Source organism: Macrotis lagotis, chromosome 6 (genome assembly GCF_037893015.1).
Source record: "Macrotis lagotis isolate mMagLag1 chromosome 6, bilby.v1.9.chrom.fasta, whole genome shotgun sequence".
In the NCBI taxonomy this organism is placed as follows: domain Eukaryota; kingdom Metazoa; phylum Chordata; class Mammalia; order Peramelemorphia; family Peramelidae; genus Macrotis; species Macrotis lagotis.
Genome location: NC_133663.1, coordinates 160,199,815 through 160,343,993, shown reverse-complemented (window position 1 = coordinate 160,343,993; position 144,179 = coordinate 160,199,815). Strand labels below are relative to the sequence as shown.

The following is a 144,179-nucleotide window of genomic DNA, read 5'->3' as shown; positions in this document are numbered from 1 at the left end:
GACAATCTCCTGATTTTTCATTTTCATAAGACGCATTCAGTGAAATCTTCACACTCTTATAGTAAGGAAGCAAAAGTTTTTATTTTTAAAATAAACCTAAATCCAGGGACAGCTAGGTGGCACAGTGGATAGAGCATTGGCCCTGGAGTCAGGAGTACCTGAGTTCAAATCTGGCCTCAGATACTTAATAATACCTAGCTGTGTGGCCTTGGGCAAGCCACTTAACCCCATTGCCTTGCAAAAAAAAACCTAATTAAAATAAACCTAAATCCCATATTTCTGGCAAGGAAACTATCAATAAGGAAACTAATCTTTATAGCTAACAATTGATATTTTAATCATTGTTCCCTAATCTTATCCTTCATTATTTTAGACTTCCCAGTTAATTTCCATTTTTAAAGGACTGACTCTGAATTTGTTGGTAGAACTTGGCTAGAGAATTGGAGAAGTACAGAAGTACCAACTTTCCAAAAAAGGTGAAAAGAATGGATCTGTAAACCATAGGTCGGTGAGTTTGACTTCACTGCCTGGCAGAATTCTAGAATGGATCATGTAACAGATAGTTGGCAAATATCTAGAAATGGAAGTAGTGATGATAAAGATCCACCATGACTTCATTATTTCCTTTATTAACAGAATTATCTGTTAGATCCAGGAAATGCTGTGGATTATAATATTATAGTAAAATATGGATTTACAATATTTGAGCAAAACTTTAGACAAAGCATTTTATACTATTCTTGTGGAAATATGGAAAGTAGTAGATTAGACAGTAACACAATTAGATGGATTTGAAAACAATTGAAAAAACATACTTAAAAAGTAGCCATTAATATTGCCATATGAACCTAACAAGAGGTCTCCAAAAGAATGTCATACTCCCCCCCACCATGATTTACAAATTTTCTCTTCATTTAAAAAAAAAGCATCCTATCTTTGCCACATTATATTTCTGTTTTTCTGCTTCCAAGAGAGCAATTATTGACTGAATGGAATAATGAAAGGAGGATCTTAGGGTTCATCCTTTTCTTTATTAAGTTAGTGAGATCTGGTATCTACAAGAACAAGAGTGCTACCAAAAAAAACCCCAGAAAAACAAACCCTAGTTCTTTTGCTCTTAGCAGAACTTATCACAATTTTGGAAATATAGATCTTCAAAAAAGTTTAGGAAGTTAAATTATTGTAGAAATAGCCAGAGGGCGGAGCCAAGATGGCGACAAGAAGGGATCCAGTCTTAGGAGCTCTCTGATAAAATTCATCAGCTAAGGACTCTAACTAAACTTTCGAGAGACAGAACCCACAAAGGGTCCCAGTGAGGCAGTTCTCCTACTCAAGGTAACCTGGAAAAGAGCAGAAAGGCTCTGCTCCCCGGGATTGGAGAGGCGGCCTGCCAGAGGGGTGGCCCGCCAGTGCCAAAGAACCTCAGCCTCCCGGAGGCAGCCCCAGGGCGCTGGGAGTCTCAGCTCACAGTAGCAGGGGAGTCTCCTGAGCTGCACCCCGAGGAGCACCTGGCACAAAGTCCCCAGCCCTGATCGAGGAAACAGAAGCAGGTGAAGCTGGTAAGCAGGAGCCCCCAGGGCACGAGCCCATTGAGCTGAGGGAGGGGAGTGAAGACAGACTGCAGAGCTCTGTCCTCTGCCTCTGGAACAGGAGTCTGGGGCTCTGACCACATTCAGATCCTGATCGCAGTCTAGGCCCCCCCATAGAACAGCAGGTCCCCCCCCACCTCAGCCCCGAGGCAGAGGGAGGTGCTTATGGTCATTCACAGACCAGGAGGGAGGACAGAGCCTCACACACTGAGACCCTTGTGGGAGTGTCCCAAAAGCTCAAGAAACACCCCAAACCAGGCCCAGGCTGGGAAAATGAGCAAACAGAGAAACAAAAAGAAGACTATTGAGAAATATTTTGTAAATGAGCCCAAGAAGGACCAAAATACTCAGTCTGAAGATGAGGAAGCACAAGCTCCTGCATCTAAAGACACCAAGAAAAACAGAAATTGGGCTCAGGCTATGACAGAGCTCAAAAAAAGACTTTGAAAATCAAATGAGGGAGTTGGAAGAAAAACTGGGAAAAGAAAGGAGAGAGATGCAGGAAAAACATGGAAAATGAAGTCAGCAGCTTAGTCAAGAAAATCCAAAAAAAATGCTGAAGAAAATAGCATGCTAAAAACCAGCTTAGGTCAAATGGATAAAACAGTTCAAAAAGATATTGAGGAGAAGAATGCTTTAAAAAGCAAAATTGGCCAGATGGAAAAAGAGATAAGAAAACTCTCTGAGGAGAACAAATCCTTCAGACAAAGAATAGAATTCAGGGAGATTGATGAATTTAACAGAAATCAGAAATCAATACTTCAAAACCAAAAAAATGAAAAATTAGAAGAAAATGTGAAATATCTCATCGAAAAAAAGAACTGATATGGAAAACAGACTTAGGAAAGATAATTTAAAAATTATTGGAATACCTGAAAGTCATGATCAGGAAAAGAGCCTTGACATCATTTTCAAAGAATTACTACAGGAAACTTGCCCTGATATTCTAGAAGCAGAGGGCAAAATAGAAATGTAGAGAATCCACCGATCCCCCAGAGAAAGAGATCCCAAAAAACCAACCCCTAGGAATATTATAGCCAAGTTCCAGAACTCCCAAGTCAAAGAGAAAATATTACAAGCAGCCAGAAGGACACAGTTCAAATATCGTGGAACTGCAGTTGGGATCACACAGGACTTAGCAACAGCTACATTGGAAGCTCGTAGGGCTTGGAATACAATATACCGGAAGGCAAGAGAGCTTAGAATGCAGCCAAGAATGAACTACCCAGCAAGGCTGAATGTCCTCTTCCAGGGAAAAAGATGGACTTTCAATGAACCAGGGGAATTTCAAAGGTTCCTTTTGGAATGGCCAGAGCTGAACAGAAGGTTTGATCTTCAGATACAGGACTCAGGTGAAGCATGGAGATTGGAGAAGAGGGGGGAAATATGAGGGACTTAATGAGAATGAACTGCATGTATTCCTGCATAGAAAAATGACACTGATAATACTCATATGAACCTTCTCAGTTAATAGAGCAGGTAGAGAGAGCTTTTATAGTTGAAGCACAGGAGAAAGCTGAATTCAAAGATAAAATATGGTGTAAAAATGGAGTCAATAGAAAAAAAGGGAAATGGAATGGGAGAAAGAAAAAGGAGAGGGGGAATACGCCAAGATATTTCATATAATAAGATTTTTTTTTATTACAATGAGCTATTGCAATGATATGGAAGGGGGGAGGCAAGGGGGAATGAGGGAACCTTTGCTCTCATCAGAGATGGCTAGGAGAGGAAACAGCAAATATACTCAATGGGGTATAGACATCTGGAGTAAGAAGGAGGGAGGAGCAGGGGGAAGGGGTGGGGATGTGAATGAAGGAGAGGATGGACCATGGGGGAAGAGTGGCCAGATATAACACATTTTCTTTCTTCTTGCAAGGGGATGGGAATGGAAGGCCTGCCAAGGACCACAGGGCCGAGTGGATTCTGGGCCTAAGGGGTGGTAGGGGGGCTCAGGGCTTCTTGGCCCCAGGACCAGGGATCTGTCTGCTGCGCCACTCAGCGACCCTACAGCAGAGTCATAGTGAAAGGAGAGAGAAAATAGAGTACATGGTAGTGGAGAAATAAGAAAGGAGGGAGTTGCAAACAGCAATAGCAACGGTGGAAAAATATGGAAATAACTTTTGTGATGGACTTATCATAAAGAATGAGATCCACCCATGACAGAGTTGTTGGTGTTGGAACAAAGACTCAAGCACATTTTTTGTTATTATTATTTGGGGGAGGGTGCAGGGCAAGTGGGGCTGGATGGCCTACCTGGGGCCACATAGCGGGGTGATCTTTGGGTGTCTGGGGCCGGATTTGGACCCAGGTGCTCCTGGCTCAAGGGCCAATGCTCTGTCTGCCACCCAGCCACCCCTACTATTATTACTATTTTATTTTATTTTGGGTCTTTTTTTTCTTTCTTTTTTTTGGTTTTTGCAGGGCAGTGGGGATTGGGTGGCTTGCATGTCACATGGCTGGGTGATTGTTGGGTTTATGAGGCTGGATATGGACTCGGGTGCTCGTGGCTCCAGGGCTGGTGTTTCGTCCATTGCGCCACCTGGCCATACCTACAATTATCACTATTATTATTTTTTTTATTTTAATTTTTTTCTTTCCCCTTTACTTTTTTCGCCCAAACAAGTCTATCTGTATTCATGGGGAGGAGGGGTATTTTGTTTACTTGTAAACAAGAATATTTTATTAATGTAAAAAAAATTTGTACAAAATGAGAATAAAATAAATTTAAAGATACATAAAAAAAAGAAATAGCCAGATGGCATAGTGGATAGAATGCCAAGCCGGAGTCCAGATGACCTGAATTTAAATACTACTTCTGATACTTAATAACTATGTGACTTGACCAAGTTCCTCAACCCTCTTTGCCAACAAAATCCCAGATGGGATCACAAAAAGACATGTCTGAAACAACTCTACAACAACAAGGTAAAGTAGATACATGGAAACCAATAGAATCTTCCAAATCTTTTCATCTTTCCTCAAATCTCCCATGACTCCACCCCCACCATTATCTCAGTTGAGATCCATATTTTACCAAATTTAAAAAAAATTGAAACAATTCTCCATGAGCTCTTTCTTCTCTCCACTTCTTTCTCTTCTGTCACTCAGCTGCCTTCTGCCACTTTCCTTCAACTGTTTTACATGATGAAGTAGCTTTACTCCTTACCAAACCTATCGTCTCCTTTACTTAAGTGATTTCATTCCATTCCATCTCCTCTAGCAGATGACTTCCTCTCTTCTCCCCGCCCCCTGCTTCACATATATTGAGTCTCCATTGGCACTGGTTCATGTCCTACTGCCTAAAAAGATACCCATGTTTCCCTTATTCTTTTTTTTAGGTTTTTTTTTTTTGCAAGGCAAATGGGGTTAAAGTGGCTTGCCCAAGGCCACACAGCTAGGTAATTATTAAGTGTCTGAGAGCGGATTTGAACCCAAGTACTCCTGACTCCAAGGCCGGTGCTTTATCCACTAAGCCACCTAGCCATCCTGTTTCCCTTATTCTTAAAAAATACCCTCACTTGCTCCTTCTATTCCTGCTATTCTCCTATCTCCTCTATGCTTTGTACCTAAATTCCTCAAAAAGGCAATCTACAATAAATAGACTTTCTCTCCACACTCTCTTTTTTCAACTTTTCAATTTCTTATTTTCAGTGTTCATTTTTTTTTAAAAATTTGAATTCCAAATTCTCCCCTTTTTTCATTCTTTATCAACTCGAGAGAGCAAGCAATATGATATCAATTATGCACATGAAATCATGAAAAACATTTCCATATTAGTCATATTGCAAAAATCTTTTTAAAAAGAAATATATAGAAAGTGGGGAAAAAGTATGACTCAGTCTGCACTCAGAGTTCATTAGTCTCTTTCTGGAGGTGGATAGCAGTTTTAATCATAGTTCCTTTGGAATTGTCTTGATCAGATACATCTTTCACAGTTGAACATCCTTATAAAACTCTTGTCATGACGTACAAATTTAACCTGGTTCTGCTCACTTTACTTTGCATCAATAGCGATCTTCCAAGGTTTCTCTGAAACCATCCTGCTCATCATTTCTTATATCACAGAAGTATTCCACCACAATCATATGCCACAGTTTGTTCAGTCATTCCCCAATTGATGGGTATTTCTTCAAGTTCCAATACTTTACCACCACAAAAAGAATTCCTATAAATATTTTTATACATATAGGTCCTTGCTATTTTTCTTTGATACTAATATAGCAGTTCTATTCCTGGGTCAAAGAGTATGCACATATTAGCGCTTTAAGCATTCCCATCTACCAATGGTATATTAGTGTACCTCCTTTTCCACATGTCCTCCAGTAGTTATCATTTCTTTTTTCTGTTGTTTAGCTAATCTGATAGGTATAAGATAGTACCTCAGAATTTTTTCATTTGAATTTCTCTAATCTAGAGCTTAATTTAGAGCATTTTTTTCTGTTACTATTGAAAACTTTGATTTCTTCTTCTGAAAAATGTATAATTTATATCATTTTTCTTGTTTTCTCATTGGGAGAGGAGGGGACTAGAGACAGAAAGAGAATTAGAAATTCAAATTTGGGGGGCATCCCCTCTGATTCAGCAATACCACTACTGAGTCTATATATACTGGAGAGATGTTAAAATCTTCAGTTGTAAAAGGGTGTGAAAAATCCCATATATACAAAAATATTCATTGCAGCTCTGTTTGTAGTGGCAAAGAACTGGAAATTGAGGGGATGCCCATCATTTGGGGAATGGCTGAACAAACTGGTATATACATATACACTGATAGAACACTGTTGTTCTAAAAAATCATGAGGACTGGGATTTCAGAAAAACTTGGAAAGACTTGCATGTACTGATGCTGCATGAGATGAGCAGAACCAGAACATTATACACCATAAGAACAACATGGGGTGATGATCAACCCTGGACTTGCTCACTCCATCATTGCAATAATCGGGGACAATTTTAGGGGATCTATGTTGGAGAATACCATCTGTATCCAGAAAAGGAACTATGGAGTTTAAACAAAGACCAAAAATAATTATCTTCAATTTTTAAAAATTGTCCTATGTATTATGTAATTTAGGTATCTAATGTTTTCTTTCTTCCTTTTGGATCTGTTTCTTCTCTCAAGACATTCATTTTGGATCTATGTGTATCATGGAAGCAAATGTAAAGACTATATCAGAGTACCTTCTGTTGGGGGGAGTCAGAAAGGAAGGGAGGGAGGTAAAATTCAAAACCTTGCAAAAACAATGATCCGTAGAAACTACCCTAAACAATTGGAAAACATAAAATATTTATATAATTGGGGATTTTTTAGGTTTTTGCAAGGCAAATGGGGTTAAGTGGCTTGCCCAAGGCCACACAGCTAGGTAATTATTAAGGGTCTGAGACCAGATTTGAACCCAGGTACTCCTGACTCCAGGGCCGGTGCTTTATCCACTGTGCCACCTAGCCGCCCCATAATTTTTTTTAAAAATTTAAAAAAATAGAGACTCAAGGAAATGGGAGCAAGTTCTTCACTTTTTTTTCCCAAGTCTTGAACTATGTTGCTAGTCTAGTGAAGTCTTATAAACCCCTTCTCAGAATAATATTTTTAAATAGTTTTATTCATAATATATGTGTGTGTATGTGTGTGCCTATTTGTGTCCAATAGTAGCCATCTCGGGGGGGGGGGGGAGGTTTGGGAGGAAAAAATACCTAATAATTTTGTTGTATATTTGAAAGGAATAGCAAGTCATTTATAATAGATTTGCAGTTTCATTATTTTATTTATTTATATATATTTACATTATATTATTTCCTTTTATTGCACTGCTATCAAAATACTTGTTTTTTCAATAAATTAAAAATAAATGCATAAAATAAAATACATTGAATTATAAAAATAAATAAAAACCAAAAAAGAAATTCAATTTTTTTTAAAAATGAAGACTGTTAAAAAAATCTTTTTTTAGGAAATCAAAAAAAGAGCTCCATTTATTCCTCTGCTTTCTAGTATTTTATTAGGAATAGGTGTGGTATTTTATGAAAAGTTTTTTTGAAACTACTAAAATAGTCCCATAATATTTTATTGGTTTGCCATTGATGTGGACAATAATGCTTGTCCTTTTCCTAATATTGAATAAGCTCTGTATTCCTGGAATAAATCCCACCTGGTCATAGTGTCTGATCTTTGTGATATATTTTTATAATCTCCTTACTAGCACTTTCTTTAAAATGTTTGCATCAATATTCTTTAGGGAAATTAGCATATAATTTTACTTTTACTTTTTGTCCTCCCTAATTTAGATATCAAAGCCATATTTGTATAATAAAAGAAATTTGGTAGGATTCCTTCTTTGCCTGTTTTAAAATATAGTTTGTATTGGAATTAATTGGTGCTTAAACATTTGGTAGAATTCACTTGTAAATCCATATGGTTCTGGGGATTTTTTTCCATGGGAGCTCACTGATGGCTTTTTTTTTATTTATTTTTCTAAAATAGGGTTATTTAAATATTCTATTCTTTTTCTGTTAATCTGAGCAATTTCAATTTTTGTAAATATTCATCAATTTCACTTAGGTTTTGAGCTATATTGGTATATATAATTGGGCAAAATAGCCCTTAATAATTATTTTAATTTGAAATGCATTCACCATTTTCATTTTTTTGGCTCAGTAATGTGCTTTCTTCTTATTTATTTGTTTGTTTAATTGATTTTTTTAATTGATTTTTTAAAATTTATTCATTTTCTAACCTCATGCAAGGATAGTTTTCAACATTCATCCTTTTGCAAGCTTTTGAGTTCCACATTTTTCCACCACCCTTTTTTTCCACCCCGCTCCCCACTGTAGCAAACAATCTGATACAGGTTGTACATGTAAATATCTACAAGTTAAGCTGTGAAAGAAGAACTAGAACTAAGAGGGGGGAAAAGCATGAGAAAGAAAAAATATAAGAAAAGCTTTAAAAAATGAACATAGTATGTTTTGCTTTGTATTCAGAATTCTGAATATGGAAAGCATTTTCTACAACAGATCTCTCCAGATTGTGCTTAATCACTGAACTACTAAGAGGAATTTTGTTTATCATAGTTGATCATCTCATAATATTGCTGTTAGTGGATATATGTATAATGTTCTCCTGTTTCTACTCACTTCATTCAACATCTGTTCATGCAGATCTTTCCATGCTTTTCTGAAGTTAGGCTGCTCAAGATTTCTTACAGAATAATAATACTCCATCACATTCATATAACATAACTTGTTCTGCCATTCCCCAATTGATGGGCATTATAAGGAGTATTTCACAAAATTTCACAAATACAGCTATTAGCTAACCTTCATCTTAAAATGTCTTTCTCCTTCTTTATCCATTTCAATTGAAGCATAATTTATTTTGCTCCAGCCTTTTGCCTTCCTTATAAAAAACATATGGTAGGATTCTGGTTATTAATCCACTCTGCTATCCACTTCTATTTTATGGGAGAATTTATTCCATTCACATTTACAGTTAAGATATTTAATTCTGTATTTCCTTTCAAGCTGTCTTCTCTCTGATTGTAGTTTTCTCTTTCTCCTTATTTCTCCTCTTTTACTTTTGACTGCTGTCTGAATTTTTCCTCCCTTTTCTTTCCCCTTTCCCTCCTTCCCTGTAGAATAGGATAAATTTCTAAATCCAGTTGAGAATGTATGTTATTCCCTCTTTAAACCAAATCTGTTGAGAATAAGATTTATTCAGTGCATACCCTCCCTTCTTTCTCTCTACTATATTAGGTCTTTTGTGCCTCTTGATGCAGTGTTATGTATTCTCTAATGCCTCTGCCTTCTTTTCCCAGAATAATTCTTTTTCTTTTCTCATATCCTAATTGTCTTGTATTCATGGTCCCTCTATCAAAGTATACTCCTTTCAGCTATCCTGATAGAAGTACAATTCTTAAGAGCCATAAGCATCCTTACATCATAATCAATTCATACTCACACAATCTTCTCAAGAATAATCTTTCCAACTGTTCTAATATAAATTTAATCTACAAGAATTAAGAGTTTAATCACAGTCAATTTATATCCATACCCCCTTTTCAAGTATTCTTGCTTCCACTGTCCCTATAAACAACCATCAAGAGTTAATAATTTGATCACATCATAGTCAGTTTATACCCACACCTTCTGTCTGAGTATACTTTCAATTGACCTAAGAGAAATACTGTTCTCAAGAGTAACAAATATTGTCTTCCCATATAGGAATGTAGACAACTATCTTATTAACTAATATTTCCCCCCACTTCTGTTTTCCTATGCATCTCTTGAGTCTTGTATTTGAAGATCAAATTTTCTGTTCAGTTCTGATCTTTTATCAGATAGGTTTGAAAGCCCTTTATTTCATCGAAAATGAAAATCTTTTTCCTGAAAGAATTTTTTCAGGCTAGTTGAATTTTGGTTGTAATCCAAGCTCCTTTGCCCCCTGGAGTACCCTCTGATCCTTTAATGTCTAAACCGATAAGTCCTGGGTAATTCTGACTGTGGCTCCCTTGCATTTAAATTGCTTCTTTTTTTGGCTTCTGAAATTTGTCTAAAATATTCCTTGGTGTTTTTATTTTAGGATCTTATTCTGGATTGATGGATTCTTTCAAGGACTGTTTTCTTTTCTTTTACATCTCTTTTAATTTCCTGCATTATATTGTCCAGGTTCTTTTTCCTGATTGTGGCCTTCAAGTAGACCAGTAATTCATTAATTATCTCACCTATATCTAGTTCCAGTTCTAGGTTGGGTTTTTTTTGATGGAATCTTGGTGTCTCAAAGAGACATTCATTTACATTTGTCCAATTCTAGTTTTTAAGATTCTGTTTTCTTCACTTAGTTTTTTTGTTTCCTTTTCCAGTTGAAATTTTATTTTCCAATTGGTCAATTTTACTTTTTAAGTTATTGTTTTCTCCAGTTAATTTTTCAAAATTCTCCTATATGACTCTCATTTCTTTTCTCCATTTTTCTTCCTCTCCTTTGGTTTTTAAAATCCATTTTGAGTGCTTCCAAGAGATCTTTTTTGGATTTGAGATCAATTCATCATCTCCTCTGAAGCTTCGCATATAGGCATTTTTGTCACTGTATTCCTCTTTGGAGAGGCTGTTTTTATTGTCCCTATCAGACTATCAATGGTTAGTGCTTATTTTGACATTTTTACTCATTTTGACAGTTGAGCTCTGTTCCTGTGATACAGTGTGTATAATTCCAAGTTTATTTCTTTTGAGGTTTTTTGCTAGGGGCCAGGGGTCTGGTCCCTGGCTTTCCTCTCTACTATTTCCAGTGTTCAATTTGTTCCCCATTCTAGGATAGCCCAACACCACACCAGAGTTTCAGGCCTTGAACCCTGCCTCTCAAAGGCAGGGTTTGGGACCCTTACAGCTGGTGGAGCTACACTGAGATCTTAGCTATTCTTCCTGACTTCTCAGCTCTCCTACCTCCTGAGGTACACTTCCCTTTTATCCATGAGATAGACCTTTCCCAAAAGTTTCTCCAAAATATCTGTTTAGAGACTTCATTCATGCCCCATTTTCATTTTTAATACTAGCAATTTGGTTTTCTTTTTTAATCAAATTAACCAATATTTTTATCTACTTTTTAAAATCATCAACCAATTTTATTTATTAGTTCAATTCTTTCCATTTGATTCATCTATTTTTTGATATTAAGGATTTCCATTTTGGTATTTAATAGAGGTTTTAAATTTGTTTTTGATCTGTTCTTTCTTTATTGATTACTTATTTAGAGATAAAAATTTTCCTCTTAAGTATCATTTTGATGGTATCCCACAAATTTTATAATGCTTTCTCTTTGTTGTCATTGTCTTTAATGAAATTATTATTTCTATGATTTGTCTTTAGTTTCTAATTAACTTTTAATCTGTGTGAATGATAGTCTGAAAAGGATGAATTTAATATTTCTTCTTTTCTACATTTGTTTATGATGTTTTTATACCCAAATACAAGGTGCCAAAATGGTAAACTCCTTTTTGTAAGGAGTTTAGTTTTTCAAATTCAGTTTTCTCCAGAGATTTATCATATCTAACTTTTCTAAAATTCTATTCATCTTCTCTAAAATTCTAGTCATCTTCTTGACTTTTTAATTTATTTTATGATTAGATTTATGCATCTGTGGAGGGGAAATATGGCGTCTCCTCCATGTATCATTCAACTTTCTATTTTCTGTATTTCATTTAATTTTTCTTGTTAATAATTTGAATGTTATGCCCTCTCTATATAGGTAAAAGTTCTTAGGAATTACATGTATCAGTTTCCTATATAGAAATATAAATAATTTAATCTTATTGAATTCCTTATGAATTCTCTTTTATATTTATGCTTTTTATGCTTTTTCCAGAGTTTTATATTTGAAAGTCAAATTTTCTATTCAACTCTGGTCTTTTCATCAGAATGACTGAAAGTTCTAGATTTCATGGTGTCCAATTTTTCCCCTCAAAGGGCCATACTGTGTTTTGGGGTTTTTTTGGGGGGGGTAGATTGTTCTTGGTTATAATTATAGCTCTTTTACTTTCAAGAATGCTATATTGCAGAACCTCTTATTATATCTTGGTGTTTTCTAGACTTGGATTTTTTTCTGAAGGTTATCTTTATTATTTCTTTTTTTGTTGTTTTTTGTTTTTGTTTTTTTAGGTTTTTGCAAGGCAAATGGGGTTTAAGTGGCTTGCCCAAAGGCACACAGCTAGATAATTATTAAGTGTGTGAGACCGGATTTGAACCCAGGTACTCCTGACTCCAAGGCCGGTGCTTTATCCACTACGCCACCTAGCCGCCCCCATATCTGTATTCTTTCGATTGAGATTTCATTTTCTATGTTCAGAAGTTCTGGGAAGCTCTCTGCTATTATTTTTTCATTATGGTCTTGAAGTTTTTTGTCCTGTTCTTCTCAGAGACTTATGATATATTTAAGTTTTTTTCTATATATATCCTGTGTTCAAGATCTTTATGTTTAAGAATATATTCTCTTAATGTTTTTTGTTTTTGCTTTTCTTTTTCTAGGTTGTCCTTAATTGTTATGTATTTGTATTCCCACTCTATAAAGTTCTCTTTTGTTTCTTTGATGATGCTTACCATTGCAGATTCAAATTTTTTTGTTCTACTCTTTATTTTGCTGTGCACAAAATAAATTCTGCTCTCATAATTTTCATTTCTCCCTTAAGCCCCTCTTGGTAGCATGTTTTGGTTCTATATTCTCAAATTCCTCCAGGTTCTCTGTATCAAGTGTTGAATAATTTTCCTTTGAATGTTGATTCATAGATTCCTGAATTCATTTACTGGATCTGGAGGTCATGTTTTTATCTGTTACTGATTGTTCTATTGATTTGTTTATGTTCAGGGTCTTTTTTTTTAAATTTTTGATAACTTTCATTTGCTTCTTTTCATTTTTCCTTGGTGAACCAGTTCAACTTTATATTATCCTATGCCTTTTGTATCCTTTGTCTTAGTGCCAGTCATGCCCTTTCAACCTAAAATTACTCCTACCAAAACCCTTTGCTCCTATTTTCAAACAGCTGAACAGAGCTAAAGAAAATATCAAAAAATCATGCTTATGGATCCATCATAAATTTTTTATATAACTTCAACTGGACCCTCACTGCAAAAGAGCCAATATTTTTATACCTTCCTAATCATTTCATCCATTCTAAAGGCTACACCTTCTCACCTCCCCCCATTCTCTCAGCTAAGGACTTCAACTCATACCTCACTGAAAAAACTGAGGTCATTTGAAGAAGAGCCCCTCTTCTTTGTCACTTAGATGAATGTCTTCACATACAGCCCTTTTCAACCTGTCTCTCATAAATAGGTGACCCTTCTCCTTAATTCCATCTCATGCTTTGCCAGCAGAATGTCTTTCATCTTTCCATAATCTTCATTTATTCCCTCTGCTGTCTGAAAATATGCCCCATCCTTTTAAAAATCTTTACTTGATTCTCCCTTTCGTGGCTACTCCCCTTGAGAAAGTCTCCTAGACTTGATATCTTGACTTCCTCTCTCTGATATCTGCTCCCCATGTAACCTTGAGCAAGTTATTTCTTTCTAAAATGCTGAAGGGCTGAAGTCATTTCTTCCATGACAGAAATCCAGTGAATCAAACTGTATTAAAAGCAATACAAATCTCCCTTTGTTTTCAGCCTTTTTGTCTTCCTCAGTTCTCATATCAGTCAGGAATTATTTGAACTGATAAGACAATCTGGGTCATAAATGCTGAAATAAATTCTCCTTTCTCTTTTGCAGTTTTCACTCGAGATGAACTCTAGCAGCACTGTGCATCTGTGAAGGGAGTCACTATATGGAAATTTGAATCTGCCATAATATGGAATAAAGAATGGCACTGCTGCTGAGAATGTACTTTGAATCTTTTATTGGAGCTCAGTTAAACATTCTTCAATTTTTAAAGAAAATGATTATTTAAAACTCACATGTTTAACATATTAAGTAAATATTTTTAAAAGAGGTAAATATTTTTTTGTCCTATTAAATTTTTAAAGCTAGTGGCTTATCTTTTTTTCTTGGTTTCATGCCAAATTTCAGTACTTAAAGGGAGATGTTTTGGTGAATTGTTTAATGTAATGTGTCTCACTGGAAACAGAAATTGGTACTCCAAATTGGCTGTTGATAGCATTCATACAAAAGGCTGTGTATATTTGAAACATATAATCTATATTTGTTTATGAACAAAATGTAATAAATTGGATAAATAAGTATTTTTATATCTTTCTCTTTTCACCCAAAATTAAGACAAATAGAACTTATAAGTAAGTGGTTTTTATTCAAAAACTGCCATTTTGAAAAAATGAATCCCATTTTATTTCTGAACTATTATTTTACAATCCAAGTATAGCTTTGTAATCAGCTGTGTTGGTATGTTCAGTCATGTGATCTGTAATCAGTTATTTTGACTGTGTGGAATTATATGATGTTATATTTAAGTAATATTTTCTTTCTGATGTATATTTATAAAATGGTATTCATGGGTGTGAAAAAGGAACTGATTTTTTTCATGGATAAAAGATCAAATCAGTATGGTAGTAGAACCTATTACTGCAAAAGCAGATAATTTAAAATAAAAATTATTTAAATTAAGAATTTGAAAAATAAATGGTTTCTATTTCATTATTTTTCATTTTAAAATGAATAGAAAAAATATTCAAAAAATAGAATAGATTAATAGTATTATTAAATGTTCACCATTCAAGTCAGAATTATTAAGTACTAACTGCATGCCAGTATTTTATAATTTAAACTATCTTAATATATTGTAAATTACATATTAAGATATGTCCTTCAGGATTAGTTTGACAACAAATATATTTCTGAAGGAGCAGTAACTAATTTGGATGATATCCTTAGTTATTTAAATGAATTAATTTTTCTCATAAGTTAAGCTTATTCATTGAACTTATATTTATGAAATACCTTTTTATAAGGTCTTATACTAAATATCAACACAGACTAAACTTTATTTATAAACAATTTTCATAGGATATAAATTCAAAATATTTTCCCTTCATTTGTAGACATTTGACTATATTACAGATAATTCAACCTTTTATTTATGTCAGCCATCATTATGAAGACTACTTAATATGCTGTAATCCAGTGATGCTTTAAAAACTATTGAAGAAGTCATAGGGAATTGACTGCCTCTACATCAATTAATTCCATACTACTGGAACTTTCTGGTCAATTATTCTCTCTTTCTACTATTTCACAGTAGGTTTGCTGTTAGCAACAGGAAGATAGGCAACCTGGGTTAGAATCTCCGGTTCTGCCATTTCACTCTTTTGTTTTCAAGAATATGATTTGTCTTAAAAAAAAGTCTTCAAATCAAACTTCCTTTAAATAACAAATTCTGTATAAGCAAGTTTATGGAGTAACATATAAGACACTTCAATCCATAACATTCCTGTGAAGTTAGCTATTATCTTTAACATGGTATCTCAGCAGTGTTTCTAAAATACTAATTCATGTAATACCCCATTTTGCAAAATAGACAACTTGTTGAATTAGTACAAGTCCAACTGATTTGCAGTTCTAAAAGACAGATGCCTAAAAGTCAGAATATTTTCATATTAGTGGTTGAACACTATAATGTGCTCAAAGCCAAAATCTACCCTTTCACATGTGAATAGCTGACTGAGAAGAATAAAATCAAATGTACAAATCAAACAAGCAATAGTTCCAAGGACTTGAGATCCAGGTAAGATCATATTTCTCCCTGTTCAATTCAGAAGATGAGTATATTTTGAAAGACTTGCATAGAAGAGGGTAATATTCAGAAATGAACATGAGATAAAAACAGAAGACAAAATACAAAATACAAAAGCTGCAATGTCTGAGTTCCTGGATTAATCTAGGTGAAAATAATCTTTTGTATCATAGTTCTAATGTGTATCCAAAGTCTATAACCTAATTTTAGATCAAGTCGTGGTCCTATGTACACCTCCTTGCACTTTAGCCCCCTAATCCTATTTTTGTATTTTTCTTGTAAGTGAAAACCCTTTAAATAAAATATCTCTCCTGCTCCTTAGAATTGCAGAGAACAGATACTATCCACCTTCATACAAATAGGTGATGGATTCAATATGCAGAATGGGAAATATTTGTATCCATAGCCAATATGAGAATTTGTTTTGTTTGACTATGCATATTTGTTGGTTGGGGTTTGTTCGGGTTTTTTTTTTTCCTGAGTGGAGAGGGGAGAATGATATGGGAAGAAAAAATAAATGGTTGTTAAATGGAAAAAAAATTTAATTCTTGTGCAGAACTTGTTTCTACTGACATTTTTTTAGAGCAGTCTCTTGGTATGCACATATTCAAGCCTTAAAGTAGTAGAAGATGAGATTTTTTCCATTCAAATTCCTATTAAAATAGAATAAACTTGTATTTTAAATCATGTTGATTCATCTTAGCTATAAAGCTTGAAATCTTAATTAATGAAGCTAGTTGCCTCTTGTCCATACCTGCTGAGTTTTTCCCCTCCCTTAAAGGCTTAAGTAACTATTCAGGGATAAAATTCATTTTGCTCTTTTAATTCACCAACCTCCTCAGGTCTCATCTGTAAATTAGAAAACTGGACCACTTCAGCAAGCTACCTGGTTTAATTAAACTTAGGTTCAATACAGCAGAGAAAATAAGAGTTCTTGAGGCTTCAAATCCTGGCCAGTAGTTCTCCTGCCCAGGGGCTGTTTAAAATTAGGGGCTTGGGAGGATCACTCACTTCAGGGTTCTAATTATGTGATACTAAGGATTTCATGTAATACCAATCTAGTTAGCACACTGAAGGCACAAAGAGAATTCACCTCTTTTCCTGATAACCTCTAAACCCTAATAAGCTCAAGAAAACAAATGATGAAAATTTCATTTCAACCATGAGCTGTCTCAGCATTATATACACTTATAAATATTTGTGATAATTTCACTGCCCTAGAGGAAAATGTAGTGATTTGAGGGCAGACCAAACATCTCAAAGTTTCCTCTATCTAATAAGACATGATAGATTAAACAAAGGGGCACCTACCATGACTAGGACAAAACAAAATAGTCCAGCAGCATATAAATGTGATTTGAGGATGAAGATTATGCTCTCATCTGAGGGAGATCAGAAACAGCTCTGTGCAGGTAGCACTGCTGCCAAGACTTGAAGCTACAGATTATAAATAGAGAAAGGAAGAATATTCCCAGTTTGTCTGAAACAGATTGCCTAAAAGGGAACTTAAGTGCTGTAAATCTGAAGTTGGAGTGAATATAATTCAAATCCTGCCCATTCATCTTGAGTCCTCAGATAGATATCTATTCTTAGAGTTCTGATAGTCACCAAGACCACGAAGAAAAATGCACATTATAGTCACAAAGCCTCCAAGGATGGAGCCAAAATGGCAGAATGATTGGGAATAAAATGATCCATAAACCCCTCTAAACAGATCTAGAAAATGCACCAGACCAAAAAATCTGATGTGGAAATGCAGAAAAAGTCATTTATCCAGTCCACACATGACAAGAGACAACTGAGGTCTAATGATCTGGGAATGCAGTCAGGGCAGGAACATAGCATGAGCCTGCCAGGGACTCCATAGCCCAGGAAGAGGATCTGCTAGGACAAGCAATCTAAACTTAGAACGAGCAACTTTAACCAATTCCCTGCTACATGTCACAGATTCAGGTGGAATGAGAAGGGGAGCTGTACAACAGGGTGCCATTTGGGGGAAGGAGGTCCTGGGCAATGTTCTGAGTCAAGTCAAAAGCCTGAAACAGCAGCTTGGCTCAAACTCCTAATGTGCAGCAGGGCCTTACTTAGCTGACAGAAGGATAACCTGGGCAGGAATCCTAGACCAACTTCAACTGCCATTTTGAACCAATAGAGTTTTCCAACTGGCTGATAAGGATGGAGTCTCCAACAGCATTCTATCTACTCTTGTACAGACTCAGAACCAGATCAGGAACTGGTACAGCTCAACAGGGGAGAGGGGGTGGTGAGAGTGCAGAAAACAGACTGTCCTAGAACAGACTACTTAAGAATCATTGAAAGCCTTCAAGTCCTAAGCAATTGAAATAATTTCTGAATACTTCAAAAAAAGTAGCAATAGGGCAAATCCAGACCTTCCCTCCAGAAGTGTGACAGAGCTCAATGGGCTATTACAGTGACAGAAATGCTTAAGACACAAATGCAGAATAGAATGAGTTCAAAACATCTGCAAGTAAGCAAGGCTTCAGAAAAAGAAAAATACAACTTGGGTACAGCTACAATTCCATAAGAAATTGTTTTAAAATGTTTTTATATCCTCAAAAGTTTGCAAAAGGATGAATACAGAAAAGTATCTTTGCATGTAAATAGAAAAAAAATAAATTTTTAAAAATATTGTTTTTATAAATGAGTACTTTAGGAAAAATTTAGAAAAGAAATGAGTTATGAAGAAAGAATTGGAAAGTTATGAAGAAAGTATTGCACAAAAGGTTCAAAACCTTGTCCAAGCAGCAAACTCTAAAAATTAGAATGAATCAAACAGAAGCTAAAGATGCTATGAAGCAACAAGAAATATTAAGTGAAAAGGTAGAAAAACAATGAGAAAATATAAGAAATCTCAGCAAAAATAACTGATCTGGAAAACAAGTTGAGAAAAAAATTAAGACTCATTAAACTATCTGAACATTATGATCAAAAAAGGAGCTAATATATTTTTATTTCAATAAATAACATCCAGCAAAACTGAGTATAATGCTACAAAAGAAAAAAAATTAATTCTTATAAAATAAGAGTTCTTTCAAGCATTCCTAATTAAAATACCAGAGCAACAGAGAAGCTCTGAAGTTTATAAGTAAGAAAAACAGAAATGAACAATGTAACAAGTAACAGAATGTAACAGGAAATGAACAAGGACTAAAGGATAAATTGTCTATATTCAAATTTGGGGAGATGATGAGTCCCCTCTAATTGGAAAAATAAAATGTCAATAAAAAAGTATCCCCTCAATCCTATCAGAGTCTTAGAGAAAAGTTCAATTAGACAAAGTCTGAGGATGTCCCTGGTACCTTCATATCTTAAGAAAAGATCTATTTAAGAAAAGGATAGAGAGGAAGAGGAAGAGGATGAGAGGGAAAAGAATTATCTAAGTAGAATGTACAATAGATACAAACAAGGAGAAAGGTAAAGGGAGAGTGGCTGACACTTGAAATTTACTCTCATTTGGTTTGGTCAATACAAATAAGAATACACATACACACATAGTTGGGTACAGAAATACATTTCACTCAACAGAAAATGTAGAAAGGGGAAAAAGAAAATTAGAAAGTAGATTAAGAGATCAGTCCTAAGCAAAACAAACTCTAAAGCTATATAAAAATATCTATAGCTTTTTTTTGAAGTGGCAAAGAATAGGAATCTGAAGGTTTTACAATCATAATAAAATTTGTAATCATAATATATCATCCTAAATTAGGAAATGGATAAATAATGCAACTAGGATTCCAGAGGACTGATCAGGAAATGTAGCACCCACCTCCTGATAGAAGTAGTAAATGACTCAAAATGCACAATCTGACAAATACTGGGTTATTCTTTTTAAACATAGACAACATGGAAATTTATTTTGATTGACTATATTTGTAATCAGTTTTGCTTTGTCTTTTTTAAATAAAGGGCGTAGTTGGGGTGGAGCAGTAAGTTAGCAGCCTTGGATGGCTAATTTTTTTTTTAAGATAAATACATTACCATTTAAAAATGAGATGACTAGACAGTTTGGGGCTAGAGGATTCAGAGATCATACATATCATTTGATTTGTGATTAGATTAAAACTATTTCCTATCTGGGGTGGCTAGGTGGCATAGTGGATAAAGCACTGGCCTTGGAGCCAGGAGTACCTGGGTTCAAATCCAGTCTCAGACACTTAATAATTACCTAGCTGTGTGGCCTTGGGCAAGCCACTTAACCCCATTTGTCTTGCAAAAACCTAAAAAAAAAATATTTCCTATCAATCGTAAGTGGTTAACTTTTTATTTGTCACATCTAAATAAACTCAACAATATTTCATTTTAAAGGAAAAGAAAGTGAGATCCAGAGAAGCCTAATGGTTTTCCATGGATCACACAGTTACTGAGTAAAGGAGCCTGGACCCAAGATCAGTTATTTTAACACCAAAGTTCAGTAATCCTTCCAAATTACTCCATGCCACCTCTCATGATACTACTTTGTGGTTAAATCCCTTCTAAAGCTTAACAGAAAAAAATGAATATGAAATCATATTTATTTATCTGATAGTAAAAAGATATGACTTTTTACTGAGAGACCTCACAAGACTAGAAGTTTTATTGAAAATCTTACCAAGAGAAAGGAAAAAGGAAAGGATAGGGCCTTTGAAGCTAAATGACCTCCAGGTTACACTATAGATCAAAAGGAGACATTTTAAGACAGGCAACCCTATATCCAGACTAAAGGGAATGGTAGGGGTTTGTAGGGATACTGATCCTTGTCTCCTTGTCAGCTGCTGGAGTTAGTAATTGCCAACCTTTTTTTAATTTATTTTTTATTTTTTTGTAAGGCAATGGGGTTAAGTGGCTTGCCCAAGGCCACACAGGTAGGTAATTATTAAGTGTCTGAGGCCAGATTTGAACTCAGGTGCTCCTGACTCCAGGGTCGGTGCTCCATCCACTGCGCCACCTAGCCGCCCAGAAATTGTCAAGCTTTAAGACAGTTCTCCTGTAATTTCTGCTATAATGCAGCTCAGCTATGCATGCAAATGCTTTCTTTAGCCAATCTATTAAAAGTGTTGGGGTTTTTTTGGAGGGGGAGTAGCACTCTTTACCAAATGTTCATCAGAGAAATTGCATCAATATTTTTCCCAAAGTTGCTATTTTTAGCTGTATTTTCCTCTTTTTTATTCCTCTCCACTCCCATTTATTCTATTCTCTTACCCTGTCCCTCCTCAAAAGTGTGTTACATCTGACTTCCCTCTCTACTGTAACATGTACCCTTCCTTCCCAGGTCCCCTTTCTCCCATCCCTTTCCTCTAGGATAAGATATATTTCTCTACCCATGGATCACACATAATTCCTCTCTGAGCCACTTCTGATGAGAATAAAGGTTCACTCACTCCCCCTTACTTCCCCCCCTTTCCACTTACCCCTTTCCCTTTCTCCCAGTATATTCCTTTCCCATTAATTCCATCTTTATATTTATCTTCATATTCAGCTCCCTCTTGTGCCTTGCCTATATATGCTCCTTCTAATTGCCCTAATAAATGAAAAGGTTCATAAGTTATCACTCTCATCTTCCCAAGCAACATTATTAAATCCCTCATAATTTGCACCTCCCATCCACCCTCTCTTTGCTTCACCTGAGTCATGTACTTGAAAATCAAACTTTCAGTTCAGCTCTGAACTCAGTTCAGGTCATTTCAATAGGAAAGTCTGAAAGTTCACGGTTTCATTGAATGGCTATCTTTTCCCCTGAAAGAGGATGTTCACTTTTGCTGGGTAGTTGATTTTTAGTTGTAATCAAAGTTATTTTGCCTTCATATTCCAAGCCCTACAGCCCTGAAGCTGCTAAATCTTGTGGTATCTTGACTCTAGCTCCATGATATTTGAATTGTTTCTTTCTGGTTGCTTGTTAATATTTTCTCCTTGACTTGGGAGTTCTGGAATTTGGCTATAATGTTCCTGGAAGATTTTATTTTAGAATCTCATTCAAGAGGTGATAGGTGGAGTTTTTCAATTTCTGTTTTACCCTCTGCTTCTAGGATCTCAGGAAAGTTTTCTTGGATTATTTCTTGAAAAATGAAGTCTAGGTTTGGTTTTTTGGTCATGAATTTCAGGTATTCTGATAGTTATTAAATTACCTCTCCTGCATCTGTTTTCCAGGTCATGTGTTTTTCCAATGAGAAATTTCACATTATCTTCTAGGTTTTTCATTCTTTTGACATTCTTTTATTGTTCTTGACTTCTCACAAAGTTATCAGTTTTCCTTAACTCCATTCTACATTTGATGGAATTATTTTTTTCAGAGAGCTTCTGTATCTCCTTTTCCATCTGGTTAACTGCATTTTTTTATTTTTTTAGTTTTTTGCAAGGCAAATGGGTTTAACTGGCTTGCCCAAGGCCACACAGCTAGATCATTATTAAGTGTCCGAAACGGGATTTGAACCCAGGTACTCCTGACTCTAGGGCCGGTGCTTTATCCACTGCGCCACCTAGATGCCCCTGGTTAACTGCATTTTAAGGCATTCTCTTCAATGGACTGCTTTTTTTCCAAAAATCAAACTGGTTTTTATGATTTTTCTTCACTATATTTTGGACCTTCTTCACCAAGCTGCTGACTCAGTTTTCAAGATTTTACTACATTGCTCTCATTTCTCTTCCCAATTTTTCTTCTACCTTCCCTACTTTTCAAAATCTTTTTTTGAACTCTTCCATAGCCTGAGACCAATTTATATTTTTCTTGGAGGCTTTGACTTTTTTTATCTTCTGAATGTGTACTTTGATCCTCCATAGGACCAAGATAATTGTCTGTGGTCGCATTTTTTTTCTTCTATTGTTTGCTCATTTTAACTCTTTGTTAGGATGGGGCTCTGCTTCCAGGGAGGAGGATCATAGTCCCAAGCTTTTGAGGGGTTTTACAGCTGTTTTCAGGGACACACCCTCCCGAGGAACCTGCAGGTTCTCAATTCCTCCAACATCTTAGGACTACTCTCCTGGCCTGTTCTCTGCTCTGTGGATAAATATTCCTTTCTGCCCTGAACTATGAGGAAAGTTCCTGCTCTACTATGGCAGTAAAGCTCCTTTTCCTGAGACTGGGGCCCCCAGACTGTGACCTGGATCCAAGTATGGGCAAAGCAACAGAAACTTGCCTCAGGCAGAGCAGAGACCTCTGCAATTTCCCCCAACTCACCGTATTGTTGCCAGGTTGTGCCCTGTGAACAATACAGGGAGTTGGGCTCCCTGCTGGCTGGCTCCCCCATACCTGCTCTTGGGCACCTGGGTTCAAGTTTGCACTGAGGCCTGGACTGGCCTGGGCTCTACTCCCACTCTGGTGCGGCAGTCTTCCCACTGATCTTCCAGGTTGTCCTTGGCAATCCTTGGGTTGAGAGGTCTGGAAAACACCCCCACTGTCACAGATCCAGGTGCCCCAGAGGCTGTTCCTGGATGGCTGGAGTTGGCTTGCTCTGGGCAAGGCCCAGGATGCTCTGCCCACCCTTTCTAACCTCAGTGCAACAGACCCTTCCCGCAAATCTTCCAACTTGTCTTAGCCTGGAAAATTTTTCACTCAGTCTTTTGGTGTGTTCTACCATTCTAGAATTTGGTTAGGGACATTATTTAAAAGTATTTGGAATGTTCTATACACATTTTGCTTTTGCAAGGCAGTAAGTGATTTGCCCAAGGTCACATAGCTAGGTAATCATTAAATGTGCGAAACTGGATTTGAACTCAGATGCTCCTGATTACAGGATCAGTGCTCTGTCCACTGCCCCACCTAGCTGCCCCCTAAAATATTTTTTTTAATCTGTGTTTTCCAATCATATACAATAGTAGCTTCTACCTATCATTTTTTGGTAAGGTTCTGAATTTTACAATTCCCCCCCATCCTTCCCTCCCCCCCCCCAAAGGTAATAAGATATCTTTACATTGTTTCCATGCTATGTAATGATCAGAATTGTATGAGAGAAAAAACATATCCTTGAGGAATGAAATATTAAGGGATAGCAAAATTATGTAGTACATAAGACTTTTTAAATTGAATAATGTTTGGTCTTTGTTTAAGCTCCACAGTTCTTTCTCTGGATAGATGGTATTTTCCATCTAGATATCCTAAAATTGTCCCCAATTGTTGCATTGATGGGATGAACAAGTCCATTAAGGTTGATCATTACCCGCCACGTTGCTGTTAAGAATGTACAATGTTCTGGTTCTGCTCATCTTGCTCAGCATCAGTTCATGCAAGTCCTCCCAGGCTTCTCTGAAATCCCATCCCTCCTGATTTCTTATAGAACAATAGTGTTTCATCATAAACACACACCACAATTTGTTCAGTCATTTCCCAATGGGATGCACATCCCTTCAATTTACAACCATTACAGATCTGCTATGAATGTTTTTATAGAAGTGATGTTTTTACCCCTTTTCATGATCTCTTTGATACAGACCCAGGAGTGGTATTGCTGGATCAAAGGGTATGCATATTCTTATTGCCCTTTGGACATAATTCGAGTTGCTCTCCAGAAAGCTTGGATCAGTTCACAACTCCACCAACAATGCATCAGTAACCCAGATTCCCCACATCCTTTAATACTGTTCACTGTCCTTTCTGGTCATATTGACTAATCTGAGAGGTGGTACCTCGGAGACGCTTTAATTTTCATTAATCAGTAATTATTTAGGACAATTTTTCATTTGACTATAGACAGCTTTGTCAATTGTGGAATGGCTTGGTTTTTTATAATTGATCCAGTTCTCTATATATTTTAGAATTGAGTCCTTTGTCTGAAACACTAGTTGTAAAAACTGTTTCCCAATTTACTACATTTCTATTGATCTTGGTTACAGTGGTTTTGTTTGTGCAAAAGCTTTTTAATTTAATGTAATCAAAATTATCCAGTTTGCTTTTTATGTTTATTTCTTCCTTGGTCATAATCTGCTTCCCTTTCCATAGCTCTGCCAAGTAAACTATTCCTTATTCTATTAGTTTCTTATATTATTTTTTATGTCTAAACCCTGCACCATTTTGATCTTATCTTGGTATATGGTGTTAAAAATTTTCTTAATCTTATTTTGCTATTATCTTTAATCTTGCCACTGCCTGAGATATCCTAAAATCCACTTGTCAGATAGTAAAGTAAGAGAAAATCAAGGCACAATATGCATGAAATACTTGGTTCTAAAAAGCAAATGATTTGGAAATTAAAGAACTAGTTCCCACCAAATTAATAGTGATTACAACATCAGAGAACTGTATGTGATCAAAAGACACACTCAGCATATTTTTAACTATAAATGTTTTATACCAAAAGATTCAAATTTTCCCCCATGGGATCTAACTTGATTAAGATATAATTTGTAGGGGCAGCTAGGTGGTGCAGTGGAGAGAGCACCACCCTGGGTCAGGAGAACCCGAGTTCAAAAATCCGACCTCAGACTTCATGTTTACCTAGCTGTATGAAATTGGGCAAGTCACTTAACCCCATTGCCTTGCCAAAAAAAAAAAAATGTGAAAGTCAAGATGTAATTTGTAAATATTTAACAAATATAATAAAATATATAAAAATATATATAATTTATATATAAAATATATAAAAATATATAAAATTTATATATAAAAATATATAAAATATATAAAAATATAATAGAACACAATGTTAATATGTAATTTTCTAAGTCAATATGAAGCCCACAGGGATTAAGTGGAGTTTCTATTTAACACCATTCTAATATATTAAGTAAACTATCAATAACTGATGCTGAACAGAAGAAAAAGTTGAATGTCTTAAATTAAGCAACTGACTTAGTATTGTAGAAAGGAAGTTTAAAAAAATTGTGGTAGCAACTCATTTAAATAAAAGGGAAAAGTGAAGCAGGAAGTTTCTCTTAAGTGCCAAGTAAGCACTGAAGAAATATTTAAGTTTTTCTACAAGTTGTTTTTTTTAAATGAAACAACCATTAAAATATCTAGGTTCCAGATAAAAATTATTTCTTCCTCTTCACATTAAATTAGCAATTTGGGAAAATCCATATAAACTGATATTTAATAAGTTATGTTTCCATGAACTCCTGATATCTGTTAGGAAAGATTCTGCTTAAACAAGGTCAATGTTTTCTTCCCAGACTTTTTTTGTAATTGTAGAAAAGTGGATCTGTTGGGTTAATTATATTTTTATATTTTTACATCATTTTGTAAAGGTTTTATATGCTACATGATTTAAAATATTTGCATTATAAATAATAACCCTCTTTACATGACCTGACATTCCTCAGCTTTCTATTTGGTAAAGTTTGAAATAGCATTTCCCTAGTTATAGGATCTACCTAGAAACTTTACTAGAATGGGACAGTTCAGAGAGAATAGAACAAAAAGAATATCTTTTTAATACTTAAAAAACACAAAAACCAAACCACATCAAAAGACAAAACCCCCACTATTTTTACGCATAAAACAACCATTATGGGATTATAAAAACTGGAAATTATTTTTATTGCTTAAATGGCTTAACAAAAGCACATTTCAAAGAATACAAATACAATTCAACTATGTACATATAAAGTAAGTATACTAATGACATCCTATTTAAGAGGCATATTGTGCAATGTCCAAATTGGAAATGAAATGCTTGATGACTCCAAAGGAGCTTTCATACCAGAAAGAGAAATCTCACCCAGTAAGGAAAACATTCAAAGTTCATTTAAAAGAACCATTTCCAAGGTTCTCTAATGATTAGAGAAATCCTCAAATATTAAAGCATGCACAAAGGTGAGTTATTCCTGCCACTTTTTCAATTCACAGCTCTGCCTCTAATCCAATTCACTTGCATAACCACTGTGGTTTCATTGGTCCTTTCAGAGAATGAAGAACGCACAACCATCAATTCGTGCATGTGTAATATAGTGAAGGGTCCTGAAACTGGAGTTCAAGCTCCCGGTCTGATTCAAATCACAGCTCAGCAGTTTACTACGTTTACCACTTGACCTCGGACAAGTTGCAAATGACTCTTTGGGCCTTGGTTTTCAAATATATAAAATGAAAAAATGGACTAGATCATTTCTCAATTCCCCTTCAGTTCTATATCCTGTAAGCAGGGAGAAGAGGACTATCACTCAAGCCAAACAAGACAGCTTCTTCTTCATAGGATCTATAACTGGGGTAATTTTCCCAGCAGTGACAGAAGTCCCTCCCATTTCCTCTCCTTGTTCATTAAATTAATACATATTAGGAATTGATGAGATTAATCCCCAAAAGAGTAGGAATCCCTACATAAAAAATTCAAAAACTCTCAAGTACCTGTGTATAAAGCAGGGTGGGGAGCACATACAGAACGCTAGTAAAGAAAAAGCAAACAAACTCATTTGATTTTATTATATTTCTGTTTAACCTATAACTTTCAAGTATAGTTTTGGCTAATTATGATTTAAGGCAAATCAAAGGGTTTTGTGTTTTTTTTTAATTAAAAGTAACTGGTGCAAGACTTATGAAATGAAGGCAATGCTGATCAACTTTGAACTAGCTGAGTATGTATAGCCCAGTACTGGACTATTTCTCATTCCTCTCATTTCAACTCTAGCTAGATGATTCTTACTGAATGAAACATTTAGATCATTTTCTCATGACGACAGCAAATGTTCTTATAGGAATCACAAAAGGAAAAAAATGCACACGTCACCATAAATATCTTTATTAAATGTGAAAATACACTGGCATAAAAATAGTGCCCACATTTGTAGACAAGTCTGAGACCCAGTTCATTCCATTTCAGGTTCCTTTCCTTTTTGTATATAAAACATTCAAAAAGTTTAAGATGCATTACGTTAGTCATCTCACTCAAATAGCTGAACTATAGCTTTAGGGTAGGAGTAGTATCTAACTTACAGTAAGAAAGATCATCAGTTTTTAACCTCTGTCAGTCTTTCTCACTGCAGGCTGAGGTTGACAAATGTAGATAAACAAAGGCAACAAAATTTTGTTACTCCACAGAGCCACGCAGTGGCTAATTTATCTTTAAATCAGACAGCAAGCAAGAGATCTCTGCAACAAGACTGAGTTACCCTACCTACTATCATCCTGTTTAAAATGTAAATTTCTTGCCACTAACAAGTAGTGATTAACAGGAATGATCTGATTTAGAGTAAAACTGTATTAGTCATTGAAGAATTATAATTGCCTTCCTCCTTCCTCTCTGAATGATGAAAAGGAAACTATAGTCAATAAGGCTGTACAGATTTATTTTACAACTATTCTTTTGACATACTGGTCAAATCTTTTTGCAAGGCAAAGTAAAAGGTGTCCTATCACAATAAGGCAAAAACTTGGTCAATTAAGTCTCTCAAGTGAAAACTGACACTTCTCACTATGAATAAAATAATGCTGTATATGTATTGTGATTCTAAAAAGTATCTTTTAAATATCCTCTTTTTTAGGGGTGAAGCTATATTTTTCTTTCAAATGATTAGGCAGTTTTAGATCTCATTTTCAAAGATCAAAATTTTTCCAAATATTTTTATACTGACACTCAAAAAACTAGATTAATACTGATTTGAAATAGGAAATTGCCATTTTCAAAAGTCAAACTGATAGATTTTTTATTATAAAACTCACCTCAGTAGAGGCTGCTCAAATTGTTTACGTTTTTTTATCAGTGGTAAAAAGCACAAGCTTCTGTACATACTTTCAGACTTCTCAATGAATTTTAAACCACCTTTCTTAAGATTGCTTTTGCATCTTGTACAGATTAATGTATTTAACACTTTTTGGGTAATTCCCATTAAACCACCTTTACTATAAGACCAGTTACATTTTATTTAGGGAGCTCACTAACAAAACAATGAGTAATTTCAGAAGAAAACACACTAGAGTAAAGGATAATGTATCCTTTCATGTGACTTGCTGCATAATTTTACTGAAAGAGGTACAAAAGTTTTGTGAATTGTGACCAAAAGCAGTACAACAGCAGAAAGTGCATAAGAGCAGCAGTCACTAAAAAAAAAAAAAAAAAGTAAAATAAAATAAACTTTCACCATTCTAATTCTTCCCATTGTTCAGTGTGGCTTTCTTCAGTCAGACAAACAAACTGTTGTACTATCCCAAATCTTTCTATACCACTGATACAAACATTATGGTCTTTCCAAATAAGAAGAATCTCCTTGCATTCACTAGGCAAGGGTTAAGAGCTTCATATTTTTCCTACTTTCTTCCTTGAGTAGTAGTCTACAATACCAGTCCAGACATCTCACTTCCTCTTTAATGGAATTGGCACTGTGTAATATATACTTCTCTTTCTTCTTGGATCAACTAAAACAGTCAAGTGTTTCTACTCTATAATTATGGTGCTTCTGGAGACCTTCTGAGCATAAACTGTCCACCTTCCTTTGGTGAGTGATAGACTTCAGGTTTTGGAATCATGGTTATTCTGAGAGATGAAAACTTGGGCATGCAGACTGAAGTTGGATGCTAGATGAAGAACAAATACTCTAAAGAACATGAAATTCCAATGCAATTCAATCCTGACTATCACAAATGCCGTTTTGATTCTCAGATATCCTGGCAAATTTGATATTCATTAAATGATAGGCTGTGGGACTTAATAATGTTTTTTCTGGAGTTTTGAAGATCCTCACTATTGCAGGGCTATCAGCTATGTCTTCTTGGTGTGATGCCAAGGAAAATTTGTGAAAAAAGACCAGATTCAAAAATAATTTCTATAGATAACAGAATTAGTTCCAGTTGTACAAATGCTTAATTGAGATTTTTAAAAGAGTTAAACAATATAGCTTATATTGTACATTTGCATATTATGGATTGAACTTTATAACATTATAAAACAAATGAAAACTACAAATCAATAAAAATTTTCTTTCCAATGCTTTACATTTATGGAGAGGCAATTAGATATCATGGTATCAGTTAAATTTTTCTACAAAGTGTTTTGCCAACTCATCTACATGGTTATACTCCCAGCATCTAAAACAAAATCTTATTTCTATAAGCAAACTGATATTTATGGATAAAATTTTGTGCTTGGCTAACGCTGTCATCAGTATAGTCAAATTACTTTCTCATTTGATAAGATCTCTTGATTCTCTAATAATTTTAAATATCTTAGGTTTCTAAAAGTATTCCCCAAAACTCAAGAGCGCCACAAAAACTTCATTGGGAGCAGTTAATAATTATTAACTGAATCTATTATCTTGGATTTTGAGTGCAGCACTAGTATTTCCTTAAAAGGTACAATGTCCTTGATTTTAAAGAGATTTATTCAAAAGAGATCAATTCCTATTCTTAACAGGGGAAAAAATTCTCTATTAGTAAGCCTGAATAGCCATTACTATTCAGTATCATTACCTCACAGAAGGAACATGTGACCCATCAGAAGCTATCATTGTTACAAAGAAATTAGGTATATTTCAGCAAGTTGAGGCACCTTTTTCTAGGGAAGGAAAAAAAAAAAGATTGTGGAAGATTCTCTAAAACCCCAGGAACTTGAAATCAGACTGGTACCTTTAGTAAATGCAAACTTTTGATTTTGAAATGTTTAAGTAAACTAACTGTCCTCTAAACTCAGAATTAAGCAAAACAGAATCCTATGAACCACTGTAAATTGATGTGTTCAGGTCTGGCTCCAAGGGATGGGAAAATTAACAGAATCACCATAATAAAGGATTCCTGAAATACTGCATTCAAAGGCCTATATGTCCAACTTTTAAGTTTCAAAATCAAATTCTGGTTTTGAAAATTTTGTAAGACAGGAAAGAACTTATTACTAACAAATTTTCTCTCTATTTATACAGAAACAATATTGTTTAAAATTTTTTCAACATTTGTAAATAACTTTCTACACAAGCTATCTCTTTTTAGTTTTAAATGAAAATGTTTCCAGGTCTTCAGGACATCCAATTCCAATTATGCAATCCTGGGGGAAATCTTGCATTCAACTACCAAAAAAAGAAAAGTAAAATAAAATAAAAAATAAAATGAGCTTTCTAACTCCAATCAGGAGTCTAAACCCAGCTGTGATTTGGTATCAAGTTTTCTACATGAGGGATTCTCACTTCTTTACTTGTGATAGTACAGAAAAAATAATATTAAACTAAATAGAGGATTATGGAAATTCAGATATTAACAAATAAACATTTGAAAACATTAGAAACTAACTGTTCTGTTTCTTCAAAATCCCAGTCTAGTATTCTATGCTTCAGAAAACAAAGTTACACTAAAACCATACACTTCAGTAATTGGTCTCATCATTAATCTTTCTCTTTAAAAATACTGAAACATGACCCAGTCTTCCGAAAACAACAGCTTCATTTTTGGCTTATGTATGCTTACAGATGCACCATATGTAGGGATTGACTGACACACCACACAAAGATGATAGGAGGGAGGATTTTCTCCAATGCAGAAAATATAAAAAAAAAATTCGTACTTAAGAGAGTCTGCCCCAGACTTAATTGCTTCACATGGGCACTGAACCTCATGCCATCCTTTATCATCCTACCCCAGCCAACAAGAGAGCTTAAAATGGACAGGAAACCAGATTCTTCCTATTAAAACAATTCTTTGGTTATGGAAAACAGAAAAATTTGAAATATTTCATTAGGGTCCTGAAACTGGAAGGTTTTGTTTTCTAATTTTAAAAAAGTTAAGAGGAGGAGGAATAGTAGCAGAAAAACATTGCTGGTTTTAATTAAAGTGGAATTTAAATCGAAATGGTCCGCCTGAGCTGAAGGGGTTAAAGCCTTGCCAGGAATTCCAGCTTCTATGGAAACTGTTGCCACCACCTCCCTGTTGGCTCTCTGCATCCAGAGGATCTTCTCCTTCATCAAACTTTTTCCTCATTTCTAGAAAAGAAAGAGAAAATAACAGATTGAGGCACAGGTGCTTTAAATAAATTCTATCTGATTAGAGGTGAAGAAAATCACTTTTAAATGATATAAGCAATTGTGTCTGGTATTAACATTGTGTATTTCATACATTATGAATAACAGCTTTGTAATATGCAATGCACACTGCAAACTTTCATTTCAGCTCATGAAAATACATATTAAAAATTGCATTTTAAAATTCATTAAAGTACCCTTCTTTATATTTATTGTATCTTAAAAATACAAATAAGTCAACTTTCCTTTGACATTTTAATAAGTTCTCTGAGATAAAAATAAACAGAAATGATCTTCAGGGGAGTAAAAACAAAACTACCAAGGGCAGAAAATCAAATTCAACAGTTTTTCTAATCAATTTTATTATTTGAGTAATTCTGCACCAATTCATACATTTGTATTGTACTCACAAATTGTAAGTGACTGCTTAGCAAGGAAAATAATAGTTCTGAAGAGGCATAATAAGAATTGATACCTATAATTTCCCAGAAAAGCAACAGCATTCCACACTCTTTATGTTGGAACAATGTTTGCTGAATGCAAACACAAATAATGTCGGTTTCATGCTTGCATCTGAATTATCATACATAATAAAATCATTCAAAATGTATTTTAATTTGTTTATTTACATATTCTTTCATTCATATCTAGTACTTCATAATTTCTAAACAAAACATTTGATAGTACATTTGTATGGTACAGTAAAATTTCTCAGTACTGAAGTATGTATATCTTCTTTTCTCTCAACTCTTCAGCAATCTCATCAGTTTTTATAGATTTAACCACTATCTCCATGTGGATGTTTACTAGATCTACCTACCAAGTTTCCATTTCCACCTCAAGTTTTAATCCTGAATCACCCATTGCCTAAAAGATTTCAAAATATGTCTACATATCCAAAAATGAACTCATAATTCTTTCCCCCAAATCCTGCCCTCTTCCAAGCTTCCCTTTTTTGTTAAAGGTACCGCTTTCTATTCACTCAAGTTCATAACCTTAGAATTATCCTCAATTCATTCTCTCCTAGAACCCATAAATCTAACATCTCACACATGATTTTTTTTCTCTCTATTCATACAGGCTAATTCAGGCCCCTTACCACCACTTAGATTATTGCAATAGGCTCCTAATTAGTCTCCCAGCTTTAAATTTCTCACCATTCTTACATACCCCATTGCTGTCAGTTATTTTCCTTAAGCACAGATCTGATCATGTCACCCCAATACCCCCCTCCTCAACCAACTCCAAAGGCTTTCTTCCCTAAGTTTCATACCAAGTAGCCTAGAAGGCTACTAGATCTGACTGAGAACTACAGCTGCTCATTGACAGGGACCCGGTAGCACAGTGGATGGCATTCTGTTCTTAGAAATCGCATAACTAAAGAGTTAGAAAAAAATAGTATTAAAATTCATATGGAGGAAAAAATATCCAGGGAATTAATGAAAAAAATGCAAAGGAAGGTGGCCCAGCTCTACCAGATCTAAAATTATATTATAAAGCAGCAGTCTTCAAAACTGTCTGAAAAAAAGAAGTGGATTAGTGGGAATAGATGAGATACAAAAGAAACAGTAGTAAATGACTATTGATAATATGCTTGATAAACCCGAAAACTTTAGCTTCTGGAATAAGAATTCACTATTTGACAACTGCTGCTAAGGAAAACTGGAAAACCACACAAATGCCCACATCTTATACCCTATACCAAGATAAGGTCGAAATGGATACAAGATTCAGATATAAAGCATGACACCATAAGTCAATTAGGAGAACAAGGAAGTCTGTCAGATCCATGGAGAAGGGAGAAGTTCATGGCCAAAGAAGAAATAGAGAACATAACAAACTGCAAAATGGATAATTTCAACAATACAAAATTAAAAAGATTAATTTTTTTTAATAAAACCAATGCAGCCAAGTATAGAGGAAAAGCAGAAAGATGTGAAAACATTCTCACAGCTAAGGGTTCTGTTAAAGGACTCATTTCTAAAATATAGAGAACTACATCAAATTTTTAAGACTACAAGTCATTTTCCAGTTGATAAATGGTCAAAGGATATGGAACAGGCACTTTTCAGATGAAGAAATTAATGCCATTCTATAGTCATATAAAAAATGTTCCCAGGGAAACTATAAGAATGAAAGTCATTCACAGGCGGCTAGGTGGCGTAGTGGATAAAGGGGGTGGCCAGGTGGCGTAGTGGATAAAGCACTGGCCTTGGAGTCAGGAGTGCCTGGGTTCAAATCCAGTCCCAGACACTTAATAATTACCTAGCTGTGTGGCCTTGGGCAAGCCACTTAACCCAGTTTGCCTTACAAAAAAACCTAAAACAAAAACAAACAAACAAAAAAAACATGTTCCCAATCATTACTGATTAGAGAAGTGCAAATTAAAACAAAACTGAGGTATCACATCACCTATCACACTGGCTAAAATGACAAAAAAGGAAAGTGAACATTGTTGGAGAGGATGAGGGACAACTGGGACACTAATGACTTTTGTAGGAGTTGTGAACTTATCCAAGCATTTTGAAGAACAATTTAGAACTGTGTTCAAAGGGCAAATAAAACTCTGCATACCCTTCTAATCCAGCAATACTACTACTAGATCTACATCCCAAAGAGATCATAAAAATGGGAAAAGACCCATATGTACAAAAAATATTTTAGCCCTTTTTGTAGCGGCAAAGGATTGGAAATTGAGGGGATACTCATCAATTGTAAAATGGCTGAACAAGTTATGGTATATGGATATGAGCAGCCTGACTTCAGAAACACATAAAAAGTCTTACATGAACTGATGCTCAGTGAAGTGAGCAGAACTAGGAGAATATTGTGAGATGATCAACTATGATGGATGCAGGTCCTCTCAGCATTTCAGTAATCAAGGACAATCCTGAGAGACCTCTTAAGGAAAATGCCATCCACATACAGAGGGGGGAAAAAAACTATAGAGTCTGAATGCAGAGCATTCGTCTTTACCTATATCAGACTGTTTACTGGCTTAGGGAGGGGGTGGGAAGGAAAGGTTGTAGAAATATGTGAAATTCAATAGCTTACAGAAGGATGAAGATTGAAAATTATACATGTAAATTGGGAAATAAAAAAATTTTAAAGAGGGTAGGGGGGGAAAGAAATAGCTCAAGGCCAGATTCTGATGATCATTATCTGTATGATCATCTACAGATCCCTTATGCCATCTATACTTTAGTTTATCAGTAAAAGTATCTGCCAAGAAGGATGAAGTGAGGTTTAAGAGCAGTGTAGCTCCTCACAAAGTCTAAAGCTTAGTGGGAATGTCCTGAAAAGTGTCCAAAGCTCCTAGAGGTCCAGAGCCTTGCCAAGAGGCACACAAACATTGTCAGCACTAGGATTTGAACTCAGGTTTTATTGACTTCAAGCTCGGGTCTCTGGCATTGAAGATTGCTGTTAGAAAAACTCACTGGAGGTTATTTTACTCACTTTTTAGAATGATGTATGCTTATTTACTTTCTGGATTTTCTATATGATTAAGGATCTTGGATATCAGAAATCTCGCCCCTTTTCTGTCATTTGAAACTTCCTTCTTGGGATCTCTAATAGAATTTGTTTATTAGTCATAGTTGGTATACTGAAGACAAGAGTGGATACTGAAGGGACAGAGACTTTGCAGAGATAGAATGTTCTTGTTATTAGACTGTATACATTTTATTTGTCTCCTCATTCTACCTGGATCCCATTTAGAATTACTTCTAAAACCTAGTATTAATTTCTCTTGACAGTTCTACAATTCTCCTAGTCACGTAGGGTAAACTCATGTACAACTCGTCCCCCTCTCACCACCATATGGTCCTCTCCTCTGAACCTCTCAAAGCCTACTGTGTCTTCTTACCTAAACCATCACAATAACTTTTAAACTGATATTTCTACCTCTAGTCCCTCCCTTGTCTAGTCTATGTTTCATACCACTGTTAAGTCATCTTACTATTTCACTCTGGTCATGTCACTCCAGTGTTCAAAACTTTCTTTGGCTTCCTAAATAAAGTATGAATTCTTCATTTTAGTATTCAAGGGTCTCCATAATTAGGCTCCAACATATCTTGTCTTAATATATATTTTTAAAGAATTTCTATCTCCCTCTTTTTGTTCTACTCTCCCACTTTTATACCTAAGTTCCATGTCTTATATAATTGTTCTCTCTATCTATTCAGCCTGAAGTCCCATCCCTCTTTTAGGAAGATTTGCCTAACTCACCCTGCCTTCCACACCCTCCAAAAAATCAGCTCCTTGCTGAAAGTGATCTCTTCTCCTTCAAAAACTTATCATACTTTGCCTGAACTCCTCTTGCGCCCTCCCTTTTAACAGTTCTAACTCTTCTACTCCAAACTGCTGGACAACAAGATCTATGTTAAAGTTATTTTTATATTCTCAGCATTTAATACAATGCTTTGCACAAAGTAAATACTTAGTAAAATGTTCACTGAATTAAATTGAATTTATGTAATACCTGGATCCGAAAGTACTTCTTTAGCAGCTGCTATATCAATAAATTTTTTCTCTGCTTTTTTCTTTTCTTCTTCATTCTGAAAATTATCTGGGTGCCACTGTAGTGCTAACTTTCTGTATGCTTTGATGATTTCTTGTTTTTTAGCATTTCTGGTGGGTTAAAATGTAACAATTATATATTAATACATTTACAACATATTACAACATATTAACAAACAGTAAAAGGAAAGAAAACCACATGGATTTCCAATTTCTTTAAGCATGTTTTTGGAGTACACGCATATGATACAATGCTAAGTTATGATTAAAAAAAAACTAGTCAAGGGTTCCTCAGATAGTTATTTCAATAAGATTAAAATATTAACTGGTGAAAAACAGATGGCATGATTCCTCATAATTGCCAGTAGAAAAGCCTTTTGTAAACTTAAAATTCTATACATAAAGAATCCATGATTTCGTAGTATAGTAGTACAAACAATCACCTATCTAACAACCTGTTCCACCAACAAAGATAGTACTTCATCTCTGCCTTACCTAGCATTAAGTACTTGGGGGTGTGGGGGGGAGAGTGTTACTTGAAGCTAATATAGAAGTCAAGTGACTTGCTCAGTTACCCAAGGTAAGAGGCAGGATTTGAAATCCGGGTCTTCTCAATTCCAACCCCAACACTCTATCCACTATGCCATGCTGCCTCTAGAAAATACTTTGAGTTGTTTTTATGGGTTTTTTTAAATCTCAATTTTAAAACCTGAAGTAGAAATAGGAAAAGACCTCAGGGGATTTCTAATCCAATCCTCACATTTTACAGCTGTGGAAACAAGCCCACAAAAGAGTTTTATACTCATAGAATACATACATATATATGTATAATATATATATATATATATATATATATATATATATATATATATATAAAAATGTATGTAGTATTAAATCAAAGTTTCAGTCTTTACACTAAATATAAGAGAATACATTTGTTCAAGAGGAATTTTCCATAGAATTACAAAATAGTCATTTCTAGCTAGTCAAATGCATGTCCTAAGTTTAATAACAAAGTCTAAGACAGGTGAGGGTTTTTTAAAATCCCCTTTTGTTTTACAATTTAGGTTTAAGACTTTTTAGGCATGAGTTAAATTTCCCTGTTTTACTGACAATAACTAATTCTCCATTCTCACTGTACATGTATTTTTAAAATAATCATTAGGGTAATATATCTGCAAATAATTCTAAAAAAGCTTTATGTATGTGCTTTTATCTATGTGGCTATAATTACATAATTAAAGAGAACAATGGGGGCTAAAAGAAGGGACTTATTGCTATTTTAATCAGATTTTTGAAGTCAATGTAAACTAAGTACATATGAACAATTCACCTTTTTACTCCCAAGATTTTGTAATAATCTCTTTTCTGTGACTGTTTCAAGAGTCTCTGAGCTTTCTCTAGTCCTTCTCGAATCTGTTGATCATTTTCATTGTGTTCCTGTGCAGTTTCATAATCCTGAATAGCTGTCAAAATGTTTGAAATAATGCTGTTAAAAGCAATTATTATACATCTTAACTTTTAATTAACTCATATAAGCTTTATATTGAGGATTTAAAAGTATTTCCAACCCCCATGATTTTGTCACTATGAAATAGTTTAACAATTCTTTATTTAATCCAAGAGAACTATTAAATTATCAGTTCCAGTGAGTGAACTGCACTGTTGTTTCCTATCCACCTTTTCCTGCATCTTCCTTATTCCCAATGTCCTCTAAAAGAAGCCCACACTAAAAAGCATTATTTAAATGACATTACTTTATTGTAAGGCAATTTACAGCTTATCACATAAGAGATTAAGTGTTTATAAAGAATTTTGGGGAAAAAGGTGAAAAGGACAGATCTCCTGATCATGTGCAAGGTAAATAGAATCCATGAAGATCAGTTTGGAAGGAGCAGTAAAAAGTGAAGAGCCATTGCAGTCAGTGTAGTGATGAAGTATGATAAAGTTTCTATCACTCTGAAAAACATATTTATCTTAGCAACTAATCCTGATGAGTCTGAAAAACATTAATGGGTATCTTCAGAGTGACTAGTACACATAAAGGAACTTTCAAGCACAGTAAAGTAATCAAAACTAGGTTGCACAATTATAAATGTTGCTGATGGGTGCTTTGTTTTAGTAGTTATACTATGGTTGAGATTAAACTAGCTTTACCTTATGGTCATATTAACCTTTTATAAAGTGTTGAGTATCCTTATTAAAGGATTGACTGCTTTGGGCAGTTGTGGCCAGCTATTAATTCTCCTTCCTTGGATCACCTTGTATTTATTTATCTATTTTAAATTTCTTGAGGGCAGGCACAATTTTCTTTCTATAACCTCTAATACCTAGAACAGAGACTTATACAATTGCCAGCTGGTATACCATACTAAATGAAGCCCAAAATTATTCTATTCAGTGCCTATAATCTGACTCCACCCAGTATAAAATGGATTTAATAACAAATGACCTCAACTAAGGGACTACCATATCAATCAATCAATAATTGAAAAGTCCCTGTCTTTAAGAAATTTACATTTTATCAAAGGAGGCAAGTTCATCAGGTACAATGAATGAAAAAACGTTATTAAGCACTTAGTATAGCCAGATACTTCAAAAGAAAGACAGTCCCTTCTGGCAAAAAACTTAAATTCTAATGAGTATGACAACAAGTATGGAGGAGTGGTAGTCAGGGAAGGAGTATCAAAATGTTGAGGTTAATTTGATTATAGTTCTCACAGCTAGTTGGTAAAGAGGGAGGGGTATAAAAATGAGTCAACAAATATCAGTTAAGTTTCTCCTTTGTGCCGGGTACCAGATAAACCGTAGATATATAAAGCAAAAAACAGTCTTTGCCTTCAGGGAGTTCATACTCTAAAGGGAGGGTCAACATATAGATAAATGGAATAGTCTTAGAAGGAAGCAGAAACATTAAGGGGAATCAAGCAAGGCTTTCTACAAATAAATCAAAATTAATTCAGGGATATGGGTCAGGAAGGGCTAAAGGTAGTTTGCAGAAAGGCTTCAAATAGAATATAGTAACTGAGCTGAGTTTTGAAAGAAACAAGGAATTCATGGAAGTAAAGACAGATGAGGGAGTACTTTCTAATACTGGAAGACAGGTGGTATCACTACAATAACCTAACTTTGTGGCACCGCACAGAATGGGAGATAAAGTGTCAAGTGTAAGAGAGAACAAAAAGGTTAAAGTATGGGAAGAATAGGAACATATAATAAAATTGGAAAGATAGGTTGGAGTAAAAGCAAGGAATTTGTATAAATAGGTTTTAAAAAAATTGTTAAATATGAATGATGAGCAAATAGACTAATTCAAACCAAACATAACTTTAAAAAAAGAACAACTCAACATCCATTTAGTGATGATGAGTCAATGTCATCGTTTTCCTGCAGGCTCAGTGAGTGTGGGAGGGAAGCATGGTAAACACTAAAGCTACTTTTGCTTCATTTTTAGTCTAGATTGGAGATTTCACTGGCATAGGGAATTCCTACCAGAAGAAACTCTTCCCACTGAATAATCCATTAATGTAAATGGACGAATATGCTACAATTTATAGTCTTAGAAAGTAATTTTGAAGCAATAAGAGATTAAGTAATTTGCCCACGGCTGATATATGTACCCAATGTGTAAGTGGTAGGACTTGAACCTAGGTCTTCCTACCTCTAAGACCAGTTTTCTAATACACTACTGAGGATATTTGACATTTATAAAGGGTTAATACGAAGATAAAGTTAGTTTAATCTCAGACACAGTTAAACTACCAAAACAAAATACCCATCACAAGAACACTAAAAGGATTATATCTAGTGATTAAATATCGGAATTTAATAATGTGAAATTTTGAATGAGAGTTATATTTCATTTTAGTACACGTACTATTTAAGTTGACTTGAAAATTATTCAGAATGCACCTACTCATTTTAGGAAGCCTTCAGTCTTCTATATTGTGTATCTAGCATACAAATACATATTACTAATAATCAAATGCAAATGATTTTTTACAAGAAAATTTTACATGTAGAGGAATAAAGGTCTATAATTATACTTGTTCTAATGAGGCAAAAAGTAACATTAGAGGGGCAGTTAGATGGTGCAGTGGATAGAGTACCGACCCTGGGGTCAGGAGGAACTGAGTTCAAATATGACCTCAGATACTTAATGATTACCTAGCTGGGCAAGTCATTTAACCCCATTGCCTTGCAATAAAATGAAAAAAAAAAAACACAATCTCCCCTGCCCCCTCAAAAAGTAATATTAGAAAAGCTATATAAATTATAAGTGAATTTCCTATTTTAATTAAAACTGTGCTCATTCATACTGGGATATTTTATATCTCTTTCTCTCCATGGAAAAAATTATGTACAGTTTTAAGACTTTTTACATAAATCAACATTCTAAACAGTAATGTTTATTTGTTTATACAACTGAAATTAACTTGTATTTATTTATCTGTGTATTTACTGTACATAGGAGATTGCAATTTCTTGAAGGCATATTTTCTCTATATAACTTTTAATAACTTAGAATAGTGCCTTAAACATATTAGATTCTTGTAAATATCTGAACTAAACTGCAAACAATGCAAAAATTAAATATCTTACAAAACAACTTTCTAATGAGGAAAACTACATATTATCATAATAATAAAATGCATAAACCAAAACTGAAATTCTCTAAGAGACATGCTTTACATTTTACAAGTTATGAGCAATTCTGTATTATAATCTGCAATCTCATAATAGAGCTGAGATTTCTGGATAAGTTTAAAACAAAGTATTTGCAATTAGATTGTTTTCAAGCAATTTTTTTCTTCTCAATTGATGTTACATTTATCTTTTTTACTCTTTTTCTCAAAGTCTGCAGGACACCCTAGATAAGTTTATTGAACAGATACTGGACTAAATTCTATTTGAAAGGGAGATATTAAAAAATAAATGATGAAACTGCTTCAGATAACCTGAAGACTCAAAAAGTCTAATAATTAGTCTATTACATATAAAGCTGCACCTAAAAACAAATATGTCCTCTTTTATTCAATCTATTGCCTGAAATACCAGTATATGTTTTTGTCTGAACTATGTACTGGAGTTCCCACTAAGGAAAATCCTTCAACTAACCTGAATGTGTTTCCTAAGGCTCTGAGAAGTTGAACAGTTTTTCCAAGGTCATACAGATGATAAGTGTCAGAAGCAAAATTGAAACCAAAAAGCATCTCTTAATCTTCCCTTCTAGAGTGTCCATGAACTAGCAGCCTCTCACCTTGATCCTTCCAAACTTCCTCTTAAAATTTTTAGCCAAATGTATCTTATGCTACTATGCTGACTTTGTTGACTAAAATCTATCAAGCATCTAAAATGAGATGACAATAGGACAAAAATAGCTTTTTGGTTAAATTTCTGACAACATTTCTTTAAAAATGTAATATTTTTTCACAAATTCTAAATATTAAAGTACAATTAAGATAGGAGTGGGTTAAGCCTAAACTACAAGGATGAAAAAGAACTTAAAAAGTCAACACTAGGGGGCAGCTAAGTGGCACAGTGGATAAAGCACCGGCCCTTGGAGTCAGGAGGTCCTGAGTTCAAATATAGCCTCAGACACTTAATAATTACCTAGCTGTGTGACCTTGGACAAGTCATTTAACCCCATTGCCTTGCAAAAAAAATTTTTTTTTTAAATCAACACTGGAGGTGAGGATAGAGCACCAGCCCTGGAGTCAGGAGCACCTCTGGGGGTGGCTAGGTGGCGCAATTGATAAGAGCACCAGAGTCAGGAGTACCTGGGTTCAAATCCGGTCTCAGACACTTAATAATTACCTAGCTGTGTGGCCTTGGGCAAGCCACTTAACTCCATTTGACTTGCAAAAAAAAAAATCAACACTGGAAGGGTTGTGGGAAAGGAAGAACAGGAATAAAAATCAAGTAAATTAATAAGTATTTATTAGATGTCAGGTTCAGGTGCCCCCCAAAGAGCTTACAATCTAATTGGGAGTAGGGGGAGTAGAGACAAATTATAAACAAGCACAGGATAAACTGGAGCTAATCTCAGAAGACATTAGTATTATGGGAGATAAGGAAGATCTATCTAGTTTGTAAGTAATCAACCAATTCCTGTAATCAAACAGAAACCAATAATTTTCTATAATTATTATGAACTGCTAATTCAATTCAATAAAGACATACTATTCTAAAGTGTCTACTAGGTGTATAAATCATGGTAGCAGCTGAGTTTCTGCCCTCAAGGATCTTATTAAGCGGTTTTGAGAATTGGCTTAGGACTCAGAAGCCCCAGATTCCAATCCCTTTGGATGCTTCCTGAGTGATTCTTGGGCAAGTTACATTAATCTTCTTCAGTCTCAGTTTTTCTTTTCAATAATAAGGAAGCACTGAACTAGTTGGCCTTTTTAGGTACCTTTGAGCTCCATATAAGAGTTTAAAAGGTTTGAAAAATTAAAACACGTTTCACTTTTTCCTCACAGTTATCCTGCAAGGAACAAAGTATAGCTATTAACCCAGAGGAAAGAAGAGTTCCATATGGTCACACATATAGTAAGCATAGAAAAGGAGATTTGGACACAGGTTCCTTTGCCTCCCGGTCACAAAGTCTTTTGCTTATGTTATTTTGTCTTTTATATTTTATAGGGGAACAAAATTATAACAAAGGAAGAACAGATATACTACAGAGCCGTATAAAAAAATCAGTTTCATTGGGCATGGAAAGAAGGCAAGGTGAGGGGACAGGACCTCAAAAGAAGCTGTATGAGAAAGTTTCCAAAGTCTCTTCCAATCTATAAAGGAGCCAGAGTGCACCCAGGTTTGAGGTTAGCTAAATCTCTCCTTGTAACTTTCATAGCATGTAATTAGAAAAATAAAATATCAATTAAAAAAAAGAATTCTAGAAAGGTAGGTTTTTCAGGTTATAAAAGGCTCTGAATGCCAAAAAGCATTTTGTTATTTAATCTTGTAAGTAAATAGAAAGCCATCAGAGTTTACTGAAGAAGACCATGATAATAGTCCTGCACTTTAGGGAAATCATTATTTTTTAAGAGGACCTAGATTTAAATCCTGACTCCATTTCTTATTCCCTTTGGACTACCGGGTAAAGCATGTTAACACTCTGGGCTTTAGTTTCTTCATATGTAAAATGGAAAAATTGGGGTAGGCAATCTCTAAATTTCTTTGCAATTCTAAATCCTATTATTCTATCTTTGCATCATTCAAGTTTACAAACAATTTTCCTATAATATCCTGTAAGTTGGATATTGCAAATATCATTATCCTAATTTTGAAAATGAGGAAACTAAAAAGGGATGCCTTTTGACAAAGATAATTAAAAAAGTTAGGAAACTTTTACTAAGGTCCTCTGATTCTCATTTTAGACTCTTCCCACTATAATCCAGTTGTCTCTTTAACATTTATCTTATGGTAAACTTAATAAGAAAAAAGTGATTCCAGAAATCTCAGCCTCTCAGGGACCCAAAACAGAATAGTTGTTAAGAGTTGCATTCAGGGACGGGCTAGGTGGCATAGTGGATAAAGCATAGGCCTTGGAGTCAGGAGTACCTGGGTTCAAATCCAATCTCAGACACTCAATAATTCCCTAGCTGTATGGCCTTGGGCAAGCCACTTAACCCCATTTGCCTTGCAAAACCTTAAAAAAAAAAGAGCTGCATTCACTGGGATAACTTTCTCATAAGAAGGTTCCCTTTACCAATGAAACTTAATCTGGATGAAAAAATTTTTATAAATCATTCATTAATTCTCCTAATTTGCATCCAAACAAGATGGGCAAAATTTCTAAGTTTCAATTATTCAATATTCAGAGGTTAAAATGAATATTCTGAAACAAATTCAGTCTATCATTATTAACACATTCTTTGTAGGGTTACTAAATTTACAATCTGACTAAATCAATTTACATTTTGTAATTTCAAGTCAAATGGCTTCACAAAAGTATAATCTGAACCAAAATATGAAATAATACTAAGAAATAAACTTTTATTAAGAGAAATTATTTAAATTTTATAATTCCCTCATTCTAAACTAGTATTAAGATCATTCTATAAATTATACAGGAATAATGCTCTATACTTTCACTAACATGCAAGAAGCAATTTGACACATGGATTGAAAGATGTGGGGTTTTTTTTAATGTTTTTCTGCAACTTCTCCTAAGCACAGTTCCAGAACTACAAGAAATTCAAATTGACATCTTAAAACCAACAGCATAAGAAAATGCCACACTTGAAGGCAAAAATAAAACAAGTTCAATAGCACGACTTTGTGTACACATGCTGTGGGGTATAGTTTTCTTGTCAAAATTATAATTGTTATAAATTTCCAATTAGTGTGAAAATTTACTATACATAATAAAACAGAACTTGCTTTTTCCTCTATAAATTGGATTGATGAGATGACAATCTTTAAAGTTATCTTCTGCCTAGATCTCTGATCCTATAATCATCGGTGGAACCTGTTTTCTGCTAAGGGTCAAAACTTAAAACTAGCTTGTTATATTTGGTCAAACATTTAATTAATCCACCCCTAAAAAGTTCTAGATTTACTGAATTTCGCAGTCCCCATCTGCCTTTGCCTTGGCACCAGAACAAATGATTTCAGTCACATAAGGTTCTCAGGCCGGATGTTCCCTGCCCACACTGTAATCAAAATCTAGAGCTAAAAGGCAGAAGAACCACTGAGTTCAATCCTCTTATTTTAGTGATGAGGAAAATGAGGCCTCAGAAGTTTATGTGTCTTACTCAAGTTCAAGAAGTTACAGTTTGGAAATTGCTAAAATAGCAGTTTTGCTCATAAACAAAATTGTCAAATTATTGACTAATCAATAAGATTTACTTATGTTATTCATTTATATCTGACTCTTCAAAACACAGTGGATCATAACATGCCAAAACCATCTATAGCATTTTCTTGGCAAAGATACTGGAATAGTTTGCTATTGCCTTCTCCAGTAGATTAAAAGGCAAATTAGAGTTTAAGTGACTTGCCCAATATCACACACCTAAAAAGTGTCTGAAGGACAGATTTGGATTCAGGAAAACAGGTGTATCTTTCTCCAGGTCTAGTGCTATCCACTATACCACCCACCTGCTTCCATATCTATTTAAACTTTGGTCAATTTTTTTAAATTAAAAATAAAATGAAATCTGGCCACACTCTCCCTTTTAAAAAAAAGCCTAATTTGCATTTTCAGACTAACTTCAAATTCAAAGGTCAGATGAAATATTTTTTAACCACTTCACACTTAAACGTTTCTTAGTGGGATTCAACTGCAAACCTCATTCCTAATAAAGTAGGATACCTATGTTCCACTAAAAAGTAGAACAATTCTTAAGTATTTGATCATATGAAGTATTTCTGAAGTCTATAAAAATTCTTAAGAATTTTAGAAAAACAAGTTTTAAAACAAAGTGATATTAACAGAAGTTTTATATGTACTCATTTGATACATTAAAAGTATTAGCATCCTAAACTCATGTTTCAAAAGGTTTACCTTCATCATACATTTCCTCTATTAAATAGGCTTCTGCTCTATCTTTGAGAGCATTCACATTGGTAGGTTCCAGTTGTAAAACTTCTGAACATGCTTTAATAGCTTCAACAGGTTTTTCATCCTAAAAGCAAAAAACAAAAAAAAGTATAGTAGTTGTTTCATAAACTAAGAAGAAGTCTAAATTTTAAGACAAAAATAAATTGTTACCTTGGAGAAGCAGTGGCAAATCCTCTCTTTGGAACGAATAGTATAAATGGGCATATTTGGTTCTGTTTTCATGACAGATTCATATTTGCTAGTGGCATCTTCATATCTGTTACAAAGTCAATAGGTCATAAGTAATTTGAAATTACTGTTTTCTGAACAATTATCAGCACGGTCCACTATTAACAAAATACCATCTGACTAAATTAACATATTTCTTCAAGAGTCAAATTTTTACTTTGCTTAATTTTTGTCTTTATTTATTTGAACTAAAGGAATCATTCAATCATTCATTTGAGTTCAGAAGCTTCTCTGAAACCAGTATACTAGGATAAATGTAAAGTTCACTTTTGCTTGCCAAACCACCTACAAAGAGCACTTCTTCATAGAAACACCTTAAGTTGTAACAATAGGATTCAACACTGCTTTCAGTCTGACTTGTACATGATGACTTCCAGGAAGTTTCATTGGTTTATTTCCAGAACCACATTTTTTTAACTAATGCAAACCTTCCAATTAAATCAAAGAAAATGCTAAAGAAAGGGGAAGAATAAGCATTTATTTGACAATGACTCTGCGCCCTATGTACAGGGGACTAATAAAAATAGTATTCTAATTTTAACCTCAAAAGAACCCTGGAAGTAACTACTGTTATCCTCATTTTACAGTTGAGGAAACAGAGGCTAATGGTGGTTTAAGTAACTTGACTGGAATCACACAGCTGAACTCAGGTCTTGAACTCCTGGCTTAGTATTCTATCCACTGTATCACCTAGTCGCCTCTAAAATGAGTCTAGAGTTTAGTAATTCATAAAAATTAACTGTAAACTTTAAACCAACTTTTGGAACATACAATAAGCAAATAATCATATCTGCAATTTAACATGGATGCTGACACTTTCACATTTAAGCACAATGCAGATTCATCTCACAAGTAAACTTAAATTCCCAAGGATGGTGAGTTTACAAAAACATTAAAGCTGTTTCAGAATTCTTTTGTGAATCATGAAGTTATAAAAATTAACTGTAAACTTTAAACCAACTTTTGGAACACGCAATAAGCAAATAATCATATCTGCAATTTAACATGGATGCTGACACTTTCACATTTAAGCACAATGCAGATTCATCTCACAAATAAACTTAAATTCCCAAGGCTGGTGAGTTTACAAAAACATTAAAGCTGTTTCAGAATTCTTTTGTGAATCATGAAGTTAATTAAAAAACTTCTGGTTGTATCACACCCTCAAAAAGATCAAGCAAATTTTCGTCAGATATGCCAAACGAATGAAAATTTATTTACATGCCAAATAAGCATCTTATTTTACCTGTCTTTAGATATTTATATTTTTGATGCATTAGGATAGAAAGCTAACAAACTAACAACACTGACACAAATTTACTGGCAAGATAAGTCTATATAGCTTTTTATAGGAAACCACATAACTCTAATAAAATTATTCAAAGATTTTATTTTGGTTTTATATGTATCATATATCCTAATAATGAAAATTTTTTCCTTGTTCAGTTCCTTCAAAAATATACAATTTTTCATTCTTTACACCTTGGCTTCAAAAACTGCAGTATTAAATAATTCACCATTCTCCAAAAAAAATTATGTTAGAGTAGCTTTACATATGATGAAGAACAATTTTAAAAAGCAAAACACCTCTAGTGATACTTTATACAAATGAGGGACTAGGCATTTATAGCACTACAGAGAGCATAAAATTTTAAGAAGATTAACCAAGTTCCCAAATAACATCTTTGGGACACTATTTACACAAATCAAGAAATAATATTCCAATACAATTATAATCTACACAACCTCAACTCAGATAGTCTAGAAAACAACTTCTTACCTGCCTTCTCTGATAAGCTCCTCTGCTGACTCAATAAGTTTATTAAGCTTCTTTACTTGTTTATAATGTGCAAAGCACCTTTTATGATCTTGATCAAGTTTTAAACATTCTCGGACTTCACTGTTCATGAATCAAAAATAAAAGGAATATTTATAACATTTTATTTATATTTATATCCCTCAAAATGGACTGACAGTTTTTCCAAACTATTTCAAAAATCAAAATAAAAGTCTTTAACCATAAACTGATCACAGAAGCAAATTATAGAATTCTAAAGATCTGATGTAATCCCATCTGCTCATTTTTACAGATGAGAAAACAAGCATAGAGGGAAAACTTACCGACTGTCACAAAACAAGGCAGAAGCAGGATTAGAACTAGGATACAGATCTTATGACTCCTAGCATAGATTTCTTCCAATGGAAGATGCTACCTCCCAGCTATTTTTTTTTGCATATGCAACAGTTACTCAAATGCATTCACTAAAATTATTGAATATCTGTGTACACGACAATGCAAAAGGCACATTTAAATTAGAAAAAAAGAAAATCTAACATCAAAGTATAAAACATGAAGAAAAGTTGCTTTTAATTTGCTCTAATTATATACTATAAACCAAGGAATCAGAATAATTAGGGGGTCAGTCAAAAAGACAACAATTATGTAGTGTGATAAAACTAATTAAGTAGTTTGAACTCTAACTCTGATAAAGAAAATAATTTACATAAAGCAATTAAGTTCTGCAATGTAAATTGCAGAGCAAAAAAAAAACCTCTTGATTGTATAAAATTCAAATAATAAGAAAATGTACCTGAGTGACAGTTCATGATCTCCCAGCTGATAGTATATTGTGCTGATTTTATAATAGGCCTCAGTATTGTCATTCTTCAATTTTGAAGCAGATTTTAAGTCACTAATAGCTTTCCCTGGCTCCCCTTCCTTTATAAAACATTCAGCTCGAAGTTCTCGCAGCTCTGCATCCCAAACACAAACCTTAAGAAACAGAAGAACTAGGCTTTGAGCAAGAAACATAAATTTACATTAAAACATTCATATCTATATCCCACATCTTTCTTCATATCACTTTCCAAAAAGCATTTTTATTTGTGCCCTTTCCATTTTCTTATTAAAGACCTTAATTCTCTAGAACAAGTTATTTTTGTCCCATTTCAGAAAATTCACCTTTTATATCCTCTATAAAAAAAACATTTTTTTTGGCTATTATTTCTGTTGTTTTTCAATCATGTCTTACTTGTCATGACATGGGGTTTTCTTGGCAAAGATTATTTTGCCATTTCCTTTTCTAGCTTATTTTACAGATGAGGAAACTGAGGCAAAAAGGGTTACATGACATATCCAGGGACACAGTTAATAAATGTCTGAGGCCAGCTCTGAATACAGGAAGATGAATCTTCCTGACTCTTGGCCTAGCACTCTATGCACTATGTTATCTAGCTGTCAAAATAATTCTTAACTATCTTAAATTATAAGGGAGAAATATAGTTAATCATTTAACAAGACAGTTATAGTACATAATACAGTAGTTCATGGATGTTTATTGAACTACAACTGTTATGGAAAATATTTTAAAAACCGAATTTTATCTTCAGTTTTTAAAATTACATTAGGTGAAGTAATGTGACAAAGCACAGAGCTCATCTTGAGTCAGCAAAACCTGAATCCAAGTCCAATCTCTGACACATTTTGGTTTCATGACCTTAAGGAAGTCACTTAACATTTTCCTGCCCCATAGGCAATTCTCTAAGACAATAAATTGTAGAGCAGATAACAATTTGAATTGTTAAGGAAATTTCCTTTAACAATGAAAACTCAAGGATTGAGTCAAAAAAATGTTTATATTCAAGCTTCAATTCCAATTTATGTCCTAATAAAAATATAAAAACCATGAAGCTCTAATTAAAACTTTATAAGTTTCCTTATTTTATTGAAGAGTGAATTGGACATTAAAAAATACAAAATTATTCATCACCTTGGTGGAATCCCAAGGTCACAACCAAATCTTTAAAGAGAAGGATCAAATGAGACTGGAATTGCTTGTCAGCTCCTAATATTTTATTATATGTTCTTAGTAGCAATGTATGAAGGTCGGGATACCTGGAAAAAGGTCATATTTGACAACAGATAAATTATTGAAGGGGGGGGAGATATTAAGGAAGCTCCATGGGATAGATTTTAAACATTTTCAGAGAGGAGTTTTCCATAGCAATTACAGTAGCTGTATATATAAACAATAAACTACAAATGTCAAGGCCAAATAAAAATATAAGATATTCTACCTGCACCATATAGTGAAGCTAAAATGGCTATGGGAACTATCATTTAATTCCTGGCAAGAAGGAAATTAATTTTAACTCTGAATTTCCTTAAGAAAGTGACTATATTGACTGGGGTGGTCCACTCTCCCCCCTTATTTCAATAAATAATTTCCAGAAATTCTCACTGAAGAAATATTCTGTGTAACAAACCCTATGCTATTTTTTTCAAGGTAAAAAGGTAATGCTGTAAAATATAATCAGAACCAAAATTTCATTTTTGTGTCAATCTGTATTTCATGAAGCCCATTCCCCTAGGAAATTTTATACACATATGAAATTAACACTATAAATACTGCCCATGGCCATGTGAAGACAAAACCATGTATTTGACCTGACTTAGAAGTAAAAAAACAAACAGAAACTCTATTTCACACCTCAATATTGTCAGAGCTTTCCCCTGAAAAGCATTTGCTGGGAAACAAAAGTAGAAAGGCCATATCTAAATACATAGTTCTCAAATGACTTTCTCCCAATTCCCACATACTCTACAATTATAAATTTATATAAATATGTATCTTATAAATTTTTCATTTTTATTGTTATTCCATCTTTTCAACTTTCATTCCTTCTTTCAGTTTTTATTCTTCCTTCATTCTCCCAATTCCTTTCTCCCTGGACTCTTTTTCAATTTACTTCCCCCAAAGCATTAACAAAAACAAGCATATTCATAAAAATAAAAGAAAGAACTTCCACACTCTACTGACATAATTTAGAAAAATATTATAACTGAATGTTATTCTCACAGGTGTTATCTTTCATTCTAATTTGAAACATTCTACCAGCATAGCCAGTTTGACCAATGTAGATGACTAAGAACCCTCATTGAAGCAAAAAGCTATTCACTAACTTCAATACATAACAAACTTACCTCTAAAATACTATCAAGAAAAGTTATAGCTGCTTGATAATCTGCCCGATCAAAAGCTAAATGAGCTTGTGAACGTAAGCGCTGCATTTCATCAGCTTTTAGTAGCTGAGACTGGGCTTCCTTTTCTTCATTCTCACTTGGATGAGATTTTAGCTATAAAAATTAAAAAAAAATGATATCAAGTTTAGGATTTGTAATCTCTTTATTTTAATAACCATTATAACCCCACATTCCTGATTTCTTGGAAGTTTTTAAGCAGGAAAGAAAAGGGGGAAACAAAGAGGAAAAGCATTTGATTCTATATTAAACAGAATTCTAAATATAGTTCCAATGAGGATCACAATTGCCCAAAATATTCTTATGTAAAATCTGACTATCTTTTGTTAAGTATGAAGATACCAATATTTGAAATGAATCTTTGAAACTCACATTGCAATCTATATTATATAAACTAGTATGTATATATTATGTCTAATTCTTCTCGACTATACATCCTACTATACCACCAACAAGTAGTCACTGAACATCTATCTATATGTGAAGCAGCTTTAAAAGACCATGAGTCTAAAAACAAAGATCACATTTTCTACTTCATTTGGATACCTCACAGTATAGCAGTTAAATAGATGTTAAAGGAAAGAATATGGAAAAAAAGAACTAAGCTAAACAAGAGTCCTGGCCTTTAAGCTCTATGAGATTGTCAACTCTATGATCAACAGGGATATAATCTAATACATGAAAGTCAAGGAAGGATATGGATAAAAGCATTTTTACCAGGTACAGTAATATTTTATTAAGAAAAAGTAAATATCAAATTCATGAACAGAATTAGGTACATCAGTAGTGAAATGACTATGGAAGAGAGTAAAGGGATTTTAAGGTAGGATGAAGAGTTAAGTTTCTTTTTTTATTTTATTTTTTAATTAACATTTTGTTTTCCAATTATAAACAATAGAAGTATCTACCTATCATTTTTTGTAAGGTCTTGAACTTTACAATTTCTCGGCCACCACCCCCCCCCACAGAAGACTGTCTGATAGTCTTTTTTTTTTTAAGGTTTTTGCAAGGCAAATGGGGTTAAGTGGCTTGCCCAAGGCCACACAGCTAGGTAATTATTAAGTGTCTGAGAGCAGATTTGAACCCAGGTTGTCCTGACTCCAAGGCCAGTGCTTTATCCACTATGCCACCTAGCCGCCCGATAGTCTTTACATTGTTTCCATGCTATACATTGATGTAAATTGAATGTGTTGTAAGAGTAAACATAACACCCCCCCCAGAAGATGAGAAATCTCAAGAATAGAAAGAAAAAAAATGTACTTCAGTCTGTATTCAGATTCCAATGACTCTGTCTCTCGGTGAGTTGCTTTCTTTATCAAAAGTCCACTAGAGAAAGTGCTTCAATATTTTTCCCACAGTTGATATTACTAGCTATACGTCCACTCTATTCCTCCCCACTCTCCTTTCATGCTGACCCCTGTCCAAATGTATTGTATCAAAGTACCCTCTCCCTTGATCTTCCCTCTCTTCTATCACCTATTACCCCCTTCCCTCCGCCCATTCCCCCTTATGCCATCCCTTTATTTCTGTAGAATAAGATAGCTGTCTATACCCTAATTAAGTGTGTATGTTACTTCCTCTCTGAGCCATTTCTGATGAAAATGAGGACTCACTCATTCCCCCTTGCCTTCCCCCTTTCCACTCCATTGAAAAAGCTTTTTTCTTGACTCTTATGTGAAATTTCTTAGCTTCTTCATCTCCTTTCCCTTCCTCCCAGTACTTCCTTTATCATCCATTGACTCCATCTTTTTATTATATCATACCATTATATTCCACTCCTTCCTATGTCTTGTCAATATGTTCCTTCTAATAGCTCTTATGAGGAAATTCATATGAGTTATCAATATCTTCTTCCCATGCAGGAATACAAACAGTCCAATATCATTAAGTTCCTCATAGTTAGTCCTTCTCGTCCACCCCCGCTATGGTTCACCAAAGTCCTATTCTTGGGAGATCAAACTTTCTGTTCAGCTCTGGTTGTTTCAATAGGAAAGTTTGAAAGTCCCATTTTTCAATGAAAGTTCATCTTTCCCCTGAAAGAGGATGTTCAGCTTTGCTGGGTAGTTAGTTCTCAGTTGTAAACCAAGATCTTTTGCCTTCCAGAATATCATATTCCAATTCCTAGGAGCCCTTAATGTAGCTGCTGCCAGATCCTGTGTAATTCTGTGTATGTGTGTAATTCTGACTATGGAGCCTGGGTAGTTGAATTGTTTTGTTTCTGGCAGCTTTTAGAATTTTCTCTTTGATTTGGAAGTTTTAGAATTTGGTTATAATATTCCTGGAAGTTTTTCATTTGGGATCTCTTTCAGGAGGTGACCAGTGAATTCCCTCAATTTCTATTTTGCCCTCTGCTTCTAGGATCTCAGGGCAAATTTTCTGTATTATTTCTTGAAAAATGAAGTCTAGGTTCTTCTTCTGGTCATGGCTTTCAGATAGCCCAATAATTTTTAAATTATTTCTTCTGGATCTGTTTTCGAGGTTGGTTATTTTTCCAATGAGATATTTCATATTTTCTTCCAATTTTTGGCTTTTTTTGAAGTTTTATTTCTTCCTGATTTCTTGCAAAGTTATCAGCTTCTTTTAGTTCCATTCTGCATTTGAAGGAGTTATTTTCTTCAGAGAGCTTTTTTATCTCCTTTTCCAGTTGGCCAATTCTGCTTTTTAAGGCATTCTTCTCCTCATTTGCCTTTTGTTTTGCTTTTTCCATTAGGCCTAAACTGGTTTTTAACATATTTTCTTCAGTATTTTTTTTGTATATCTTTCACCAAGCTGTTGATTTGGTTTTCATGATTTTTCTGCATTGCTCTCATTTCTCCTCCCAATTTTTCCTCCATATCCCTTAATTGCTTTTCAAAGTTTTTTCTGAGTTCATCCATAGTCTGAGGCCATTTTCTATTTCTCTTGGAGGTTTTGGATACAGAAGCTTGGATTTTGTCATCATCTGAATATGTGTTCTGATCTTCCATGGAACTAAAGTAATTCTCTATGGTTAGATTCTTCTTTTTCTGTTATTTACTCATTTCCTCAGCCCTAGACTAATTTACAGCACTTCCCAGGCTTTAGGGTTTTGTTTTTTGTGGGGGGACACATCACTGGGACCTTTATTCCTCCAAGGTCTTATGGTCTCTTGCCTGTGCTTTTGATGTGTAGATGGCCCCCATACTTCCCTCTGCCCTGGGGCTATAAGGAGAGCTCCAGCTTGGCTACTTAGTATAGAACCCAAACTGCAACCTGGATCTGAGTGTGGGCTAGCAGCAGTCCTACCCTGATGGAGAGCAGAGAAATCTTTTCAGACTTCCCTTACCTTCTCTGGGGGTGTAGGCTGCTTTCTTCTCCAGATTCTCACTGCAGGTTCTGCGGCCAGTGCTCCTCACTTCACATTCATTCTGGTGTGGCAGAGTTCTCTCCCCACCCCTTCAAACTGTTGCTGATGATTTTTGGGCTGGGCCTGGCTGGGCTATGTTTATTCCAACCCCAGGTCCTAATGAAACACACCTTTCCTGTGGAACTTCTAAGTTATCCTGGACTGGGAAAACGCATCACTCAGTCTTTCTGTGGGTTCTGCCCCTCTAAATATTGACTTGAGTCATCATTTGTTAGCTTTTGGAGTTTGGCGGGGAAGGAGTTCCTGGGAAATGCTGCCTTCACACCATCATCTTGGCTCCACTCCCAATTAAGTTTCTTAAAATAAAAATTATTTCCAAAAAGGTAAGTATTGAAAGATACTATTTCTGCAATTAATGCACCTGAACATGAGGAAAAAAGTAATATTTTAAGCAAGCTTTTACCTAGAAAAATTCATGTCATTATTGATTCTATTAATAAATGTAAATTTAGGAGAAGAGAGTGAAATAACATCTTGGGGAGGATCTCATCTGAGCAATTAAGGACAGAAAATTTGGAGGGTAAGTCAGTGCTTGACTCCTAAGAAAAGACTGAATTAAAATCAAGTAGAATTGATCATCCATTGATGCCAGGCAAAAACTATCCCAAAACTTCCTGATTCTAAAGATTCTAAGAATTACAATTGTTTTAAGGATTCAATTTTTGTGAACAATCAGTGAAAAAGATTCATACCCATTATAGTTTCATTTTCTCTTATAAAGGTGGATATTAGAAAGTCACAAAGGACAAATCTGAAATGTTTTTTAGCAGTTAAGAAATAAATGAACATCAATCTTTTTCATTCATTTTGAGAAAGGGGAGAAGAGTAGGAAGGGGAAAGTATCACATTCTACAACAGTCTTAACTAAGTATTTTTGTACAAGACAAAAACAATGCACTAAGGGTTAGTGGCATAAAAAAGTTCTCTATTTTTGAGAGAAGAGGAATAGTTTCAAGAGAGATAGAGACCTTGAAATTTCTTAAGACTGCACCCTAATGTGAGATAGAAAGGAAACAGGTTATTTAGTGACACTGTCTAGTCTTAAGGTCAGTTTTCTCTTCATATGTGGCACATAGGAAACTTACTTTTTAGGGGGATTGGAATGGGAAACTAATGGGTTTTTTTGGTTTTTGTTTTAAGAATTTTGCAAGGCAATGGGGTTAAGTGGTTTGCCCAAGGTCACACAGCTAGGTAATTATTAAGTGTCAGATTTGAACTCAGGTACTCCTGACTCCAGGACCAATGTTCTATGCACTGTGCCACATAGCAGCCCCTGAAACTAATATTTAAAGCAAATTTATACTTTAGGAAAGTAGGCTGAAAGTCTTGAAGTCACGCAACCTCCCAATAAAAAAAAAACTAAACTAAACTAAAACATATTAGAGCCAGAAGGATTCTTAAGAATTTTCTAACTAAACTTCATTTTACAAAAGAGCAAACTGAGAAGACACTAATCTGTACTAACAGGAATTTCTGGAAATTAATTTCCTTAAAAACAATGAAATCACAGATCCACCACCTATCCCCAATCCTATATATTCATAGGAAATAGAAATTAAACCTCTCATTACATTAGTGGGTGAGGAAATACCCTTTATCAAGTCAAGTTAGTACCTTCTCTGCTACTTAAGAGTTTTCTTTAATTTTGCTGATATTTTTCTCAAAAAACAACCCCCTCTTTCAAAATGCCTCCCTATTTTGTAAGACGCACCTTTGGAAAAAATCAATATATGAACCACTGCCTCAACGTGTGTGGGATAAAGTTTTGAGATTTCTTCAGTAAAATATTTTAGATTGAATCTGGTTAGCTATGTGCCCCTCCTCCCTTGACAAAGCAAACTTCTGGGATATTGTTGAAGAGACAACTGACTTCATCTTATCTGCTGATGTCAGGAGAATCATTCAATTCCTGGGACTAAAGAGATAATCTGGTTTTGGTTTGAATTTTATGCTCTTTTCCCTAGATTAGTTTGCTTTCTTTGAATTCTATGCCCCTTTCCCTAGGGTAGTTTTCATGAGATTGTAAGAGCACATTCCTCATGAACAGGGGGTGGGTCAGTTGGGGGGGGGGGGGAGAATCTAGTTGGGATAAATGTGATTCTTGGGCCTGTTGCTTCTGCCTCAATCTCTCTAATTGATTATGGTCCATTTCTCGAGAAATGAATAAAGCCTTCTCTTCATACCTTGAGAGATCTCTGAAATTTATTAAAGTGGCATTTGTCCCACACAGTTTGGGGGCTTGTTGCGGGGATAGCATGCCCAGTGGGGCCCTCGGTTTTTCACTGCTGCCACAAATTCTGCCAGTTTGTCATTTTCTGGGAAGCCTTGGTTTCCCCTCTGTGCAAATGACCCAAAGTGGAGAGACTCAGTAGGAAGAGAACAGCAAATCCATGGCAGGAACCTGGCGTCAGTGAGGACAAAGAACAGTCTTTAAACTTTGTGCACAGAGACCCAAAAGACGGTAAGCCTAGACCTTGGAATCTGAGGGCACTAGATTCCTGGAGGGTCCATTTGGGTAAGCCTAGACCTTGGAATCTGAGGGCACTAGATTCCTGGAGAGTCCATTTGGGTGACTGGGGGTTGGGAGTGACCCCTTCCGGTTTGGGCGTAAGAGGGTTGGATCTAAGGGCATTTGATCCTGAGAGGTCTCTGTCAATATTTAAAATGGGAAGGCCCTGTCCTAAGCGCCCCCCGCCCATGGCAAATCAGGTAAATAAGACTAAAATAAAAGGGAAAAGTAAGAAGAAAATGATTAAGTACTGTAATGGTCTGCCTTTGGGAGGGAGAGCCCTCTCTGCATTACTGAGACTTCAGGAATTTGCCATTGGCCTGTGTTTGAAATTCAGTTTGAAAAATTCTGTTGCATTTTGTGTGATCTGTGTTTGTGCCTTGTCTGTCTTTATGTGTTGAGAATGTCTATTTACTTGTGTGATTGGTTAAACAGGGAAAGGAGGAGTTTGCAAGTTCCCCTAAAGAGTTCCTTGGGTAACCTCATTTTGTTTTAGATTTTTAGGCAGTATTTATCTAACTCTCTGGCTCTTCCCTTGAGCCTGCTTTCTGCCTGTTACAACAGATAATATGATCCCTCCCTCCCTCCTCACTCCTAGGTTGTCTCTTGAGCACTTAAAGAAGGATTTTTATTTTGATTAAAAAGGAATGGATTATGGAGGCCAAACTACTCACCCTGTTATTCTGCCATCATGAGAAGGTCCCCCCCTTCCCTGTTTATGTGCCCTTCTCTTCCCAGTTCTCCATGATTCTGTGGTGCTAGAATATTTTCCCCCCACTCTCTTTTAGAAAAAGGACTTAAGAGAGAGTTCTTCAGGAAGAATTAGTAAAATAAATGTTCAAAGGGACGTTACTTTGAAATAAAAACAGGAAAGAGATAGTGAATATTATCATAGAAAGAAATGCTATTTTAATTTGAAAAAAAAAAGAGGTTGTTAGAGAGTCAGGTTAATCCTAAAGTATATAATGTGGTTACCAAGATATGCCAGTATAGGGGAAACTAAATAGTTAATCTTTTCCCAGAATGATATGGTAACAAAGCTTCAAGAGTTTATCAGTTTAGATTCTGGTAATGTTGGTTATTACAGAAAATTATGGAACATGTAAAGATTTAAGAATAGAAGATCAACCACCCCCCCCCAAAGGACTGTCCCTCTATAAAAGTTATACAGCTTTACTCTATTTGAAGAAAGGTGGGGAGGGACAGGGAATATTCTGATTAGGCTAAGGGATTTTTGGATGACTGTTTGCCTTTTCCAGGGTTTTAGCAGTTATAATCAAGAAATGCTAACTATTAAAACCTGGGGATGGAATCCTGTCTGTGGTTTCTATAGCTGGATAAGCTATGTGATTCTAGTTCAGAATAGTATAAAGTCAAGAGTAGCTAATGAAAAGGAATTAAGTATGGAAATGGGTTGAAGCATGTAGACAGAAGGTTAGAGCAGGTTTGACTTTGTATAACACTGATGGATGTTGGAAACTTTGTAAAGTGGCTTACAAATCATTGTAAGAGGAAAAGAAAGTAGTTGTGCAGCGCCCCCCCCCCCCAAACGTGGAAATAAGCCCCTCCCTCACTGAGCTGGGGGGAGCTGTGCAGAGTTCAGGGAAGGGCGGGGGTTTCTTAAAGAGAAAAGCTGTGGTTTGGGGAGTTTAGAAGAGTTTAAGAGAAGAAAGAACCTTTAAGGGGAAGATTGAGAAGTTTTAGGAGGAAAGATTTTTTATCCTTATGAGTATCGGGAAAGATTCCATGTTTTCTCCCTGGGTTGGGGAAGGGGGTGGTGGGTTGGACATGTGGTGGTCTCAGTCACATCCACCATATTGTTAAGACTTGAACTCTAGACCAAGTCCACCTGAGAGCCCACCCCCTGTGGAGAGAGAGGGGATAGATAGGACAGAAACCTTAAAAAGAAAGAGATTCCCTCCATAGGTGGGATATGTGATTGGGGGAAAAAATATATCTAAGATCCAGGGATTAAGGGACTCCTTTACTGAAAAGAAATCATGTTTAATGAATATCTGTTGGCCATGTGGCCTGAGTGATGTTTCTCATGGTTTCTAAAGTTTCGTGACTAGAGTTTTGGAAAGCACTCTGAGGGTTTAAAAAAAGGGGGGGAATACTGGTGTTGTAACATTCTGACAAAATTTGTACAGAATGGGAGAAATTAAATAACCTAGACTGTTAAATTAGTTTGGAACTAAACTGTTTTAACACTATTGTAACTTTTGCAAGGAATTTGGGATTTTAGAACTCTATCTTAACACCTTTGGGTTAAGAAAAGTTGTACTGGGTTAAGAAGAGGAATACCTAGGTTATCAAGGATGTTTACTGATTTCTTTGGGGGAAAAACTCTAATTGGTTTTAATATTGAATAATGATAACAACTGTATTTTTATTTTGGATAGAGCTTTTGGAATGTGAGTGCTGAATTCTCTGTATAAGGTACTCTAAAGTTTTTATCAATCTAAACTGTTGGGAAGCTAGTTGAGTTGTAATTACATTGGGGTTTTAAATGTATCATGTATGAGACTGGATTCTGAGAGTTTGGGTAAAGTGACAAAAGTGTAAAGAACATGGGATATTCATTCTGCTCTTGTTCTAAGGGAAATGAGATGTTTAAATAAGAATCTAAATGTTTAATGTATATTAACAATGTATGTTTAATTTTAAAGAAGTCAAGAATGTACAATAGGGGGTGGAGCCAAGATGGCAACAAGAAAGGACTGTGTCTTAGGCGCTCTCTCATAAAACTTATAACCTTAAGGACTCTAACTAAACTTTGGAGAGAAAGAACCCACAGAGGGACCCAGTGAGGCAGTTCTCCTACTCAAGGTGACCTGGAAAAGAGCAGAAAGGCTCTGCTCCCTGGGGGTTGGAGGGGCCGCTGCCAGGGGGATGGCCCACCAGAGCCAAAGAACTTCAGCCTCCCAGAGGCAGCCCCAGGGCGCTGGGAGCCATGGTTCACAGAAGCCGGGGAGTCTCCTGAGCTGCACTCTGGGGAGCACTGGGCACAAAGTGGGGGAACAGTGGGGGACCTCTGCCAGAGCGAGCATGTGGAGCCCAGCCTTCAGGGCACACTGCGAGCAGCGTGGCCAGCACAGGGAGTTCCAGGAACAGAAGCAGGGTGAGCGGCTAAGCAGGATCCCCCAGGGCATGAGCCCATTGAGCTGAGGGAGGGGAGTGAAGAGAGACTGCCGAGATCTGTCCTCTGCCCCTGGAACAGGACTCTGGGGCTCTGAACACATTCAGATCCTGATAGCAGTCTAGGGCCACCCATAGAACAGCAGGGGCCCCCCCACCTCGGCCCCGTGGCAGAGGGGGGCGCTTATGGTCATTCACAGATCAGGAGGGAGGACAGAACCTCATACACTGAGACCCTTGTGGGAGTGTCCCAAAAGCTCAGGAAGCACCCCCAAAACAGGCGCAGGCTGGGAAAATGAGCAAGCAGAGAAAAAAGAGGAACACCATTGAGAAATACATTATCTATGATCCCAAGAAAGATCAATATACTCAGTCTGAAGATGAGGAAGCACAAACTCCTGCATCTAAAGACTCCAAGAAAAACAGAAACTGGGCTCAGGCTATGACAGAGCTCAAAAAAGACTTTGAAAATCAAATGAGGGAGTTGGAAGAAAAACTAGGAAAAGAAATGAGATGCAGGAAAAACATGAAAATGAAGCCAGCAGCCTAGTCAAGGAAATCCAAAAAAATGAATAAAATAGCATGCTAAAAACCAGCTTAGGTAAAATGGATAAAACAGTTCAAAAAATTATTGAGGAGAAGAATGCTTTAAAAAGCAAAATTGGGCAGATGGAAAAAGAGATAAGAAAACTCTCTGAGAACAAAGCTTTCAGACTCTAGAATTCAGGGAGATTGACGAATTTACCAGAAATCAGGAATCAATACTTCAAAACCAAAAAAATGAAAAATTAGAAGAAAATGTGAAATATCTCATTGAAAAAACAACTGATACAGAAAACAGACGTAGGAAAGATAATTTAAAAATTATTGGAATACCTGAAAGTCATCATCAGGAAAAGAGCCTTGACATCCTTTTCAAAGAATTACTACAGGAAAATTGCCCTGATATTCTAGAAGCAGAGGGCAAAAGAAAAATGGAGAGAATCCACCAATCCCCCCGAGAAAGAGATCCCAAAAACCAACCCCCAGGAATATTATAGCCAAGTTCCAGAACTCCCAAGTCAAAGAGAAAATATTACAAGCAGCCAGAAGGACACAGTTCAAATATCGTGGAGCTGCAGTCAGGATCACACAGGACTTAGCAGCAACTACATTGGAAGCTCGTAGGGCTTGGAATATAATATACTGGAAGGCAAAAGAGCTTAGAATGCAACCGAGAATCAACTACCCAGCAAGGCTGAATGCCCTCTTACAGGGAAAAAGATGGATTTTCCATGAACCAGGGGAATTTCAAATGTTCCTTTTGGAATGGCCAGAGCTGAACAGAAGGTTTGATCTTCAGATACAGGACTCAGGTGAAGCATAGAGAGTGGAGGAGAAGGGGAAAATATGAGGGACTTAATGATGATGAACTGCATGTATTCCTGCATAGAAAAATGACACTGATAATACTCATATGAACCTTCTCAGTCAATAGAGCAGGTACAGGGAGCTTTTATAGTTGAAGCACAGGAGAAAGCTGAATTTAAAGATAAAAATATGGTGTAAAAATGGAGTCAAGAGGAAAAAAAAGGGAAATATAATGGGAGAAAGAAAAAGGAGAGAGGGAATAGGCCAAGATATTTCATATAATAAGATTTTTCTTTATTACAATGAGCTATTGCAATGATATGGAAGGGGGGAGGCAAGGGGGAATGAGGGAACCTTTGCTCTCATCAGAGATGGCTAGGAGAGGAAACAGCAAATATACTCAATGGGGTATAGACATCTGGAGTAAGAAGGAGGAGCAGGGGGAAGGGGTGGGGATGTGAGTGATGGAGGAGAGGATGGACCATGGGGGGAGAGTGGTCAGATATAACACATTTTCTTTTTTACTTCTTGCAAGGGGCTGGGATTGGATGGCCTGTCCGGGACCATAGGGCCAGGTGGATGCTGGGCTAAGGGGTGGTAGGGGGAGCTTGGGGCTTCTTGGCCCCAAGACCAGGGATCTGTCTGCTGCGCCACTCAGCTACCCTACAGCAGAGTCAGAGTGAAAGGAGAGAGAAAATATAGTACATGGTAGTTTAGAAATAAGAAAGGAGGGAGTTGCAATCAGCAATGGCAACAGTGGAAAAATACGGAAGTAAATTTTGCGATGGACTTACCATAAAGAATGTGATCCACCCGCGACAGAGTTGGTGTTGGAACAAAGACTGAAGCACATTTTACTATTATTATTATTATTATTATTATTATTATTATTATTTCAGGGGGGTGCAGGGCAGATGGGGTTGAGTGGCCTTCCTAGGGCCGCATAGCAGGGTGATTGTTGGGTGTCTGAGACCAGATTTGGACCTGGGTGCTCCTGGCTCAAGGGCCAATGATCTTTCCACCACCCAGCTACGCCTACTATTATTACTATTTTATTTTATTTGGGGTCTTTTTTTGGGGGGGGATTGCAGGGCAGTGGGGTTCGGGTGGCTTGCATGTCACACGGCTGGGTGATTGTTGGGTATACGGGGCCGGATGTGGGCTCAGGTGTTCCTAGCTCCAGGGCCGGTGCTCCGTCCATTGTGCCACCTGGCCATACCTACAATTATTACTATTATTTTAATTTTAATTTTTTTTCTCTCCCCTTAACTTTATTGCTCAAGCAAGTCTATATTTATAGGGGGAGGGGGTATTTCATTTACTCTTAAACAAGAATGTTTTATTAATGTAAAAAAACATTATACAAAATGAGAATAAATATTAAATAAAAAAATTATGCACTTAAAAAGACAATAAAAAAAGAAATAAAAAATGTGGACTTCTCTCTTACTGCAGACAGCTGATGGCGGCTCTGAACAAATTGCAATGGTGGGCCTTATTGTAAGGTAACATTGATGATCAAGATGTTTTTATCAGTCATGTGATATTCTTTTGTAACCGCAAGGAGATTATATTTGCAATAATTAGCTATGTATTGTGAATATATTATTTAAATACTGTATTGTTAAAGCCTGGGATTAATATGATTGCTTTGAAGGGCAATTAGCAAAATATGAAAAAGTAAGACCCTTTCTGGGATAGATCTGTGGGTTCATGAATAATGTAATAATGGAAGGATTGCTTTAAAAAAAATCTAGTAAATTTGTGTGTTACTCTGCTACTCTTATTGCTGTTCTATTATAATGAAATTAATAATGTATATTGGAAATTTAAAGCTACCTAAGATGTTTTAATGGTTTTAAAGAATTCTGAAAAGTAATTTGTATGTTGGGGTCAGCTGGGTGGCACAGTGGTCAGAGCACTGGCCCTGGAGTCAGGAGACCTGGGTTCAGGTCAGGCCTCAGATACTTAGTGATTGTCTAGCTGTGTGGGTATGTATATTCCAAATCAGTGGTTGTTTGCTTTGAAGTAAAAGCACTATATAATATAGGAAAGATACACAAGATAATTTGATATTTCTTTATGCAATCTCCTGGACAAAGGAGGCAGTTATTTGTTGTAAGACATAACAGGCTAGAAGGAGGTTTCTCTATCCAAGGGGAATCAGATATGTCATCTTTATATGGAGATGGAGTAGATATGATTTCAGACAAAGGGATGTCTCTAGTAAGAGCTAGGAGACAGGCCTGTAGGGCGAGCCATAGTTAGAATACCTGGTTTTAGGCAAAGACCCAGGAAGGATACTCAGAGCTTTAGGTGGGGGTTTCATTAATTGGGACTCCATTAAGATTATAATTGGAATTTAGTGAATTGTATCCACTGGAAATTCTAACTAGGTAAAACAACTATTTTAGATCACAGGACTTTTAATTGATTTTCTCTTATGTTAGATACCAGGATGGTCAACAAAAAAGAAGTGCTACTGAGTAAATGTTATGTTCTTGGAGCCAAGGAAGCAAATGGGTCAAGGATGTCAGGTGACAGGGATGGGCAGCCGAAGGGGTGGCTTCTCAGTATGGCTGAGGTTGGACCCCTTTGACTTGATTTCCCCAAAATGACATTTGGATAATATCTCACCTGGAAGAATAAATCTGGCCTAAGACATCTGACTTACCCACATGACCTGCCTGGGCACTGACATTCAATACTTGTATCTGTAAAGGAATTTTCCTTTAATGTCCTGGATCTTTATAGTTAGTTACTAAGCAAACTAAAAAGGTTTTAGGTGAATTGGATCTAATAGCCAGAGATAGGTTAGGTGTCTGACTCTGACACCTGCTGTCAGCTATATGCTAAGGTAGGAATTAAGTTTCCTTAGTTTTTGTGTTAGAGGGGATATTTAGGTAAGGAGAAGAATGAGAAATTCTTAGGATAATTACAGTTTCAAATTCTAGTTTAAGGAAAGGAATGTGAGTTAGATAAGTACACCAGGAAAAGAAAAATATGAGAATATTTGGGGAAAAAAATCACTTTGGTTAAGGATGTTTGAGTCATTGTAATAAAAACAAAGGTTAAAATTGTTTTATTCTGAACCAGATGTTGGGTACTCTTAGAGCAAAGATGACTGCTGAATGTTTATGTTACAAGCTTGTGAGTTTGCTCATGTAGTAAAATACTAATGGAAGTTAAAAGTGTTCAAAGTGAAGTATGTGTGTCAATATGGCAGTAAGGCAAAATGTAAATTGTAATAAGCTCCAGAATCTCATTGTTTTGTGATGGAAGACATGCGTTTTGAACTGAATTAAGATGTTAAACAGTTTCTTTACCAGAAGACAAGTAGTCACCAGAGCTGGATAGGACTTTTTGGAACAGATTTAGAGGATGCTGAAGGACATTGGGAGAAGAGAAGAGAGGAGAGAGACACTGAATCAGTTCCATCTCTACCATCTCTCACCTATGTGTACATCGTTTATCTGTAACTTCTCCTTGACTCTGTAAGGATGACACCCCTACATATGCCCTTCTCTTTATGGAAAGGAAGAGGGGAGGCAGGGTGAAAATGTTCTCCATTGGGAGAGAACGAGAGATTAGTGGGTGGCAGTACCCCTGGGTCTGAACTAGATTCTCAGTACCTGATCAGAGGTGCACTGTGGCACAGGATTCTGATCCAGAGGAGAGAAACACCAGTGGCATATGACTGAGTCAGTTCAGGGTGACTATTGTTTATAACTTGACTGGCCAGGATATTTACCTGGGGAGTAGAATATGTCTGAATATGTCCAGAAGCAGGGTGCATATATTCTGGATTGTACAACTTAGAGATAGGTGGCCTTAGACTCATGTGAGATTAATGATGGTACCTGGATCCTTTGTAAAGATGTGCAAACTGGGGCATTTATTAAGGGAAACTGATTATGAGTTAGTATGGACTTGCAAGGAAATGGAAATGTGGAAATGGCCACTTGCAAGAAAAATAATTTAAGGAACATCACTAGGTATATTAGCTATTCTTGGGGTTGATCCAATGACACAAAATCAGGAATTTAGTTTGATAAGTTTTGGAGCCTGGAAGACCTTTCTAAAGACTTTGGTATAAAAACTTGCAGTGAAAGGAGGTACAGCAACCTTGGAAATGGACCTATTATCATGGTGATTATAGGGCTTATCTAAAAGGGTCCCTGGGAAGTAAGGAGTTTATCAGGGAGCTGTTAGATGAAATATGAAGAAATCTTATCAAAATAAAAGAGGAGGGACTGTGTGGGATAAAGTTTTGAGATTTCTTCAGTAAAATATTTTAGATTGAATCCGGTTAGCTATGTGCCCCTCCTCCCTTGACAAAGCAAACTTCTGGGATATTGTTGAAGAGTCAACTGACTTCATTTTATCTGTTGATGTCTGGAGAATCATTCAATTCCTGGGACTAAAGAGATAATCTGTTTTCGGTTTGAATTTTATGCTCTTTTCCCTAGATTAGTTTGCTTTCTTTGAATTCTATGCCCCTTTCCTTAGGGTAGTTTTCCTGTTTAGACTGTAAGACCACATTCCTCATGAAGGAGGGTAGGTCAGTTTGGGGGGGGGGGTGGAGTTAGGATAAATGTGATTCTTGGGCCTTTTGCTTTTGCCTCAATCTTTCTGATTGTGGCCCATTTCTTGAGAAACGAATAAGCCTTCTCTTCATACCTTGAGAGCTCTCTGAAATTTATTTAAGTGGCATTTGTCCCACACAAATGCAAGTCAGATTAGTTTTATAATGTGTTAGTGTATGTAAATAAACATTTTCCTGATCTACTGGATTTGAAACTTGTAATTCAAAAATTAAAAAGATTAGTACAGAATGACTTATCAAGTTACCCTGATTCTTTGTGATAATTTTTTTTCTCTTAAGATCTTCAAAAATGTCATATGACAGAATATCAGAAATTTTTTGCTAGGAGTTCAAGGCAAACTCATTAGCCTATAGATCAGATAATACTCTAAAAAGTCAAGATATTTGCCATTCCCCAATCCTGTTCTCCATCATTTTTTTTTTTGTTTTTAGGTTTTTACAAAGCAAATGGGGTTAAGTGGCTTGCCCAAGGACACACAGCTAGGTAATGATTAAGTGTCTGAGACCAGATTTGAACCCAGGTACTCCTGACTCCAAAGCCAGTGCTTTATCCACTACGCCACCTAGCTGCCCCTGTTCTCCATCATTTTGTAAAGGCAGTGGATCAGTTCACATTTACCAGTTCTTTCAGAATTGTGGAATAAAATCTAGTTAATCTAGACTTTATGAAATAAATTCCTAAAAAGCAAAATGATCTTTTATTACCCTTTTACTTGTGATGGGTTTTATCTCCTCAGTTATTTTGGTTCTATTATTTCCAGTCTAAAAATCATACTTTTTTGACAAAAGCAACTCAATAAGGATTGGACTTCTGTTATTATTGTTCTATCCCTCTTGACCTATGATCATGTCCCTTCTTTAATCCTCCTCCTTTCCTGTATTTTTGTCATCTTTAGCTTTTGTCAGCCTTGGCTCATTGTGAGGCTGGGAATTCTTAGAGGACAGTACTTCACTTTGGTATTCATCTACTATTGCCTGCTCTTGCTTCCTCTGAACAAGTTTTTTTTTTAAAGTTTACAAATTCCTTCATGAATTTTTGGGAAACTCCTCTTTATCTGAATTTTTTTTTTTTTTGGCCTTTAGATTCTATATCTGCCTATCCTTTGGAGGGTGATTTACCTTTTAGAATCTTAATGCAAAGGATTCTATTTGTTCCTTCCCTAAATCTTTTAAAACATCATAAATTCTAAGCTGGTTGTATCCTCCCAAGACCTCTGCCACTTTTGTTTGAAGAACTAGTTCTTCCTTGATGGTAAAAATCAGGTACAGAATAGAAGTTCCCCTTTGCTAGTTCTTACATACTATGTCAACTTTAGACTTAGGCAGGTTCAGTTCCTTCAAAATAGGAAGCTATTCCTTTACTCTCCTTTTATTTTTAGGTGTTTTTTTTTCCTGCAAGGCAATGGGGTTAAGTGGCTTGCCCAAGGCCACACAGCTAGGTACTTATTAAGTGTCTGAAGTCGGATTTGAACTCAGGTACTCTTGACTCCAGGGCTGGTGCTCTATCCACTGCACCACCTAGCCGGCCCTCCTTTACTCTCTTTAAACAAAGGCAGGTTCCACTAAACTGAATAAGGTCAGCTGTGGGGGAGGAAACCAAGAGTGCTCACTGATCCTCAAGAGTATCCAAGGACATAAAGTTTTAATTTTTATTGAAATTGAGGCTAAGATATATCCCAAACCTTAAACACACAGACTAATGAAACCAAAAAGGACCTTTACAGATCCACCTTGTCCAACACCATCATTTTAAAGAGAAGGAAAAAAACTGAAGAGTTAGTGTCATATCAGGCAGATTATAGAAAAATAAGCATGCCAAGGGAGCCCCAATCATTCCAGAACAAGAGCCTCTGGTCTCATGGCTCAAGGCAATCAATTAAACAGTGAGGCTCTCTATCCTTTTAGGTACAGTATGATCCCAATGTCTTCCCTCTTCCTCCCCCCCCAATTAAATTTTTCCACCCTTGGGCAAATTTCAGGTCTAAAGCCCTCTTACCCCAAACTAATAACTACTCCAAGATCTCATTTTACACATCTTAGGAAGGAAGGAAGGAAGGAAGGAAGGAAGGAAGGAAGGAAGGAAGGAAGGAAAGGAAAGGAAGGGGGGAGGTTGATCAGGCAAGGAGGGTGGGAAAATCAGTGGATAGTTTCTTTATTCTAATGATAATCTCACAATGTCGAGAGGAAGGGAAGCCCCCAAAACATTGAATGAAGTCTCAATCATGAAACTCTAGCAGAATGTGAACAAGAGTCACAAAGAAGGATAGGCATGGATAGGGTGAGATTCACATATCAGTTTGCAAATTTTAATTAGTTGGAGGGCAGGAACACCACAAAAGTTCCATCAGCTAAATAAATGCAGTAATGACATAAATGCTACTCTTTAGAAGATATTTTCAGTAACTAAAAATTAAAATTAAAAAGCACAAACTGAATTTAGTTTTTTAATGAGCTCTTTAAAAGTGAAATGTACACTGAAAAGGTTAATCACCAGAGATTAAAAAAAGTTTTTCTTAAATACCTCAAAATCTTAATTGTTACATCAGCAAACAATGAGGAAAAACAAAACTAAGAGTGCCCACGCCAATGAAATCCCAGAACCCTTAACAGTAATGAAATGAGTTTGATACTAAAGTATTAAATATATTTGAGGGGTGGCTAGGTGGCACAGTGGATAGAGCACCAGCCCTGGAGTCAGGAGTACCTGAGTTCAAATCCGGCCTCAGACAATAATTACCTAGCTGTGTGGCATTGGGCAAGCCACTTAACCCCATTGCCTTGCAAAAAAAACTAAAAAATAAATATATCTGGGAGAAAAAAGCAGATTCTTGATGCTTCTCCATTCATATATTTAGCAGAAATGATCAAATGATAATCTAAGAACTTTTTCAAAAAGTAGAAAAGTAAAGTTTTTATAATCAAGAATAATTGTTCTACCATTTTTCAGTAGTTATCTCCAGATTCAACAAAGTGGACATTAACTCTGACAAAACACTTAATACTTCATTTCATTTGCCATTTTTAGCCTTAACATATGCTCCTTTGTTTTGCAAAAGGAATTGTTTGGAATTTGTCATCTCCTTTAAACAAAGTACATAGCATATTCTTTAATTTCCTCATTTTTAACAGCTTAGAGGTAGAAATAGTAGGGTCAATTACGTCTAGACAAAAAAGAAGCAATAAACCCAAGGAATAATAAAGGGGGGGGGGATAGCTACCTAGAGGAATGGCCAAAACTTTAAGACAGTCAACCAACATTATGGTGAGAATAACTATGGGAAATAATTTTGAGGTAACTTACAACTCTATAAAGTATATTTTCTTCTCTTAATAGTATTTTATTTTTTTCCAATTACACATAAAGACTGCATTCATTTGAGTTTCAAATTTTTCTCCCTCCTTTCCCTTTCCTCAAGACAGTTAGCAATCTGATATAGGTTTCATGTACAATCACATAATGTCTTCACATTAATCATGTTGTGAAAGAACAATCAAAAAAAGGGAAAAACCATGAGAAAGAAAAAACAAAGAAAATGAAAATAGTATGAGTTCATCTACATTCAGACTACATAAAGTACATTTTTTTAAGGATTTTTTTTTCAAGGCAAATGGGGTTAATTGGCTTGCCCAAGGCCACACAGCTAGGTAATTATTAAGTGTCTGAGGCCGGATTTGAACTCAGGTACTCCTGACTCCAGGGCTGGTGCTTTATCCACTGTGCCACCTAGCCACCCCTCTCTAAAGCAATTTTTAAAGTGATCAAATATTTCATATCTTGTCGTATTCAGCAGCTTGTATTTCAGTTTAGCAGAATCAATGCATTTTTATATGGATTCTTTAAAAGACCAGTATTGTGTTTATAGATATATTCATTTTTAAATGCGGGCTTTTAAAAAGTTATATAAGATATTTTACAATAGTTGATATGCGATTAATACATACACCATGATGATGATTTGTTTGTTGTTTGTTCTTCACTCTCGAAGAAAACCATGACATCAGGGGGATAATTTGACAAGCACATGAATTAGATTTAAGTGTGGGGGGTGATGTCACCAGCCTTGCTTTCTCCTCCAGGGCCGTCTGGGTCCAGTGGCCAGATACGAATCAGGACAACTGGAGATGGCCCTGGATACAAGGTAATCAGGGTTAAGTGACCTGTCCAAAGTCACACAGCCATAAAAATGCCAAATGTCTGATGTTGGATTCGAACTAATGAATGACATTGATATGCCTACCATTCTTCCAAGAAACTGTTGGATTATAATCTAAAAACACCTAAAAACTGGAAATCACTGGAAAGAAGTATAGCTTTATAAATGGCAGAATTATAATCAATTTTATACCTTTATGAATGCTTATTTCCATTTTTAAAAATCAATGACTCATGATAAGTATCGGTTATATATTAGCCAGATATGTTAGAGGGCCACCTGACCCAAAGTAAGTGAAATCACCAAAATGCCTGACATCATGTCTAAAACCCACATCATTAGTTTTTTCATTATTTGATTGCTGTTAAACTGAAAAATATCTACCTCCTTTACACTTAATAATGTAATTAAAAATGTACAATTCAAAACTATTAAGGCAAATTGGCTATCCTAAAGCACCAGGATGACCTTCATAATGATAAACATGAAAAGTACTATTAGAGGGCAGCTAGGTGGCACAGTGGATAGAGCACTGGCCCTAGGACCTAAGTTCAAATCTGGCCTCAGGCACTTCATAACTGCCTAGCTGTGTGACCTTGGGCAAGTCATTTAACCCCAATGACCCTTAAATTCTTTAAAAAAAAGTACTATTATAGAGAAACAAACATTTATCTATCAGTAAATCAATAAGCATTGATCCAGCCGTTACTATGTGCCAGGTGCTGTACAAAGTACTTCAGCTACAAAGGCAAGACAGTCCCTACCTTCCAGGATACAATCTAATGGGAGAGTCAATATGCAAACAACTAAAATCACCAAATATTTTATATAAATATTTTGTTTTCCAATTATATACAGTAGTTGTTTCTACCTATCATTCTTTTGTAATGTTTTGATTTTACAATTTTCCCCCACCCTCAGGCAATCTGATAATCTTCACATTGTTTCCATTCTATACATTGATCAAAATTGGATATGTTGAGAAAAAAATGATATCCTTGAGGAAAAAATAAAATATAAGAGATAGCAAAATTATATAGTACATAAGACAACTTTAAAAAAAATGGTCTTTGGTCTTTGTTTAAACTCCACAGTTCTTTCTCTGTACACAGATGATATTCTCCATTACAGATACCCTAAAATTGTCCCTGATTATTCCACTAATGGAATGAGCAAGTCCATTAAGGTTGATCATCACTCCCATGTTGCTGTTATTATGTACAATGTTCTTCTGTTTCTGAACATCTCATTCAGTATCAGTTTATGCAAGTCTTTCCAGGCCTCTCTGAAATCCCATCCCTCCTGTTTTCTAACAGGACAATAGTGTTCCATACTTTTCATATACCATAATTTGTTCAGCCATTCTCCAAATGATGGACAGTCACTTGAAAAATCATCAAATATTAAACAGCTAGATAGCTAGTGATTTAAAGTTATGGAATATGAAAGTGCATTCTCTCCCATAGACCCCTCTAAATTCTGACATAGTTAACAAATGTGACTTGAAAATTCAAATAATTTGGTAATTTCAGATATAATATTTAATAATCTAAGATGTATTTAATTTAGACTTATATAGTCACATGTAAAACAAAAATCTTCTCTTGGTCTCTTTGGAATGATTGTTTTCTTCAAGAGAAAATACAGAGGAGAAAGAAGGGCACTTTAATAACTCTTTTAAAAGAATGCTTAAAATACTGATTATTTCCCAAAGTGTGACCAAGAATGAACTTTTACAACAGATTATTTTCTGGGCAGTAGCCATGGGTCAAACTATTTCCAAAGTGCATTCAATCAAAAACTAGCTAGTAATTAAATTTTAAATTTTGATCCATAAACATCACAAACATCAGTGCATACCTAAGTATATTTCAAAGATAGCAATTAGCATGCCTTCATTCACAATCAATATCAGATGATTAAAATGGGATTCTTCACATGCAGCAGCACACAAAATACTAAACACAAGATATAAGGTTAACTACTATTTATGACTTCTCCTTACTTTCAAATTTACTATGTGTAAGAAATTATAGGGTGTTTGGTTTCCACCAGATGTAAGATGCTCCTTTTAGTTAAAGATATACATCTGTCTATGGCTATTGATGAGGCTGAAAGTTTCAGCACAAAGCCTATGTGCAGGAATGTGGGAATGAAACAAAAGGGAAGACACAAGAATTCAGCCAGACCAATCATTGAACTGAAAGAGGTCTTCCAACCTGACATAAAGATGGCAGACCTGAGATTAAACTGAAACCTGCTCCAACTAGGTCCAGGTTGACCTAGGGACCCTGATCTTACACAAGTGAGCTTGTGTAATTAGTTTCATGCAGAGTAACTAGGGCAACCCCGTGAGGATTTGAGGCTCATCAGTATAACAAACGTCATATGAATAGAGAGAGGAAACATTAAAAAGTGGTATGGGACAGGGGTATCAATTAGATTGTATCCCTGATGATTCAGATCAATGGATGGCTGAGAGGGGAAGTCAAAGTCTCTCAAATTGTATATAAGATATACAATTGTGTATGTACATATACATATGTAAGTACAATTTAGGGATTTTCCCCCTGGGGAAATTGCCCATTCCTTTAGGAAAGTTAATTAATAAAAGCTATTCAATCACTCCAGGCTAGGTTTTTATAATTATGGGTCATTTATAACACTGTAAAGTCCTCAAGTATACTTATAAACAACTACAAGATTCTATAGTCAAGGAGGAAAATAAATGAGTTGATCCTTTAGGTAAGGGATATATGAATACTATAAATGAACTCTCTTAAGTTCTTAAAGAACCTATAAAGGAAATCTGTATGAGCTGGCATCCCATTCATGTCTGACTCCTAGAAGTGCTTCATGGCTCAACCCCTTCCCACTACCATGCACCTACTCTAAGATTCAGTGACACTGGGCTTCCAACACAAGTCTGCTTGATTCTTCTTTTAAAAAAAAAAAATTATAAAGATTTTATTTAGAGTTTTACAATTTTTCCCCTAATCTTACTTCCCACCCCCCAACCCCCTCAGAAGACAATTAATTTGCCAGTCTTTACATTGTTTCCATGGTATACATTGATCCAAATGGAAATGTGATAAGAGAGAAATCATAATCTTAAGGAAGAAACATAAGGTATAAGAGATAGCAAGATCAGACAATAAGTTATCAGTTTTGGTTTTTTTTCTAAATTGTAATAGTCCTTGGTCTTTGTTCAAACTCCACAGTTGTATCTCTGGATACAGATGGTATTCTCCATCGTAGACACCCCAAATTGTCCCTGATTGCTGCAATGATGAAATAAGCATGTCCATCAAGGTTAACCATCACCCCCATGTTGCTGTTAGGGTGTATAGTGTTTTTCTGGTTCTGCTCATCTCACTCAGCATCAGTTCATGCAAATCCCTCCAGGCTTCCCTGAATTCCCATCCCTCCTGGTTTCTAATACTTCCCTGAAACTGATCGCCTCTAAACATCTCTCAGAAGATATAAATCTACTTCTATTTCAACTGCTTTATTAGAGACAATGAAGGTATGTTTTTAATCCTACAAGCACAAAATAGGCTATATGTAATTTCATACATAGCCAACATGGAAGTATTTTACAAAATGAGCAAGAGTACTACAAACCTGAAGGAACATTTCAAAATCTTTTCAGTGAGCAAAGAAACTCTCAGTTACTTTGAGGTTGATAATGCAGGCTTCTTGCTTTCTTCCCAGTTTCCTCCTACTTTCTACTATTTTGACCACTTCAGTTAAAGTTAGGAATTTTTCTTTAAATCAAATCTATCTATAATTCTACTTTTTAAAAATTGAGCTAATTAACAAAAACCAAATAGTTGGGGGTTCTGTTAAGTCTGAAAGTTTGCAACAAATTATTGTAGGTTAAGTATTTTAGAATGTCAAGGATTACACTCGACTTACCTAAACAAATGAGTTTCTACAGAGTAGCTGAAGCTTTCACTGCCAATCCATGGATTGGGCTAAAATTGAGAAAAGAGGAGGAAAGGGAGAAGGGAGCACCAAATAAAAGAGGTAAAAAGAGAAGCCAGATATGTATTACTATCAAGTAATTACCTATGCCTGTGTCAAACGAGGTGCTCATAGAACACTAAAACAGGGGGAATCCAAAAGTGATCCTGAGCTTACTGTTTTGTAGAGGACTCATTATTAAAGAAATTCTTTATTCATTCAGTAAGTGAAGGACTTTTCTATGCTGAACTGGAAATTGTAGATTATGAAAAACTTACATATAAAACCTAAGCAATAACCTATGACCTGCATTTTTAAAATGTTCAATAACTATGGGTTAGGTATAATTACAATTTTTTTAAATCACATTTCCCAGTTTCTTTTATGACAAGAAAATAGGGTAATTTAAAATACATTATGTCTAAGATACTGAAGGCAGTTCTGATATATATTACAGAAATTATATGTTATCCTGGATTATATAACCACTAAAGGGTACTAAAATCTCATTTTAAGCAAAAATTCTCACCTCTTTCCCTAACTCAGTTTGCCACAGTTATTACCAAGGGAGAAAAATTATAACTAATTTCTTCTGAGCCATGAAAAATTCCTAACATAAACTTAAGTAGTCAAAATAATAGACAGTAGGAGGAGACTGGAAAGAAAGCAAAAGCCCAGATTATCAACCTCAAAGTTGAAATATTCCTTCAGGTTTGCAGAACTCTTGCTCATTTTGCAACATACTTCCACATATTGCCAAAGAAGAAAGTTCGCTGTACCTAAATTGTCCTTCAAAAAGTTATCTGGTATCAATATGACCAAAAAAAGATTTTTTACCAACTGTTTTTCTCTCAAATTTTCCCTCTTCCATGAAGCCTCAGAGCATCCCAATCCAGGGAAAACAAATCTTTCTTTGAACTCCTATGATCCATGGCAGATACAAATGATTTTATAACTGGAAAGATGATATAGTTCAATCTATTTTACAAATAGAGAATTTCTAAGATTAGTTCTATGGTTCAGGATAGGTCACCTAGGTCATTAGGGACATCAAAATATAGATCTCATGATTCCTAGTCAAGTATTGCTTCACTGAATTGCAATCTTTTATATCACGTTTTTCATTTTTGACCTACTATATTCTTCCTGGAATTACTAATCAACATTTTGTATGAATGTGTCTTGACTGCCCAGCTACATGTATAAGCTCCTTAATAATAAGGATATAGTTTATATTAATCTAGTTATTTCACAGCAAGTATTACAATATATACATATATATGTATATATACATATACATACATATATATATATATATATATCTTGGTTCTCACATTAAACTGCTCCTCAGTTTTTAAATTTTTATTTATTTGGAACTTAAAAAGGTAGCATATTCATATACACATCAGAATATATGAGGAATATGTATAAAACCATGAATATTCATTTATTTTATATCACTTTTTAAAAAATATTAAATTTCACATATTACTTCCAAAATTATTCCATTTCAATCTACTTCTTTTTCTCATTAATATTTCAATATCTTTTTTTTTGGAAACCATTACTACTACTACTACTATCACCACCTAAATTTCCTCTCCTAACCACTGATTAAAAAAAAAATCAAAAGAAAAAAAGAAAAACTCTTTGTATCAAATAAGAAGAGTTAGGCAAAACTAATATATACAGTGGCCATATCAAAATGAGATGAGTTCATTATTGGTCCTTTAGAGACACAACTGGTTATTACATAGATCAGTATAGTTTTTCAAAGTTCTTTTACTCTTTATAGTTTCAATCCTTGTAATGTTCTTCTACTGCTCACCTGATTGCATGAATTGATGCTATCCAGGATTCTGATATTCTCTTTTGTCATTTTTTTTTGCAAGGCAAATGGAGTTAAGTGGCTTGCCCAAGGCCACACAGCTAGGTAATTATTAAGTGTCTGAGACCGGATTTGAACCCAGGTACTCCTGACTCCAGGGCCAGTGCTTTATCCACTACGCCACCTAGCTGCCCCATCTTTTGTCATTTCTTAACAGTACAGTAATACTCCATCTTATTCAGGAGCCATAATTTTTCAGTCATCCCCAATTGGCAAGTACCTCCTGGGCATCTAGTTCTTTGTACTTTTCATTTTGTAGCTGTCCATTTAATGCCCTCTTCAGAGTCAAGACATTTATTTTACTTTTAACTATTCCCTCCCCAGTATTAGCCTTCTCATAATTTCCACTGGCTTCCCAGTTCACTCTAAATTGAGAGATCACCCCACCTTGACTTATTTCAAATAAAAGGGAGGTTCAGAAGATTCCCTTTTCCATCACCCACTCCTCTACCTAGTATGAAATTCTCACATACCCTAAAGATAACGAGAAAATTCCTTGCTCTTCTTTCTTCTTTCTACAGGAGGGAATTCCATTTAACTTTCCTTCCCTTTCTCCTCATTAAAAATCTCAAAGCAGATTTAACTTAGAAAAGCTTGCTCTTCTAGTGTGGGCACTATAGTCTCCTTCTCATTGTTCAAATAAACTTCCCTTTCTCTATTTCAATTCAAGCTTCTATTCAACTGTGAATGAACATCATCATAAAAATTTTACACCTCTATCTTTTGTCTTTTGTAATATTTTATTATAAGGTCTCTCATTAAAAGTAGAAGCTGCTAGCCGGATGTAATTCTGACTAATAGCCCAATACTTTAATTACTTCTTTCTGGATGCATTGGATGCATGCAATATATATATATATTTTTTAATGAGGGAGCTCTGGATTTGGTTTCCTATAGGAAGTAATTGGTTGAGCCTTTATTTTGTGCTAATGTGCTAACAGACAGGATTTCTTGAAACATAGCATCCAGGTTTTTTTTTGTTTTCAGAGTTTAGTGATTATTACATTATCTCAATATCTTCTTTTCATATCAGTTTTTATATCAGACTTAATTTTTAAAATAATTATCAAGAATCTTTTTCCATCTCCCTTCCACCAAAAATTACAGAACCTACGAATCATATAAAAAGAATAATAAACAAAAATCTCAAGTCTAAAATTATCCTTACCTTTTGCAAATTGATCCATTGTCTTTCTAACATTAGGCAGGCAACATTCTTCTGAATTAGTTCTCTGGAATCTTGATTGATCAGTTTTAAAACTGCTCATTTAACAATAATATTAAAATATAAATAGTTCTGTTTCTGTTTACTTCACCCTCTATCAGTTCACATAAATCTTCCCAAATCAGTGGGTTTTTTAAATGTTATTTTATTTTTTTAAATAACATTCAAAGATAGTTTTCAACAATCTTCTTTTTACAAGCTTTTGAGCTCCAAAAAAAGAATAAAAAAAAGAATCAATAGAAAGGGAAATCGTTTTTAAAAAGACAGAATGTTAACAACCTCGGAGTCCTTAGGCATATTGATTATGCAGATTTACTCATAGATACTGTACACTGATCACTTGCCATATGGCTTCCTGGAAGCTGCCTAAAACTTCCAAGAATATCATTCTGGGCCTTTCTGACCAAGCTCTGAGGGTTGGAAAGAGAAGTGCACCTCGCCTATTCCTCCTTCTGGGCATAGCCCCTTCAAACTATATGTATATCTTCAAGCTATGAAGTCTACTTGGTCATGCTAAGAGGCTACTGGCCTGGTATCTAACATTTCTCTTCCCGTCCTGGGTTGTAGCTGATTTTTTGTATATTTGGGAGGTAGAAGTCCCTAACTCTAGTTTCTTACTGGAGGTAAGCAGTTAGCCTATATTGAAACAGTCATCCTGCCCAGAATTCTTTTAGTATTTCCATATCTAAAAAGTTACAGTTCAAAGAAGTGATATATTAACAATAACTTTTAATAGACATTTTGGAGTGAAATGTTCTACAGTGAATGTTAAATCTCAACCTCAACAGTTACCTTTCCCCCAAAATTCAACACTCTTTTGAACTTCTCTATTACTATGGAGGGCACCACTATCATTTCAATCTCCCAGATACATAACCTCAGCATTATCTTCTACTCTTCATTTTCCTCAACCCCATGTTGCTAATCAGTTGCCACATTGTGTCAGTTCTATCTTCATCCCTTTCTCTTTAGTCAAATAGATTCTCACAATTTTTCACCTATGCAATCAGAATTGGCTCCTAATTTGATCTATCTACCTTGGTTGGGTCTCTCTCCCTACTAATCCTGCCTCCTCCATATAGATTAGCTGCCAAAATATTGCTAAATCGGGGCAGCTAGGTGGAGCAGTGGATAAAGCACTAGCCTTGGAGTCAGGAGTACCTGGATTCAAATCCGGTCTCAGACACTTAACAATTACCTAGCTGTGTGGCCTCGGGCAAGCCACTTAACCCCATTTGCCTTGCAAAAAAAAAATATTCCTAAATCACAAATCTGACCATGTCACCTAACCTGTTCAATAAATTCCTCTAAGATGAAATTCAAAGATCTATTTAAACACCAGCTCATACATGAGATTTTTCCTGTTTCCCCAGATGAAGGGGCCTCATTCCCCTCTCCTTCCAGTACCAAAAAGGAAACATTTTCAATCATTTTGTAGATACTAAATAAATGTACTGTTGTATTCCAAAAGAATATAAAGTAACATTCATTGAAAGTACTTAACAGGGGTGGCTAGATGGCATAGTGGATAAAGCACCGGCCTTGGAGTCAGGAGTACCTGGGTTCAAATCCAGCCTCAGACACTTAATCATTACCTAGCTGTGTGGCCTTGGGCAAGCCACTTAACCCCGGTTGCCTTGCAAAAACCTTAAAAAAGTACTTAACAAATGCTTGCTAAGTGAATGGTCAGTAGGAGTAAAATTATAAATTGATTTATTCCAAATAGCTCTTCAACTCAATGGGTAAGGGCTAGCTACCTATTTTATTCTAAGAGTTGCAACTCTTGCTATATTTACAAGATCTACTGATGCAACACACCATGTATCTAAATTTATTTTTCCAAATGCCTAGTATCCTGTGGAGGGTAAGGCTCTCAGAATAATATAATAAGGGACAATGCTATTTGGATAGCTATTTTCACTTCAGTTCTGTACAAGGATGTTCAAAAAAGGTTGCATGATATAATCCTAGATTTTTCTTATACTAAACTAATAAAGCTATCCACCATATATGTCTATTCATTGTGTCATTTTATGTTTTATCTCTGGTTAAAGGGTTTAAACTTTTATTTATTACCCCCCAAAATATGCCTAAAGTTGTTAAATCACAAGTCAATTTCTGGCATCCTCTTCCTTGGCAATCAATAATTTAATGGTAAAATGGTCAAATGGTCCAGAGTTTCTATCATTTTCACAACACCAACAACTTCCTTGTTGGGTATAATTAGGCCCAGAAGAGTGGTTATATTTATTTCTTTTATTTTCCCCAATTCAGCATAGTAAAAAGAGAATTGGACTTAAGAGAATAGAGACTTGCATTTAAATAACACCTAACAGACATAAGCTAACTAACTGTGTGAATCTGAATAAGCTAAAAATCAGAATCTCAGTTTCAGGGGCAGCTAGGTGGCGCAGTGGATAGAGCACTGGCCCTGGAGTCAGGAGTACTTGAGTTCAAATTCCGGCTCAGACACTTAATAGTTACCTAGCTGTGTGGCCTTGGGCAAGCCACTTAACCCCATTGCCTTGCAAAAAAAGAAAAAAAAGAAAAGAAAAGAATCTGTTTCAGAACCTATCAAAAGGGAACAATATTACTGATACTACTTATTTTACACGGTATTACTAAAAAGAAAATACTTGGCAAAGCTTAAAGTTATATAACAACATTACAGTTATTATTATGTATTAATTATAATGATGTAATTATCAGTATCATTCCTTACAGACACTGACTGTCAAATATTGTCAAAGTTCAGAAAGAGTTTAGAATTAAGAATGTTTTTTTGCTAGGAACAAAAAAAAATTCCTTTGAGAATTACTTCTGAATATGGGCTTGGCATCTATTTTCTTTGTACAAAAAAAAAAAAATCTTGACAAAGAATAGTTAAAGGGGAATTAAGCCCAAAATTGCTCAGATAGTGAAAAGATTTATATGTCCTAAACAAATCTATCATAGATGAATTATACTCTTAAAGATGCTGCAAATATGATTACTTAACTGTTATTTATCATCTTCAAGGTATGAGGTGAATAGAAAAAAGGCTAAGAGACCAAAAGCAGGCAAATATAACAATTTTCCCAAAAAAGAGAGGATGGAATAGATGGAACTATATAGCCTTAGAGACCTTAAAATTTTCTAGGGGAATTGTAAAAATTAATCACTAAGCATTTACTGAATGCTTAGTATATTCCAAACAACATGCTATATAATGAGGGTACCAAGAAAAGTAAAAACCATTCATAATGCTCAATATAACAGACTGCTAAGCAGGGGGCAATAAACCCCAAAACTAGAGTGATATCTGAGTAAGGTGAGCAACAAGAGTTATGAACAAGAAATACCATGGCAAAAGAAAACTACCAAGATTTGGCAACTGAATGTCTATGTGGGGTTAGGTGAAAAGACTGAAGAGTAGAAACAAAGGGGGCTGCTAGGTGGCACAGTGGATAGAGAACCAACCCTGGAGTCAAGAGGACCCAAGTTCAAATCCATCCTCAGACACTTAATATTTATGAAGCTGTGTGACCTTAGGCAAGTCAACTTAACCCCATTGCCTTGCAACCCCCCCAAAAAAAATAGTAGAGACAAGGATGACACTGACAATAGTATTTATCATAGTAAAAGGAAAGGTTCAGAAAATGTTTGATGGGGAGAGGCAGAACAATGAGTTGCTCAGGAAATACTGAATATGAAATACCTGAGAAATATCCATTTCTAAATGTCTAATAGACATTCAATAAAGATCAGGCTGGCTATAGATCTGGGAATAATGATCATTAAAAAAGCAAATCTAAGGGGTGGCTAGGTGATGTAGTGGATAGAGCAACAGCCCTGGAGTCAAGAGTACCTGAGATCAAATCCGGCCTCAGACACTTAATAATTACCTAGCTGTGTGGCCTTGGGCAAGCTACTTAACCCCATTGCGCCTTGCAAAAACTTAAAAAAAAAAGCAAATCTACCCAACTACTTTTTTGACATCTATTTTCTTTGCCTAAAAATTGACAAAGAACAGTTAAAGGGGAATTAAGTCCAAAATTGCTCAGATAGTGAAAAGATTTATATGTCCTAAATAGATGAAGCTGGGAGCTAAAGAAACTACCAAGCAAGGGGGAATATGGAGTGAAAAGAGAAGAGGGCCCAGGACAGAACTTTAGAGGATATGTACAATCAATAGATATGAACTGAATGAAGCATACAGCAAAGGAGACATAGGAGTGTTGTGAAAAACCAGGAAATGTTAATTTTATAGGTTAGTTATATAAGGAGTGAGTATGGTTTCATTAATAAGAATTCATGTCATTTCCTATTTTTAATAGTTAATAGAATGGCAGAACAGGATAATAATAATGCTGTAGTCATAGCATATTTGGAATTTAATAAAGTAACTGATCAAAAAAAAAACTATTACAGTCTCTTTATAATGAGATGAAGCCAAAAAAATATATTTATTTCAGTAAAGTAAGGTGAATTTATAAATGACTGAAAAACTATCCAAAATAATGTCACCCTTGAGAGAAATCTAAAGGGGTAGCTAGGTGGTGCAGTGGATAGAGCACAGGCAGCCCTGGAGTCAGGGGGACTCAGGAGGACCTGACTTAAAATCTGACCTCAGACACTTAATAATTGCCTAGCCATGTGACCTTAGGCAAGTCACTTAATCCCACTGCCTTAAATAATTTTTTTAAAAAAAGAGAAACCTCAAGGCATGATATCCTGTCCCTATGATGCTCATTTTTATTAATGTTTTACATAAAGATAAAAGTGCAATATTTCTTAAATCAGAGACTGGATCTAAAGATATAGATAGTCCACATCAAAGACCATGAAATTTAAACAGAGTAAAGATCCTTTTCTGAAGGTCAAAAATTCAACTGTACAAACACTGGTCAAGGGTTATATGGCCAGAAAAAGTTCATGTTAAAAATACTTTGAGGATAAAGGAGTTGGCAAGTTGACAAAATAGAGACTAAAATGGAACACAATACCAATTTTCCCCTTTAGCTCTAATTCTGCTTTCACAGAATGACTAATATGGAAATATCTAACAATATTGTACATTATCATCTATATCAGATTACTTGCTGTCCTAGGGTGTAGAGAGGGAGTGGTAGAAGGGAGAAAACTTTACAAAAATGATTGTGAAATTATCTTTACACATAATTGGAAAAATAAATTAAAATATATATATATAAATAAAATAAAATGAGAAAAACATTTTTTTAAAAAAGAATACCAAAAGTAATGCTGAGATGAAGATAGGTAATAGTCCCACTGGGACACAAATTTTTGCTTGTGACTGTCAATGAAACTTTTTCTGGGTCCCCATATGGAAATATGTCAATATAATCTGAACCTTTTTGTGAAAATTTAAGAAATACTGACTCCTGATGTTCAGACTAATTTTAAATCCAAAAAAGGAAGCATAGTACTATATTAAAAATACTGGATTTAGGATCAGGAGCCCATCCTGGGTTCAAATTCTAGCTCTTCTGCTTAGTTGTATAATCTTGATCAAGTCACTTAACCTCTCAATGACTCATTTCCTCTGGAGGACTGAACTAGATGTTCCCTGAGAATTCTTATAACACAAAAACCAGTTATCCCAATGATGCTATTTACATTTTCCACATTAGAAACAAAGTCAGGTGAACAAAATCATTAAGACTCTGCTGACATCTAGTGGTCATATTGTTTGATTCTTATCTCAAACAAGTCTCCAAAAATGGTCAATGTAAAGTAATGACATTTATAATTTTTATTTTTTAATAAATGGAGTATAAGTTATAACTGCTCCTAATATTATCCTTCTAATATAGGGCTCCTCACACCTATGATGAATTCATTTGAGTAACAAAGTTTGCTCAAAAAAAAATAAAAAATAAAGCAAAAATTTTAATTACTCAAGGATTCTATTAAATATACCCAAGAAGGGGTGGCTAGGTGGCACAGTGGATAGAGCACATGCCCTAAGTCAGGAGTACCTGAGTTCAAATCCAGCCTCAGACACTTAATAATTACCTAGCTGTGTGGTCTTGGGCAAGTCATTTAACCCCATTGCCTTGCAAAAACTAAAAAACTAAACACTAAAAATAAAATAAATATACCCAAGGATATTTTCTATACAAAGTGAAATGAAAGGGGCCACTAGGCAGCGCAGTGGATAGAGCATTGGCCCTGAAGTCAGAAGGACCTGAGTTCAAATCCGACCTCAGACACTTAATAATTGCCTAGCTATGCGACTCTGGCCAAGTCACTTAATCCCATTGCCTTAAATAAATAAAACTTTTTAAAAATAAAAAAAAATGAAAAAGCAGCAAAATATGTAAAATTGAGTTTAAGTTGGCAGTCCATGGCCCTTTAGATCAAAATCAAGAATTAACTGTTATTAAATAACAAAATGAGACACTTAAAAATCTCTAGTTTTTATTTTGAATTTTTATAGGATGGATTATAATGTGTATTACTTTAAAACAAAACTACCTTAAGAACCTCCCAAATAATATCAGACCAAAGGATCTTTACTAATCTGTTTATACAAAAAACTGAAGGAATTGTTTTTTTTTAAAGATTTTTCAAGGCAATGGGGTTAAGTGGCTTGCCCAAGGCCACATGGATAGGTAATTATTAAGTGAAGTTGGATTTGAACCCAGGTATTCCTGACTCCAAGGCCACTGCGCCACCTAGCCGCCCCTTTTTTTTCTTTTTAAAAAATATATCAGGTACTCGCAGAATAAGAGATATTCAAAAGGTTATTTCATCATTTCCTTTGCCTTGGTGAACAACTATTTTAAAAAAAAACTCACAAGATTGTTATTTGGTTTGAGGGAATGAGTCAGCCTAGAACTATAGTACCCTAGACTCTTACAGTTGACTCTTAAGCAAAAAAAAAAAAAAAAAAAAGTCATCAATATTCAACAATACTAAAAAAATTCACATGAAGATGATCAACAAATAATAGCAAACATTTGGAATTATAACATGTAAACTATACTGAATATATATGTCTGTCAATAGAATATGATGTGCACTGAAGATGTAACTAGAATAAGAAATATTTTGCGGAGTTGATAATACATAAGAGGAACCATTGATATAAACCCCTTAGATTCACTTGGCTAACATCTCAATAACTTATAAAAAATAGTTAAATAGATAACAGATTAATAGTTAATAGATAAAAAGAATATATATCCTATAAAGATGAAGAATATGGACCTAAAATAAAAATACATTCTCAGAAGATTTCATAATGATCTCCTTCAGAGAATCACAGAAACTTTTAATTAGAAGAAAACTATCTAGTTCAATCCTCTCAATGCAAAGAAAATAAAGAAAAAGAAACCTAAAAGTTATGACCTTCCCCAATCATCAAATAGCTATTTAATAGGTGAACCCTAAACTAGAACCCAGAGATCCTGATTTTATTTCCTGTACTTTTTCTCATTTCATCCTATTACAATTCAGAAAAGTTGTTGAATATATTCTTTGATCTTTTACTTTTTAAGCAGCAAAAGACTTAAATCTACATGAATACTGAAATTATGTACTGAATTTTGGACCCAATTTTCTTAAAAATATCAATTATTGGTAAACTAAATTAAATATTCCCCACAAATAGCATTTTTCATGGAAATAACTGTCATGACAATCATTTTTAAAACATTTTACTTCTGTATGTGTGTTTTTGCCCCCCCAATACTTTTTAAAACTCAATGAAACTGATTTCTTACCTTTTACATGGATACACAAACACAAATTAACAAAATGTTCTGTTGATATATAGTTTTTAAAATGGTTTATACAGTTTAAGACTTTATCTTTTTACCATTTAGTGATAAGTGATATGGGCTGTGATGATATTAAAAGGTAGATGCTAAATTAAATATTTTGCATATACATATATATATATATATATATATATATATATATATATATACACACACACACACAAATAATTATCATGGGCATGTTCCACTATTATATTATTTCATGATGATATGAAATGTCATTAATATTATCTAATTAAATTCCATTACAAAGCTATGACAACTACTACTGGTCTGATAAATCCTTCCTAATGTCATTGGTCTGGACAAATAACAACAACTTAAGATGTAGTTAAAGATAATCCATACAACATTACCTAAAATGAACATTCTCCCTTTTTATACCCACAATGTAGCTTCAATTAATATTTTATATTAATGGAAACAATGAACATGTAGAATGTGCCTATAAATATAGGCATATCTATTTATATAAAAAAAATTCTACTGATAACTAGCAAGACCAGTCTTCAGAAAGCAATGGCAGAACTGACAGCTACAAAACCACATGTAAAAAGAGAACCAACAAAAACTGTCCAGTGTATATTTGAGCCACGAAAATGTTCATCTCCAAAAAAAATCCTGTATTGTTGACTGAATTTCACATAAGAATTTTTCAATTTGAAAGGGTTCTTGCTCTTTAAAGACAAAAATAAACTATTCAGTTACATGTATAAATAAATTCATGTTTTAAGAAGTTCCTTAAACCATTAATATGAAAACATATACTTTATACTATTTATTGAGCTCATATTGACAAAAGGTATTATAATAAATTCATTCATCTTTCTATTCTTTTAAGCACTTAAGACCCAGTTACAACCTTCAAGAAATGTATAAGCTAGTAAGAAGACATTTAAATACCAGACCATGATATAAGAGCCACTGTTTTTAAATATAATACAAAATTTTACTGATATTTTCTACTCTTTTTAGACGGCTAAATAAAACTTTGTCACTGTGAAAATAATATTAGCAATATGCACTTTTAATTACCAAAAATTATCATGTGAAAAATGGAAAATGAGATTCACATATCCTTTTCAGCTTCTATCTCAAGTTAGGAAAGGTAATGATCAAATGTCTGTATGAATAAACTGGCTAGCTCTTTCTATGAATGTCTTTTCAGGAGGATTCCTGAGAACATCTGGTGGCAACAAGTATTATACTTCAGGTTTTAGAAGAGACTTCATCCAGTTATATTGAACAATATAACTAAGAAACTTCCACTATTTACCTTTAATGAAAATAGATAACTACAAAATCCAGTTTACAAAATAAAGTACTTGAACACCCCACCTTTGAATGAGACAAAAAGCATCACAGGAACTAAGAGCATTCATATAATAGTACAGTTTCACTAAGATTCCCATGGAAGGAATGTCAAGCCTTAATTATCTACAAAAACCAAATTAAACCAATATATTAGTACATTTGGTTTTCTAAATGTTCAAAATATGACTTTTATATCAATCACCAAATTATTATGTTATGCAGGTTAATTTATATGGAGACTTTATTACAAGATCAATTTATACAGAAAATGAATTGGAATTTTCCCCTTAACCATAAACAAACCTTTAGTACAGACCACAAGACAAAGAATTAGTTATTTAAGTCACTTAAGCCTGATTGCCTCACATCCAGGACTAACTCCAGTTGTCCTGACCCATATCTGCCAGACTCAGATGGCTCTGGAGGAGAAAGCGAGGCTAGCAACTTAATACAGCCTCCCACCCTCTCTACCACAAATCCAATTCATGCGTTTATCATGGTATCACCTCCCTGATGTCATGGTCTTCTTCGAAAATGAAGGACAAAAAAAAAAAAAAAAGATTAAACAAAAACTTCACAATCAAACCAGAAGATTCAATCAAACCTTACCACTTTTTTAAAATCATCTTCAGCTTCATCAAGCTTTCCTTGTTTAAGCAGTAAATGACCTCTCTGTAATCGTGCCTAGGAAAAAAGAAAATAACTTAAATATTATGAATTTCTAAATTCTTATTAAATTCTGTATGGCTTCAGGATAGAAGGATGGTAGCACTGGAAAAAGTTTTATTATTTTCCCCAAAATAAATAATGAAATAAAATTAACGTTGAGATTATTTTTTTTCTTTAACTACCTTTTGTCTAGGTTCTGAAGGTGTCCATGACTCATAAATCTAGAACTAGCAGATAAAATTTCTTCTGATGTTTAGAAAATATTCTTCCATACTTCAACTCTTCACTTCTACAGAATAGCTATATATTACAGCATTTTTAAAAGTTCTAGAAATATGCATTTCTGAAATACCCCAATAAGAATTCTAATACAGACTTCCAGATTAACCACAGAATCGATCTCCTTTGACAGATGACTATAAAAAACACAAAGTTAAAGTTCTCTGAAAATGTTAAGTAATATAGCCATCTAGGATTATCCTTGACACCTCATTTACCCCCCCCCCCAAACCCCCTGTATCCAATCACAGTTATATCATGTAGATTCCACCTGGCATAATATGTCTTGTATCCATCATCACCTTTGCCTGGAATACTAAAATAGTCTCCTAACTGGTCTTCTGGCTTTAAGCTTCTCTTGACTCCTGACTCTCCTCCTCAGAGCTACCAAAGGGATTTTATATTTTTTTTCATATGACACGTATTGGAGATATGTACTCAAAAATCTTCTCACTGATGGAATACATAATACAAAAAGTTCACAGATTATTGTCTCACATAACTATATATAATTCTGGGCTACAGTAGGCTTTTTCCTCTAAATGAGATAAATTGAAAAGATAAATTTGTTACTATGATTCATATGCTTTTCAGAGTTTTATATTATTTATTAACTTAAATTACTTGGTGTGGTTGGGGGTTTTTTTGTCTTAACACTTTATAAAGGAAATGTGTAAAAAGATACAAAACCTCTTTAGTCTAAATAAAACTATCAAACACCACTTGATATTGTTTTATGATTTATTAATGTCTTTTGATTTCTGACTGTCATTCATTTGTAATGATAGTACTTCAGTCATTTTTTTTTACAGTAATTCTCTATTCTTTATGAGTCACAGTTTCTTCTAAAAGATGAACTAAAAATCTTTTCCTTTTTCTCCTGGCTTTGGATTCAACCAGTTTTCACCACCCTCCTTCACTCTTCCATAACTCCTTGAGACATTTATTCATATGCTGCTGGATACACTAGAAATGGAAATGAGTATGGCAGCCTCATCTATCATTCCTTAGGTCCTCAAGATTTCTCCTAAATTGTTCTAATTCTTTCCACTACTAACAACAATTTTGAAATATCAAAGCATTTGGTACATGCAGATTCTTAAATTCCCTTAAAAAAAAAAGTATATAAAGAGGGTAGTTCAGAAAAGACCCTGACCAGGATAACCCTAAAAACCATACTGGCTGGGCTTCAGACATTAGGACTACTTCCTCATAACTGGTCAACTGGGAAGGGGAAGGTCAGAATAATGGCCTTTTGTTTGAAGAACATACTTTTATTTTAGTCAGAGTAAACAAAGTAAAACAGTTCAGTCCTTAGAAAAATGGGAAGGAGCACATGCTCCCCCCTCCTCCCAACTATTCTAGCCCAGGTAGTCCTGGACCTCAGAGTCTGAAGAGCTTTTCTACCTTTGTTTCATTTTTAGAGCACAGTTCAGAGACAAGAGTTGTTAAGAAGGGAATTTGCATGTCCAAAATCTGGTAATAATAAGGGTATTGAGGAATTATTAAATTTGACTGTTAAAATGCCAGTCTCTTAAAAGAAGGTTCCTCATCAATAATGTAAAGAATAAGTATCACTCTGCAATTAAGAAAACTGAAGAAATTCGGGGGTGGGGTGGGGGTGGGGAGAACAAAAATATAGACCCAGCCAAAATATTTTTGTTAAGTTGCTCAGGCAATACAGAACAATTTATTCAGCAAATCCTCAATGTATCTTGACCTTCTGAGTCTATTGGGCTATTTGAGTGCTTTATGTACTTTATCTTTATCTAGACTACAAAAAAAGGCATTTATTAAGTACTATGTGTCAAGTACTAAATACAAGCAAGGAAAACACTTTTGTCCTTAAAGCTCGCATATATATATATATATGTATATATATATATATATGATCTAACAGAGGAAAAGAGTGACTAAAATAAAAATATGCTCTCCAGATAAAAATCCATTATTCTGACCTTCCCCTTTCCAGCTGACCAGTCATGAGGAAGCAGACCTAACATCTGAAGCCCAGCCTGTATGGTTCTTCCTGATCAGGGGAAAAGAAAGAGAAGTCAATCAATCAGTGATGACTGAAATAAGAAGGCAATTGATTGACATAACCTTTCCAGGAATGGTAGAATTTATTCAATTACTATTCTCAAAGACAAAGTGGGAAAGGAGGAAGAAGAGAAGGAAAACAGGACACACACATTCGTGTGACACAGAGATGCTCAGGAAGTGACAAGCAAGATAAAATGAAAGTTCATCTAGGAGTAAGAGCTGGAGCCTAAGACAGATATCAGGTGGCAAAAAAAAAGCAACTCATATAAGGTACATCAAGTAGTTTTACATAGGAGGTAGGGATGTTTTTACACACTTCTAGGTAAACCTAGTAACAAACCCTCTGGAAGTTTCTTCTGAGTAAAATTCTGTGATGGGTAATATCCTTTCCCACCCCCACTTCCCCAAAATGAATTCAATCCAAATAAATTTGGGGAGATAGAGAAGAGTCAGGGTTAACAAATTTTTCAATTCAACAGCAAAATAACTGCCAGCATCTGACAAATTTTCTCCTCTCAAGTGGGCATTTTTTAAAAACTAGGTCTTTATATCACAGATCTAGATAACAGAATAGATATCATTCATTTTATAATGTGAAAAGAATAAAGTTAAGTGATATGAATATAACTACATCTTATTTGAAATTTTGAATTGTATCCACTTCATTATGATTCAAACTCTAAAAATTTCCTCAGAGAATCTTACAAACACAAAAGTATTATGGTGACAAATTATGAAAAGTAAAAAATAATATAAATAGAGGAAGGTTTAAAAAAATAGGAATCTTTGAAACAGAGTTGCTTGGCAAGAAATTGCTTGTTCAGTCTTAAGCTTCTTATAATACAGTTAAGATAATACAACCTAATACTATCACTGAATGTTACATTCAGAATTTTTTGTAATACATAAAAAAGATAAAAAAGCTTTCATTTTCTTAACAAAAACAGGCATGCACTTACTGCTGTAAAATCAGTCTTCAATTCAACCACTTTACTTAGATCAGGAATCGCTGCTTTAGATTTGCCCATGGCTAAGTAAACAGTAGCTCTTCGATAATAAGCAATGTAGTTGTCTGGATCACCATCTACAAATAAATATAATATAAAATCAATTAACTTATTTCACAGCAAATTTATTCTACAATAAAAACTGAGCAACTAGAATTTTAAATACTAAGATATAGAATGAGTAGAATCACACAGTAGGACCAAGACAAGTTAATTTAAAAATTTCACTTCAGTTAAATCTCATTACAATGGAGATAATACTACTTCTTTCTTGGGGGGGGGGGGGTGTTACAATTTTCACTTAAGTAATGCTTAATAAGTCACTGGCAATATGTGTTATAATATGCTATAATAACAGAATAGTCAACTAGAGTAAAGCATTTAACAAATTTAAGGTTTGCCTTTTCTAATATGTGATTTTGCTCTACAGAGAAAGACAACAAAATGACCATAAACTAAAATTACTATTATGTGGATAAACAAGAAAGGGAAAGCAAAGAACTAGACATCTAAATGATCCGCTATTGGTACAGTTAAGGGTCCTTCCAGCATCAGAGTCAATAAACATCTATAATGTGTCTAATACATGTCAAGCACTAGTCTAAGAACTGAGGATAAGAGCAAAGGCATAAAATAGTCTCTGACCCAATCTAATGGGTTAAGACAACACAGAGAAAAAAAATTCAAAAGGGAAAGCCTTTGAGGAGTCAGGAAGAATACCCAAAACAGGATAAAAAGCCTTGCAGTTGGGAAGGAAATGGTCTAAGAGGCTGAGAAATTCATAGTTAATTTTCTCTTGCAGAAATATGAATTTCTAGAGAAAAGGAGTCAAGTGAGAAAAGATGAAACTATATCCCAGAAAGTTCTCCTTATATAGTGGAGGATCAAGAAGAAAGACTCCAATGTCCACCCTCCTCATATTCTCTCTAATAAGAAGGAAGAGTGCTCTTCTAAACAGTTGTAGTGATTGTAAATAAAAGTTGACAGTTAAAAGAAGTGTCTTCTTAAAACAGTTTGAATAATGTATATTATAGAGATTATTCAATTGAGAAAGAAAGCACTTCTATAGCATCATAATTAAATTGCTTTTCCTTTTATTAACCCTGTAGTATTCTCAAATAATTTGCAGGTAGGCACATCCTACTTCTACAAGGGGAAGAAAACTCTTATTAAACACTTAGCAAATATTGTTCTTTTTTCAAGAGCTTTGTTGCAATGTTCAATTGAAATAAAACAAACAATTTCTTTTTAGTAAGGTCTTCACTGTATATTGTTTACTAAATACTACACAATGCTATGGCTGTCTATAAAATCAAAGCCTTAACTTGATGAAATTGAGTTATTTTCAGTTCCACCAAAATAATGGGTTATCAAAACTATCTGTTAATGCATTATTACAAAGTCATGATAAAAGTAACTTTGGAATGTTTTGGAGTAAATTTATATTATAAAGGCAAATAAATGTAAGAAGAGAGACATATTTAAGTGCTGATAGTTTTAATTCTGCTATTCCTTTTTCTACAGAATCAGGGAATTTAGAGCTAGAATTAACTGAAAAAAATCAAAGAAAATATTCTAAAACAAATTTAAAGACATTCTTCTTCAAAAGGTTACAAAGTCTGAGCAATCAGAACGAGCTGAGAGATCCTGTCAATTTTCTAACCTCTCTATTTCTCAATTCCAAAAGTGTTAACTGAATATAAAGTAAAAATGTTCCTTCGTTTTTGTTGCAATGCAACTAAAACTAATTATGTTACTGGTGTCCTAACATTTCAAAACCTAAAACAAACACACATAAACACACAAGGTGCTATCTATTCAAATTCAAGGTCTCCAAATCTGAATTATAACTTTTACCAATGATGTACTTTGAATAAACATTTTATATTTTAATCTCTCTCTTCAATGATAGATGCTCCTGTTTCTTAAGATTTTTTTTAAATCTGATACCTATAGCTTGCATAATCAAAGATCAAAGATATTTTCCAATCATTCCTTTCTCACTTTGAGGTCTAATCTGGAACTATACATGTACTAAGTACAAAAGTTGTAAAAAACTAAACCTATAAAATCTTGGAAAACTAAAAATATTATCTTAAAATGTACCCATACTCAAAGAGTACATTTTCATAAAAATAAATTGCTGAGAGAACGTAAAGCTCATACAAAACATCAACTTAAACTACAATCAAATCAGCTATTTGCTGATTTGCTGATTTATTTCAATATCAATTTGCAATCAAGGGAGGAAGTGCCAGAAAAGAAGGGGGGGGGGTCCATTTATTTGTTTGAAAACAATAGAATCTCATTATCCCAGTCCCTTCTGAGTGGCAAAAACAAAAATCTTCTAGACAACATGCCTGACAAGTAATTGGCCACCCCTTGATTAAAGAGTTCTAGTAAAGGAGAACTCACTACCTATTGAAGCAGGCCATTTTTACTTTTGGATAACTCTATTAGGAAATTTTTCCTTAAAATAAAATTCGTTTCTTCCAAACTTCCACTCACTGCTCCTATTTCTGGGATCATGCACATCAAATCTAATCCCTCTCTCAAGACAAATTCTAAATACTTAAAAATCTTTCACTATCCTATTTCTCTTTCAGGCTGACTATGCCTATTCCTTCAGGTCATCATCATATGATGATCACCCTTTTCTGAATGTCATCCAACTAAAATATGCAATTCAATACTCCATGTAATACTTTAAATGTGTTCAGACGAAGACTGAACCATAGTGAAGGCCATCTGATAGCATAATGGAAAGAGCACCAGCTCTGAAGTAAGTATTCTCGAAGTAAGCTAATGTACTAACACTCAAGGTAACTGAGGCAATGAATAAGTAAGTTTTAACCTCCCTGGGGTTCAGTTATCAACTATAAAAAAATGCAAGTGTTGGATCTGATAGCCTCTAAGGGTCTCTTTTGGCTCTAAATCTATGATTCTTGTACTAAATACTTTATGGGGCTATTTATTGTAAATAAAAATATTTTGGGAAAATTAAAAAGCTGATCAAATGAATTACTAAATCAATTTGCTAAATTTAAAAAGTTATATAAATGTCAGTAATTACTTCTCCTTCACTTTTTTCTTTTTAAGAAACTGCCCTTTTTGGTTTCTGCACAAATGCTCAACTACAAAACATTCTATTAGCAGCCTAAATCAATCTGGCTAATAATCAGTTTTCAAAACTACAACTAAGTCCTTTGAAAATATGTACTACTTCATAACTCTACTAACTATAAATATTTGAGAGATATTTCTAGTTCTTAAGATCTATAAATTATTTATAAGCTCAATTTTTATGATTTACAGCATTATATAACTTTTGTCAATAGGCTATCAGTATATTTTAATTTCATATCACCAATATTTCTCCTAAATTTTCTTTTTTTTAACCCTCCCAGGTCACCATCCAGTACAACAAAGAATTTTCTTTAAAGGAAGAAACGGAAGAAAAAATATTCTGTAAAAAAAAAAAAACAAACAAAAAAGCAAAAAAAATTTGATATTCTATGCAATGTTTCCCATCTGTGGACCTCCACCCCTGCAAAACAACTACAATGAGATATCTTGGAGCTTTTTGAAGGGAAGAGAAGTTCTAATCAATATTAGAACATTTCTCAGGAAAAATCAAATAGGGGAAAGTGTCATTCCTTTCCCTGCTCCACTATCCTTATCTCTCGTTTTAAGGAAATAAGTTAAGAAGAAAGTTAATTGCAAATACAAAAGACATCTTACACATACACATACACACACACACACACACACACACACACACACACACACACCCCACACACAAAAAGAAAATGGGAAAGTTAATTTGGGAGAATGTCAGTAACAAATAGAAAGCAAAAATAGGAAAAATGTGAAATAAGCCTGGAAGGGTAGACTAGGAAGAAAGACACTATAAAGAGCTTTAAATTTATAAAAATGCACTAAAAAAATAGCTTGTTACAGAACCACAGGATTTGATATATGTGTAAAAATAGAATTGAATGCTTTGTATCAGGTAAAAACATATTAAAAAAATTTTAAGTTTGTTTAGGCCAGGGGCTGTTTCATTTTTGTTCATTCCTTGTACATATTAGCTGTTAAATATATGCTTAATTGTTTGAATCTAAAATACAAAAACCTCAACTTGGCATTTAATTGACAGGCAAATAAGATCAAATGAAGGATACTGAGCTGGGGCAACATGGTAACACATGCTTTAGGAAGATTATGGTCATCACTGAAAAGTAGATGAATTGAAAAAGGAGGCTTTTGCAACAGACCAAGAGAGAAATAATATGAATATGAACTATAGCCAATAGTCATCTGAGTATAGAGAAGTAAACAAACATGAAATATGTTACCAAGAAAGAATTAACAAGACTTAGCAACTGAGAGATACCAGCAAGGATCACTACATACAGTCAGAGATTTGGGTTGAAGTTATGCCTCTGACATTATCTTGGACAAGTTAGTTAAACTTCCATAAGTCTCAGTTTTCTCATCTATACTGAGATACCCTCCACTTTTAGAAACTATAATCCCAAATCTTCACCAGTGTGAGGGCAAAAGAAAAACTTGAACATGATTGTTGAACTTCAGCATCTGAAAGAATGGATGGGGGTGGGGGTGGAACCAAGATGGCGACAGGAGAGGATACTCTCTTAGGTGCTCTCTCTCTAATATTTCCAAACTTATAAAATTATGACTCTAACTAAATTTTGAAGAGACAGAACCTACAGAGGGATCCAGTGAGGCAATTCTCCAGCCCAAGGTAACCTGGAAAAGAATGAAAAGGCTCCACTCCACAGGGTGAGAGGGGCGGCCTGCCAGAGTGAAGGAACTTCAGCCTCCCGGAGGCAACCCCAGGGTGCTGGGAGCCGAGGCTCACAGCAGCGGGGGCAGTTTCCTGAGCTACACCCTGGGGAGCACTGGGCACTACTTGGAAGATCAGCAGAAGGGACCTCTGCCAAAGGGTGCCTGTGAAACCCAGCCCTCAGGGCACTGAGGGGGGGGGGGCAGCCCAGATCCAGGAAATGGAAGCAGGAGGAGCCCATAAGCAGGAACCCCCAGAAAACTCAGCCTTGAGTGCTCAGCCCACCTAAGGGAGGGGAGTAGAGAAAGACTACTGAGCTCTGTCCTCTGTACCTGGAACAAGATGCTGGGGCACTGAACACAATCAGATCCTGCTTGTAGTCTAGGCCCCCCCATAGAACAGCAGCCCCCACCCCAGCCCCATGGCTGAGGAGTGAGCTTGTGGTCATTCACAGAACAGGAGGGGAAGACAGAGCCTCACATTCGGAGATCCTTGTGTGTGTGTGGGGGGGGGAGAGATATTCCAATAATACTCAAAAGCTCAAGAAGCACCCCCAAACCAGGCACAGGCTGGGAAATGAGCAAAGGAACACCATTGAGAAATACTTTGCCTATGATCTCAAGAAGGATCAAAATACTCAATCTGAAGATGAGGAAGTACAAGCTCCTACATCTAAAGACTGCAAGAAATATAGAAGCTGGGCTCATGCTATGAGAAAGCTCAAAAAAGAATTTGAAAATCAAGTGAGGGGGGCGGCTAGGTGGCGTAGTGGATAAAGCACTGGCCTTGGAGTCAGGAGTACCTGGGTTCAAATCCGGTCTCAGACACTTAATAATTACCTAGCTGTGTGGCCTTGGGCAAGCCACTTAACCCCGTTTGCCTTGCAAAAACCTAAAAAAAAAAATCAAGTGAGGGAGATGAAAGAAAAATTGGGAAAATAAATGAGAGAGATGCAGGGAAAAACATGAAAAAGAAGTCAGCAGTTTAGTCAAGGAGATACAAAAAAATACTGAAGAAAATAACATGTTAAAAACCAGCATAGGTCAAATGGATAAAACAGTTCAAAAAGTTATTGAGGAAAAGAATACTTTAAAAAAGCAAAATTGGCCAAATGGAAAAAGAGATAAGAAAGCTCTCTGAGGAAAACAAATCCTTCAGATGTAGAATTCAACTAAGGGAAGCTGCTGGCTATACAAGAAGTCAAGACACAATACTTCAAAACCAAAAGAATGAAAAATTAGAAGAAAATGTGAAACATCACATTGGAAAAACAACTGATCTGGAAAACAGATACAGGAAAGATAATTTTAAAATTATTGGAATACCTGAAAGTCATGATCAGGAAAAGAGTCTTGAACTCAATTTTAAAGAATTACTACAGGGGTGGCTAGGTGGCGTAGTGGATAAAGCACCGGCCTTGGAGTCAGGAGTACCCGGGTTCAAATCTGGCCTCAGACACTTAATAATTACCTAGCTGTGTGGTCTTGGGCAAGCCACTTAACCCCATTTGCCTTGCAAAAACCTAAAAAAATAAAAATTAAAAAAAATAAAGAATTACTATGGGGCAGCTAGGTGGCGCAGTGGACAAAGCACCAGCCCTGGAGTCAGGAGTACCTGGGTTCAAATCCAGTCTCAGACACTTAATAATTACCTAGCTGTGTGGCCTTGGGCAAGCCACTTAACCCCATTTGCCTTGCAAAAACCTAAAAAAAAAAAAAAAAAAAAAAAAAAAGACTTACAGGAAAACTGCCCAGATATCCTAGAAGTAGAGGGCAAAATAGAAATGGAGAGAATCCACCAATCTCCCCAAGATTAAAAAAAAAAAAACAGGAATATTATAGCCAAGTTCAAGAACTCCCAAGTCAAAGAGAAAATATTACAAGCAGCCAGAAGGACACAATTCAAATATCATGGAGCTGCAGTCAGAATCACACAGGATTTAGCAGCAACTACATTAAGGGCTCACAAGGCTTGGAATATAATATTCCGGAAGACAAAAGAGCTCGGAATGCAACTGAGAATCAACTACCCAGCAAAACTGACCATCCTCTTCCAGGGAAAAAGATGGACTTTCAATGAACCAGGGGAATTTCAAATGTTCCTGCTGGAATGGCCAGAGCTGAACAGAAGATTTGGTCTTCAAATACAGGACTCAGGTGAAGTATAGAGTGGAGAAGGGGAAAATATGAGAGACTTAATGATGATGAACTACATGTATTCCTGCATAGAAAAATGATACTCATATGAACCTTCTCACTTAAAAGAGCAGGTAGAAGGAGCTTTTATAGATGAAGCACAGGAGAAAGCTGAATTTGAAGATACAGTGTAAAAATGCAGTCACTGGCTAAATGGGAAAGGTAATGGGAGAAAGAAAAAGGAGAGGTGGAATAGGCTAAGATATTTCATATAATAAGATTATTTTTTATTACAATGAGCTATTGCAATGATATGGAAGGGGGAAGGCAAGGGGGAATGAGGGAATCTTCGCTTTCATCAGAGGTGGCTAGGAGAGTAAACGGCATATGTACTCAATGGGGTAAAGACATCTGGAGTAAGAAGGAGGGGGGGGACAGGGAGAAGGGGGGTGATGTGAGTGATGGAGAGGATGGACCGTGGGGGGAGAGTGGTCAGATATAACACATTTTCTTTTTTACTTCTTGCAAGGGGCTGGGATTGGATGGCCTGTCCGGGACCATAGGGTGGTGGATGCTGGGCTAAGGAGTGGTAGGGGAGCTCGGGGCCTCTTGGCCCCAAGGCCAGGGATATGTCTGTTGTGCCACTCAGCTACCCTACAGCACATTTAAGAAGAGGGACAGAATGAAAGGAGAGAGAAAATATAGTATATGGTAGGGGGGAAGTACAAAAGGAGGGAGTTGAGATCAGCAATGGCAATGGTGGAAAAATATGGAAGTAGCTTTTTTGACAGACTTATCATAAAGAATGTGATCCTCCCACAACAGAGCTGGTGGTATTGGAACACAGACTGTAGCACATTTATTATTATAATTATAACTATAACTACAACTATTATTATTATCATTATCATTATTATTATTATTTGGGGGGTTACAGGGCAAATGGAGCTGGGTGGCTTGCCTGGGGCCGCACAGCTGGGTGATTGTTGGGTGTCTGAGGCCAGATTTGGACCCAGGTGCTCCTGGCTCCAGGGCTGGTGCTCTGTTCACTGTGCCACCTGGCTGCCCCTATCATTATCATAATCATAATTATTATCATTTTATTTTGGGGTTTTTTTGGTTGTTGTTTTTTTCAGGGCATTGGGGTTGGGATAGCTTGCCTGGGGTCACACAGCTGGGTGATTGTTGGGTGTCTGGGGCTGGATTTGGACTCAGGTGCTCCTGGCTCCAGCCAGTGCTCCATTCACTGCACCACCTGGCTGCACTTATTATTATTATTATTATTATTATTATTTCTCTTTCCTTTATCGCTCATGTGGGTCTATATTTTTTGGGGGAGGGGGTATTATGTTTACTCTTAAAGATAATTTAGTAATGTATAAGAAAACATCATTTGTACAAAAATAAGAATAAAAAAAACACAATCCTCAACACCAGAGGTATTTCTACTAAAGCAAATTAAGCTGTAATTGGTAAAGGTTTAATAATAAATAAATAAATAAATAAACACAAATAAATAAATAAATAAATAAATAGATGACTAGATAAAAATAAAAAATGCAATAAAATATAAACTAGTTAGAAGTTTTCTAAAAGAAAGAATGGATGGATGGATGGTGATGCCCTCACCAAAAACAGGTTAGTTTGGGAAAGAGGTGGGTTTAGAGTTGCAGGAGAAAGGAATGAGTTCTATTTAGTGTCAAAGAATTCCAATGGGTCTTTGGTGATATAGGACTAGAACTCAGAAAAAGTATTTGGGATGGATATGTAGCTCTAAAAGTCACCCATATAGGTAGATAACTAATAAATCCACCGAAAATGATCTAAAAAAAGAAAAGGATTGGGACGGGGGAGAGAATCTAAGAGGGACAGTCTTAGGCAAAACTCATGGTGAGAGACTGGGACATGGATAATAATTCCACATAAAAGCCTGAAAAGTAATGGTCAGGGACAAAAGAGAATTGAATTACTGATTTAGAGTGAAAGAGAGATCAAAGACCATTAGATTAAACACCCTTATTTTATAGATAAAGAAACTAAGATATAAAGAGGCTATGAGACTTGCAGTGTCTGGGTCAAGATTTGAACCTAGGTCCTAACTTTTAGGTCAGAGTCTAAATACAATAGAGAGGTTAAGAAGAATGAGAACTTAGAAAATATAAATACATTTTGAAATAAACAGAACTTTAGTAATCTTTGAGATAGCAATTTCAAGTGAGTAGTTAGGAAAGAAGTCAGATTGCAAGATATTGAAAAATCAGTAAGGAAAAAGGAAACAGATAATGGGTATAAAAGTTTTTTCTATTAATTAACTGTATATCCTAATATTTTAGGATATTTTCATCATGTAGAAATTTTGATTTACTTATTGTTTAGCTAATAATTTTCAACTTTTAGTAAATATACTATTAGATCCATGAGTTATTAAATTAAGAATTTCCAATAATTATATGCTTCATAGACTCCTTTAAAAGACACAGGACCCAGTATGACTATAAATTATAAATATATATAATGTATATATGACTATGAAGTTGTCTGACATTTAACAAAACCTTATAAACTCATTCAAATCAAAATTATACAAAATTAATTCTGGGTCCAATCAAGATATTTGTATATTATATTTTCACATAATGTTTGATAATCTTCAAAGTTCTTTCACATATATTTTATCTTATTTTACCTTCAAAACAAGCCTAATAGTTACATAAGGTATGCATGTAATAATATCCTGACTTACAAAGACCTGATACTTAGAAAGTTGAGTAATTGACTGAAGGTTATATAGATCTAACAAGGAACAAAGCTGCAAATAAATAGGACTGGTCCAGTTTTTTTTCTGACTACTGATATTGCACTGTGACTCAAAATCATTTTGTGAAAAATTTAAATTTTGTAAGAAAAATAAAATCTGACTCAAAAATCTGACTTAAAGTAGGATCTAAATAATTGGAAAAATATCAATTGCTCTTGGTTAGGTTGAGCTAATATAATAAAAATGATAATTTTACCCAAATTAAATTATGTATTCAGTGCCATACCAATCAAACTACCAAATAACTATTTTCCCAAGCTAGAAAAGACAGTAATAAAATTCATCTGGAGCAACAAAAGGTCAAGAATAACAAGGGAACTGATAAAAAAAAATGTAAAGGAAGGTGGCCATGTTCTACTAGATCTAAAACTATACTATAAAGCAGCAGTCATTGAAACTTCCTGGTACTGGTTAAGAAAGAGTAATGGATCAGTAGATTAGGACAGGTTCAAAAGAAACTGCAGTAAATGACTAAAGCAATCTAGTGTTTGACAAGCTCAAAGACATCAACTTCTGGAATAAGAACTCAATATTTGACAAAAATTGTTGGAAAAACTGAAAAACAGTATGGCAAAAACTAGGCATAGATCTACATTTCACACCCTATACCAAAACAAGGTCAAAATGAGTAAAGGATTTAGACATAAAAAGCAACACCATAAATTAATAGACCAAGAAATTATCTATCGAGCCCATGGAAAGAGGATAAATTTGTGACCAAACAAGAAATCAGAGTACATTATAAACTGCAAAATGAATGATTTTGACTATATTAAATTAAAAAGGTTTTGCACTAATAAAATCGATGCTGCCTAAATTAGAAGGAAAGCAGGAAGGTGGGAAACAATCTTCACAACTAGGAGTCTTGATAAAGGTCTCGTTTCTAAAATTTATAGAGAATTACATCAAATTTATATGGCTACAAGTCAATTTCCCAATTTATAGTCAAAGGATATGAATAGACAGTTTTCAAGTGAAGTTAAATATAATCATAAGAAAAAATGCTCCCAATCATTATTAATTAGAGAAATACAAATTAAAACAATTGAGGTATCGCCTCACACCTATCAGATTGGCCAAGATGAGAAAAAGGAAAAATGATCAATGTTGGAGAGATTATAGGAAGACAGGGACATTGATGCATTGCTGGTGGAGTTGTGAATGGATCCAATCATTCTGGAGATCAATATGGAACTATGCTCAAAGAACAATAAACAACAGAACTATTCATACCCTTTGACGCAGCAATTCCAATTCTAGGTCTATATCCAGAAGAAATCATGAAAAAGGGAAAAGTAGCACATGTTCCAAAATATTCACAGCAGCTCTTTTTATACTGACAAAGAATTAGAAATCGAGGGGATGTCCATATTGTGGAATAGCTAAACAAGTTATGTTACATGAATACTATGGAATACTATTTTTCTTTAAGAACAATGGTTTCTATAAGAAACCATAAATGGTCGGACTTTAGAGAAGGATGGAAGGAGTTACAGATCTGATCCTGAGCTAAGAGAACAGAATCAAGAGAACAACATATACATTAACAACAACAATGTAAGATGAACAACCGTGGAAGCAGCTCCTTTCAGCATATCAGAGAGCTAGGACAACCATATTAGACCAGCTATGGACAATGTTATCCTCATCCAGAGGGAGAAAAACAAAACAAAATTTAAGAAGTTCTTTCAGAATCTGATGAACACTTTATAAAAATTATCTCATATATCTCTTTCCCTTAATCCTATTTCCTCATACCAATGATGACTAATCTGTAAACACATTTATCAAAAATATGTATGTATAATGCTAACCTGACTGGTCTCTGCAGGGGGTGGGGGGTGGGAAGGGAGGGTAGAAGGAAATTATATAATTTAAAAATATACATATGGATAAAAAAAGAAAGATGGTATTCAAAAAAAAGAAAAAAGAAAAATTTAAATTTTCTAAGAAAAAAGGAAAGAAAAAATATTGCCAGATAAAGATTATCTATTTTTGTTCTTTTAGTTACCATGGACAATAAGGATAAATGAATGAATGCAAAATCTTATATAATGTAGTTAGCCAATTACCTCATCTGTAACACAACCATGAACCAGAATTAAGGAGGAAAGGACTCTTAACCACCTAGATAGAGATTACAAAGTCCACATACTGAAGTTCAAGCACTTCATTAAGAATAAGAATAATAAAGTCCTTAGGCCCTCAAAATTTATCTAACCTTCCTTACTTTGCACAGAATGGTAAAAAAGTCTGGTTTCTCAGTCCAAGTGACTATAAACCGAAATCTAGAGTCATTTAAAGGATACCATATGCTGTCCCCAAGTGGACACAGTGACAACAGAAGGAAATGGAGCCTGAAAGGAAACAGATTTTTTCAAAGGGGTCACAAGAACTCAAAACAGCAGTTATGAGTTTTTATTAAGAATAGGGACAAATATTACCTTAATCCTTTAATATCCCCTGAAGGAACAATGCAACCAGTAATATTAATAATAAAGACCCTGAGTTAACAAGAAGAGATTACATTTTTCCAATATACTCTAAAATAAAAAGGAATTGGGTAATAGAGCAAAGTAAGATTTCCACAAAAAAAATATCATTTAAGTCTTTTAGTGTTGAAAATTTCTTCCCCCTTCATTCCACTGCTGAATATTTTGTGCTAAATTTAGACCAAAGTATATATGTTAGTTTCTTCTTAATTATCCTATAAATGAACCTAAAACAACTAACAAATAAAAACTTGCAGAAAATATGTATTTTTTTTAACACATGTTCCCACACTGAGAATATTAAAAAGGCATAAAGGATAATCTTCAGTTATAGGATAAATATTTAAAAATAAAATATGTAATTTTCTAAGAATGGCAGATGACTTGAGTCAGTCATTCCTGTATAAAGCATTACTATATATGTGTCCTTATTAAACTAACAGTTCAATGTTAAGAACAACAGAAACCAAAACTGAATGCTATGATTCTGATGACTAAACTTGGCCCCAGAAAAGAAAATGCATCTCCTTCCCTGCAGAGGAAGCTATGAAAGTGGAACACAGAACATGATGTCACACAGACTCAGGTGCTATGTTGATTAATTTTGCTTAACTACTTTTTCCCTTCTTTTTCTCTCTGTTACAAGTTATGTCTCACTGGGTTGAGAAAGGAACAGCTGGAAATGAGGGTTACATAAAAACAAAATCTATCAACACAAAAATGTTTTTAAAGAAAATGAGTTTCCACAGGGTTCATTAAGGGCTAGAATATCCTACCATCACCTCTAAAGGCACCCTTCATATCCTCAAATAAGCCCTCTTGTGGAATGTCTGATTTGCTCAGATGGTTTACAGAAGATACTTTTCAACTCTCTTCTATCCAGTCAGATGGAGGAGCAGCAGGCATCTACTCTGTCTTATCTTCTGCTCTGTCTCTTCCACCCTTCTGCCCTTCCACACCAAGCACTACTTACTTAAGGATCCCTGGGACTTAAGATCTGCACAGCTATGGAGCCCTTAGGATTTCTGAGTCTTCCTATCTATCCTGCAGCTGAGCTTTCATTTATTTACATGTATGCTTCCTGAGATTCAGTGTGAACTCCCCAAGAACAGATATTGATTTTTCTATTTGTATATCCAGCATTTAACACTCTAACTGGTCCACAGTATTTAATAAATGCTTTTTCATTCATTAAATTATTTATTAAATACAGAAGCTTGAATCTAATCAAACATTTATGAGGGTCTAACACATCCAAGATGCTATATGGGCACCATGTTGTTAAAGACAATTATTTGAAACAACTTCAAAATGAAGTCTATAGCTTCACATAATCAGCCGTAGTAGGTAAGTGAAAAGTTCCCTACATATTAGGGTTCCAATAATACTTTTGACTGCTTTCAGATACAAACCTACTGCAGCATGAAACTGAGATAAAGCATCTGCTAGTTGTCCAGCTGCCAATAATTTCTTGCCCATTTCAAGATGCTTTTCAACATCTCCATTTATTCCACATTCTGCACCTAAAACAAAACACAATAAAAAATATATTTAGCCTTAATTGTAATTTTATAAAAAGTGGCACCAAAAATACATGCATTGGGGACAAAATCATAAAATAATACCAAAAAATTATTTTCAGAATTGCATGCCCAAACATTACAAAGGAACAATAAAAGGTCAATGCAAAAGAGTTTCCAAGTCACCAGAGAAAGTAGCCTAGTCCAGAAAAGAGTAAATACAAAAATTTACTCTACTTTTAAAAATGTTATCAGACTACAAAAGAAAACTCAAGACTTAAGAATAAACTTAAACAAATAATATTCAGTTACAAGTAGTATTCCTGATAAATAAATCAACTACTGCTTTCTAAAGGTAGAATAATCTTGATTGAAGCTGTTAGACCCCGTGTCAAAGGGAAATGAAATAGAGAAGAAAAGAAGAAAGAAATCCTCTTCTAACCCCTATTAGATCCAGGTCCACTCCTTAACAACATCATCATTATCATTATCATCTTAAGTACCTCTATCCCTGCTCTTCACCTTCTTATTCCCAAGATTATCCCCCTACCTCCCTCATTATCCAGGGCCATTATATAGACTAAAATGAGACAATCACCATTCATAAAAAGGTTTTTGGGAAAACTTCATACCCATCTTCAAACAATTTACAAATTTATGGAAGATACTTTATTTTTAAGTTGAGACTGTCTCTATATACTGATGAATCTGTGAATATTCGAATAATTCTCATGAATTTGAGGCATCAGTGATGTGGTTATTCCCTCCACTGGAACACATTTCATTCTATTCTTGACTTTTTTATCCTATTTATTTCTAGTTCAATTATTTCTGGAAATCATCCTCAAGGGATCCAACTAATATCCTGGGTACCTTCCTCTAGATATCTTAATACTGTGGAATACCAAAGAAATACATGATCTATCTACTGATAATGTAAACACATAATATTCAGTGCTTGCTGATGAATATATCTCCAATATAGCCCACATTAGTCCAAATATTGGCCACACTTCTAATTACAGCTTGATTAATTGCCCCACTTCCCAAAACAGCATCTATCTGAAGTAAGGGTCCACTACTACTTTCCCAACAGTTATATCAAGGTTCATTTGTCCTACCATTACTCTCCTGAATGACCACTTGGCTTTTCCATCTGCCCTTTTACCAATGTGTTGTCTCCTCTAATTACAAAGTAATCTCCTTGGGAGCAAGCGCTGTCTCATTTTTCTACTTACAACCTAAATACTTAGCATCATTCTTGACATATGATTAGCATTTGATGACTTTTTCCATTACATACAAATTTTAAACTATGTAACTGAAGTCCCCAATTCTGAAAATCTGGCATTAAGGATTTGCCTTATTTCCTCTAATTTAAGTTAATCCCTCCTAAATCAATACTGAAGTGGCTAGATGGCTTGGTGGAATAAATGTCAAGCCTGGAGTCAGAAAGATGCATCTTACTGAAATTCAAATTCGGCCTCTGACACTTACTAGTTGTGTGACCCTGGGCAATTCATTAACCCTGTTTGCCTCAACTTTCTCATCTATAAAGTGAACTGGAGAAAGAAATGGTAAACCACTCCGATATCTTTGCCAAGAAAACTTCAAATGGGGTCACAAAGAGTCAGATACAATTTAGGATCATAGGATGTAGATGGAATTAGAAAAGACTTTTGAAGCAAAAGTTTATATATACTTTCAAACAGATTTCTTATTTTTCAAAGAGTCATATTTTATTTCTCATTTGGATCATTTTTCTCTCCCTTTTTTAATTTAAGTTTACTAAAGATTGATTTTATTTAATTCCCACAAATCAGCTCATAATTTCATTAATTCACATATTTTTCAAGTTCCAAATAACGAATTTCAATCATTTAGTCTATTTTCAATAGTCAACTTTCCATTGATTCATTACTAAATTTCTTCTCTAATGTCTTTAGATATAGATTTAAATCATTTAATTGCTCTTTTATTTTCTTATTAACATAGGCATTCATATCAATAAATATGCCTCTGACAACCACCTGGCCAATATCCCACAGTTTTAAATATGTTATCATTTTTATACAATTCTAACTTGGTATATTTTTTGAAGTTATGATGTTTAGAAAAATGGGATATGGGAGGGGGGGCAGAGTCAAGAAGGCAACAGGAGAAGAGCATCTCCTAGGTGTTCTCTCCATATTATTTCAAAAAACATAAAATTATGACTCTAAATTTTCAAGAGACAGAACCCACAGAGGGATCCAGTGAGGCAATTCTCTATACCAAGGTAACCTGGAAAATAGTGGAAAGTCTACACTCCACGAGGTTAGAGGGATGGCCTTCCAGAGTAAAGGAACTTCAGCCTCCTGGAGGCAGCTCCATGGCGCTGGGAGCCCCGGATCACAGCAGGAGCAGTTTCCTGACCTGCACCCCAGGGAGCACCAGGCACAACTTGGAAGATCAGGGGTGAGACCTCTGCCAGACTGAGCACCTGAAGCCCAGCCCTGAGGGCACTCAGCTAGCAGCAGTGGCCCCAGCAACCCAGATCCAAGAACCAGAAACAGGAGCCCCCAGGCAACTGAGCCTTAGGTAGGGGAGTGGAGAGAGACTTCTGAGGTCTGCCCTCTGTACCTGGAACAGGACTCTGGGGTTCTGACCACATTCAGATGCTGACCATAGAATAGCAGGCCCCTCCACCTCAGCCCTGTGGAAGAGGGGTGTGCTTGTGATCATTCACAGACCAGGAGGGAGGACAAAGCTTCACACACTAAGATCCTTGTGAGGGAGGTCTGTCCCAATAATACTCAAAAGCTCAGGAAGCACCCCAAAACCAGGCACAGGCTGGGGAAATGAGTAAACACAGAAAAAAGAGGAAGACCACTGAGAAATACATTGAGTATTTTGATCCTTCTTGGGCTCACAGACAATCTGAAGATGAGAAAGTACAAGCTTCTGCATCTACAGACTCCAAGAAAAATGAAAATTGAGCTCAGACTATGAAAGAGCTCAAAAAAGATTTGAAAATCAAGTAGGGGAGACAGAAGAAAAACTGGGAAAATAAATGAGAGAGATGCAGGAAAAATGTGAAAACGAAGCCAGCAGCTTAGTCAAGTAGATCCAAAAAAAAAAAAATGCTGAAGAAAATAACATGTTGGGGTAGCTAGGTTGCGCAGGGGATAGAGCACCAGCCCTGGAGTCAGGAGTACCTGAGTTCAAATATGGCCTCAAAGACTTAACATTACCTAGCTGTGTGACCTTGCAAAAACTTAACCCCATTGCCTTGCAAAGGCTAAAATAATAAAACTTTAAAAAATAACATGTTAAAAACAGCATAAGTCAAATGGATAAAACACTTCAAAAAGTTACTGAAGAAGAATGTTTTAAAAAGCAGAATTGGTCAGATGGAAAAAGAGATAAGAAAGCTCTCTGAGGAAAACAAATCCTTCAGATCTAGAATGCAGCTAAAGGAAGCTGTTGACTTTAGGAGAAGTCAACATTCAATACTTCAACGAAAAGAATGAAAAATTAGAAAAAATGTGAAACATCCCATTGAAAAAACAACTGAGAGGGGGCAGAGCCAAGATGGCCACAAAAAGGGATCCAGTATTAGGAGCTCTCTGATAAAATTCATCAGCTAAGGACTCTAACTAAACTTTCGAGAGACAGAACCCACAAAGGGACTCAGTGAGGCAGTTCTCCTACTCAAGGTAACCGGGAAAAGAGCAGAAAGGCTCTGCTCCCTGGGGTTGGAGAGGTGGCCCACCAGAGTGAAAGAACTTCAGCCTCCTGGAGGCAGCCCCAGGGCACTGGGAGTCTCAGCTCACAGCAGTGGGGGAATCTCCTGAGCTGCACCCCAAGGAGCACCAGCACAAAGTGGGGGAACAGGGGGGGACCTCTGCCAGAGCCAGCACGTGGAGCCCAGCCCTCGGGGCACACAGTGACCAGCTTGGTCTTTCTGCAGCCCAGAGCCCAAAACAGAAGCAGGCGGAGCCCTGAAGCAGGAGCCCCCAGGGCATGAGCCCATTGAGCTGAGGGAGGGGAGTGAAGAGAGAGAGAGACTGCCAAGCTCTGTCCTCTGCCTCTGGAACAGGCACTCTGGGGCTCTGACCACATTCAGATCCTGATCACAGTCTAGGCCCCCCCATAGAACAGCAGGGCCCCCTCACCTCAGCCCTGCGGCAGAAGGAGGTGATTATGGTCATTCACAGACCAGGAGGGAGGACAGAGCCTCACACACTGAGACCCTTGTGGGAGTATCCCAAAAAGCTCAGGAAGCACCCCAAACCAGGCCCAGGCTAGGAAAATAAGCAAGCAAAGAAACAAAAGAAAGACTATTGAGAATATTTTGCAAATGAGCCCAAGAAGGATCAAAATACTCAGTCTGAAGATGAGGAAGCACAAGCTCCTGCATCTAAAGACTCCAAGAAAAACAGAAATTGGGCTCAGGCTATGACAGAGCTCAAAAAAGACTTTGAAAATCAAATGAGGGAGTTGGAAGAAAAACTGGGAAAAGAAAGGAGAGAGATGCAGGAAAAAACATGAAATTGAAGTCAGCAGCTTAGTCAAGGAAATCCAAAAAAATGCTGAAGAAAATAGCATGCTAAAAACCAGCTTAGGTCAAATGGATAAAACAGTTCAAAAAGTTACTGAGGAGAAGAATGCTTTAAAAAGCAAAATTGGCCAGATGGAAAAAGAGATAAGAAAACTCTCTGAGGAGAACAAATCCTTCAGACAAAGAATAGAATGCAGGGAGATTGATGAATTTACCAGAAATCAGGAATCAATACTTCAAAACCAAAAAAATAAAAAATTAGAAGAAAATGTGAAATATCTCATCGAAAAAAGAACTGATATGGAAAACAGACTTAGGAAAGATAATTTAAAAATTATTGGAATACCTGAAAGTCATGATCAAGAAAAGAGCCTTGACCTCATTTTCAAAGAATTACTACAGGAAAATTGCCCTGATATTCTAGAAGCAGAGGGCAAAATAGAAATGGAGAGAATCCACTGATCCCCCCGAGAAAGAGATCCCAAAAAACCAACCCCCAGGAATATTATAGCCAAGTTCCAGAACTCCCAAGTCAAAGAGAAAATATTACAAGAAGCCAGAAGGACACAGTTCAAATATAGTGGAGCTGCAGTCAGGATCACCACAGGACTTAGAAGCAACTACATTGGAAGCTCGTAGGGCTTGGAATACAATATACCAGAAGGCAAGAGAGCTTAGAATGCAGCCAAGAATGAACTACCCAGCAAGGCTGAATGTCATCTTCCAGGGGAAAAGATGGACTTTCAATGAACCAGGGGAATTTCAAAGGTTCCTTTTGGAATGGCCAGAGCTGAACAGAAGGTTTGATCTTCAGATACAGGACTCAGGTGAAACATGGAGATTGGAGGAGAGGGTGGAAATATGAGGGACTTAATGAGGATGAACTGCATGTATTCCTGCATAGAAAAATGACACTGATAATACTCATATGAACCTTCTCAGTTAATAGAGCAGGTAGAGAGAGCTTTTATAGTTGAAGCACAGGAGAAAGCTGAATTCGAAGATAAAATATGGTGTAAAAATGAAGTCACTAGAAAAAAAGGGAAATGGAATGGGAAAAAGAAAAAGGAGAGGGGGAATAGTCCAAGATATTTCACATAAGATTTTTTTTATTACAATAAACTATTGCAAAGATATGGAAGTGGGGAGGCAAGGGGGAATGAGGGAACCTTTGCTCTCATCAGAGATGGCTAGGAGAGGAAACAGCATATATACTCAATGAGGTATAGACATCTAGAGTAAGAAGGAGTGGGGAGCAGGGGGAAGGTGTGGGGATGTGAATAAAGGAGGAGAGGATGGACCATGGGGGGAGAGTGGCCAGATATAACACATTTTCTTTCTTACTTCTTGCAAGGGGCTGGGATTGGATGGCCTACCTAGGACCACAGGGCCAGGTGGATTCTGGGCCTAAGGGGTGGTATGGGGGCTCAGGGCTTCTTGGCCCCAGGACCAGGGATCTGTCTGCTGTGCCACTCAGCTACCCTACAGCAGAGTCAGAGTGAAAGGAGAGAAAAAATAGAGTACATGGTAGTGGAGAAAAAAGAAAGGAGGGAGTTACAATCAGCAATGGCAAGGTGGAAAAATATGGAAATAACTTTTGTGATGTAACATAAAGAATGAGATCTACCCATGACAGAGTTGTTGGTGTTGGAACAAAGACTCAAGCACATTTTTTGTTATTATTATTTAGGGGAGGGTGCAGGGCAAGTGGGGCTGGATGGCCTGCCTGGGGCCACATAACGGGGTGATCTTTGGGTGTCTGAGGCCGGATTTGGACCCAGGTGCTCCTGGCTCAAGGGCCAATGCTCTGTCTGCCACCCAGCCACCCCTACTATTATTACTATTTTATTTTATTTTGGGTCTTTTTTTTTCTTTCTTTTTTTTGGTTTTTGCAGGGCAGTGGGGATTGGGTGGCTTGCATGTCACACGGCTGGGTGATTGTTGGGTTTACGAGGCTGGATATGGACTCGGGTGCTTGTGGCTCCAGGGCTGGTGCTGCGTCCATTGCACCACCTGGCCATACCTACAATTATTACTATTATTTTTTTTATTTTAATTTTTTTCTCTCTCCTTTACTTTTTTTGCCCAAGCAAATCTATCTATATTCATGGGGGAGGAGGGGTATTTTGTTTACTTGTAAACAAGAATATTTTATTAATGTAAAAAAAAACATTTGTACAAAATGAGAAATTTAAAATAAATTTAAATAAATTTAAATCAAAAGGAAAAAAATTAAAAAAATAAGGAAGGGTGCATGCAGTGTAAGGACAGAGATGTAAAAATGAAAGCCATCATAAAACTATGAAAATTAAAATAAAATTGAGGTTGACTGAAAAAACAACTGATCTGGAAAACAGATTCAAGAAAGATAATTTAAAAATTATTGGGATACCTGAAAATCAAGATCAGGAAAAGAGCCTTGACCTCATTTTTAAAGAATTCCTACAGGAAAATTGCCCAGATATCCTAGAAGCAGAGGGCAAAATAGAAATGGAGAGAATCCACTGATCTCCCCCCAGAAAGAGATACAATATTATAGCCAAGTTCCAGAACTCCCAAGTCAAAGAGAAAATATTACAAGCATCCAGAAGAATGCAATTCAAATATCGTGGAGCTGCAATTAGGATCACACAGGACTTAGCAGCAACTACATTAAGGGTTTGTAGAGCTTGAATATAATATTCTAGAAGGCAAAAAGAGCTCAGAATGCAACCGAGAATCAACCACCCAGCAAAACTGAACATCCTCTTCCAGAGGTAAAAATGAACTTTCAACGAACCAGGGGAGTTTTAAATGTTCCTGTTGAAACAGCCAGAGCTGAACAGAAAGTTTGATCTTCAAATACAGGACTTAGGTGAAGCATAGAGAGTGGAAGAGAAGGGTAAAATATGAGGGACTTAAATAATGATGAACTGCATGTATTCCTATATAGAAAAATGATACTGAAAAAACTCATATGAAACTTCTCATTTAATAGAGCAGGAAGGAGCTTTTATAGATGAAGCACAGGAGAGAGCTGAATTTGAAAATATATTGTAAAAATGGAGTCAATGACTGAAAGGGAAAAGTAATGGGAGTTAAGAGAAAGGAGAGGGTAGAATAGGCTAAGATATTTCATATAATAAGATTTTTTTATTATTGCAATGATAGGAAGGGACAAGGCAATCCACCTCATCAGAGGTGGATAGGAGAGATAGGAGAGAAAACAGCATATATACTCAATGGGGTATAGACATCTGGAGTAAGAAGGAAAGAAGGGGGACAGGGGGAAAGGGGAGGATGTGAGTGATGGACTGTGGGGGGAGAGTGGTCAGAAATAACACATTTTTTTTTTTTACTTCTTGCAAGGGGCTGGGATCAGGATGGACCACAGAGCCAGGTGGTTGCTAGGCCTCAGGAGTGGTATGTGGGCTCGGGGCTTCTTGGACCCAGGGTTGGTGATCAGTCCGCTGTACCACTCAGCTACTCTACAGCACATTTAAGGAGGGACAGAGCGAAAGGAGAGAAAATATAGTATATGGTAGTGGGGAGGTATGAATGGAGGAAGCTGTGATCAGCAATGGCAATGGTGAAAAAATATGTAAGTACCTTTTGTGATGGACTTATAAAGAATGTAATCCACCCATGACAGAGCTGGGGGTGGTAGAACACAGATGGACGCACATTTTTTTAATTTTTTAATTTTTATTTTTTCTCTTTATGCTCATGAGGTTCTATATTTTGGGGGGGGGAGGTTGTACTATGTTTACTCTTAAACAAGAATATTTTAGTAATGTATAAAAACATCATTTGTACAAAAATTAAGAAATATATATATATAAAAAGAAAAATGGGATATGGACAAAGAGAAGGCCAATACCACCACTTACTATAATAAAGTAAATCAATTGCCTAATGTCTAATCAAATGCCTAGAGAAAAGGGCAACAACTACAATAAAATAATACTGTAATGCCCTGGAAAAAATCAATCACTATAATAACAATATAAAAATAACATAAAACTCCACAAATACTTTCATTAGCTGCCATATTGATTTACCACTAAATATGGCAGCTAATGAAACTTCTTCCATTTAGAAAAATCTTGCAGGAAAAAAACAGTAGGCAATTCTGAAAGTTAAGACCTCATAAAATAAAAGAGAAGTAATGAAGGTTAAAAGCAAATTAAAGAAAACTTGGCAAGAAGATAGTCATCCCACTAGCATTTATGTTAAAAATGGAAGAAAGAAGAGAAGGCAAAAAGCAGAAATTCTTTCAAGAATTTTTTTTTTTTAAACAACACTTTTCACCATCAAGGACAATGGAACTATGTTACTCTTGACAGCACAGTCCTAGATGGGCCTGTGGAACAGGTAGTAAAAATGGCACTGAACAGACATTGCAAATGAACAAAGGTCTCAGACCCAGAACTGAACAAAAGGGAGAGTGTACTCTACTGCCTTTGGGAAACTCATTCTTTAATGATTCTAGATAATATTAAAACTCTCTCTCAAAGTCTTCATTTTTAATAGCTATGTTCTTATATTATTATATGGATATAAGTATTGGCAAGAAGGCAACAAACAGCATTTCAAGCAGAAAAACTAAGTGGGTCACACAAATTACAAACAAGGAACTATGAGGGTGAACTAAAAAAATAAATCGAAGAAATATACAAATGAAGAAACTGGATGTATTTCTATGGAAAACTGACAAGGAGTCACAGGCAAAAACTCAACACAATGAGCAAGTGCTGAAACTCTAGGATCGATCTCACAGGATGACATTCACACATTAACAAAATCAGTGATCATTTCAGCATTTCAAGTATATTTTAGATATTTTGTTTCCTTGGACCAACTATTTAATGCATTGCTTTTTGTTAACACTGTTAATTTTTTGTCATATTTTTATTACAGTTTCTAATTTTATTATGGTGTCATCTACAGATGTAGATTGTAAAATTTCTATGCCTAAAAATTAACAAAAGGCTTATGTTAAAATTTAGATTGAGGCAGCTGGGTGGTATTAAGGGATATAATATAAGTGCTAGATCTGGAAGTCAGAAGAATTCATAAAATAAATTAATAGTTGTGTGGCCCCTAGAAAAGTCAATACAGTCATTTTCTCATCAATAAAGTAGAAATAATGGCACCTATCACATAGGATTTCTATGAAGATCAAATGAGGTAAAATATGTAAAATGTTTTATAGTTCTCAAAGTGCTATATAAATGTTTACTTATTTATGATTTACTGTTGTGAAAAATCAATGTGAACTTTTTTAAAAGTATATTCCCTGATTACTCTTATGTATCTCTATTCAAATATTTATTGCACTATGGCTGTCAATCTTTTGTAAAAAATTTTCTGTATAATGTACTACTCAAGTCTACCATATCTTCATTATTAAAATTCACTTTTGCAATGACATAAAATACAACACCACCAGGAAAGATCTAAGATTTCACAATGGAAAGCAAACTGCCCTTTTCACTTGCACTCCAGCAATCTTTTCAAACTGCCACCAGCTCTATCTACTCTCAAAGTATCTTCCTTTAGCTAAGTATTTCCTCCTCAGAAACTTCATTTGAGGAAGCACCCAAGCCCTGACTCACTGGACTAGCTTTTCACCTTGCTCCTGTAGAGTATGTTCTCTCTTCTCCCCTCACATCCCTAAGCTCCTTGAAAGTAAATACTGCTTTATTTTTGCTTGTATTTGAATTTCCAGTATTTAAGCATAGTGCCAAGTACTTGGAAAGCTCTTCATAAATGGTCTATCAAAATGGTAAACAAAGTCATAAGAAGTTACCTGAGGTATGTTAACAGTTAATGTGCCCAAGTTTATAAAGCAAAAGTATCAGATGTGAGATATAAAACCAAGTCCCTGAACTCTCTCAACTAAGTCATGTTTCTTTTATTTGATATAATAACCATACTTATTCTCTTTAAGATTAAAACCATGGAGCAATTGAATACTACTATCGTTACTACTACTACTACTATTACTACTATTACCACCACCACCACCACCACCTTCTTTGATTTGGCTATTACCATCATCTCTTTTAGAGTTTTTGGCCACATATTATATATTTAGTCTAACTTTGTCTTCATGGGAAAGTTCAGTCCATTTTCATTGGATGTTAGTTATTAAATTTATCTTATGGGACCATTTGGCTATATTTATTATTTAATTTTAAAACTAAATCTAATTTCAAAAAATTGATGAAATTACTATACTTTATACTAATCATTTTGCATGTTTCTAATAAATCAATCCTTATTTTCCCTATTTGGTTAAAGATAGGAATTGGAATTACCAACCCATAAAAAGCCTTTCCCTTTGATAAATATCTCCCATTGTAGCTCCTCTCATTACCCACCAAGTACTGAACACCTAAGCATCGAAAGTTCTGAGCTAATGACTGCAAATTCATTGGATCCAACAAAAATTTTATCTTTCCAATTCCATCTCTAAACTTCAAACATCTCCCTCAGAGAGCAGATTACTTTGTTCTATCTCAAAAGAAAATTGTTATCTATTTTCACAATATCTCAAACATGCAGTAATGGTACAAAAGCACATCATTGCAAGGAGATAACCAGAGATTCTTGAAAACACAAGTTTGTAACAATATGGAGACAATTAGCCTAAAGCAGTAGATCTTAAAGTGGTGTCTGCACCTGAGATCATTTCAAAGAGTAATTGAGTTGGAAGCTAGTTTTAGAATAATATTAAGATGATTTTTCTATTAAAATGCTCCTTCCTTCTCCAAATATGTATCAATATAAAGCAAGATTTCCTTCATATACTTCAAAACATTATCAACAAACTGAATGTAAAATTAGATATGAAAATTCCTGTCTTCTATTAAATCATACATTATAGACATTTGGAAAACTGCAAAAATAATGCAATACATCACTAAAATTTTGATTTTGAGAAGTTCGGTTTTTTTTGGTAAAAATCTTACTTATGTATGCTGGCACTGTTATCCTAAAGGAATTTTAAAATATTCTCCATTATATTAACTTTTCTATTCTTTAAACATCAATAAATATAAATGAACAAAACTTGCTTCAGGTCCTCAAGAGTTTTTAAGAATGTAAGGCAATATTCAATTTCTGAATGTAAAGACCAAAAACTTTGAGAACAGATGAGCTAAAAATCTTTAGAAGGATTATGTGCCTCATTAATGAGTCTCTTAATATTTCCATGATTACTGGAATCAAATGACCTCACCATCTATCGCTCTTCCACTTGGACTGTTATAATGGATACTCCATGACAATAGCACTCACCATTGGAGAAATTTGTCTCCTGTTTTGTTCCTCCCTTGTTATTAATTATAGGAACTTTACAATTCATAGCTTTCAAGAAAACTTATATGATTCTGATGAAATAGAGACAACTTTTTGGATAAGAGCCTTCAACAAAGGAGTATTTTGCTCTAGGAAATCAAATAGTTTTGTGCAATCAAATTATAATATTGTATTCCCTACACCCTATCAGGTAACTCTGTGTAATGATGTGGGTTTTCAACAGATTATCATTTATTGCCTGTTCTCTTTTCACAACTTCATCAAGAATGTTTTTCTATGCCAAAAAATCATAAAAATATACAAAAAAATTCATTCACTATGACCAAATTTGATTCATACCAGAGATGCAAGAATAATTCAACAGGTGGAAAACAATCAGCAAATAAATAACCAAAAAATAGAAGCAGGAAAAGTCTTAAACAAAATCAGTACCCCATGTTTTAAATATTATTTTACCAATTATGAGTAAAATAATTTCATTTAATTTAGTTTTCTGAGTTCCAGATTCCATCCTTCCCTCCCTCATTCTCATTCCTTAAAATACCCTTTTTAACACACACAAACACACACACACACACACACACACACACACAGTCCCATAGCATTACATGCAATGGAGAAAAAATTTGCTCAATAAATGTAGGGGTAAAGCATTATACTTATACACTATAACTTACTATATACTAGAAATCTTTCACCAAAAAACTGACTTCAGTACCTCATCACAACACTGAGATAGAGAAGGAAGAGATTTGAGGCAGGGTCACCAGTAGGCACTGAAAAAAGTTAGTTCAGGTAGATTATCAATGAATAAGAAAGCAGTAAACTGGAGAAGAGGAAAATGATTACTGTTGAGAGCCCTTGATTCAGACAGGTAATGATAGTGATACTCTGAGGTCCACAAGATCTACCTCTTAAAAGATAGGAGCAAGCAAAGGTTCAGCAATAAGGAGTCAAGAAAGAAGACAGGAGCAGATGTGAGACAGGTCAGATCTGGGAATAACCTACAGTGCAATGGAGCCCTGGGACAAAGACAAAGAACAGAGGCCTCAGGTCTGGACACAGGAACAAACTGAATCAGAATTAAACATTGCTCCCAGAAAATCTCAGAAGTAAAAAAAGAAATCAGATTTTATACAAGCATTATATGTGTACACATATAGAGAAAGAGGGAGAGAGATTATTTATGAATATTAATAACCTAGCTACAGTTATTCCAAATGTGAGATCACTATATACAATCAAATCAAACATTGTATTGGAAGACATTAATTACGTCTTATCCTGATATTTTCAATGTAAATAAAAACAGCAAAAAGATGTGCTTGATAAAAAATAATACATAAATTAGTTTAAAGATATAATCCATAATCCATAATACTATTCGCGGTTACTTTATAGAAATGGGAAAAGATAAAGAATTTCAAAGAAAATAACAAAAGAGAAAGAAATAAGAGGCCTAACTGTAAAATAAATAGATGGGAAAATTTTAGAATGAATTATTAAAAGGATGTTAGATATCTAGAAAAAGAAAGCCCTGAAAACACTGAAGATTGCTTCAAGAGTCTGTCATGTCACTTCTTCCCTAATTTCCTGTTTATGACAAGATTACTAGACTGTCAGATCAGAGTAAATAGATCTGATACACCTAGATTTTAAGAAAACATTTTATAAAATCCTTAATGCCATTCTTGTAAAAAAAATAAAATCAGAAACATGCTCTGAGTGATAGTACAAATAAGTGGATTTGAAACTTGTTAAATGATAAGACCTAAAAAAAGAAAGTTATTGAGGGTTTCAGTGTCATCTTGGAGAAAGGATTCCACTACAGTGCTTATGCTATTTCACATGTTTATCTAACCTGCAGATGACACAAAGCTGGAAGAGACAAATACATTAGATAACTATGTCGGTATCCAAAAAAGATCCTAACAGGCTAGAATATTAAGCCAAATCTATCAAACCAGTTTAAAATGGTTTCATAGTTTTACACTATAGTTCCAAAAATAGAACTCACAAGATTTAACAGAAATTTATATAGTCTTAAACTTCTGTTCTAAAGATAACTTTACAAAATTATAGAAATGTAATTGGTCAGCAGTTTGAAGATGGGAGATACAAATGGCAGAGGGAGAGATTATCAATTATTATCAATTATTAGACTGAAAATTTAACATGAGTTAATAGCAACCAAAAAGAAGCTAATCTGATCCTGAACTACAAAATGCACTGCCTCCAAGAAAAAAAAAATATGGTCATCCCACTGTATTCTGTCCTAGTCAATACACATCTTAGGTATGACAAGCAGTTCCAAGTCCCGCAGTTTAAGGAGATCATTGAGAGGACAATCAAGATATTAAATTGCCTCAAAAGTATGCCATATTAGTATTATTTGAAGGAACTGAGAATGTTTGACCTGGAAAAGAAAAGAGACATAAAAGCTATCATCAATTCTTCCAAGGGGTGTCACCTGAAAGATTAAGCTGTTTCTATTGAGTCCCAGAGGGCAAAACTAAGAGTAATGGGTAGAATTTGTAAAGTGGCTATGTATGGTGACACAGGCCAGTAATCCCTGCTGATCTGGCAGACTCGGGCTTTCAGATCTCTTGAGTTAAGTTGCAGGGGGTTAAGCAAAGCGGATATCTGAACTAAGTTTGACTTGCATCAGAAACAGAACCATTCAAAGTTTCCAAGCAAATCAAGGTGGAACCAAATTCAAGAATAACTCCTGCACTTTTTGCCTGGAAAATTTGAGGAGATGTAATATTTTTAATATGTAGGTGTGTGTATGTGTGTGTGTGTGACATACATACATATATATGAAAATGTAAAAAAGAAAAATTTAATCTTGATGCTGGAAAAGCTTTCTAACAGAACTCTCAAAAAAGTAGAATGGGTCATTTCAAAAGGTAATGAGTTTGCTTTATTGGAAGTCTTCAAGCAAAAGTTGGATGAGTACTTTGTCAAGTTTACTGTAAAAGAAATTCTGTTATGAACTGATATGAAATTATGGACTAAACTAGATGGCCAGTGAGGTTCCTTCCATGTCTGAAATTCTGTAGTTTTGTGAAAATAGCAGAGTTTTAACAAACTCAAGAACATAAATTATCAAGCAGAGGATTTTTTAAGATTCATAAACCTTTTTTTAATTTTAAAACTATATTTGGATTAGTTTCCTTGGTAATCTTAAGTATTTTATTTTATGCATTTAAAACATTCTTCTGGAGCATCCTAGGTGGAATAATGGATAGAGAGCACCAGTCCTGAATTCAAATTTAATCTCAGACACTTGATACTTACTAACTAGCTGTGTGACCCTGGGTAAGTGGCTTAATCTTATTGCCTTACCAAAAAAAAATACACACACACACACACACACACACAGAGAAGAATCTACAGACTTCAGATTGTCTGGAGACTGACATCAAAAAGCAAGAAGCATTCTACAAGAGACAGAGTGTTAATCTGAAGTCAGGAAGACAACTTCCTGAGTACAAATCTGGCCTCAGATACTTAACAGCTGTATGACCATGATCAAGTCACTTAACCCTTTGCCTCAGTTTCCTCATCTGTAAAATGAAATGGACAAGTATCTTTGTCAAGAAAACCCTCAAATGGGGTTACAAAGAGTTGGACACAGCTGGAACAACTAAACAAAACCTATAACTAGTGGAAAGACTCAAAAAAAATGGGAAAATTGGATGCAGAAAAATAAATAGAATTTAGGCTATATATTTAAAATATATATAAATAAAATTTAATATATGATACATAATATCAAACATATATAAATATATACTATACATGTAATTATATATATATATATGCATTTGTCATAAATAGGTCCAAATAAAAAAGCAACCTAAACGTAAAAACAATTTTAAAAGTTACCTATCTTTAAGGTCTCTAAATGAAACAAGGGTTATGATCATTTAACAAAAATTCACTTACTAGTACTATTATTCAGATCACATTTCTTTATCAACAAAATCAAGGATGATAAAATGTAAAATAAATTACTTTGATTTTTAAAATTAAAAAGCTTTTGTATTGACAAAAAAATTCAGTAAGAATAAGGAAACTCAGGTAACTGCATCAAATATGTATGCCAGGCAAGATACTTAGTGAACACAAATACACACACACACACACACACACACACACACAGAGAATTAGGAGTAATTTCCCAACAGATGAGTGGTCAAAGGTCCTGAATACTTTTGAAAGAAATATGAACTATGAAACAATGATTTTTAAAATGTTCTAGATCACTAATAAGAAACAAAAATTGAAACAATTCAAGTTTATCCTCATAACTATCAAACTAGAGAAGTCAATAAAAATGAAAAGTTAATACTGAGGATAGTGATATTATAGAAATAAAAGCATATTAAATATACTATCAGTTGAGTAATGTTGATACAAATCATTATAGAAAACAATTTGAATTTGTTAAAAAAAAAAAAGACTAAACTGTTCACATTCTTTGATCCAGTGATCCTACCACAGGGTACTCTTATACCTGAAGAAGGTCAGAAACACTAAGAAGGGTCTTGTGTGGAAAAAAATTGTGATAGTACTTTTGGTGTTTGAAATAACTGGTGACCAGCTTTATTGTGGGATAGGAATGTAATGAAGTACCATGGTATTTTAAGTCCAGGCACAGGATATTTTAGGTACATATTAGACAATGGTATTATAAGTCCAGGCATAGCATATATTAGCTATATATTACACAAAAGTAGAATAGCATACTTTAGTTTGTCTATAGAATTGGTGGAAAAGATCAGACTTGGTAAAATGGGAGGTGAGAAGTCATGACAATCATGAGATGAAAGTATAAGGAGATTTGTGCATGTTTTCCTTCTTTTATTACTAGAAAGACTTAATAACTTAAGTATAATGCTATAACTCTAAGATGTAGGCTGAAGAGTATCTTTTGTTCCTAAGACCTTATTTACTCTCTTCATTCTCAACAATCTAGTATTCTGTTGATCTTATTCTGACCCTTCAGGCTAAACCTAAGTCTGAAATTCTAGCAGAACTAGTCAGAAAAGATGTTCAAACTTTTAGTGAACATTATAGTCAGTTTCTCACCCCAGATTCTCAACCTGATGAAGTTTTCTTTTCTGATTTCTAAAGTTGAGTGAGTTTTTATATCCCTTGAAAACAAAATGAAGATATTGTTTTGTCTGCAATTTTATTTCATTAAATTTGCTTTAACATAATTATCTAGGGTAATATGACATGATACATAGATTGCTGGAAAGACCTAGGTTCAAATCCTGCCTCATAGGCAAGTCCTCTTAAACTTTGATTGTCAGGTTCTTCCTCTGGGAGTGGATGGGAATAAGGTAAGATAGGATTTATAACTCTCACAGGTTTTTGTGGTTCTCAAAAATACTATGTAAAACTATATAGAAGTCAATTATTCTGGGATTTCTTTGTGTGAGTCAGATTGCATACCCCTTAGATAAGTCACTCCTATCAGATAAAATTAAACAATGTAACTCTATAATTGCATAGTTGTTTATCAGTCATGTCTGACATTTCTGGATCTTTTTTCATATTTTCTTGCTAAAGATACTTTAGTGGTTTATCATTTCCTTCTTCAAATCATTTTACAGATGATGAAACTGATGGATAGAGAGATAAATGACTTGTCCTGGGTAACATGAGCTAGTATCTAATGTCACATTTGAACTCAGTTCTTCCTGACTCCACATTCTATCCATTGCGCCACCAAGCCCCATTCTAAAGTTGAAGCTTTAAACTGAAGGCCATGAATACCTTTTAAAAAATCTTGACATTATAATTGTTTTCCTCTGTAATATAATAATCAGATCTATAATCAATATATAATTTAACAGATTTTATGCATTTAAAGTTTGCCAAGCTTATGCATTTAAAAATATGCTCACTCTATATCTGCTGTTCTGGTTTCAACTCCATGAAATGAGATGTGCCATGGTGTTCCATGGTCATTCCATTTCTGCTTCCTTTCATGTCTTATCTCCCTGATAAGATTGTAAGCTTCTTGAAGGTGCTCTGAAGACAGTAGAACAGGATATAATCCCTGTTCTTAAGAAGTCTAACAATCCCTAAATATGGTCCTATCTAAAAAACCTAATTCTGTAAATACTAACTCTTAATGCTACATTTAAGGCCTTATTTTAAAACACATATGCAATAAGCTTTTGATTAACCATAAAAATGTAGAAGGGAGGACTAAAGGTCATTCCATTCCCCAAATATTTAAGACTTCAATTTTAAAAAAATAGAAACCCTCAATAATAATAGCAACCCTGTCTCCTAGAGCAGAAACAGAGGAACGTCTAGCCCTTGGGTAGTGAGGTCCATGAAATCATTTGGTTTGGCACTGCCAAGGCAATCGGGACAGGACTTGAAATTTAACAAATCTAGGAGCTTTTTAGGGATGAAATTAATTGCCTACTAACAAGTCAGTAAAATGTACAGGTTTTTTGTTGTTGTTTGTTTGTTTTTTGCAAGGCAATGAATGGGGTTAAGTGGCTTGTCCAAGGCCACAGAGCTAGGTAAATTATTAAGTGTCTGAGGCCGAATTTGAACTCAGGTTCTCCTGACTCCAGGACCGGTGCTCTATCCATGGCGCCACCTAGCCACCCCTAGTAAAATGTACAGAAAGGGTGACAAGTGTAATAGTAAGGAAATCTTTTTTTATAGTTAGAGAATAAAAAATAGGTCTTTGAGACAGTACTTACAAAAGGTCTTTGAAGGGCAATCTGAAAGAAACTTAAATGACTAAGGAAATAAAATCATGATATGATCAGTGTCAAAACCAGGGCTTAGGTCAGGGAAGTATGGAACAGACTTCAAGAATCCATGAAGATATTTAAGATCTGGTAAATGCCTAGTGTCAGAATATGGCAGCTAGGACACGAACAGGCACTAAGTTATATGAATACCTATTGGGATCCAAAAATCTAGAATCTTAACTTTATTTTTTTGTCTGCATTGGCAGTCTGATGAAGTCAATAGACTCTTTCACAGAATATTTTTAAATGCACAAAATGAAATACATAGGATTATGAAGGAAATCAATAATGTTAAAATATAATTTCATATAAATACATACATTAAAAAACAGAATTTCATATACAAACACAGATGTATTGCACAAAAAGACACACAACCATAGATGTATGTGTGTATATCACTCTCATCTCTTGACTGAATAGCAATAGATTATGAGTACAAATGAAATATATATTTTCAGAGATTGAAAAATACTGTTCATTTTCACTAATGCTAACTGTTACAAAGGAGGTAAAAATCACTGAAATGTGATTTTTTTAAAAAATACTAATAATTCTTTTTCTATTGGTCTTGAAGTTTTTGCTCTTAAATTAAGTACAAGATTGACAAGAGGGTTAAGTAACAAAAGTTAATGTTTAAGTTATTTGCTTGAAATTTAAAATCCCAGAGGTAGAGTCAAGATGGCAGAAAAAAAGGTAAGGACTCACCTGAACACTTTCAAATTCACTTCTAAGCAACTTTAAATAATGCCTAAAAACAAAATTTGGAGCAGCAGAACTCACAAAGGTGAAGGGGTGAAACAATTTTTCAACCCAAGAAAACTTAAAGGTCTGTCACACCTGGGTGAGAGTGGAGCTCAGTGCAGAGACCCACCAGCAAAATAGTAGCAACCCTTGGTGGTGACAAAATCAGCAGCAACTTTCAGAGCTCTCAGCCCATAAACAGTAAAAGGATTGGATAAGGGATTAGAGGAGATTGCAGGTGTATGCTAGTACTGAGTGCAAGGCTCTGTTGCATTACTCATACCCAGATCCATGTCACAGTCCTGGGTCACAGTACCAAGACAAGGAAAAGCACTGGCACAACAGAGTTTGTGATACTCTAGTGGAAGAGCAGGGATCAGGGACCCTGGTCACAGTTCCAGGTTAGAAAAAATGCTTTAGAGTTGCTCACAGACCAAAGCACAAGCTAGGGGAGCTGTAAAAACATCTCCTTAAAACAATCTTAGAGGAACTGAAAACTTACAGATCCCTGGAAGTAGTTCTGAAAAACAGCCTGGCCAAAAAAAAAAAAAAAAAAGATGCTTAAGACAGTATTTCTTTAGCCCCAGGTGTTGAGTCCCTGTTTGGGCACCAATATGTTGAAGTCCTACTTCTGGACTCCCTCAATCTTCCCTAGGCAAACTTTGGAGGGGTGAGACAAGGATGATAAGGGAGACAAGTACTCCATCAAGATCCCCAAGTGCTGTTTATTTACCAAAACACCAGTGCTTAACTACCTTTCCAGTATCTAATCCACTCCCATGGCACTTAGTAAGATGACTCTGGTGCTCAAGGACACCAGGTGATGATAGTTTACAATACTCCCATACACAACCATTCCTAACATATCCCCTTCTTGTTTTTGAAACAAAATTATTACATAATGAATGCCACATAAATTGTAAACAAAAGTTCAAAATAGCACAAACAAATGTCAATTAAACAATAAAAATATTCCCAAATTCCTTGAAATACATTTCCCAACTTACAAAAATTACAAAAATTTTTTTCCTTTGCCAACAAAAAAAGCTTTCAAAGCAAATTCAAAACCCAGACTAAAAGAAGTAACATTTAACTTTACCTAACTATTTCAGAGTTTAGACACCAACAGAAACTCAGAAAACAGGTCTCTTGAATCACATTTACCAAGCTGAGACTGATACCTTGGCCAGTACCAGATCTCAGAATATAGAAACATTTTCCCACCTCTCCAGGCCAGTGGAGAGATGTAAACCGTCCCATAGATGATTATATACACACACCAAAATATCAGCCATAAGCACAGGCTTCATTAACAGATGAAATCTAAATTTCCCAATCCCAGAAAAATAATCTTCTTCCCCTTTTCTCTTAACTATAATTGAACCACAAAGCTTCCCAATCAATAACCTATTGAAAAACATAGTCATTGCCCAACCTCCCCCCTCCTTCCTCCCTAAACCAGGAAGAAGGCATGGGGATCACTTGATTTCTAAACTAATTTTTTGGAGGGGTCTTGTTCTTATAGCAAAGCCTGCATTCCATCTGAGAAATAAGCTTGAGTTTTAAAGTTCCAAAAAAGGAAGATTTCCCTTCTCCCTCCCCCCTCCCTCTACAGGGGGTGGGAACAGCAGAGAATGAGAGAGAGCAGTTGAAATCACCTAAGCATTTGAAATCCAGTACCACCTAGAGTTGCAGAGCCTGGTGAACAGTAGCCAGCACCATAACTGTCCAACAGCATGCGACTCTCCCTCTCAACACAAGAAGTCTCAGCTCACAGCCTTCTGCTGCCGCTCTCTGCAGGCTGAAAAGCAGCGCCAGGGTCTTCAACAAGAGAAGTCTCTAATCTGGCCACGGATTCCGGGCTCTGGAGCGGGTGCGCAGCGCAGCTGGGCAGGCAGCCGCAGCCCCAGCCCAAAACAGCAAGCTGGTCCTCCGCATCGGCCCCTGCGGCACTGCCTGGGAGATTCCACTTCGAGCTGCCTCCCCAATGCTGAATACAATTTATCTTCTCACTTTCCCTTTACTTAATGCTAACTTACTTTCCCGATTCCTTACTGCTGAATACCTGTTTGTCTTCTCACTTTCTCTTTACACCTTTGTTCCTCTTTGGTTTAAAATCAGCACCCCCAGTAACAAAACAACCTGTTACTTTCTCCAGTCCACCGCTCTGGGATATCGCCTGGTTCTCTTGCTTGTATCTGCTATTTCCTTATACCAGACTTTACTCAGATAACTCCACCTTCCTGTCCCTATACATGTGCCATATGTTTAGTCCCAGTTCTGGACTCCCTCAATCTTCCCCAGATCAGTGTTGGAGGGGTAGAAGACAAGGATGACAAGGGAGACAAGTACTCTATCAAGATCTCCAAGTGCTTCATTTATTCACCAGAATACAAGTGCTTAAATATCCTTCCCAGCACCTAGTCCACTCCCATTCCCGTGGCACTTAGTAAAACAAGGTTCTGATGCTCAAAAACACCAGGTAACAATAATTTACAGTGTTCCCATACAACAATCCCTAACACCCAGAAAGGAACTTAAAATTCAAGAAATAGGTTGAATAAACAAGAAAACAACCCAAAAAAAAGACCCTGAACACAGTATGTTACTATGGTAAAAGTTAAGATCAAAACACAAACTCAGAAGAAAAAAATGTGAATTGATCTCAGGTTCAAAAAAAAACTCCTGGAAGTGTTTAAAAAACTGGAAAACAAAATGAGAGTGATTCAAGAAAATAGTGAAAAGAGACAACAGTTTAGTAAACAAGACAAAAAAAACCAGAACAGACCAAATGGTAAAAGAGACACAAAAATCCAATGAAGAATGCCTTGAAAAGCAAAATTGGCTACAAGGGAAAAGATGCACACAAATTCACTGAAGAAATAAATCCTTAAAAATTAGAATTGGATAAATAGAAGCTAATGACTCCATAAGACATCAAGAAACAATTAAAACAAAATAAAACAAATAAAGCAAAAGTGAAATATAGTGAAATATATCACTGGAAAAAATAACCAACCTGGAAAATAGGTTTGAAAAAGATAATTACTGTACTACCTGATACCTATCATCAAAAAAAAAGAAGAGCTTGGACATCATCTTTCAATAAATTATCAAGGAAAACTACTATGATTATTCTAGAATCAGTGGGTAAAATAAAAATTGAAAGAATTCACCAATCACCTTCTGAAAGACATCCTAGGGCTCACAGATCAAGAAGAAAATTTTGCAAAGCAACCAGGAAAAAAAATTCAAAATATCGTGGAGTGATGGTTGTGCTCACACAAGATTAGCTGTTTCCATGTTAAAGGAGCAGAAAGGCTTGGAATATGATATTTCAGAAGGTAAAGGAGGTAGGATTATAACCAAGAACCACCTATCTAGCAAAACTGAGCATATTCTTTCAGAGAGGAAAAAAAATGGTATTTTAGTGAAATAGAAGACTTTGAAACATTCCTGATGAAAAGAGCTGAATAGAAAATTTGGCATATAAACATGACTCAAGAGGGAAGGAAGGAAGGAAGGAAAGAAGGAAACATGAAAGAGCAATCATAAGAGTTTCAATAAAGTTAAACTATTTACATTTCTAAAAGGGAAAATGATACATGAAACACCTAAGTACTTTATCATTATTAGGTTTGTTAAAAGGAGTTTACATAGAAGAACAGATCTGGGTCAATTACACTGGAATGATTTCCAAAGAAAATGAAGGGATGAGAAAGAGGGATGCATTGGGAAAAAGTGAAAGAGATAAAATGGGGAAATTTTTTTTCACATAAAAGAGGCTCCCAAGGAAGAAGGGAAGAAGAGAGGAGATGAGAAACACCTGAATCTTCTTCTCATCAGACTTGGCTTAAAGTCAACTTACACATACTTAGTTAACTTAAAAAACATCTAACCTTTCAAGTATTAAAAGGGGAAAAAGGGAGGGGGAGTGGGGGAAAAGGGGGAACTAATAAAAGGAAGGAAAGGGAAAAAGGGAAAGGGGAAAGAAAGGGGAGGAGGTGATATAGGAGGGCAAACACACTGAAGAGGGTGGTATTCAGAAACAAAATACTGAGGAATACGGATAAGGGGGGGAAGGGGGAAAATATAAACAAAGGGAAGAAAGCATGGAGGGCAAAAAGAATTAGTAATCATAACTTTGAATGTGAATGGGATGAACTCTCCCTTAAAACATAAGCAAAAGCAGAGTGGATTAAAAACCAGAATCCTACAATATGCTGCTTACAAGAAACTCATCTGAAGCAGAGAGATACATATAAAGGTAAAAGGTTGGAGCAAAATATATTTTGCTTCAGCTGAAGTAAAAAAAAAAAGCAAGGGTAGCAATCCTTTAGCAATCCTTATCTCAGACAAAGCAGCAGCAAAAATAGATAGCATTAAAAGAGATAAGGAAAGAAACTTTATCCTTCTAAAAGGTACCATAGACAATAAAGCTATTTCAATACTGAATATTTATGCACCCAATTGGCACAGCATCCAAATTCTTAGAGGAGAAGTTGCAAGAACTACAGGAAGACATAGACAGCAAAACTCTACTAGTGGGAGACCTCAACCTCCCACTCTCAGATCTGATAAACTGAATCATAAAAGAAACAAGAAAGAAGTTAAGGAGGTAAACAGATTGCTAGAAAAACTAGATATGGTAGACTTATGGAGGAAATTGAATGGGGATAGAAAGGAATTTACCTTTTTCTCTGCAGTACATGGAACTCATACAAAAATGTACTAGGCCATAAAAACCTAATGATCAACTGCAGAAAGGCAAAAATAATGAATACATCTTTCTCAGATCACAATGCAATAAAAGTCATATGCAATATTGGGCCAAGGAAATATAGACCCAGAACCAATTGGAAACTGAATAACCTCATTTTAAAGAATGAGTGGACCAAAAAACAAATTATAGAAAGAATTAACCATTTTATCCTAGATAATGATAATAATAAAACAACATACCAAAACCTATGGGATCCACTCAAAGCGGCTCTCAGGAGATATATTATAGCTTTAAATACTTACATTAGTAAATTAGAGAAAAAAGGAAATCAATGAACTAAACATGAAACTAAAAAAATTAGAGAAAGAACAAATTAAAAATCCTCAATTAAATACCAAATTAGAAATGCTAAAAATTAAAGGAGAAATTAATAAAATCGAAAGCAAAAGAAAATATTGAATTAATAAATAAAGCCAAAAGTTGGTATTATGAAAAAAACCAATAAAATTGATAAACCTCTGGTCAATTTGATTAAAAAAAAAGAAGAAAATCAAATTGCTAGTATCATAAATGAAAAAGGTGAACTCAGCACCAATGAAGAGGAAATTAAAATAATATGAGATTATTTTGTCCAACTCTATGCCAATAAATTTGACAATCTAAGTGAAATGGATGAATATTTACAAAAATATAAGTTACCCAGGTTAAATGAAGAGGAGATTAAATACCTAAACAACCCTATCTCAGAAAAAGAAATTCAACAAGCCATCATTGAACTCCCCAAGAAAAAAATCTCCAGGGCCTGATGGATTCACAAGTGAATTCTACCAAACATTTAAGGAACAATTGGTTCCAATTCTATATAAATACACTCTTTGGAAAAATAGGGAAAGATGGAACTCTGCCTAACTCTTTCTATGAAAACAATATGGTGCTGTTACCTAAACCAGGAAGAGTTAAAACAGAAAAAGAAAATTATAGACCTATCTCCCTGATGAATATAGATGCAAAAATCTTAAATAAAATCTTAGCAAAATGATTACAACAAGTTATGACTAAGATAATACATTATGATCAATTAGGATTCATCCCAGGAATGCAGGGTTGGTTCAATATTAGGAAAATTGTTAGTATACTCAATTATATCAACAACAAACCTATCAGAAATTATATGATCATATCAATAGATGCTGAAAAAGCTTTTGACAAAATACAGCATCCATTCCTACTAAAAACACTAGAGCATGTAGGAATAAATGGACTGTTCCTTAGAATAATTAGCAGAGGGGCAGCTAGGTAGCGTAGTGGATAAAGCACCAGTACTGGAGTCAGGAGTACCTGGGTTCAAATCTGGTCTCAGACACTTAATAATTACCTAGCTGTGTGGCCTTGGGCAAGCCACTAAACCCTGTTTGCCTTGCAAAAAAAAAAAACAAACCCTAAAAAAAAAAGAATAATTAGCAGTATCTATCTGAAACCATCAACAAACATTATATTCAATGGGGAGAGGCTAGAGGCATTCCCAATAAGATCAGGGGTGAAACAAGGGTGCCCCATTATCACCACTACTATTCAATATTGTATTAGAAATGTTAGCTTCAACAATTAGAGAAAAAAAAGAAATTGAAGGAATTAGAATTGGGAAGGAAGAGACAAAACTCTCACTCTTTGCAGCTGACATGATGATCTACCCAGAGAATCCCAAGGAAATCATCCAAAAAACTACTGGAAACAATTAGTAATTTTAGCAAAGTTGCAGGTTATAAAATAAACCCTCATAAATTCTCAACTTTTCTATATGTGTCTAGAAAGATACAACAGGAAGAGCCAGAAAAAGAGATCCCATTCAAAGTAACCTCAGACAATATAAAATACCTGGGAGTCTATTTGCCAAGACAGACTCAGAAACTTTTTGAAAACAATTATAAAACACTTCTCACACAAATTAAATCAGATTTAAATAACTGGGCAGATATCAACTGCTCATGGATAGGCAGACCTAATATAATAAAAATGACAATTCTACCAAAACTAAACTACCTGTTTAGTGCTCTACCAATCAAAATTGCAAAAAATTACTTTAATGAGTTAGGAAAAAATTGTAAGTAAATTCATATGGAGAAATAAAAAGTCAAGAATTTCCAGGAGCTTTATTAAAAAAAAGTGCAAAAGAAGGGGGCTTAGATTAGCTAAGTAGCTTAGCCCTACCTGATCTAAAATTATATTATAAAGCATCAGTCATCAAAACTGTTTGGTAATGGCTAAGAAATACAGTGGTGGACCAGTGGAATAGACTAGGTGCAAAAGCAGGAGATGATTATAGTAATCTGCTGTTCGATAAACCCAAAGAGTCCAAGTACTGGGATAAAAACTCCCTCTTTGATAAAAACTGCTGGGATAATTAGAAATTAGTATGGAAGAAACTTAGATTAGACCAACACCTCACACCTTTTACCAAGATAAGATCCAAATGGTTACAGGACTTAGACATAAAAAATAATACTATAAGCAAATTAGAAGATCAAAGGCTAGTTTACCTGTCAGATCTATGGAAAGGGGAGCAGTTTATGACTAAGGAAGAGTTGGACAAGATCACCAAAAACAAATTAGATGATTTCGATTACATTAAATTAAAAAGCTTTTCCACAGTTAAAACCACTGTAACCAAGACCAAAAGAAATGTAGTAAATTGGGAAACAATCTTTACAACTAATGATTCTGACAAAGGACTCATTTCTAAAATATACAGAGCACTGAGTCATATTTTTAAAACAAAAAGGCATTCCCCAATTGACAAATGGTCAAAGGATATGCAAAGGCAATTTACAGATGAGATCAAAGCAATCAATCCATAGCCATATGAAAAATTCCTCTAAATCATTATTACAGAAATGCAAATTAAAGCTTCTCTGAGGTACCACCTCATACCTCTCAGATTGGCCAATATGACCAGAAAGGATAATGACCTTTGTTGGAAGGGTTGTGGGAAATCTGGGACACTATTACACTGTTGGTGGAACTATGAATTCATCCAACCTTTAAGGAGCTATTTAGAACTACACCCAAAGGGCAACAAAAATGTGCATACCCTTTGACCCAGCAATACCACTACTAGGTCTATACCCTGAAGAGATGATGAAAAAGGGTAAAAACATCACTTGTACAAAAATATTTATAGCAGCCCTGTTTGTGGTGGCAAAGAATTGGAAATCAAGTAAATGTCCTTCAATTGGGGAATGGCTTAGCAAACTGTGGTATATCTATGTCATGGAACACTATTGTTCTATTAGAAACCAGGAGGGATGGGAATTCAGGGAAGTCTGGAGGGATTTGCATGAACTGATGCTGAGTGAGATGAGCAGAACCAGAAAAACACTATACACCCTAACTGCAACATGGGGGTGATGTTCAACCTTGAAGGACTCGCTCATTCCATCAGTGCAACAATCGGGAGCAATTTTGGGCTGTCTGCAAAGGTGAGTGCCATCTGTATCCAGATAAAAAGCTGTGGAGTTTGAACAAAGTTCAAGGACTATTCCCTTTAATTTAGGGGGGGGGGAACCCAATATCTTCTTGTCCAATCTTGTTATCACTTCTTGTCTCTTCCTTAAGGATATGATTTCTCTCTCATCACTCAATTTGGATCAATGTACAACATGGAAACAAAGTAAAAACTGACAGAGTGCTTTCCATGGGGGGTAGGGGAGGGAAGTAAGATGGGGGGGTTGTAAAACTCAAATAATATCTTTAATAAAAAATAAATAAGTTAAAAAATAAAGTAACTCTAGGCAACATAAAATACTTGGGAGTCAACTAGTAAGGCAAACTGAGAAACTATATAACAACTAGAAAACACTTTTCACAAATAAAATCAAATCTAAATAATTAGACATGTCTCTATCTCATGGAAAGGGCAAGTTAATATAATAAAATGGCAATTCTACACATTATTTAATGCCATACCAAAAAATTACTTTTTTGATCCAGAAAAAATAGTAACAAAATTCATATGGAGGCACAAAATAGTCAGGAACATGAAGGGAATTAATAGGGAAAAAATGCAAAGGAGGATGGATGGTCTAGCTACACCAGATCTAAAAATTATATCAATTATCAAAATTATTGGTACTGGTTAAGAAATAAGAGTAGTGGATCAGAGGAATAGATTAGGTGCAAAAGAAACAGTAGTAAATTATTATAGTAATCTACTATTAGATAAGACTCCAGCTTCTGGACTAAGAACTCAATCTTTGATAAAAAACTGCTGGGAAAACTGGAAGATAGTATGGCACAAATTTGGCATAGACCAATATCTCACATCCTATACCAAGATAAGGTTGAAACAGGTACCAGATTTAGACATCAAAAGTGATCCCCCCTAAGCCAATTATAGGAGAACAAGGAGTAGATTCTCTGTCACATCTACAGAAAGGGAAACAGTTTATGGCCAAAGAAGAGATAAAGAACATCATAAAATGCAAAATGAATAATTTTAATTACATTATACTGAAATGTTTTTGCACAAATATAATCAATGCAACCAAGATTAAAAGAAATTCAGTAAGTACGGAAATAGTTTTTTATAGCTAGTGTTTTGATAAAGGACTCATTTCTAAAATTTATAAAAAAAATCAATTTTATAAGAATATAAGTCACCCATGTTATAAGCAAACTAGGAGATCAAGGAATAGTTTACCTGTCAGATCTATGGAAAGGGAAGCAATTTATGACCAAGGAAGAGATGGAGAACATCATTAAAAACAAACTAGATATTTTTGATCACATTAAATTAAAAAGCTTTTGCACAGACAAAACCACAAGCTCAAAAGAAATGTTGTAAACTGGGAAACAATTTTTACAACTAGTATTTCTGATAAAGGACTCATTTCAAAAATATACAGAGAACTAAGTCAAATTTATTTTTTAAAAAAGTCATTCCCCAAGTGACAAATGGTCAAAGGATATAAAGAGGTAATTTACAGATGAGGAAATCAAAGTGATCCATAATCATATGAAAAATTGCTCTAAAACATCACTTATTAGAGAAATGCAAATTAAAGCATCTCTGAAGCAGCAACTCACACCTCTCAGATTGGCCAATATGACCAGAAAGGTCAATGAACAATGTTGGAAGGGGTGTGGGAAATCTGGGACACTAATACATTGCTGGTGGAGCTGTGAACTCATCCAACTTTCTGGAGAGCAATTTGGAATTATGCCCAAAGGGCATACATACCCTTTGATCCAGCAATATCACTACTGGGTCTATACCCTGAAGAGATCATGAAAAAGGGTAAAAACATCACTTGCACAAAAATATTCATAGCAGCTCTGTTTGTGGTGGCAAAGAATTGGAAATTGAGTGTATGTCCATCAACTGGGGAATGGCTGAACAAATTGTGGTATATGTTCGTTATGGAACACTACTGTTCTATTAGAAACCAAGAGGAATGGAAATTCAGAGAAGGATTTGCATGAACTGATACAGAGTGAGATGAGCAGAACCAGAACATTGTTCACCATAGTAGCCACATGGGATGATGATCAATCTTAATGGACTTGTTCATTCCATCAGTGCAACAATCAGGGACAATTTGGGGGTATCTGTGATGGAGAATAGCATCCAGAGAAAGAATGGTGGAGTTTGAACAAAGACCAAAGACTGATACCTCTAATTTTTATAAAAAAAAAAAACAACCCATTATCTTATTATACAATTTTGCTATCTCTTATATTTTCTTTTTTTCCCTTAAGGATATAATTTGTCTCTTAACACCTCCAATTTAGATCAATGTATAGATGTATAGTATGGAAATAATGTAAAGCTGTGGGGACTGGGGGGGAGGACAATGAGATTGGGGAAATATTGTAAAATTCAAAAATAAATAAATTTTAAAAAAATACAAGTCACATGATAAATGGTCAAAAGATAGGAACAGGCAGTCCACGGACAAAGAAATTAAAGCTATTGTCATATGAAAAAATGCTCAAAATCACTGATTAGAGAAATGCTAATTAAAACAACTCTGAGGGGCGGCTAGATGATGCAGTGAATGGAGCACCAGCCTTGGAGTCAGGAGTACCCGAGTTCAAATCCGACCTCAGACACTTAATAATTTCATAGCCATGGGGCTTTGGGCAAGCCACTTAACCCCATTGCCTTGAAAAATCTAAAAAAACCAAAACAAAACACAACTCTGAGGTACCACCTTAGATTAGCCAATATAACAAAAAAGGAAAATGATCAATATTGGAGGGAATGGGGAAAAACTGGGACACTAAAGCATTGATTCAACCTTGGATGCCCAAAGGGCAATAAAACTGTTTGCACCTTTTGATCCAACAATACCACTACTAGGTCTGCATCCCAAAGAGATCACAAAAAAGGGTAAAAAAAAAACCCTCATGTAAAAAAATATTTATAACAACTCTTTTTGTAGTGGCAAAGAATTGGGAATTGAGAGGGTGCCTGTCAATTGGGAAATGACTGAACAAATTGTGGTATATGAATGAGATGGAGTATGTAATTGTCCTGTAAGAAATCATGAGTAGCAAGACTTCAGAAAAGCCTTGCTAAATGAACTGTGCAGAGCAAGAACAATGTACACAATTGTGGGATGATCAACTATGAAGGTCTAGTTCTTTTCAACAGTACAAAAATCAAAGACAATTCTAAAGGACCTATGATGGAAAATACCATGTACACTCAGAGAAGGAACTATGGAGTCTGAATGCAGACCAAAGTTGACTATTTTCCATTTAAAATTTAAATTTATTTTTTTAAAATGTATTATGATTTTTCCCCGTCATGATTTTTTCTTTCCTTTTTGATTCTTCTTTCACATTATTAATATGGATACCTGTTTAACATGGCTATCTATCTATCTATCTATATAAATATATGTGTGTGTATAACCTTTATTAGATTGCTTTCTATCAAGGAAAGGGGGAGGGATGAAAATGTGAACCTCATAATGTTACCAAAAAAAAAATTGATGAAAACTATCTTTGCATGTATTTGGAAAAATAAATGTTTTTTAAAAAGGATAGCTAACTTTAATTTTTAGGAAAAAAAAACAGATAGCTTTTTATCTGATCTTGTTATCTCTTACACTTTTTGTTTCTTCCTTAAGGATATGATTTCTCTCTCATCACATCGCAATTTGGATCAGTGTACAATGTGGAAACAAAGTAAAGACTGACAGATTGCTTCCATGGGGGGGGGTTGTAAAATTGAAATAACATCTTTAATAAAAGAAAAGAAATTTTAAAAAAAAGGATAGGTAAAGGGCGGTTAGGTGACACGGTGGATAGAGCACTGGCCCTGGAGTCAGGAGTATTTGAATTCAAATCCAGCCTCAGACACTACCTGTGTGGCCTTGGGCAAGCCACTTAACCCCATTGCCTTGCAAAAACTAAAAAAAAAAATTTTTAATTAAAAAAAAGGATAGGTAACATTCTCAATCAAAATATGTTAATTGTCATAATACTGCTAATTGGAAATGAACTATTATACTGAAAACCACCATTTACAGTGCCACTGAATAATTGTTAACAACAGATATTTACATAGTATTGTTAAGTTCCTAAATGGCTTTACAACTACCTCCTCTACTTATAAAATTTCTGTGGCAAGTCAACAGCTTTATTTATTTGCCAACAGCTTTTCTGTTCTCTCTCTAAAACGTGATTTGTTCAAGATTTTTCTTTAAAAGCCCTAATTAAGGTGAATTTTGTATTAATATTGTGCCCCTACTATTTTCTGTAAAATGCCTATTTTTGGGGGGTGGCTAGGTAGCACAATGGATACATCACCGGCCCTGGAGTCAGGAGGATTTGAGTTCAAGTGCTGCCTCAGACCCTTAATAATCACCTAGCTGTGTGGCCTTGGGCAAGCCACTTAACCACATTTGCCTTGCAGAAAAAATTTAAAAAAAGACCCTATTTTTCCTGTTCAAAGATCTTTGAAGTCAGTTTTGAAAGTTCTTTGGACCCCCTTTAAAAATGAAGTGTGGAAAAAAATTTTTTAAAAATGAGGTGTGTTGGGGCAGCTAGGTGGATAGAGCACTGGCCCTGGAGTCAGGAGTACCCGAGTTCAAATCCGACCTCAGACACTTAATAATTACCTAGCTGTGTGGCCTTGGGCAAGCCACTTAACCCATTGCTTTGCAAAAACCTAAAAAATTAAAAAAAAAATTATAAAATTAAAAAAAATAAAATAAAGGAGGTGTGTTGTTAGTCTTTTCTGAAAGCTATTACTTTTCTCTCCATCAATTTAAGCTTCCACCAGGAAGCACACACTTGAAAAGCCCCAATATCTCTGCTTTTCAGCGTTCTGTTACTCAAAGCGCAAAAAAGGTAAACCGTTCACACTGGCATACACGGAGTTGCTGGGGTTCCAGGTTACAAAGTGGTACTCTTAAGACCTCTTTTCCCAAGAGTTGGCACGTAGACGCGGTCACAATCCATGAGATAAACTAGACAAACAACCATTCAAAGGAAACGTCCCTCCTTCCCAAGTTTCCCGGAGCCAGTCGCCACTTCAGGGTCACTGCCAAGAGCTCCGGGGGCTCCCTGGGCGCAGGTGGCGGAGGAGCGGCACCTCCAGGGTAGGGTGCCCAGTGTGCCCCCAGCCTGGAGCTCGGGGGTGAAGCAGTCCCTCTCCACCCCCCCCCCCACGGCAACGGCTCCCCCGCCTCGGCGGAGCCGCTTCCGCCAGCGGGCACTGCCACCCGGCCGGCGCGGGGCCCGCCCCCACGTGACACCTCATTAAAAGGGTCGCGGCGAGTGGCCGCAGCTGGCGCCCCTCACCCCCAAGGCCAGCTCCGCACGCCCCGCTCCTCGCCCCGTGGGCTCGGGGGAGGCCGGCGGGAGGCGCCCGAGGGCCGGGCCCCGCCGCCGCCGCCCCGGGCCGGGAGGCTCTCCTCACCTTCGTACTGCAGATCCACCAGGACGAGCAGGAAGGGGAACACCGAGCCCAGCCGGCTAGTCACGGAGCCGAGGGCCACCATGGCCGACGGCGCTCGGGGGCAGCAGGAGGCGGAGGACGCCGGGGCGGGAGGGAGTGCGGGAACTGACCAGCTCCCGCGGCCGCTGGAGCCGCTCCGGCCACGGCTGCTGACGGGAGTGGGGGCGGGGCCGCGGGCGCGCCCCGCCCCGCGCCGCGCCGCCGCCCAATCGCCCGCTTCCAGGGCGCCCTGTGAGCGGGCTCGCCTGGGTCGTGGTCGGCGCTGATTGGCCGCCGCGGCCCGGACCCCGCCCCTGCCCTGATAGGAGAACGTGGAAGCACGGGACGCAGAGGCGCCCGCCCGCGGGAGCTGTCAGAGGAGCCCGAGGCGTCTCCCGGGGGAGGCGGAGCGAGGGGCGGGGCCGGAGGCCGAGGGGTGGGAACAGCCGAGTCCGGAGGCGCATGCGCTCGGGCGCCCGCGAAGCTCCTGCCCTTCCTCCCGCCTTCCTGTCCCGTGTCCTCTCTCTTCCGGTCACGGAACGTCGAGAGTCCCGGGGGCCGATGGCGGCCGCTGCGTCACAGATAAGGAAACTGAGGCTCCGAGGGGCCGGCTTCCCGGGGTTTTCCGGGGGTGCTGCTGGGCGGGGTTGTGGGGAGAGCGGGGTGAGATGAGGCCGCCAAGGAGCAGGTTTGGTGGGGGCGGGGAGACGCAAGCAGCCCCCGAGGGCCACCCTGGTCCCACATGTATCTACAGGTGAAGCTCGTGGAGAGTCACACCTCCCCTCCCCCAAAATGTCCTTGCATCCTTGGTAACCAGGGCAACCGAGAAGAAAGTAAAGGGGGCTGCTGATCCCAGTAATAGAGATCGTCCTCAGACATTTCCCGTGCGAACCCAGGACTTAGCGCAATAAATGCCTTGGGAACTCAGTTATTGGGCTCAAACCTCCAGGCTAAGCGTGCTCGGCGGAGTTGAAAGGAAATCTCAGATCTGATCCGTGTCCCACACACCAGCTTCCTTTTGTTTATTAACAAAATTTATTATTATTATTATTGTTATTATTGGACTGAACTTGTATTTTCTGCCTATTTTGTGCGAACTACAGTACAAATATCTCAAGCTCTCAAAAACAGGAAAATGAAGCAAACGTGCCCAGCCTCTATTCCCTAAGCTAACCCACTGTCTGTCAGATCTGAACTCTGATCTTGTCAACTCCAATCCTCGACTCTTGGTCCAGCTGCCCCACTCTAAAAAAGAAAGAAATGAGAAAAATCTGTGGAAAACTTTGGAACTGACCTCCTTAGTTTGGTGGTGAACAAAAGTTAAAAACATCAAAGAAGTAAATAAAGAATCTCCTTTGAACCTTTGGGGTTCCACGTGCTCTAGATAGCTACAATCCTTGTGTTTCCCAAATTTGTGTATACTTTACATTATAAATATTACATAGTTTATATTAGACAACATTTATAAATATAAGTGGACAGAGGTGTGGAATATAAACTTAAAATAACGAAACTGTCAATCCGATGTGATGGTATGGCCAAATGATCTTTAGGAAGGGAACAGAAAATGTTACTTTATCCTGCTTCTGGAATGCTTACTGACATTTCTGTCATTAGAAAGATGTAATGTGGGGTGGCTAGGTGATGCAGTGGATAGAGCACCGGCCCTGGAGTCAGGAGGACCTGAGTTCAAATTTGGACTCAGACACTTAATTAAATTACCTAGCTGTATGGCCTTGGGCAAGCCACTTAACCCCATTTGCTTTGCAAAAAACCTAAAAAAAAAGTAATGAAGTTGAAAGAATTCTAAGGAAGGATACCCAAAATGATATTTAGGTTGTGTCTGAAGGAAGGCTTCTTCCATTGGGAATAAAAGTATAGGTCAGGATAAGGTGAAATTTATTTACCAAATATTGGAATACTCAAACTAAGAATTTCTAAAATTTTAATGAGCCAGACAGTTTGGAAGTTTTGGTGTTAAGTCATTAACATCTTTTGTTTTAGCAGTCATAAAATTAATGTTATTATTTATATATTTCAATACTTGTCCATTGCAATTAAATATGTAAAAAAAAATACCGGGACAAAAGGAAACCCAGAACAAATCATTATTGGTGGATTCTAGTCAAAGTTTAAGAATGGTGTATCGGGGGTGCCTAGGTGGCTAAGTGAATAAAGCACCAGCCCTGGAGTCAGGAGTACTTGGGTTCAAATTCAGTCTCAGACACTTAATAATTACCTAGCTGTGTGGCCTTGGGCAAGCCACTTAACCCCATTTGCCTTGCCAAAAAAAACTAAAAAAAAAATTCTATTCCATGCATATGACTGTCCTCTCAAGGCTTTGATCTCAAATTTCCTGAAACCCATGTGACCTAACTTATCAAAAAACAAAGACCTAGGAACTATGGGAAACAGTTTTCTGGCATTTAAAGTATTTACAAAAAGTAATGTTTCAAAGTGGCCTTCACTGTCTGTTCACCTCCTTGACACACCTAATGTGCACTAACTACAGTTCCTATTTATCCCAACTTTGAGTGCTACTTCATATTATATAATATTTATATGTTTTGTATTGTGTTATTTATATTTTTATTACATAATTAAGAATATATAATTATATATTACGTGTACATATAAATGATATCATCATAAATGTAAATATTATAAATACATAAATATATCATGCAAAGCTCTGTAAGACTTATTCTCCAAATAAGTGTTACAGTGAATAGATATTCAAGAAGGGTATGAAGTCATGAATGATATTTTAATAATGAGCTTTTAAAGCAAACTAGTAATATTTAGAGGCAATTCTAGTCTGAACAGTGACCCAATATGGTATTTTATATTTTATCCCATAATTTTAAGAGTTGGAAGGGACCTGGACAGCCAGGAAGAGTGGAAGGGAGGGGCAAACAGGCTCTACAACCCTCCCATCACAATTGTCCAATCCATAGCCACAAAGTAATTCCAAACTATAGTATCTGGTGGTTCTGCTTGCAGGGGAACACTCTACCTCCTGAGGCTGTCCATTCCATTTTTGGAGAACTTTAGTATTTTTAATATTTTTTTGCCTGACATTGTTTAAATTTGCCCCTTTGTGACTTAATACCAGTTCTGCCTTCTAGGAAATAAGTAAAGCAAATCTAATCTTTTTTGCCACCTGAACCCTTCCAATACTAGATTTCCAAAGTACTTCCCAAACTATGGTGATCTAAGATAAACGTTTACTTCAGCTGAAGTCAAATTAGCTTTTCAGTTATCACTCCACACAAGACTGACATAGGGAATTTATTTAGTTAACTAAAACCACCAGACCTTTCCTAGCTAATCCTACTTCAGCTGTCTTGTACTTGTAAAGTTGATTTTTAGAACCCTAGAACTGCATTTTATCTCTTTAGTGCTCATCTTATTTTCCAACCAAGGTTAAATCAAGACCATTTTGATTCTGACAGCAACTTAGTTTTCCCTTTCAACTGTCATATGCAGATTTGATAAAATGTGCCACCTTTATCTCTGTCCTAGTGATTAATAAAAATTGAGGCTAAACCTCAATTTTGGGGGTATTCTGTTAGAAACCTATTTAGTTTATGTTGAATCAGTAAATGCTCCTTTGAATCCATCCGTTCAAACATTTCCTAATCCATTGTGTATTCATCCAGCATTACACCCTTCCCTTGTTTCCATAAGAATGGAAATACTCTATCAAATGCTTTTCCTCAAATTTAAGTAAACTACAGTTTTTCTGCTCAAATCACCCTATCTGCCAATTTAATAACCCTGCCAAAAAAAGGAATAAAGTTATTCTGCCATTTACTTGGTTCTTTATGGAACCATGCTTTCATCAGATATTCACTATCTCTTTAGTACTTCACTCTAGAATTAAAGAAATTGAGGTTCTATATATATTAGTTCTCTTTTCCTCAACTAGCTAAAACAAACAAAACCTTTCCTCTCCAGCCCCACCTCTTTTAAAGCTTTATCACTACTGACACACTCCTGTTTATCCTGTTAACCTACACTGCATTCCTTCTTTTGTACATGCACTTATGTTTACAACCTGAGTTGCTTGATGAGTTTCCTGTGCACTCCCCCATTTGGGTCCATAGGTGACAAGTCCTCATTTTCCTCCTCATAAGAAATTTATCTTTGTGTCTTCATAATTTCATTCTTGAGAACTTCTGTCCCTCTCATTTTATTATTCCCTCTAATAAATCAACAAGCATTTATTGATCTCCTATGTGCCAGGAATTGGACAAGGCATTGAGAATATAAAAGCAAAAGTGAAACATTCTCTCTCTCTCTCTCTCTCTCTCTCTCTCTCTCTCTCTCTCTCTCTCTCGGAGTTTGTATTTTATTGGAAGACACTATATATGTATATTTGTATATAGCAGATGGGAGGAATCAAAAAAAGCTTTATTTAGAAGATGACACTTGACCTAAGTCTTGAAGTGTAAGGAATTCTGTAAAGCTGCAAGGAGGAGAATGTGTGGTTTCAGGCCTAAGGGCTTTATGAAAGTAGAAATGGCAAGATTTGGCAACTGATTGAATATATGGGATGAAGATAACACCTTTATAAATGTGGAAGACTGAAAGAGGTAGTTTTGGAAGAGGAGTATGTTTGAGTAGAAAAGATCATGACTTTTTCTCTAAGACATTTTGAGCTTGAGATAGCTATGGAACACCCATTTGAAATGTGCAATAAGTGGCTGGAAATGAAGCTTCTCTTGAAGTTCTGGAGAAAAATTAGAACTGATGAAGTCAACAAGTTTAGAAAAAAGTAGAGAAAGTTCAGTAAAGGAAGTTTTAATCTGTAAAATTCTACCAATCCTTGCTCTGATCTCTTTGAAATCTAACCCCTCAAAATCTAGGTTATATGTCTTCTTATCTATCACAAACTTTAGAAAGGAATGATTACTTCCTCTTATACTTAATATTTCCCAGCAACCAATTCCTTTCTGCTACTGAGATTCAGATCCAAAATGTAATTGCACCTTATTGGTTTCTTCACTTTTTGAAGGATGACATCATTAATGCAGGTCAAGAAATTACTAGTGGCTTTGTTTTCAATAGTGAGAACTAAAACTGATGACAGGATAACTGAACCTCCCATCACTATTATCTCATGACTATTCCAGTTTTGTGCCCTTTCTCACCACACTCAAAGCCACCACCCTGATTCAAGACTCTAACACATCTGGCCAAGACTAATGAAATGGCCTCAAATTGTTCTCCCTGCTTCAAGTCTTTCCTCACTCCTATCTATACTCCACATAGCTTCCAAAGTGACCTTTCTTAAGTGACGGTCTCTACTCCATAAACCATGGTGTCTCTTTATTGCCTCTAGGAAAAAAACACGAACTGTTTAGCTTTTAAAGCCTCTCGCAACCTAACCTACAGTTCATTCCAGGTCCACTATATATATATATATATATATATATATATATATATATATATATATATATATATACACACTACTCCTTCCTATTCTTTATGGTCAAACCAAACTGACCTTGCTTTTCCTCCCACACAACTAGTGCTTCATCTCAATGAGTGCCTTTAGTATTTCCCACTCCTGGCTAGAATGCACATCTGCCTCCATACTCACTCTATCCACTACATAGAACTCCTTTTTGTCTTAAAGACAGCTCAAGCTCAAAACCATTTCTTTTCCCTAGAGGACACATTTTCCTCCCAAAGCTACATTATACGTGTTTTATTTTCATTCTGAATATACTTATCTGTTATTTACCATGATAGATTGTAAGTTCCTTGAAGACATCTCTTCAGTGCCTAGCACAGGCCTAAGCATCTGATAAATGCTTTTGATTTATTGATTAGCAGCTAGCAGACCGCACTTGAAGTCAGCTACAATCAGCTGTGTGATCCCAGGAACTCATATACCCTCTGTGATCTTCAGTTTCTTCATCTGTCAAATGGGAATCATTATAGTACACTTCACAAGACTATTATGAGTTCATAATGAATATAAAGTGCTTTGCAAAAGCACTGCATCAATATAACCTATTATTATCTTTCTATATAGCATTTTTCTCTGACATATCTGCTGGACAACCTGGCATGAAAGAGTGCTAAATTTGCATTTAGAGATCTGAGTTCAAATGTCAATTCATAAACTAATCCTATAAACAAGTCATTTAAATTCTCAAAACCTATATCACTTTATCTTTCAAAAATTTTATTTTAAATAAAATTAATCTGTAAAATGGGGGAAATAATACTTGCTCTACTTAACTTGCAGGTTTATTTTAAAGAAAGCACTTTGTATAAACTAAGTTCTATATGGATATATATTATTTGTGTCTCTTGTAGGAAACAAATAAAAACATAACCCATAATCACATGAGACCTGAGTTTTTTATTTATAAAGTATAGGAGTTGGACTAGCTGACCTTTAAGATCATTTCCAGCTCTAAATCTATGCTCCTAAGATCTTGTAGGGGTAATAAGTATGTAAATAAATATGATACAAACAAAATATGGCAAGGCAGTGTGATAAAGCAGAAAGTGTGCTGAATTTAGAGTCAATTGGCTTTCCAACTCAGTCACTTAGTAGTTGTAAGTGAGGAGTTGAACCTTTCCAGCTCTAAGACAGTTTCCTATTAGAGACTCTGTAATTGTTAGAATTTATCATTATTATGTGAGACAGAATAGCTGTGATTCTTCTTCTGCATATCCATCTTAGAATAATACTAGCCCTCACAGAACTTGGATCATCTACCCCTGAATTCACCCAGGTATAATACCATATATTTGCCTTTGTGGATTCTGTAAGTGTTCTCTTGTAAATTCTACATAGCAAAAAAAATTGCCTAACTGTAAACCTGAGCAAGTTACTTAGCTGTAATTGCCTCATTTTCCTCATCTGAGTAATGGTGACTGGCTCCTATATTGTTGGGAAGTTCAAATAAGATGGTTATTTTAAAGTACTTAATAGTGCCTGTACATAGTAAGATAAATAAAATAAATGTCAGCTATTATTAT

General features: G+C 35.6%; 2 protein-coding genes across 3 annotated transcripts in view; one reads left to right on the top strand and one right to left on the bottom strand.

Annotated features, from left to right (window-relative positions):
• Positions 1–14,648, top strand: part of UGGT2 (UDP-glucose glycoprotein glucosyltransferase 2) — a 206,053-nt gene extending 191,405 nt beyond the window's left edge. Inside the window, exon 39 of the mRNA XM_074191915.1 lies at positions 13,836–14,648. Coding sequence (XP_074048016.1) covers positions 13,836–13,858 — 23 coding nt within the window. The 3' untranslated portion in view covers positions 13,859–14,648. The remainder of the gene's footprint in view (positions 1–13,835) is intronic.
• A 15,573-nt stretch (positions 14,649–30,221) lies between these two features.
• On the bottom strand, positions 30,222–143,032 carry DNAJC3 (DnaJ heat shock protein family (Hsp40) member C3). 2 transcript variants are annotated; one of them, XM_074191914.1, is made up of 12 exons: positions 142,927–143,032; positions 104,011–104,121; positions 90,296–90,420; positions 86,955–87,029; positions 50,967–51,119; positions 48,574–48,755; positions 47,763–47,882; positions 45,905–46,010; positions 45,698–45,818; positions 37,520–37,652; positions 36,149–36,297; positions 30,222–31,629 (listed from the first exon to the last, which is right to left on the bottom strand). In XM_074191914.1, exons 2-12 carry the CDS (start codon positions 104,075–104,077, stop codon positions 31,472–31,474), a joined length of 1,389 nt encoding a protein of 462 aa, XP_074048015.1. In that variant the 5' UTR covers positions 104,078–104,121; positions 142,927–143,032; the 3' UTR covers positions 30,222–31,471. The 2 variants fall into 2 exon arrangements, with proteins under 2 accessions (XP_074048015.1, XP_074048014.1); XM_074191913.1 differs by lacking the exon at positions 142,927–143,032 and adding an exon at positions 137,157–137,331.
• Between the last annotated feature and the right edge of the window lie 1,147 nt (positions 143,033–144,179).

Coding starts and splice junctions, on each gene's coding strand:
- DNAJC3 (XM_074191913.1), bottom strand. CDS start 137,238: ATGGTGGCCCTCGGCTCCGTGACTAGCCGGCTGGGCTCGGTGTTCCCC. Junction 104,122..137,156: donor GGTGGATCTGCAGTACGAAG/GTGAGGAGAGCC, acceptor GTTTTGTTTTAG/GTGCAGAATGTGGAATAAAT. Junction 47,883..48,573: donor GATCATGAACTGTCACTCAG/GTACATTTTCTT, acceptor ATTCATGAACAG/TGAAGTCCGAGAATGTTTAA.